General features: G+C 33.1%; 8 protein-coding genes across 24 annotated transcripts in view; 3 read left to right on the top strand and 5 right to left on the bottom strand.

The window, feature by feature from the left end:
- The first annotated feature begins 7,844 nt into the window (after window positions 1-7,844).
- Window positions 7,845-29,418, top strand: LOC114402427 (probable inactive ATP-dependent zinc metalloprotease FTSHI 5, chloroplastic). Of its 2 annotated transcripts, XM_028364993.1 has the most exons (19): window positions 7,845-8,832; window positions 9,391-9,862; window positions 11,023-11,223; window positions 11,355-11,648; window positions 11,741-12,025; window positions 17,436-17,525; window positions 17,615-17,746; window positions 19,779-19,952; window positions 20,725-20,846; window positions 20,941-21,142; window positions 23,587-23,715; window positions 24,368-24,550; window positions 24,754-24,873; window positions 25,994-26,179; window positions 26,303-26,377; window positions 27,365-27,424; window positions 27,499-27,606; window positions 28,410-28,490; window positions 29,084-29,418. In XM_028364993.1, the coding sequence occupies exons 1-19, from the start codon at window positions 7,985-7,987 to the stop codon at window positions 29,144-29,146; spliced, it is 3,825 nt and encodes a 1,274-aa protein (XP_028220794.1). In that variant the 5' UTR covers window positions 7,845-7,984; the 3' UTR covers window positions 29,147-29,418. The 2 variants fall into 2 exon arrangements, with proteins under 2 accessions (XP_028220794.1, XP_028220795.1); XM_028364994.1 differs by lacking the exons at window positions 27,365-27,424; window positions 27,499-27,606; window positions 28,410-28,490; window positions 29,084-29,418 and adding an exon at window positions 27,134-27,353.
- A 639-nt stretch (window positions 29,419-30,057) lies between these two features.
- Window positions 30,058-33,858, bottom strand: LOC114402400 (leucine-rich repeat receptor-like protein kinase PXL1). Its single transcript, XM_028364957.1, has 2 exons — window positions 30,783-33,858; window positions 30,058-30,626 (listed from the first exon to the last, which is right to left on the bottom strand). The coding sequence occupies exons 1-2, from the start codon at window positions 33,466-33,468 to the stop codon at window positions 30,214-30,216; spliced, it is 3,099 nt and encodes a 1,032-aa protein (XP_028220758.1). The 5' UTR covers window positions 33,469-33,858; the 3' UTR covers window positions 30,058-30,213.
- Window positions 33,859-40,639: 6,781 nt separating this feature from the next.
- Window positions 40,640-46,077, top strand: LOC114403637 (inositol phosphorylceramide glucuronosyltransferase 1-like). 2 transcript variants are annotated; one of them, XM_028366726.1, is made up of 11 exons: window positions 40,640-40,974; window positions 41,172-41,292; window positions 41,441-41,626; window positions 41,784-41,947; window positions 43,437-43,544; window positions 43,698-43,835; window positions 43,912-44,046; window positions 44,257-44,402; window positions 44,475-44,542; window positions 44,668-44,791; window positions 45,570-46,077. In XM_028366726.1, the coding sequence occupies exons 1-11, from the start codon at window positions 40,747-40,749 to the stop codon at window positions 45,703-45,705; spliced, it is 1,554 nt and encodes a 517-aa protein (XP_028222527.1). In that variant the 5' UTR covers window positions 40,640-40,746; the 3' UTR covers window positions 45,706-46,077. The 2 variants fall into 2 exon arrangements, with proteins under 2 accessions (XP_028222527.1, XP_028222526.1); XM_028366725.1 differs by having other exon boundaries at window positions 44,257-44,542.
- Window positions 46,078-53,636: 7,559 nt separating this feature from the next.
- On the bottom strand, window positions 53,637-58,278 carry LOC114403312 (bifunctional TH2 protein, mitochondrial-like). Of its 3 annotated transcripts, none has more exons than XR_003664633.1 (7): window positions 57,877-58,278; window positions 57,292-57,400; window positions 56,393-56,683; window positions 55,838-56,252; window positions 55,471-55,737; window positions 53,948-54,558; window positions 53,637-53,851 (listed from the first exon to the last, which is right to left on the bottom strand). XR_003664633.1 is itself a non-coding variant. In XM_028366193.1 (7 exons), exons 2-7 carry the CDS (start codon window positions 57,582-57,584, stop codon window positions 54,146-54,148), a joined length of 1,509 nt encoding a protein of 502 aa, XP_028221994.1. In that variant the 5' UTR covers window positions 57,585-57,634; window positions 57,877-58,278; the 3' UTR covers window positions 53,637-54,145. The 3 variants fall into 3 exon arrangements, 2 of the variants coding, with proteins under 2 accessions (XP_028221994.1, XP_028221993.1); XM_028366193.1 differs by adding an exon at window positions 57,571-57,634 and having other exon boundaries at window positions 53,637-54,558; XM_028366192.1 differs by having other exon boundaries at window positions 53,637-54,558.
- A 1,702-nt stretch (window positions 58,279-59,980) lies between these two features.
- LOC114402513 (myosin-11-like) lies at window positions 59,981-77,096 on the bottom strand. The gene is made up of 38 exons (XM_028365117.1): window positions 76,751-77,096; window positions 75,297-75,425; window positions 73,078-73,221; window positions 72,853-72,998; window positions 72,613-72,769; window positions 72,415-72,473; window positions 71,873-72,032; window positions 71,649-71,798; window positions 71,415-71,551; window positions 71,191-71,337; window positions 70,958-71,059; window positions 70,755-70,812; window positions 70,573-70,674; window positions 69,941-69,978; window positions 69,610-69,736; window positions 69,359-69,529; window positions 69,076-69,207; window positions 68,842-68,951; window positions 68,657-68,717; window positions 68,256-68,433; window positions 67,940-68,145; window positions 67,735-67,854; window positions 66,987-67,085; window positions 66,569-66,790; window positions 64,646-64,785; window positions 64,063-64,174; window positions 63,934-63,978; window positions 63,582-63,848; window positions 63,323-63,478; window positions 63,030-63,236; window positions 62,732-62,875; window positions 62,228-62,298; window positions 62,026-62,125; window positions 61,875-61,931; window positions 61,717-61,773; window positions 61,562-61,642; window positions 61,346-61,428; window positions 59,981-60,530 (listed from the first exon to the last, which is right to left on the bottom strand). The coding sequence occupies exons 1-38, from the start codon at window positions 76,751-76,753 to the stop codon at window positions 60,407-60,409; spliced, it is 4,602 nt and encodes a 1,533-aa protein (XP_028220918.1). The 5' UTR covers window positions 76,754-77,096; the 3' UTR covers window positions 59,981-60,406.
- A 2,137-nt stretch (window positions 77,097-79,233) lies between these two features.
- LOC114401783 (GRF1-interacting factor 1-like) lies at window positions 79,234-82,839 on the bottom strand. Of its 2 annotated transcripts, none has more exons than XM_028364372.1 (4): window positions 82,403-82,839; window positions 81,159-81,235; window positions 80,056-80,140; window positions 79,234-79,891 (listed from the first exon to the last, which is right to left on the bottom strand). In XM_028364372.1, the coding sequence occupies exons 1-4, from the start codon at window positions 82,481-82,483 to the stop codon at window positions 79,496-79,498; spliced, it is 639 nt and encodes a 212-aa protein (XP_028220173.1). In that variant the 5' UTR covers window positions 82,484-82,839; the 3' UTR covers window positions 79,234-79,495. The 2 variants fall into 2 exon arrangements, with proteins under 2 accessions (XP_028220173.1, XP_028220174.1); XM_028364373.1 differs by lacking the exon at window positions 82,403-82,839 and adding an exon at window positions 82,058-82,316.
- Window positions 82,840-104,349: 21,510 nt separating this feature from the next.
- Window positions 104,350-112,342, bottom strand: LOC114403281 (phosphoribosylaminoimidazole carboxylase, chloroplastic-like). 12 transcript variants are annotated; one of them, XM_028366136.1, is made up of 19 exons: window positions 112,027-112,342; window positions 111,764-111,927; window positions 111,031-111,073; window positions 110,393-110,653; window positions 110,008-110,223; window positions 109,819-109,930; window positions 109,559-109,621; window positions 109,333-109,471; window positions 109,074-109,129; window positions 108,516-108,589; window positions 108,196-108,343; window positions 107,847-108,020; window positions 107,345-107,432; window positions 107,093-107,209; window positions 106,278-106,375; window positions 106,072-106,189; window positions 105,899-105,993; window positions 104,969-105,075; window positions 104,350-104,850 (listed from the first exon to the last, which is right to left on the bottom strand). In XM_028366136.1, exons 4-19 carry the CDS (start codon window positions 110,590-110,592, stop codon window positions 104,754-104,756), a joined length of 1,902 nt encoding a protein of 633 aa, XP_028221937.1. In that variant the 5' UTR covers window positions 110,593-110,653; window positions 111,031-111,073; window positions 111,764-111,927; window positions 112,027-112,342; the 3' UTR covers window positions 104,350-104,753. The 12 variants fall into 12 exon arrangements, with proteins under 12 accessions (XP_028221937.1, XP_028221938.1, XP_028221932.1 ...); XM_028366137.1 differs by having other exon boundaries at window positions 110,393-110,710; window positions 111,042-111,073; XM_028366131.1 differs by having other exon boundaries at window positions 111,042-111,073.
- Window positions 112,343-116,098: 3,756 nt separating this feature from the next.
- Window positions 116,099-117,576, top strand: part of LOC114403415 — a 4,140-nt gene continuing 2,662 nt past the window's right edge. Inside the window, exon 1 of the mRNA XM_028366373.1 lies at window positions 116,099-116,417. The gene's annotated coding sequence lies outside the window, so the exon portion shown is untranslated. The remainder of the gene's footprint in view (window positions 116,418-117,576) is intronic.

The raw sequence follows: 117,576 nt of genomic DNA, 5'->3' as shown, positions 1-117,576 counted from the left end.
TTGTAATCAAAATTAATATAACAATATATTTATAAAGTGTTGATAGAAAAATACATAAAGATAAATAATTCTTAATATAACACAATTTTGTTCTACCACCATAACACTAATTTTGATTTAATACTTGTGTCATTTCATCTCATATTGAATCTCGAACACGATACATCTGAGGCGAAGGAATGACATTTACAATCCAAATACAGTTAAATGCATCCTCATCATTATTATTTGTGTGAAGGCTTATATTTTCATCTTCACAGCATCTAAAATCAGCATCATCCTTAACATTCTTTCTCATAAAATTACGTATAGTCATCGTTACATAAACTATTTATACTTGTATTTCAAATTTGTACTTAGGCATGAATGGCGAGATTGCAAATTTGTTTTTTCATACTCCAAAAGTTTTTTCAATAGTGCACCTTAAACTAGAGTGGTAATAATTGAAAACTTTATTATTTGCAAATCAGATATACGTTTGTGATAACACTCACATGGACCAATGTATTCCACTGGTGTTGGATAGCCAGCATCTACAACATAATATTTACCTGTTAAGAAAGATAAAAAAAAATATGTATAAATAAAATTTAATTGAGAATGAAATTAAATTAAAATGATAAAAAAATAACAATAACTTAAGGAGGATGTAGAAAATTCATGTTAAGAGTTGTGAAAGCATGATCGAAGATTCGAACATCATCGGCAATACCTTCCCATCCAGCCAAAACAAAAGTAAAGCACATGTTCCAATCACATACAACTATAATATTTTTGTGTTAGAATACCTTTTATTTCAGTAAATCTATCTTGCTCACTAGGAGTAATCACACATGAAATATGTGTACCATCAATTGCTCCTGTGACATTCTTAAAAAATGGTCAATATCATGAATTATTTTCTCCTTTGGCATGACTATTATGAAATAAAGGATCTAGTGGCCTTATATATTCCACAAACAACTTTAGGAGAGCAATTAAAACTTTGTGGAAATGTCTACTTACAGTTTCTTACGATCTTGAAACCTCTCTTGGACGTTCATATTTCCTTCTGCATGGCCAACCATGTTTAAAAACATTGCAACCATTTATTCAACTCCCATACGGTTAGTGAGCTTTAAACCATGATCAACCAATTCAAAACAAAGCTTGTAAAAAATATGCTTTTCAAACGAAACATTTCATAACAACAAATATGATGACCTTGCAATACTTCTTGCACCCATACATGACATGTTTGTTCAACAAATAGGATTCAATATTCTCTCGGTGTAGTTTAGGACTCCTAATTTTTCCTAAGCTTAGAAGGTGTTAGGAAAGGTTAGAGACTTGAGGAAGGTTGATTTTATGTACCTTTAAGGTGTGTAATAACAAAGGAAACACTTTAAGTCATGGTTGAAACATTACCTAACTCAAATGAATGCAAGCACTGTCTATACATAAATTTGTCCTACACCTTAATAGTTTTGACATGCTTTATGAAAATATTAATGACATATTCTATGAGATTTTTAAAATTATGGGACCAACTAGGTTGGAAATATATCATCTAAAACCATACTACTGTAAAATGTCTAGGTCTCCTTCTACTATGTTTGTTTACACGAATTGAGTAAAGACAACAAAAACAATACTAAAATCCAGCAAGCACTCGAAATTGATTTCGTGTGGAGTTTAAGAACCTTGAAGTAGTACTAGAATAAGGCACATAAGATCAAAATCTAAACCTTAAATTTTTTTGGCTTCCTAGTAGTGATACAAAACTTCTTTGGAGATTTTGTGAAAGAAAGAAAAAACAAATAAAGATGCAAGATCAAACTAGAACAATCTCAAATTTAGTATAAAGCTAAAATTGATGCTTGTTCATGACTCAAAGGTTTAAGTAGTGATTATAATTTTTCTACAAATTAGTGTATACTATCAGATAAAGGGTTAAACATTTGTCAAAACACAAAACATAAACAATATATATCTATCAAAAGAAACTCACATTTTAATAGTTTTATATTACCTTTTTTCCCTTAACTTCAACACTCTCCTTCAATAAACTCATTCAACAACCTCTGCACCAAGTTCCAACAAGTTAAAAGCAAAACATTAAAATAAGACTCATATTGTAAAAATGCAAAAAAAAAAAAATGAAAGTAGCAAAGACCTACCAAAAAGACAAAAGTGGATGACATTCTTCTGTCAGATAAATGAACATAGGCAAATTTAAATGGAGTATAAGCAAGTGGTAATTGGTAACCCCTTAATTGCAGCAAAAACAACATAGTTTGATTCAAATCATCTGGAACAAAATAGGCAAGTCCTTTTTTCTCTCCCAAATGTAAGGAAAAATGGTTGCACCAGTTGAGATGTGGTTACAATCCATACCACAAAAGGAATTATCAACATTAATTGCAACATGTTTTCCTAACTCTGTCTAAAACAAAAGGAACTATATTAACAAATTGAATACCTATCAGATGAGCAGGTTTGCAATGACAACAAAACATAGACACACAACATCAAATGTCCATCAACATTAATTGGTGGCTAAAGAAAGTGTAATTTGAAGGAAATCAAATACCTGGATGTAAAACTCATTGGGTGACAAAGATCAAGTTTGGGTGAAAGACAAATAAGAGAAATCAAAGACCCATAAGTAAAAATCAATTTTAGTCGTATGTGGAAGCTATCCCAACTCTGTTTCACTTCAAAATTAATTCTAATGGAGTGAATCACGTCCAACGGAGATACCAAACATCACATTTAACCATGAAATACGCGTGTTCAAGAGATTTCAACGTAGTTCCAAACACGTACTTAAATTCAATTAACTAGTAATGATTCTTGACCATTTTTCTTTGATGAATTATGTTTGTATGAGGAGGGGTGAGAGTAAATAAAATAATTGATGTGATGTAAGATGGAAAAATAAATAGCATTAAAAAATAAGTATAAATAAAAATAAACCTGGATAAATCAATTTGAAATCTTGTCAGGGAGAAAAATTGTCTATAGGTTAACATGTTGGTCCATAAATATCTTACTCACAACTCCTTTTTGAGTGTCAAGCAATCTCCTATACTTGACGAGGTATCCTTAAAGCTAGGGATAAACTGTCGAAGGGGTTTCAATTTAGGATTGTTGATGGCAACATATCAACCAAGTTTGACGAGTAAGAAAATTCTAGACGCATGTGTCAAAATGTGTCATTTGTTTTAATTCATGACATTGATCATTGTGTGTGAGATATTATGATTGGTAATAATTGGTGTGTCAATAGTCTTTATATTATTCTCACAGTCAATTGTTCGGAGAATCTTGTTGAGATAGGTTGTAATATTGCACCTAACTTTCAAAATTGTTGGATTTGGAAATATAATTCCAATGGTATCTTCCCAATAGACTCAACCTATTATTGGTTGAATAATAACTATGTGAATTCTCATCTTACCTCCTTTAGATGGCTTTGGAAACATGCAATCCTATAGAAAATTTGAATCTTTTATTGGCTTATCTTGCAAAATTCATCACCAACAAATTATGCTTGATTTCAAATACATTTGTTAGCCTTCCCCTCTTACCATGCTTACTCTCATGATTTGGAAGATATTATCCATTGCATCCATGATTGTCCACATGCTAAGAAAGTGTGGTTTGTGTTTGATTTCTTATTCCAACCTAATTTTATTAATCCTAACTCTCGTATATGGATTTAGAAGTAGTTATTGTGCCATGAGTTACCTTTTTATGGCAACCTCTTGATGAATTTGGAAATGATGCAATAATATAATATTTGATGAGCAGACTTAGGACATTCTACAAGTCTTTCACCAAATTATGATGTTGCGTGATGGTAGGGTCTTATATACTTGGGATCAGGACGTTGATTCATACCCACTTCTGTGTATACCAAAGTGGTTTCCTCCTCTTGCAGATTGTTATAAACTCAATGTTTATGGGAGGTTCAACCACCAAAACATCATTTGTTGGGTCAAGTGACCTTATCTGTAACCATGATGCTAAGTGGGTTACTAGTTTTTTAACTTATAATGTTTTTGGAGATGCTTTAAAGGTTGAGATTATGAATATTCTTCATTGCATGGGATAAAAACTTCACAATTCTCTCTTGTCAACATGATTAACTTGGACGTGATCAACTTAGGGAAGTACCCTCACTTGCATCAATATGATGTGCTAGCGACCTAGGTTTTTTGTTTTGTTAATCATGGTTGAAGTATTAGTTTTACTCATGTTGTCAGGGATGCAAAATTTATCGTTTATTTTCTTGTTATTGGGATTAGTCAAACCCTTTTTTTTGTGTAATCATTCTCCCACTCTTAACACTATCCTTCTTAAGGACGAGTTAGGGTAGTTGTGTTGGCTATCTTTCCCCATAATAAAAAAATTGGTATCCACGCCATTAACAATTACAAATGTTTTATTTTTATAATATTTTTAAAATTAGGAAGAAAGAAAAAACATAATATAAGATTTGTAGTCAATTAATTGTTAATTATGTCATTATGAAAAAATATTTTATCACGCATGCAAATGTTTTTATTCTCTTGCTAAAATGCTTTTGAATTTTTTATTTTATTTTTAATTTATAAAAATACATAATCATTATAGTTTAGGTGATTACAAGAAATATATAGTTTAGTTTAATTATTTGATTTTACATAATACAATGAATAATTTATCATATTTTATGGAAATTTTGTATAAATAAAGATGTAAAGATTTGAGCTTTCAAAACTTTCCTTTTCAACAAAAGCTTTATGAGTATTAAAAATATTTTTATCATTGAATGCCAAGTTTGCAACAATAGTATATTTCAATATTAACTTTGTTATAAGTATTTTGTCTGATTGGGTTAAATATAGATCAGGTAGATATGTGTGAAATTTTACTAAAAAGTAGCAATTGTATTTTATTCAAGCTTCTTTAATGGTTATTTAAAGCTTTTATAAGGATATGATAGGTGCTTTGAGACCTCCTCCACGAGGGAAACTAGACGCTCTACCTTTTCCATGGCAAATGTATGACTAAAGAGGCAAATATCCATAGAAAGTTCGGAGGAACGCCCATGTGCATAAGGATTTGATGCAAATAAGGTGGCTTCGGGAACAAAGAGGCCAATTAAGTTGAAGGTGTGAGACTACTTGTCAAGTAGCTAAGCAAGATAACAAGGTGACTTTTGAGTTTTAAAAAATAAAGTAACGCCTAAGACACAGTAGCACCATGCTTGTGGTGATTTCCGAAAACTCTTAACCACACTTGAACTTGTAAAAAATTTATTTGTAAATTGTAAATTTTGAATTTGAATGAAAGGAATAATGTGTGAACTATATACAGTTTTCTTTGTTTATCTTCATGTATGGTTGGGCAAAGGTTTCAACAAGCAACTTATGGTTAGATTCCGTGTTTATGCTCACTCCTACTACCCTTTTTCAACAACCTATAAACAAAATGATGTGTTGTGAACTCATGGAGACCAAAAAAATAATAATGAAACTTATCAAATCACATAGAAAGAAGTATGAGCCTTCACCTTTCAAGGTGAGATTGGTTTACAAAAATGAGAAAAGAACAACAACCTTTTAAATAAGAGAAATAGGAAATGGAATGTGAATTTTGAAAAATAAAAAAAATAAAGAAATGGGTTCTGTGTAATATACCTAAAATTACACAAAATATTTTGTATAGTTTAATTTTATTATATTTACTATAATAAATGATTTCCCCGAATATTACACGTGTCAACTCCAAAGTATGAAAGTTTTTTGTTCACCCCATATGTCAATATAATAGTTTTTCTTACTTAAAATTTGACTTAACTTTGGTAATTATGCAACTACCATCAATAATGATTCATTTTGTCCATGCAAATCTTTGCTAGCCTTTTATAATTATCAAATGTAATGTAAGTTTGGTTTATTTTTTATTTTTTTACATTTTCTTAACTTCATGCTATTTATCTCGAATGAAATGTAAGTTTTTTTTTTGTTTTTTTTATTACAGTTAAAATGTTTTTCAATAAAATCTTTCTATTAAAATTGTCCAAATGTGATTATGAACTCAATTCATAGAAAAAATAAACCTAAGTAATGTTACCAATAAAGTATAAGGAATATTATTTACATCATAACTAAAAGACAATGGAGTAAGATGATGGTTAATATTTGAATAATATTATTAAATATTTTGAATAATTTATATGAAATAATACAATCAAAATTTTATATTTAATTTTTATATTGTAATCTTAATTAGTTTGACCCCTCCAATTTTTCATCTTGAGCTCTACCACAAGTCAGAAAGTTGGTTCAATCACTCAATTTTCATTTAAATAAAAGTGGAGCTTGTGAGTTTTTTTACTATGAATTCAAATGTTAATTCAATTTGCATGTTACGCCACCAAGATGAAATTTTACCATAGTCAATTCTTGCAATGGTTAAAAAAAACAATCTAAGTAAATTTTTATACTAGCAATTTTTTTATACTAAACCTCATGACAACTTAATGTTTTAAATAAATAACTTGACAACTTAATGTTGAACATAACAATCCCTACCAAATGGGCTAGCCCAAATCATGAAAATGCTTGATTATTTTGGATTTTCTTCCTGCACCCCACATTTTTCTAGCAGGTCTCGAATTTATGACTTTCGTGTTATTAGCAAAACACTTTAATTAACTGAGCTAATAGACTAATTATGTTAAAAAATAATTAACGTCACTATATATAATACTAAAATTTCTAATGTATATTTAATACATATAAGTTTATATAATAATTTTTATAACAATTAATTTTGATCTAATAATGTAAAAGATTTAATAATAATTTTGATATAATAATATTTTTTTACACATATAAATTTTAAATAAAAATCATAGGTTTAATAAAAATTTATATATGTAAAAAAATACACTATTAGATCAAAATTAATTATTACAAAATTTATTATATAAACTTATTTGTATATTAAATATACATTAGAAATTTTAGTATTATATAAAACAACATTAACTATTTTTTAATATAATTGATATATTAGCTCAATTGGTTAGAGCGTCATGTTAATAACCTGGTCAAAAATTTAAGATGATAATGTGTATGGTGCTTATGGATTACCAATCTGTATACCTCTTACGGATTCATATGAGAGTTACTGATTGTTAATATGTAGATTTCTTTGAAGGAATTTTTATGAGACTTGTGATGCCAATCCATATGAGATTATATGTAAGATAATTTTGATTTTTCTCTTTCACTATTAGATATATTGGAAGATGTTAGATGTAGAAAGAAAATTCTTAATTATTTTTATAAAAGAAAACTGTTTTTGGCATGAAGAAGTTCAACTTTTTGATTATTTTAGAAAAGTTTTTTTCCTCCTATAGAAAGGCATCTCCAATTCCCATCCACCATTAATACAAATAAATAATTGTTTTTGATGCATAAAATAATAATAATAATAATAATAATAACTCTATACCCCTTTCCGTAATTTATCATGTAAATGTTATTTTTAGTTGCATCCTGATTATAATAAACTTTGAAGCAAACTTACCCAAACAAAATTAATTTGATTATAATCAATTAATATAACAATAACCAACAGCCAATTATACATGCAATTAATTATTAAAATAATTTAATTTTTAAGACTGTCCCAAAGAAAAAGCAAAAAATGTAAAAATTATTTACAACGGCTATTTTTTATTAACAACAACTCAGTTGGTTTAATGAATTATTTTTTATTAACAACAAATCACTTGATTTCAGATTTAATCATAATCAAGACTCCTAAAATACTGTGATTACTTATCTAGTTGTTAATCTATTGCTAAAACCCATTAACCCATCTCGTCGCTGTTCTTGTTGCAGTTGCAGCTCTGTTGGTAGGATAGAGAATCTCTTACTTCATTCAATTCAATTTCAATGTCTATCTCTCCCTCCCTCACTCCTCTTCTCTGAACTCAACCATGTCTTTTTCTCCTCTCCACTCACCACTTCATTTTCCCCAGCGCCCACTTTTCACTTCCATTCGCCCCATTCCAAACCGAACATTCATCTCCAACCCCCGCCGAACGCCACGAACCCCACTCTCACTCGCTCCTATCACCTTCGCCGCCAAGTCCACACCCTCCCCGAACGACGACGTTTTGTTCAAACGCCTCGTTCGCGCGCTGTTCTGCTTCGCCGTTGGTTTCTCCGCGCTCGGCGCATTCCGCGCTCCTCCTCCTGCATTCGCAATTGCCGCTCCATGGACTTATTGGGGAAAGAGAGGCGCCGAGAAAGAGAGAGCCAAGAGTCATCAGTACTCAGACTGCACCGATAGGCTGCTTGAGACGGTTTCGTTTCTGCTGAAAACCGTGGACGAGGTTCGGGAAGGCAATGGTGAGGTGAACGAGGTGGAGGCGGCGCTGGAGGCCGTGAAATCGAAGAAGGAAGAGTTGCGGAAAGAGATTAACGGGAGGCTTTACCCGGCGCTGAAGAGGTTGAGGAGGGAAAGGAAGGCGCTGTGGAAACGGTCCGGGGAGATCGTCGGCGAGATATTGAAGGCGACGGCGGAGTACGAGAAGTTGAAGGTGAAGGTGGCGGGGAATGAGAAGGAGAATGCGAGGATGAAGGAGTTGGAGGAGAGCGTGGGAGTGATGGAGGATGAGTACAATGGTGTGTGGGAGAGAGTTGGGGAGATCGAGGACAGGATTTCGAGGGAGGAGACGGTGGCGTTGAGTTATGGAGTGAGGGAAATCAATTTCATAGAGAGGGAGTGTGAGCAGCTGGTGGAGAGGTTTAAACGGGAGATAAAAAACAAGGACTTCAAAAGGTTACATTGCCTTGTGATAATTTGAATTAATGCTTTTTTGTTTTGTGATGTGTTTGTTTGTGCATTCGTTAATATTCATTAATTCTGAATGCAATTTTATGTTCTGGTTTTGTCTGCATAATTAGGTGAGTGAGGAGGTTATGGTAGGATCGCATGTGGGTGAGGTTTTTGTGTCATTGAGTCAACTTCAAGTGCAATAGTTAAGGATGGATATTAGAATTTTGAGGGTGTAACTTCTCTACCATTTGTGGATTTTGGGTTGCTTGCAGCCTCTTCACACTATTATTAATTTATTTTATTATTGTTTTTTTTTGTGTTTGATTTTACCTGACCGAGGGACTTAATAGAAGAGGGAAATTGCCGTTAAATTTGGACAAGGATGCGATTATTCTCTTGAAATTATTTTTGAATTCGTACATCTTACAAATAAAGCCATAGAACACTGTCGTCATGCTATAACTTTATTGGTTGCATAATGTTCTGTCATGCAAGTTAGTTTTGGTATAATGCATTTGAAATTGTGTGTCATTATGCAATCATCTTGTCATGTGGTTGCAGTTTGCCTACTGGCTCAGTTACCAGGCTCTCAAAATCTGTCATTCAGAAAGATTTGGAAACTGTGCATAGAAAACAAGCAGAACAAATAATTCTTCCTAGCATTTTGGATGTTGAAGATCTTTGGCCATTCTTTCATGAAGACTCTATTAATTTTGCCCAACGTTTAACAAGAAGTCTTAAAGACTCCAGGGAGAAGCAAAGGAATTTAGAGGCTCAGATAAGAAAAAAAATGAAGAAGTTTGGCAAGGAAAAACACAGTATTATTTATTCACCAGAAGAAGAGGTGGTTAAGGGTTTTCCCGAAGTTGAGTTAAAGTGGATGTTTGGAAATAAGGAGGTTGTGCTTCCCAAAGCTGTTGGTCTCCATCTTTACCATGGTTGGAAGAAATGGCGTGAAGAAGCCAAGGCAAATTTAAAACAGAATTTAATAAAAGATGCTGAGTTTGGCAGACAATATGTGGCTGAAAGACAGGTTCCATTTCACTTTTTCATTGTATCTATATTGATGCATAAACTGCATAATATATGTGATAGAATACCAATAAAAGTTGATGTTTATTATGATTAAACACAGATTTTTACATAAACTACAGCAAGAATGCTGTCTCAGAGTTGAGAACTCCTACAAAGAATGCACTCTGTCCAAACTTCCTCTTAACTCTACTTACATAATATACTACAGATACATAAGTGCTACATAACTATACTGCATTGTTAGACACACAACTGCTGAATAACTGTCCTGCAGAGTTAAATACATAACTATTATGCAACCATCCTGCATAATTAAATGCATAACTGTCATACACAACTGCCACATGATCAGATTTCTACATCCAATGTCCCCTCATTGAGTATACCTTCCAAATAAGTGGATTATTAGACTCTATGGTCCCATGATTCCCATCAATATGTTTATTATGCATGCTTGTAGTTTTCAATTGTTTTTATTTGATAGTTTAGATAGTAAATGACCTTATCATGGCTTCGGACTTTAAATCATTGAGTTTGTTACTTTAACATTTGATGTCTGGTTTCTCCTAGGACATTTTAATTAATGTTATTGGCATTGAATCATAACTAAGGGAGCGTAACCAAGTATTGTACAAGTGATTATGGATGCAAATTTAGAGTGAATTTTACACGCACAAAACAAAATAAATCAGTATTATTTACTCATCAGAAGTGGTGGTTAAGGGTTTATTGATTTTGTATCTTCTTTGAATGATTCTTTGGAATTGTAGAAACACAAATGTATCATAAATACTGCTAACTCACTAGAAAGGCATTGAACAGGTCAAATTGAGATGCATTTCCTTCCCTTGTTTGACAATTATTAGTAGTCTTTAACTTGTTAAATAAATATCTTGTATGTTGCAGTGGATCTTGTCGGGTGCCTTTTCTCTACATACAAATGGAGTACCATAAATCAGAATTTTATGTGTCTGTGTGTGAGGTGTTGATGATAGATACATTATTGTTCACATGTTTTTGTGCACGTAGTTGGATTTGAACTTTTTGTTGCTTTCTGTTATCACTTATCAGGCGTTAAGTGGGAAAAGGCTTGATTGTTGTTGTTTGTAATCAGGCATTACTGTTTTCCTTTCACTACTTACTACTTGCCCATTGCAGGAAAGAATTCTTTTGGATCGTGACAGAGTAGTGTCAAGGACTTGGTACAATGAAGAGAAGAATAGATGGGAGATTGATCCGGTGGCTGTTCCTTATGCTGTCTCAAAAAAGCTAATAGAGCATGTCCGCATTAGGCATGACTGGGGTGCCATGTATATCACATTAAAGGGGGAGGATGAAGAATTTTATGTAGACATAAAGGTTGTAGCTGTATATATATATATATATATATATATATATATATATATATATATATTCTATTTCTTATTGAGAAGTCAATTTTTGGCTTTATTTCTTGTATGGTGATTAATAAATATGCTTTCTTTTTTCAGGAGTATGAAATGCTTTTTGAAGATTTGGGGGGATTTGATGGGCTGTATATGAAAATGCTTGCCTGTGGTATTCCAACAGCGGTTCATCTGATGTGGATTCCTTTCTCAGAATTGAATATCCGCCAACAGTTTCTATTGATATTAAGAGTGTCTCGTGGGATTTTGAGTGGCTTGTGGAGTTCTGGAGTTGTCACGAATGTGAGAAATTGGATCTTTAAGAATATTAAGGATACAACTGATGACATAATGGTGGTGATAGTGTTTCCTATTGTGGAATTTTTAGTCCCTTACCCGGTATTGTTGAATTCAGAACTTGCCATTTGCTAATTCAGGGGTTTGGTTTTAAATAATAAATTTGTTAAACCTTTGTTGTCATTATGATACAGGTGAGGATACAATTGGGGATGGCTTGGCCAGAGGAAATATATCAGACAGTTGACTCCACATGGTACTTGAAATGGCAATCAGAGGCAGAATTGAATTTTAGATCCAGACAAACAACAACAGATGATGATGAAGAAGTTCCATGGTTTTTTTGGTTTCTTGTCAGAGCTGCTATATATGGGTTTGTTTTGTTTCATGTGTTGAAATTTACGAGGAGAAGACTTCCTAGTCTTCTCGGGTTTGGGCCTTTGCGAAGAGATCCAAATATGCAGAAGTTGCAGCGAGTGGTATAAGTTAGTTCTTGCATCTTGTGTATGTTATTTTTAAATTTCTGCACAATTTTCTGATGGTTATCTTATCATTGTTTGGAGAATTCCTAAAATTCTACTCCTAGTTTATTGGCTACCACTTATTTCAAGTTTATGCTGTACTGTGGTATTATATTATGTCACACTAGTATTATACCGTATTTAAACTGATTGTTTTCTGTTGAAAATGAAAGTCTTAAAAAGTATTGCAGAAGCCACTATCTTTTTGGAGGCTATATTCCAATTTAGCTTACTGGATTGGTAATAAAGTCGTGTTTATTTGAATTTAATTGGATTCAGGTTTTAAACGAATCCTTCTAATTTGTGATATAAAAAGTCTACTGACTTATGTTGATAAGAATGTAGGTTTTACTTTTGGTGGTGATACATCATAGGATTATTGAATTATTTCAATTCCGAAAATGTTCAGTAAGTCTTGTGTTATGTTATCAGTAGTTCACAACTGCTTCAGGTAGCTTGGTCGCACTCACAACCAGATCATCATGCCACCCTGAACACACTTCACAATCACTCTTGCTAATGCTTTAGTCTGCTTGACATAGTGCCCTTCAACCAACATGATTTCTTACCAAGTAGAGCAGCATCTGCTTCTAATTTTTGTATTTCTTTATTCTTTCCAATAACATTTCTTTTATTTAAACCTCCTTGCATCTGGTGTATGTTATTTTTATATTTCTGCCTAATTTTCTGATGGTTGTATTGTGTTATACTCGAGTTAAACTGATTGCTTGTGGTTGAAAAGAAAAATGTTAAAAAGTACTACAGATGCCAGTCTTTTTGTAGGATATTTCAATTTAGCTTACTGGACTGGTAAGTTTGTGCTCATTTGAATTCAATTCAGTTCAGGTTAAAAAAAGGCCTTATAATTTGCAATATATAATGTCTAGTCTACTGATTCTATGTTGATTAAAATGTGGGTTTGCCTTTTGGTGGTGATACATCATAGGATTCTTGAATTATTTCTATCCTGGAATGTTCCATAAGTCCTACGTTATTGTTGTCACTACTGCTTTGACCATCTCCGCACAACCTCCATCATCATGTCTCCCTGAACACACTTCACAATAATGATTTCTAAATTAACACTCTATGATCATCATGGTTTCATACCAAGTACACCAGCGTCTGCCTCCCATTTTGTATTCCTATATTATCTTCAATAATATCTCTTTTATTTAAACAAAGGGTGGAGATAGAAGTCTGTATGTTTGTTGTGGACTTGAGACAGGTCACTACTAATTTCATTGTTGTCATCACTATACTGCAACCACTAGTAGCATCTGTGATGTGATCCTTATTAGGAGCAGATCCCTTGGTACAGGTCATGTAATCGGATGACGCTACTTTCAGAGATGGAAGATAAGTCAGGGGTAGACGCCACAAGGGTTCAACCTTGATAAGTCCGGAATTGGTTCAACAAGGAACCCAGAGAGAAGCTCTCACGAAATACAGAAGTATTTTATGAGAAATGCCGAAAGTCCTTTTCTTCAAAAAGAGTTGAATACATATGGAAGCACCGAAATAGAATCATCTTTTCACACGACACCTTCAATGCCAACAAACTGTTGGAGGATGCAGTCTTTTTACTCTGGACATGGCTTAGGAACTTGGAAAAGAACTTTGTTATTCATTATAATCATTGGTCTAGCAACATTAGCATAGGGTTCAGGCAATAGTTATGGATAGCTACATTCTGTACAGACTTGTCTAACCTACGTAGACAGATATTGGTTCCCCTTAGACTACATTAAGTCTGCTGTGGAACCAATCATTTGGCATATATTTTGTATCTTGCTTTCTGGTACCTCTCGTACTCAATTAATATAATTTAATCTTTGCTGACCAAAAAAAAAAGTTGAATACATATAGTGTAACATTAACTGAAATTGGTGCAACTGAAATTGGAAGCAGAGATATATATCCTTTGGGGGGAGAGTGACACTTATCCAATCGGTGCTTACATCAATTCTTATTTATTATTTTTCTTTTTTCAGGGTGCCTCAAACAGTGGTGGACAAGCTAATCAAATTACAACGTAGATTCCTATGGGGAGGGGGACATGACAACAAAAAGATTGCGTGGATTTCATGGGAGACAGTGTGTCTACCCAAAGACAAGGGGGGTCTCGGCATCAAAGATATCAATACTTTTAATTTGGCTCTTCTCGGTAAATGGATGTGACATCTTTTGCAGCACCAAGGGGAACTATGGGCTAGAGTTTTGGAGGCTAAATATGGGGGATGGAGGGGTTTAGCCGAAGAGGGCAGGTCAAATTTAGAGTCAATATGGTGGAGGGATTTAAAAAGAGCTGTTCATCATTCACACCACGGTAAGGTCCTACAAAATGGACTGAAATGGAAGGTAGAAGGTGGGGATAAGATAAAATTTTGGGAGGATAGATGGATTTGTCAGGAGGAATCACTAGCTGAAAAGTATTCTAGACTCTATATGATTTCATCTCAGCAACACCAGCTTATTCGACAATTGGGAAAGCACAACGATTCTGGTTGGGAGTGGAATTTTAATTGGAGAAGACCGTTGTTCGATAGTGAAATTGAATTGGCTTTCACTTTCCTTACTGAAGTTGAAGGTAAGTCCATTCAGCATTATGGATATGATGGCTGGGAGTGGACAGCAGATCCATCGGGTATCTATTCTACACATAGCGCTTATTCAATGTTTTGGGAGGAGGCAGCAGTTAGAAGCTAGGAGGATTGTTAAGGTGGAGGAGGATGCATCCCATCTTTTTATCCATTGCATTAAGATCCAACCTATATGGTGGGAAACAATGTCGTGGATAAATATTAAGGGTGCCTTTCCATTAAATACAAAACACCATTTCCTTCAACATTCGTTTCTGCAGGTTGAAGGCATCAGGATTAAGAGGTGGCAGTATTGGTGGTTGGCTGTAACATGGTCTACTTGGCAGCTCAGAAACAAAATCTTGTTCTCCGAGGCAACATTCGATGGAAACAAACTGTTTGAAGATGCGACTTTCTTAATGTGGACTTGGCTTCATAATTTGGAGAAGGATTTTACAATGCACTTTAATCAATGGTCGAGTAACCTCTGTCGAGGTTTTTTGCAGCAGTAGGGGATAGTTTTTATTTGGGTCAATAGCAGATGTATAATCTATTTTCCATAGTATGGTTCCTATTCAGACTCATGTTGTCTGATTGAGGAACCATTTTTATGGATTCTAACCCTGTAATCAGTACCTCTAGTACTTCCTTTATATATATATATATATATATATATATATATATATATATATCTTTGCCGATAAAAAAAAGGCATAGGATTCAGCCACCAATTTATTTAATTACAATTACAAAATAGAAAATATTGGATATGAGCCTTCAAATTAGTTTGGGCCTTCAGCAATCAAGATTCTTGGGAGTGTCTCTGGGCCTTCATCCTTCTCCAATTGGGCCTTGTCAAGTATGGCTGCTACCATTTGGTGGAGAGTATCCTCTGACTGTTTGGTCCTACCCCTAGTCATAGGTCCCTGTATTTGGGCAGCTTTGGGATTCTCATTAATCTGTCAGAGACAAGTAAGGGCTAGAGGAGACAAGTGTGCGGTCTTGGTGAAACCTTCTCACTCTGAATCCTTCCCTAGTCTTGATTTTTTTTACCCATGTTCCTCGTATTCTGGGTTTCCCTCTCTTTAACTCTGTCACCTAATTTACCTCTTCAATCTCCATTCATCTTTTTTTTTATCAGCAAAAGTGTGTGTGTGTGTGTGTGTATATATATATATATATTATATAGAACATTAAAATTAGTACAAGTGGTACTGTTGTATATACATCCTAGCATTTGCAAGGTGCAGAACTATGGCGACCTAATACATGCTAACCAACTTGAATTAGGAAACCAAAGATTTGGCTAACTGCTAGGTACCCAACCAGCCAAAATTCTATTATATAAGCTATCCCCCCTCAACACAGAAAACTATTCTGAATGTTACTGGGCCAGGAGTGAAACGGGATATCAAATCTTTTCTCCAAATTTTTAAGCCAGGTCCAGCAATAAAATAGAGTGTCCTCCATCACTTTATGGCTGTTGAAACTTTCATTTTGGAAGACCCTCCTCAACTTTTGTCCTAGATCCACCAATCACCACCGCCACCCTTGTCTCTCAAACTAGTTTTGGGCCAATTACTGCTAAGAAGTCCCATATCGCCTGTCTCAATTCTTAGGGTGCAACTTATATATCTGTTGAATAACTTTAGTTAGTGCCAATTGATTTTAAGTTGAAATCTAACATGGTATCAGAGCCTAGCCCATCTTGGTTCTCGCTTATTCTAGTAGGCTCGCCTGTTCTGGCAGGCCATCTGTGGAGGGGGGTGTTAGGAAGTCCCACATCTCCTACCTCGAATCTTAGGGTGCAACTATCTGTTGAGCAACTTTACTTAGTGCCAATTGGTTTAAGTTGAAATCTAACAATTACAACTATAGCTGCCCCAAGCATACATATGCCACTTATCAGTTCTCCTATTTTTGTTCATTCTATGGATTGACTAATGCTAGATATTTAGCTATAGATATCACTTTATATATTCCAAAACTTCTATGTCATAACAAAATTTTCTGCTTCAATATCTAAAATTAAAATCTTTTGGGACATACACACTTTCTACCCATTTTTATGTGGCTTCTGCACATCTTTCTAGGGGATGACAACCTTATTAAATAAGCAATGAAATTATAAAACTCTTATAAACTGATATTTTCTGTTTTCTTTTCCCCCCTTATTTGTTGTTTCTGTTCTTTGGCTTATTGTTGGAGGACGCCTTGTCCTCTTTTGTATTTTATTTTTATTAGAGATATAATATCATTCTTGAGCTTCCAACTAATAGCTTAACTTTTAGGAGAGTTGATAATTGATTTGGTATTGGTATGACCGTATGAGAGCCTCTATGACCAAGTGAGTTTGATCTACATTGCCCTTATCTATTAAATAAAAGTTTCAGAAGCTAAAACGAGTCTCTTTGTTTGTCCATGCTTTAGTCTGTATGGCTCTCGTGTGAGGGCCCATGTTATAGCTTATGATTTAAGCAGAGTTGGTTCTTGATAATGTCATTTCTAGTGAGTTCTTTAATCTGAAAAGGCATATCAACAAAAAAATATGGTAATAATTTTTCTTGTAGCAGCACTATTATCCTATATTTTACATTTTACCAGCACAACACACTCAAAACTAAAAAATAAAAACTGGGGTGGGGATAAGCCAGTATAGTTTGTAGTTGTTGCTTTCATTAGTTTACTTCTGTTAGGCACAATGATGTCTTGTATACAGATCTTATGTTACCATGGTGGAACTTTTAATTAAGTATTGTTACTCTTTTATTTTGGCTATCTTGCAGAAGTATTACATTTCTCAAAAATTGAAAAAAATCAAGCAGAGGAGAAAGGATGGCGTTGATCCCATAAAGACTGCTTTTGAACAGATGAAGGTTGAAACTTGAGAGTTGTTTATTTTCTGTTTTAATACTGGGTAATACTCTCATCTAGGAAAAAACTGAGACTTATAGTTGTTCTGCAGAGGGTGAAGAAACCACCAATACCATTGAAAAACTTTGCTAGCATCGAGTCTATGAAAGAGGAAATCAATGAAGTTGTCACATTTTTACAAAATCCAAGGGCATTTCAAGAAATGGGTGCACGGGCACCTCGGGTATGATATTGCATGAAGATTTTTCAACTTGAGAAGGCATTGCTTTTATTTTTTAAATTCTAATATATTCTTGCAAAATTGTGATGCAATTTTCCTTATCAATTTTTAGGTTCCTCCTGTTCCCTTGAAAATTGATGCACAAAGAATTTTTTGTTTTAAATAGAAAAAACCTTGAAATTACTCAAACATGCTTAAGTTAACCCTATTTATTTGTTTCAATTAAGGGTGAGAAAATCTATGAGATTTTAAGTTAATAATTCTTATTAATTTTCTTTCACCCAACAAGGCAAATCCCCCCTCCCCTCCTCTGATTAGAAAAATGGACAAAAAATTAAGTCACCTTCTTCCATCCTTTGCTGTGTGCTTCATTCACACAGAGAGTCAGTTTCTTGTATTTTCCAATGGAAAAGATAACTTTCAAACTATAGAGACTAAAAGAGAAATAAAATACAAACTATAAGGACTAAAAAGATCACTTTTAAACTATAAGGACTAAAAGAGAATTAAAATGTAAATTATAGGGACTAAAAAAACCATTTTCAAATTATAGGGATTAAAAAGGAGGAGGAGGAGGCTGCTCACTTATTCTTCAATTGCAGCAACATCCTCCCTCTATGATGGGAGTCATTGTCCTGGGTTAACCTAGCTACAACACTACCTCAAAACCCTAGGGATCACTACCTGCAGCATTCAAACGGGACTGCTGATGGAAGCAAAATGCTGGACGACGCAATTCTCTTAATCTGGACGTGGATCAAATCCATGGAGAAGGATTTTGCACTACATTTTAACCAATGGTCCTCTAATCTAAAGGAAGGATTTAGTAACTAGGAGGGGATGGGTGATGCTGGGTTTATGTAACAACTTAACGTGGATCTAGCTTGGTTCTGCGAAAAACTGGAACCAGATGGATCCCTATCTCATGTTATGTAATTATAGTACTACTGGTACTACTACAGCTTAATAAAAAATATATTTTTGCTGAGCAAAAAAAAAAAATAGGGATTAAAAAGGTATGAATTATGAAATTATAGGAACCAAATCAGTAATTTAAGCAAAAAATAACCTAAAGTATTTCTCGTTTTCTTTTTTATATGTAAACTTGTTATTGTTAATAAATATTATTGTGTATTGTTGAAACTTAGACATAAAGATTATGATATATTTGATTTGAACTTGTGTGTACTTTGAATATCAAGAACCTATAAGATTATATTTTAGTTTTTAGTGTTATAAAGTTATGACACTATATTTCTTCAATATTATTTTATTTATTTTAAATTATTATTATTATTATTATTATTATCTTAGTACCAGTTCAACAACAATTGAACCTTGAACTAGTGGCTTGACTGGTTTAATGACCAGCTTAATTTGAAAATATTGGTACTTACCCCCTCTCCTGAGTTAGCTTTTGGTGTTTAATTAAATCCATTTTGTTCTCAATTCTACTTTGATATTTGCAATAATTGGACCTTGACTGTATCATATCAATATGCTATCATAGTTCACCCTGCTCTTGGTGTTGGGCCATTTTATAGATGTTCAACCTTTCAAACTTCGCTCTTTTTTTTTTTTTTGCTCAGCAAAAATAGATAATATATATTTAAAGAGTACAAGAGGTACTAAATTACAAAATACTAGATTGCCCAGTGCAGTGGTTCCACAGCAGACTAAAATGGAGTCTGGATTGGAACCATAGCCGAGCTACCCCAGCCAAGGGCAGAACTACAGTTAGTCTTGTAGGAGCCCTGCTATATAAGTTACATGAATTCAAAGCCCCTCCCACCTAGTTACTAAACACTTCCTTGATGTCCAGTATTTTGCAATCCTTCCCTTTTGAGCTAGCTTTTGGGTTGAATTAGACATAATTTGTTCTCAATTCTAATAATCTCATTTCATAACAATGTAAACTTGTATTTGACCATCTTTCTAACATTTTGCTGAACCGTTCATCGTATAACTAATGTCTCATTCACTTTGGTTTGAAAGTACCTATATCAACTTCTGGGAACTGTTTTCTATATCGCAGGGTGTTCTTATTGTAGGCGAGAGGGGTACAGGTAAGACATCTCTAGCATTGGCTATAGCTGCTGAGGCTAAGGTGCCCGTTGTTGAAATTAAGGCCCAACAATTGGAGGCTGGGCTGTGGGTTGGACAAAGTGCCTCCAATGTTCGGGAATTGTTTCAGACAGCAAGAGATCTGGTTATCTTCTTCAAACAACTTTAATATTTATTTTCTATCTTCTTATCTTTCACTGTTTATATCTCTATAATTGAGTCAAAAAAGTTATTAATTATGAGTATAGTTCACAAGATTAAAAAAATGGTCTAGATATCTATTAAAATGAACTTCATAATTCATATGGTTCAGTTTCATTTCCCCTTTGTTGTTACCGTGCCTTGATACAATGAATTCAGTCAATTTGTTATACATTTGTTCTGGTAGTTATATCAGTCAAATTATGTTTATATGTATGTTCATGCCTGCATTCTTGGAACTGGACTGGAATGGCTGGTCCAATCATTAACTGGCCCCACTTCTGGTTAAGCTACCTTCCAACCCTGAAGTGAGATAAAATCTGGTCAAAGACAGGTTAAACCGGAATCCAGAAATAATAATAGAATATTCCTATTTTGAATCCTTTCTCAAATCATGTATGTAATTTTTATTTTAAAAATATGAATTTGCATGTTAATTTTTTTTATATATATTTTACAAATGTATAATAATGTTTTGCTACTTCTCATCTATTTTTCCGTTTTATTTTTCTGGTTGGACCACTGGTCAAACCATTTGGATAGTGAACCACTTCTCCCTGATTTAGTGTCCTGTTTTATTTATTTGTTTGTTTATTTTTTTTAAACTTGGTTTCTATTTATGCATGCTGTATACTTGACTGGTTGACTGACTTTGTTGATCTTGAGTCCTAGATTATGTCTCCTCTTTTTCCTGATTTGTTTGTTGCTATTTGTAGGCTCCTGTGATAATATTTGTGGAGGATTTTGACCTGTTTGCTGGTGTACGTGGTACTTATATTCATACCAAAAATCAAGACCATGAAACTTTCATCAATCAACTGCTTGTGGAACTTGATGGGTAATCTGTAGTGTTTTGCTTCTTTTGGCTGTCTGAGAATGAATATATGCTCATATGTAAGTAATAGCTGACAACTGGTTGTTATGCTATGCAGATTTGAGAAACAAGATGGGGTTGTTTTGATGGCTACTACTAGAAATCTCAAGCAAATTGATGAGGCCTTGCAGAGGCCAGGTCGCATGGATAGAATATTTCATCTTCAAAGACCGACACAAGCTGAGAGAGAAAAAATATTGTACTTGTCAGCAAAGGAAACCATGGATGATCAGTTTATTGATTATGTTGACTGGAAAAAGGTTTATCCTACTTTCTCTTTTTCAAATAGAACATCCCCTCCCCCCCCCGCCCCCCCAAAGAAAACAGTGAAAGTTCAACTAGGAGAATAATAAGATATCCCACAAAAGAGAAAAGCAAGGTACAACAAAGAATATGAACACATGTCCAATGCAGTAAGACTGCTCAGTCTCTACGTATTGGAAATGGTGATTCTACTGAAACAACCATGAGTAGAGCACAAAAAATAGTAATAAATAAAATCCCATGCTGTAACAAGTGTAAGGGAACAAGGCCACTGTTGAAAGTAGCATTTTACTCCAACTAAATACACCCAAGAACCACATATTTACACTACCAAAAGGTTTAATCCTCACTGTTCTTACTGAAAACCTTTTTGAAATTACTCCAAAGTAGAGGGACATGCCCAATCCCCAGTGCCTGCCAAGAAACCCAAAAGATTTTCAACAAGAAAGTAGCTCCTTACATTGTAAAAATAAGTAGTCTGCTGTTTCTGAACTAGAATACACATAATAGATTTTGGGAGCATGTGTGATGCCTGTGAATCTACAGCAACTGTCATCTGTATTAATCTTAGTAAATAACAATGTCCAAACAAAAAATTTGACCCTAGAGGGGGCTTTTGAATTCTAGATATGTTTGTCAAGAAAGAACTTTTGATGATATCAAGATAGTGAGTTAGAGACTCAAAGTTACTTGCATAAAACACACCTGAAGATCCAATGTTCTTAGGTTATTTACATCTAGTTTAAAATTTTGTTTTCTCTTATCAATAGAAATGAGCTCTTGCTTGTAATATGCTATTATTGAGGCCTAGTTTTTTCGTTTTGTTTAGTGTTTCCCTAGAATTTTTTCCCTCTTACTACGATATGTTAGACCCAAGAGATTGGACAACAAGTGGCACAATTTTATTGATAACAGTTCTGAAATTAAACCAGAATCTGAATTACAGAATTGGTCACCCACGCAATTGCCCGAACAAGGAGCTTCCTCCTTCAACACTGCAGAAACAATGAACCACACGTACCCCCTCTAACTGTTCTACTTTCCTATATCTATATTCTGTATTCCACAAATAACAGTCACCACAAATTAATAATTGCCTTACAACAAATAAAAACCAATCAGATAACTGGCGCACCTATCACATAACTGTCCTATAACATTTAAAATAAAAACCACTCAGATAACTGTTGCACCAATTACATAACTGGCCTATAACATTTAAAATAATTAATCAAGTCTTACTAGACTGGGTTTGCCTTTTATTCCTTCTGACATACGCATGATTGCCCAATTAAAATTGTTCTATCATGATAAGACTTTATTGAGTGGAATAAAAGGAAAGATAAATGGATTTGGAAACCTGAACCAGGAGGACATTACTCAACAAAAAGTGGATATGACCTGTTATGGGGGGAATTGATGGAGGAAAGCCAGGATACTGATTTTGGGGAAATATGGAAACTAAAAATACCAACCAAGTCAGCAGTGTTTGCATGGAGACTAATCAGGGACAGATTACCAACTAAGACAAACCTTAGAAGGAGACAAGTAATGGTAGATGACATGCTCTGTCCATTCTGCAAAAATAATGAAGAGGGGGCTGCTAACTTATTCTTCAACTGTACCAAAACCCTCCCTCTATGGTGGGAGTCAATGTCTTGGGCTAACCTCATGACAGCAATGCCACAAAACCCTAGACATCATTTCTTACAGTATGGAACTGAGATAGCTGATGGCGTGAAATCCGAAAGATGGAAATGCTGGTGGATTGCCTTAACATGGACAATTTGGCAACATAGAAATAAGGTGGTCTTCCAAAATGCAACTTTCCATTGAAGCAAGGTGCTGGAGGATGCCTTACTCTTACTATGGTCGTGGATCAAAGCCATGGAGAAGGATTTCACATTACATTTTAACCAATGGTCTTCTAGCCTGAGGGATGGATTTCGTAACTAGGGGGGGGGCTAGGTGATGGTGGAGCTATGTAACACATTAGAGTGTATCTAGCTTGTCCCAGCCAAATCACTGGATAAGCTGGATCCATTTCTATCCATATGTAAATTTAGTACCACTGGTACTTTTCTATATATATATAATACATCTACTTTTGCTGAGCAAAAAAACAAAAAAGACTTTATTGAGTGAAAGAACAAAAAATGTAGAGGACTAGCATTAACGATAAAGCAAATAAAAGGAAGACAGAGAGAGAGGTGAGTAGGTGGGAATTTGGGGATAGCTTATTGAATGGTAATACTTTACTTGAGCCTATAAATGCAACTAAATAATTGAAATCAAATGGACAATGACAATGGAAATGGCGGATACCAAGAGTGATGAAACTGAAGAACTCCACTGGGTTCATAACTGATAGTTATTAAGGTCTTTGGTTATAACTGATGTTTGCTCCTGCCTTTGAACTAAAAAAGCTGTTCATTTTCAGGTTGCTGAGAAGACAGCTCTTTTACGACCTATCGAATTAAAAATTGTTCCAATGGCTTTGGAAGGAAGTGCCTTCCAGAGCAAAGTACTGGACACAGATGAATTGATGGACTACTGTGGTTTCTTTGCGGTAAGAATTTGCTAATTGTGGTACCTTATTTTCACAATAAGTTGAATAGGAAAAGTTTAACTTTTCTGTGTTGTGCCTACTAGATTTTAGATACAGAGTGAATCTAGAGAGAAAAAGTGATATAAGTATTATTTATTCATATGTCCTGAGAAATGATACAGTATTTAACTATTTATAGAGTACAGGTGGTTTGTGTAACAAACTGGGAAATTTAACTGGCAGCTGTAAAAGCTTTCAGAATAACTGAAGGTTATGTCTAGCAGAACTGGTAGTCTCCAGAAGACTCCAAGAGAGACGTCTGATATACACTATTAGGTCCATCAGTATGGGTTACACAACAGGAGTTAATTCTCCTGAATTGCCTTCTTGAGTTAAGAGGAAATGATTCTTAAGTTTGTTTATTGCAATAAGATAATGAATAAATTCTTCATTTGGCATGTCATTCTCTCTCTCTCAAATTTTCATTTATTTCTTTTTTGTCAAGAAGTACAACAAATAAGCAAATTGAAAACATTATTGCATAACTGTTCTTTCTACTTTTTATCATCTGGAGACTGCTATAGATCACTTTCTTTATACAGCCATATTTTGTGTGTATTTAATATTCATATAGTTTTTCCTGTATGAAATGAAATATATTATTTTTGCTTAGACTTTCAGTTCTATGATTCCACAATGGCTGCGGAAGACCAAAATTTTCAATAAGTTGAGCAAAGCGTTGGTGAATCATCTTGGACTGACATTGACAAAAGAAGATCTGCAGAATGTTGTTGATTTGATGGAACCATATGGCCAAATAAGCAATGGGATAGAGTATTTGAGCCCCCCACTTGATGTAAGAAACTATTATCTGCAAAATGCTTATTATGTGATTAAAGCACACCTTTGCCATATACATATTTTCATATGTTTAATCACTGAGTTTGTTCTTTCATTTTTTTTGAACGTAGTTGCAGCCTGAGTATTTTCTATTTTAGAAGTTGAAAAATAATTGACTTGCTACGGAAAATAACTAAATGAAGTTTCTTTGTTGTTTAGTGGACGAGGGAAACCAAGTTTCCACATGCTGTCTGGGCAGCTGGTCGTGGTCTTACTGCTCTTTTATTACCAAATTTTGATGATGTTGATAATCTTTGGCTTGAACCTCTATCCTGGCAGGTTAGTCATACTCATTCCTAGTCTGCTATATGTAACCTGGCAATATTATAGCAATGCTTTCTTGTTATCTAATTTTGGCTTTTGTTATTGCTAATTTGCTATTGCCCAAATTAAGTGATGATGACTGGATGCCATGAGATCTTCATTATAAGTATATAATCTGGAGCAACTGGCCAAGAAAAATACTGATTACCACCAACACACTCTTCAACACACTGATTATTGGGTAAAATTCATGTGAGGTTTACTAAATGATGTTGGTCCTGCCCTCTATTTTAGTACTTTTGTTCCTTATTTAGTGGGACCCACATGAATTTCACCCAATAGTGAAGAGTGTATTAAAGAATGTTGGGTAGCATTCTTTGACTAGCCAATGTTTTGAATGCAAATATTTAGCAATAAATATTATATATATAATGATTTTGGAAGAGTAAATTCTGTGGCAGAATTTTAGGGAAATGAAGTATTTCTGATAAGAACTGGCTTTTGTATTCCTATACTGCGACCTTTTAAATTTATAAACTCCCAAAGAAAAACACTTCTTTCTTATTCTAGGATTTCCTCCATTCCTTTTATGCTTCTTTAGCATTGCTTATTTATTTATGTATTTGTTTTTTTAACTGTAAAATATGGTATCTTTGGCTCCGGCCTGTTATGTTTGCTTTCACTTGTCTAGCCCGCCATTTATTACTAGAAGTGGCCAGTCCCCTCATGTCTTGGTTTTGCTGTATACCAACTTAATAAAGTCTACAGTAACCTGATTTTTGACAAAGTGGCTCTATATGAAGCCTATTGCTAGCCTGTATTCTCCAAACTTAATTACTAGTCATTGTGGTAGTGACAGTTCTGTTATTAAACTCTAATATATACTCTCCCAAACTGGAATAGTGATGGTAATAGCGTGGCAGGATGTACGGAAAACAGTACCTCTGGTACTGTTAACAATTATTATTCATTATTAATACTATATAGTATATATACATATTTTAGCTGATAAAAAAAAACAGTTCTGTATTAAAGGCCAATAGAGGAAAACATACTGACTTATTTGATTGCAAAAAAAAAAAAAATGATTTGTCATATTCACTTGATTAATGATAGATTCTTGACAATTGTACAGGGAATAGGATGCACAAAAATCACAAAAGCAAGAAATGAAGGTTCCATCAATGGGAATTCAGAATCAAGATCATATCTTGAAAAGAAGCTTGTGTTTTGTTTTGGTTCTTATGTTGCATCCCAAATGTTACTTCCTTTTGGGGAAGAAAACTTACTTTCTACATCTGAGATACAGCAGGCGCAAGAGGTTGGCTTATATTTTACTTAATATCTGTTTTTTTTTTTTTCATATTATAATTTCCTTGAAATAATAATATTAGCCAAAAATGTTGCATGTATAAAATTCTGATCATTGTTTTCTTAACAACAGATATCTACACGAATGGTCATTCAGTATGGGTGGGGACCTGATGACAGTCCCGCAATATATTACTGTAGTAATGCGGTATAGACCTTCTTACATGCATCTTAACTACCATTGTTGATTTTTTTTTTCATGTTTGTGTGGCATTGAAAAGTTAGATTGAATTATTTGGTAGGTTGTTGCTTGAAGCTTACAAATAACACGTCACTAATGTGTCTTTCTTTCTCAAATGGTGTTAATAATATTCAAGATGGTTAAGAAGATTATTATTTTTTGAATGAAAATAATTTGTTGAACTGCTAATTGAGCAAGTACTGCCCAACTTATAAATGAGGAAAAATAACATAAAATGGTAGATAGACAATCTCCCAAAAGATGTAGGTGTTGTGGAATCTGAGATTGAACTAATGTAGTCCACAAATTTTGAATGCTTCAAGCTCCATGTGAAATTTGGTGAATCCATGATTTAATTGCCACATATAGACGTGTCATACATTACTTGTTTGTCAAATCTCTCATTAACCCAATATTTTTTCATGTGCCATTAAGATGTCTAAAAACTAAGGTGCAATATACTTTTCAAGTAAATGAAATACCAGCATACTTTATTGCCATTTATATTTTCCTTAATTTGGTGTAAGATGGACATGAATAATGATAGTCCCTTATAACTCAATGGTTGTATTGGTGAAAACCACTTTTTGTAAAGAGTTATTGGATGGTACAAGTGTTTCATACCTTACTACAGCGTCAACTGATCCCAAACACATATTTAACCATTATATGTGAACCGCTTACTCTTCTGGTTTGGCAAGTACTAAGCAGTCCAGTTTTCAGAATACTGGCGGAGATTGTGATTCTTTAATCTGTCTCTCCTCCCCCCTCATGAGTAGAGAACACTGCCTTTTGAATCTGATAAGCAAAACTATTGCTTGAGGGAGTTATGATCAAATGAACAAATGGAAGATTTCTGTGGCAACTGCATAACAAAGGAAATATGTTTATTGGCCTTGGTTTTTTAATATTAGTATATTGTAGGCCTTTTCTTATGTTTTTTTGCTGACATAGGTTACCGCATTAAGCATGGGGGATGACCATGAATATGTGATGGCAGCTAAAGTTGAAAAGGTAGCCATATGTTAATAAAATTTTAACTTCTTGCATACAAAAACATCTTATGTAATCTTTTGTGATATTCCTAGATGTTCAATTTGGCTTATCTCAAAGCAAGAGAAATGCTGCAGAAAAATCGCCTTGTACTAGAAAAGATTGTGGAGGAATTACTTGAGTTTGAAATTTTGACTGGAAAGGTAATGATTGTTAGTGTTTGAGATGCTGTATTTAGTATTTTGTCTACTTGCATGTCATACAAGTTCTTCTAATATCTTAACGAACATGAGTATTTATTTTCCAAATTTTGATAAAAGTGCACATTTTTGTTGTAATTTCAGTATGTCATTCCAAATACAGAGAATACAGCGGCTAAATTATTTACCACAAATTGTGATTCATTCTGACCCCTACGAAGGTCTTTTTTTTATGGATTTAGGAAAGATTACCCATCTGAAAGCCTAATTTCTTGATCTTACGTGGTTTTTCCAATCTCTTATCCCCTTCTAAAATCTACTATTGGGGTCTGCAAGACATGATACAGTACTTTTAAGTCAGGTTTTATTTATTTATTTGCTAAATCCAATTTTTTATATTTGCTGGGAATATTAACCAACCCGTGTTACTCATAAGAGACATTCTTTTAGTTTATCTAAATATTTGTAATTAACTAAACAAGATACTAAAAATTTGTTCAATGAACTCAGTTGGTTCCATTTGTATAGTTATTATCAAAATTTGTCTAATCTCTTGATTATAAATATTCATTATGTTGTGCTTGAAATACTGAAAGTAGCAGTAATGTATCACATCAAAATTCCAGTTATATTGAAGTGCCTGTGCAGTGAGCTCACTTGGTGTTTGTCTAATTAGGGATATATGGCCCTACTGCCCCCCACCCACCCACCCACACATTTTGCTCTTGCAATCTGTTATTTCATGTTGGACATGATGGGAGTTATTTCTTGATTGTTCATAACACGGTTGATCACCCCTCTGGCAGGACTTAGAAAGAATTACTAAAGATAATGGTGTAATCAGGGAGCAAGAGCCGTTTACTCTTGGTGAAGTTCAAGCTAGTGAGGTATATGATTATCATCTCTAAATGAGTTGAAAGAATTGATTGAATGAGTAAAATTTTGAAATTCATTTTTAAGAACTCTATTCTGAATAATCTGGATCTTCCAATTATTCTGGTATTGGGAAAAACCCAAGTCTCACATCGGCTAAAGATAAAGTCACTTAAGAGTATATAAGTGAGGGGCAACTCTCACCCCTTGAGCTAACTTTTGGGATTGAATTAGGCCTAAACTCACACTCTAAGATTCTAAGATCTGGCAATCTTATTGGAGTGTATACTCTCTTTTTCCTGCTTTACCTTGTCCCTTTATATGAAAAGGAGCCAACATCAACTTTTCCAAGGTTTTGGTTTTATTGGTAGCAGTTGGGTTTAGCCTATGGTTCTTCGGATGTATTGTAGTGTTATTATGGATTGAATTGCATGTCAACCTGAGTTTGCAAACCGGCATCCATATGTACAATGATATTTTAATTTTTGTATGCAAACAAGTAATATTATTTATAATGAGTGGTGTTACACGTATAGTTTAGTCAGTATTCCAGTTGCTCTGTACATTTTAACCAATCTCACTACTGTTTCCATTACTGTTTTTCCAGCCAATATCTGGCAGCTTCCTTGAAAGAGGAAATGCATCAGGAAGTGCTCTATTAGCATCCTAGATTAATGGGATAGTATTGGGTATGAGACAATTTGAGGTGAGACTCCTGTTCTTTTTTTTTGGAGGGCAATCTGTTCATTTGTACTTGGATAAATGTGTATAGTTTAGGATACAACATACACTATTATCATGCCTGTATTCGTTGGGATGAGAAGAGATAACAGTTTTCCTTCTCGGCCTTCGTTTCTTGATGTCAGCCAGATCCCAATATTTTTTCCTTAGCATTGTAACATGAATCGTTTATTTTAATGTTATTGGACTTCTTATCGTAAACACTTATGCTCGATTAACGTACTTTTCTTACTTTGAAGACATGAACTTATCAGCGGAACTGTATGTAGTGGTTGTTATTGCATTTTTTTTCCATATTATTTGGATTAACTCGGAGTATCTATAAGGACACATTCAGAATTGGAAGAAAAAACAACCACAAAACAACGAAGTTAGATAATTTTTCACCTTTTTATTTTAGAAAATTTTACAACTCGGAACTGAGTGCAGCTTAATTTTTGTTATGGAATTGTTTTCTTGTCACGCTGCGACATTGACATGGTAGACATCGAAGATCTTTCTTCCTTCATTTACTGTGCGACAATTGAACTAGTTAAAAAGGGATAACTAGAAACAACTAGCGAAGAAAGAATATTGAGTTGAGAAACAATCGGTGCAGTAAGACAATTGTGAAAGAGAATAATCGTGGAAATTGGAAAATGGCCAGAAAAAAAGTTTGCAAATGCTAGAGATGTCTTTGCTGAGATGGAAAACGGTAATTAAAATGGTGTTAAGAGACAATGACTCATTATACAGTCTTTATGCTCATTTTTGGTTATTTTTATTGAGGATGAATTGATTATGATTCTAAAATCACCGTTTCTTCCTCAATTGAAAAGGAAAGCAAGAAACAAAAACTTATTATCTAGAATTAATTTCCATTTTTCTTTTATCTAGAATACATGTATTTACTATTTGATATAAATTTGGTCGACGTAGGCAAAGCATACATCCAAATTCAGAGGTTAAGGGAATTCAAAATTAAAAATATATTGCTAATTCCTAAACAACTTGTTGCTACAAAAGACTGATTATTGGGGAGGTGGTGAAGATCGTTGGCTTTTCCACGCTCCTGCTGTCTTGTCCCCCATTATGGCAAATACTTTTCCTTCTTGGCTTTGCCTCTCCAAGCATTGTGACGATGTCTCTCATGGGTGGTCTTTCCTTGGGAAGCTTTGCAGTACATAGAAGTGCAATCCGGAGCACAAGCAGCATTTCTTCTTGGACATGCTTGCACTGACTAGCTATAGCAGGATCCAATGCTTCTAACAAGGCTTTGTTGCTTTTCTTCTTCCTTATCCATTCGACTATGTCAATTGATTCTTCAAATGAAGGGTCTAAAGGCATTTTTCCAGTTAGGAGCTCCAAAAGTACCACTCCATAGCTGTATATGTCAATCTTCTCGTCAACCTTCAGAGTGTATCCATATTCTGAAAACCAAAACACATAAGCATGATGTTAATCATCTTTTGCCTCATTTTCACTTTTTTGAGCTAGGAAGTTACAAAAACAGAAATTGGGGCATAAATTGCATACTAATATGGGCGTGTAAATAAACTTCTAAATAATGAGAGCTAAGTACTGACCGGGTGCGATGTATCCATATGATCCAGCCACCATGGAAACTGTCTCATTCTTTTGAATCATCATCCTTGCCAACCCGAAATCTGCTATTCTTGCCTCTAAATTTGAGTCAAGGAGTATGTTGTTAGACTTGATATCCCTGTGAATTACTAGTGGGTGGCAATCATGGTGGAGGTAGTTAAGCCCTTGTGCAACACCAAGAGCTATGTTGTACCTTGAGACCCAATCAACAAGCAACCTTGCAGATTGTTCACCATGCAGTGCTGTTCCAAGATTCCCGTTAGGCATGTACTCGTAAACCATCATCACATTCCTTTCATTGTGTACATACCCCAACAGCCTTACAATATTCCTGTGCCTAAGTCTCCCTAGGAGTTCCACTTCTCTCAACGCATCATTGCCATCTTCTATATCTGTTCGTGACCTCCATAGTTTCTTCACTGCTAAGGTTACGTGAGGTCTATGGATTTCAGCTTTGTAGACAATACCGGTGCCCCCCATGCCTATGACATTTGATTCCTTTATACATGCGAGGATGTCACTACTAGTGATGCTGATCCTCTGGAATGCTACTAACCTCCAGGGCCAATCCTCATTGCTCTGGAACCAATCATGGAAGAAATTGTTATACAAGTGCCATCTCTTGTATAAACATCTACCACCAAAATATACTGCACCAAGAGCTAAAATCACTGAGACGCCAGTCACAAAACCAATAATGACGTGTCTGATATGTGAGCTCCTTCGATGGCTTGTCACAGCCAAACTTGGAGAACATGGAGGGAGAATGCCTCCACAAAGACCCTCATTGCCGATAAGATCATTAGGATTTATGGTCACCAACATCCCATTTGAGGGTACTGGACCCTCAAGTTTGTTATAGGACAGATTCAGCATTTCTAGAGCTGGGGAGTTGCCAAAATTTTCAGGCATCCTACCAGTCAGTGAATTGTTGGACAGATCAAGAACAGATAAGGTGGGCATCTTTGTGATTGATTTCGGGATTTCTCCTGTCAAGCAGTTATTTCGAAGGTTAAGGTTTACTAATTTTTGACAAGAAGCAATGCTTTCAGGGATTGTGCCAGATATATGGGTGTTTGAAAGATCCAGCACAGAGAGAGATGGACAGTCCTGGAACTCATCTGGGATATTTCCTCCAAAATTGTTATGAGAGGCAATGAAGGTTTGAAGGGATGGAATAGAAAGAATATCTGAGGGTAAAGAGGACTCAAGGTGGTTCCAAGATACATCAATGAAAGAGAGTGACGTGGATAAGGTAATATCAGTAGGAATTTTCTCAGTGAGGTTGTTCGTTGCCAACTCCAGCCGTTGAAGGCCAAGGAGGCTTCCAAAGCCAATTGGAATAGTCCCAGAAATAAGATTGTTCTGAATCCGAACACGTACTAAAGACAAACAGTTTGCAAGTCCACTTGGAATGAAACCAGTGAAGGAATTATTAAAGAGGATTAGTTTAGTGAGATTGCCTGTAGTACACAAACCTGGAGGGATCTCCCCCGATAACGAGTTAGAGGATACATCCAACCACTGCAAAGGAGAGTTCTGCCCAAGGTTGTGTGGCAAAGGACCATGTAAAGAATTTTTCCATAGCTCAAGCACCTGTAAATTTTTCAATTCACCAAGCTTCTCTGGTACAGGCCCAGATAGTTTGTTGGCCATTAGATTTAAGAGCTTCAGGTTTTCCAGTTTAGCAAGTTCTTCTGGAATCTTTCCTGAGATCTGATTGTCAGAGAGGTCCAAAAATGCTAGTGAAGTAATGTCGCCAAGTTGAGGTGGAATTTTTCCTGTGAAGTTGTTATGGTACAAATAAATTGTGGTGAGTTTTGTCAGCTTACCCAATTCAGCTGGAATTTGTCCACCGAGACTGCCTACAGCCAAGTCAAGGTACTGAAGACTGGTGAGGTTGCCAAACTCTGCAGGGATCCCACCTTCAAACAAATTGTATCCTATAATCAATGTCTCCAGAGAAATAAGTTCCCCAAGATACCCTGGAATCCTCCCTGTGAAGTTATTGCCTGAAAGGCCTAGAAACTTGAGCTTCTGCAAATTCTTGAAACTCATGGGGATTGGACTCATAAAGTAGCTCCCTCGAAAATCAAGGCTCTCGAGCAATGTTGCATTTCCAATATCCTCGGGAAGAAAACCTGAAAATTCATTGCTCGATGCATTGATTAATCTCAAGCCTGTAGCTCTTCCAAGACCAGTGGGGAAGCTGCCAGTGAAGTAGTTCTGGCTCACATCAAAGCTTTTGAGAGAGGTGAGGTTGGACAGTGATTTGGGCAGTGATGAAGCAAAGTTGTTACATCTTATGTTGAAAGAAGATAGACTTGAAAGAGATTGAATGCGGTTGGAAACACGACCGCTGAGGTTCATGTTGGAGAGGTCAAGACTCTCTACAAAGCCTTTCGAGTTGCAACCAACTCCAGTCCAGTTACAATGAGGTGAGCCTGGCTGTGTCACATTGCTTGGTGTTTGCCAATCCTTCAGATGCTTCATCGGGTCAATGAGAATGGATTTGATTGAGAGAAGAGTTGACAATTCATCATCTGCTGAAGCTTTAGTAAAAATAAGTGAGAGGCCAATGTAATAATAGAAGAACAGCAAGTGGCTTTGCATTTTGGTGGTTGTTTTCTTTGCGTTGGTTCCTCTTAATCTTGTTGCATTTTTCATAGCAGGGAACAAGGAATGAAGGGGAGAGAAGGGAAAGTTATAGGAAGTTCTGAGGAACAAATTAGTTTATAGTTAATCTAATGAGTGACAGATTGATGATAAGCTAAAGGGCAATTATTTTATTGGATATACGTGGGTACTTGGGATCTGAACCACCTAATCATGTGCAACTGATCACTGTCAATCTTTGGACTCATTTGAAATCTCCTAGACATCATAGCATGCACAGAATGTGTTCCAGAACTGCTTATAATGTCAACCCAAGTGAGTAATTTACCTGGTCCAAATATTCTTTATTTAGGCATTCCACAGCTTTGCATATTCAGTTCTTTTTCCCCTTCTTTTCTTTAAGGTACTTCAAGACAGTGTTCAATAGTAAGCACATTAATGAAATAATGATCAACTAGTTAAAACCCCTAACGAACTCTTCTATGTGGGAGAGATATGATTGAAGAAATGTTGGGTGAATTTTAACTGGTCCATTGCCATAGCATATTCTTCAAAGCAATTATGCAGAAATAGTTTCTTATGTTAGTATTACTATGAGATAAGGTATGTTTTAATATAAAAATCATGAATGAATATTATATTCAGGGGTGGCAGCACAGGGAAGTGGGGTAGGTTTCTCCTTTCCCAACCCTAATCTCATCTCTTTAAACTTTTTTCTTGAATACGTCCTTACCCACTCTTTTTATTTTGTTTTCTACAATTTCACATTTTCCCTTAAATAAATTATATATTATATATCAAGTACCTTTTGTACTAAATAATGCATTAAAATAAACTTTAAGATGAAGAAAGAAATTTAAGAAAAATGTGTTTAATTTTATAATTTAATTATTGTAATAAACTAATTATTGTCACGATGGAATAGAGCATCTATGGGTATAGATTTTCTTTACCTCATCTAATTATAACAAAAACAGCTTATGCATTGACGAAAGTTACATGCATAGGCGAATTGAGAAATATTGCTAATAATAGCACTTTTAGTTTTAAGCAAATATTGTATGATGAAGTAAGAGGAGTTGAACTTTATTAAATTTTCACCACTTAGCATAAGTGGTCTAACATATTGTATCATTAATCACTTAAAAATTAAACTAGTTATTTATCTAAAGCAAGTTAAAATAGATTGATATTCAGTATGTAATAAATCAACCGCGGAAACAACACAGTTTGGAACTTTCTCTCTCGAGTGTGTAAACAGGAAGGTCGAGATTTGTATTTTAATAGGGAATGTGTTATGTGACAATCATTATCTGCACCTACCATACCCCATTCCTGGCACAAAGCAATTGTGTCCCATTCGATGGCCACCACATGGGTACATCTGGCTATATGCTAATTATTATAGATTATGATAGATATACTGTATAAAATTTATGAAGGTATAACATGAAAAGGATATAACATATTAATGCATTATTCATTCTGTTTTTCCAATCAAAGGTTAATAATTGGACCCATAAACAATGAGAGGTGAAGGGCTGGAAGCCATGTGAAATGGGCAACATGAGGGGAAGAAGAATAGTACTTGATTCGTCATTATTGGAACTGATTTGTTCACCAAAAGAAAAGGGAAGCTGCTGAATGCTTACAACTAAGTCACATACACTATTATTTTTATTTGTGTGCCCAATTTGGGATCCACTAAAGGGTGAAAGCTTAGGTTCCCCACATGGCTCCACAACCAAGACTTAAGCTCACCACCGCCATTAATCATATTCATATCCTTTCCACAAAATAAGAGTTTATATGGATAGCCAACTCGAAATTTTGGCTACTCTTTTAGACTGTTTTTTTTAAACAATTTTTTAGAACAAAATAATCACAAAAGGAATATAAACGTGATTGATTTTTTTTTAATGCTGGAACGTGATTGAATTTGAAAGTTATTACATAATCATGTGTGAAAAAATTGAGTGAAACTATTAAATTAGTCTAATTCATAATAATGTTTTAATAATATGAATTTAATTTAGATTCATCGTTAGAGTAAAACTTTTTTTACAAAAAGACATCTAATAAGGATTTAGATTGTCGCATCTGTTATGATTTGATTTTTATTTTTTAAATGATGAGATGTATTTTAGAAAAAAAATTATAAATATATATATAATATTCTAAATTATTGATTAAAAAATAATGGTTGAGAATTGTGATAAAATAATATATATATATATATATATATATATATATATATATAATTAAATCTCAACAGTTAATTAATGGTTGTTATTACGTACGCTTTATTTGTTAAAGTGATTTTTTCTTCTTTTTTTTCTTGATTCAAATCCTATCATTAGTATGATGTGATGATATAATAAATCTCTCTATAAACAACTCTTACAGTTGATAGTGCACGTAAATCAAGAATAAATAGTATTGTTATAGTTTAATTTATGAGTTTAATATGTAAATTTTTATAATTAAATGAACAGTATAAAATCTTTTCATCCTATGAATATATACACTATTTACTCAAATAATATTGCATAAGTTCGTCACGATCAAGAATTAATTCTTGAATGTTTGTATATGTTTCGTGCTTTACATTATTTATTTATTATTTCCGCATCGAGAACATAAGCTATGCCCTATGTAAAACTGAATAAATCTCTGCTTGTTAGTGTAAATACACAAATATCAATTACCTATGGCTTAACTTTCGATCTCTTCCATTTTTTTTAACAGAAGATATATTTGAATGTTCTTTGAAGCATACTTACCCTTTAACGGCTTATTTAGATAATTGAAACTTCTTGACACGATCACAAATTAAGAAAAGTAATTTTATTTAAATATAAACTTTAGAAAGAACTCAAGTTTCTAGGTAACTTTGAATTGAACTAAAAAACTCAGGTAGCATTCGGTCTCAGTTTCATTTTAGAGTTTTTCTTCTCTTTTACAAAAAAGTTAAAAAAATACTTTTTTTTAAAAAGAAAACTCTATAAATACAACAAAGAATTCTTAAAAATAAATTATTTTTAATAAGCAAAGAGTTAAAAAAATATAAGAGTTTCTATTTTTAAGAAAATATAAATTTTAAAATTTTTGGAGTAAATACTTGTTAAAAGATGTAGAAGAGATGACAAACACCACTAAAAGCATATTTCGGCGAACATCTCTTATGCAACTTGATGCCTGACTTTGTCAACCAAAGTTAATACAACGAGTGATTGAACTCGTCCACTCAAGACTAGAATAGTATGGAGCCTCACAATCAATTACCATTACAATATTTTCATAAGTTAGTGTCAATTAATTAATGTCAAGACTAACGCTAAACAAACACTCATCATGCTTTTCTTTAAATCTTTCATGCCTTTTAACTTGTGTTAGCCATGACTCACACTAATTAATAATTTTTTACAAAGATTGGTACGAGTAAAAATAAATTCATATATATCCTTTAAGGAAAGTTTTAAGTTTGAATCGTGTATAGAAAAAAATATAATAAAAACAAAAGAATCCATTAAGAGTGACTAACTAATTTCACAATAAAAATTAATTACCAATAAAATTAATAAATACTTCACACTAAGTAAAGAAAAATTCATTAACATAATCATAAACATTAGCCATTAATAATTAATACCAATTATAACTAATTTAAAAAATCTATTAAATTTTGTTTGATTTAGGGCAAATAAAAAATATTTAAAAGGTTTAATTATAATTTTAATTTATAAGGGATTGCAATTATACAATTTTGATCACTCAAGTTTTAATTAATTGTGTCAATTGATTAAATTTTTCCATTTACAATTAAGTTCTCTATTTTGATTTCATCCGATATTTAATGAAATTAATTGATGTGACAAATTGAGTATGATATTGACATGACAATATTCAAATATAATATAGCAGGTAAAAAACAAAACTTTTGAACTAAAGATTTAAAAAGATGTTTTGATTATATTGACTTAATTGTGATAATGATGTTGATGGATAAATTATTGTTTCTATGACATAATTAATGAACACTAAAAGGAATGTCTTTGGCTTAATCATGTAATTTGTAGATTAATTGATGTATAATTATTCTAGTTTAATTAAAGATTTTGAGTTGTGCATATTTTTTCTTTTTTCTTTTAAAATAAAAATTATTCTCACTTGATATATTTTCTATAAATAGATAAATTAATAAATGTTAGAAAAAAGTCATAAACCGTAGTCCTTGAGCAGACCAAAGATAAAATCAATTGAAGCGGATATTGCTAATTAAGGGTACGATTTATTCAAAATTTTGCTTCCTTCATCGCATCCACACGAAAGTTCAATGAAAAATTATGTCCGATGAAATTACGTCTTTTAAGTAAAAAAAATAGGTAATGTATTATATATATTCCGCAACTATATATGTCTAATTGTCTGTACTGAAATAATTACTTTTTAATTAATTTACATGATTACGAAAGAATTTGGAGAACTAAAAGTTAATTAGCTTGGGATATGAGTAACTTCTTTTTAGCGAAAGAAATTAAAATATGGAACTCTATTAGAACTCTAGTCTATTCCAGCTAGCTAAACAACATATAAGTTAATTTTATTTTACTATTTCTTATAAGACTTCTTTATTAATAAAAATATTCAAACAAGATTTAAACGTGAATTAAGATGGAGCCGCCATTAATGTAGGACTTCTAATCATAATACAATTTATTTTATGCCATTATATATATGATTTCTCTCTCTCAGGGCATTGGAGTGATAGGAAGGAGATAACACTTTGAATCCTATGGGATAGGGCACCAATGAGTACATGTTGGGACAATGCATGGCATAAAAATTTAAAAAGATCGAGGAAAAGCGTGGCGAACTTATCTATATTTGTAAGCTAGGTGACAGCTACGGGATTGATATAATTTTAAATCAGAGCTTTGGATAGGGATACAAGAATACAAGATCGCTGAAGTTGGAATTCATGGACAAGAAAGAAAATGGATGGGCCATTTAATTTTCTCATATTCATTATGTTGTAAAACTTAATTTTGTGTAACAGCTCCTTCTATTATGACAAAAATCCAATAATTCACTGTGTCTGAGGCAAGTATTCCGAGTAAATGAAGACTATAGAGCTTGGTCGTTATCTTCTCTTTGTCACCATAACCTGACTATCTCTTTCTGAATTTGTTGATTCACTTTTGTTTAATTTCTTCCTCTTTTCCTTTAGCGGCCTGTTTATTAATTAATTCTTACTTCACATGTAAGATGCAGAAAGCTTTTCTATGCAAGATGCAATATATTAAAGAAATCAAGTAGATGAATGAAAGTTATGACTAGAAAATGAAACCAAGCCCAACAAATTAATAAATAAAAACTAGCCAGCACCAAGAGGCCTGAAAACTGAGATATTCATGTAACTTCGGTATCAAATTCCATATGATGGTTCTACGTACATATAAATGAACATGAAATTGAAGACTAAATAAAAAGAGCCAAGAACCAGACTTGCCGTATGTAGACAATTGATCATTTCACTTAATTACTTGCCTCTCGTGGCATGCAGTAGATCGAGGGCATACTTAATTTCACTTAGTTTGCTACAGAATTCTTGGCAATAATATCCTGCATGTAAGTGTGAACTTTCCATCAAAAGAGTTGGAGGGAGAATCTTGGCGAGTCTCATCTAACCCCAATTCCAAACAGACATATATATTTTGTTTTAATGGCATTTTTTTATTGATAATATATGATATATATAATCTAAAAAGAACACTGAAACTTTAACTATTTGTATTATTCGGAAATTTAGATAATTTATGCATGAATTAATATCATTTCAGTCGGTAGCTAGATCAGACACCAATATATTGCATCATTAATAATATGATTTATTATAATTTTATGATACCATTAAATGCATGAGGTTATTACTCCAACTTAACCCATAGTATCGAGTTCGAACGGTGTTAAATACGAAAATATCATCAATTAATGTGTAACAGTTTTAATGAACTACCATCAGATCATTTTTTTTTAATGAACAAACATATTAGAACACTCATTAAGAAAGTAAAAAAAAAAATATTGAGATGTATAAAAATACGTTTCTTTATGATTTTTAAATGTACTCTCATATAATTTTTAATAAAATATTTCATTTTTTAATTCCTTAACTACTACCATAAGTTAGCAAAATTATTTTTTTAATTAAAATTAAATTGGTGGTGTATATTAACAAAAATTCTGTTACTATAAAGATAGATATAAACCACTGATATGTCGTACTAGTATTATTGACATAATGCATCATAATCTATATATTAATAATTTATTTTCTATTAATTAAATTATACCAATTAAAATATACTTGAGGTGTGTTTGAAATTATTAGTTCATATATAATAAGATAGTTGTAAATTGAAATTTAATAAATTAGTTTATTGAATTAATATTTGACAAAATTAATTGTTGAACTAAATAAAGGATCATATTTTTTGGCCATGACATAAAATTTTGTAACTATATATTTTTTATATCATTACCATTATATTTCAAAAAATAATAATTATCATTATTCTATTTTAATTTATTTAAAAAAAATAATTAAATGAAATGAAAAATATAAATATATTTATATTATCATTTCAATGATTTCATTAAAGAAATTATATTTATGAAAGTGTGAAAGAGTGGTTAATGGTTTTTTGAATAACTAGAGGGATAACGGAATATTTTAATAAGTTAATCAAGATAAAAATTAATAAAATAAGTTATGAAGTTATAATTAGGTTTTGTTTTGATCAACTTGTTCAATAAATACTTGTAGAAGAAGGAAGTAAGGATGTAAAATAAGTTAAATTAAAATAAATTTATGCACCTTAAATTTAATAGTTGTTTTTTTATTATCTAACTTCTTCAAAATCCGAGGTACTTGATTTTAATTTGGGGAAAAAACTGATTTTTTTTAATTTTCTTCTTATGTAGATATTCATTGAGAAATTTACTAAAACAAGACCTTAAGCTTAATTAAAAACCACATAAAGTAGCGTTTTTTAAAAAAATTAAAGTACCGAAATGTTTTATTTTACTAAACAGTTAAATAGGCTAATAGCATATTGATGAGTTGAATCTTATAAAAAATATATTATTTAATTCAGTGGTTATAATAATTAGAAATATAGGATGAGTAATTGAGTATACATGATGATTTCTCTTTACTAAAATTCCATGGATTAAAAAATAATTAAAAGAGTTTTACGGTTGGAAGTAACAGCGAGAAGGGATTTTTCTCGAGAAAAGAATCTTCACGTTGAGAATCGAGTTAGGATGAAATTGTGTGGAAGTATATGGTTATGGCTGATACTTCTGCTGGCTTCAGTTCAATCACTGGGATCTGAGAGGACGGATGTGGCATACGTGACTCTATTGTACGGAGATGAATTCTTGTTGGGTGTTCGAGTTCTCGGCAAATCGATACGCGACACGGGATCCAACAAAGACATGGTCGTTTTGGTCTCTGATGGTGTCTCTGATTATGCCAATACCCTTCTCCAGGTACTCTTTTCCTTTGCCAATTGTATTATTGCGGAACGAGAAATGAAAAATTTCTGATCACTTTATATTAAATTTGATATTAATGTTTCATTTGACATGAATCCTAAATTTTGTTAGTTATAACTTATTTTAAGTGATATTGTTGATTATAGACCTCGTGGGTAGGGTAAAGGGTTTTATGATTGCTTTTTGTGTAGGCTGATGGGTGGATAGTTGAGAAGATTAGTTTACTGGCAAATCCTAATCAAGTACGTCCAAAGAGATTTTGGGGTGTCTATACAAAGCTCAAAATATTTAACATGACTGACTACAAGAAAGGTATAGTATTTATGTTTTTTGTGTCGGGTTATGGAAGTTGTGGAGGATGCTCTAAACTTTCCATTTAGGTTATTGCCTTTCAAATGGGATGTAGCTTCTCATGTTTATGCCCTATGATTTATTGGCTGTCTTGAATATGTATGTGCAGTTGTTTATCTTGATGCTGATACTATTGTGGTTAAGAATATTGAAGAACTTTTCAAATGTGGAAAATTCTGTGCTAATTTAAAGCATTCTGAGAGGTTGAATTCCGGAGTCATGGTGGTGCAGCCATCTGCTACTGTTTTCAATGACATGATGAGCAAAGTAAAAACTCTACCATCTTACACTGGAGGTATTATTGTTTTTTCTTTTTTCTCTTTTTTGTACTAATATTATATGCCATTATTTTATTCATTTGGATTTCCTTGCTGGAAGCATTTTGTATTAGATGTGGATTTGAATCTGATAGGTTTGAACAATTGACATCATCTCTCTTCCTGCTTTCACAGGGGATCAGGGATTTCTCAATTCATATTACTCTGGATTTCCCAACGCACATCTTTTTGAGCCAAATTTGTCCCCAAAAATGTTGGATACTAGACCAGTTCCTGAAATGGAGCGACTTTCCACACTTTATAATGCAGACGTTGGTCTTTACATGCTGGCTAACAAGGTACTGGAATATTGGTAAATAAGAGGATGTTTCCTTACTTTTATGTAATTAGGGGCAATACAACAGTGATACATCTCCCTTTTTGTTTCTTCCCTTTGTAACTTCCTTATTTGAGTTTTCAGTTCAGATGGATGCCTGTTAGATCCAGTTGCCTTATCTGATTAATGTTTAACTTGTAATAGTCCTACATGTTCATGTATTGATGTTTAGTTAATGTTCCAATTCACATGATGCAATTAGTTTAACACCTACTGTCTTAATAACATATATTCTTTGTGATAGTTGGAAATAATTTTTTTTAATTGAGGTATTAAAAATTAAAGCCTTTCTGAATAGGTTAAAGGAAAAATTGAATAAATCTTCTACAACAATTGCAGGGAAAATTTCTTTTGTGTTGAGATGGATTTCTTTTGTTGGTTTAGGAGCTTATGGTAGAAATTGGAGTTCGTGCTGAAGCATCTCTTTAATAGCTATAGCATTGCAGTGACCCATTTTAATATATTAATAATGTTAAAGCCTTAAAGGAGTTATTTAGTGCTGCTGCTGTTGGCGGATGGCAATTTTAGCAGTTAGGATCAGCACTTATTAATTTTGCTATGCAGATGGGTCAAGGTGATGATGTAGGAGGAAAGCCTCGGAAAATTTCCATCAATTTAACATTTTCATCTTTCTTTACTTCCTGTTAGAAACTGGGTTTTGGGGCATGTGTGATGGGAATTGAGTTAGGGGTAGTAATGACAATTATTGGCAAAAGTAGGAGCAATTACATATTAAGATTGGTGTAATAATAATTGTCATTAGCAGTAATGCATTATTAGAATAAGTTGAATAGTAACTGCAATGTTGACAGTTTAGGGCAGAGAGTTAGGAGTAGTTACATATTATTAAATGTGTGTGTAGTAGGGGGATACTTGTGTATTATTTTCTAGTAATCTGAACAGAGAACTCTTCTCTGTAGAAGTCTATGACTCTAGGACTGCAAATGCTGCTGTATTTTGTGTGATTTAATATTACTCTTCTCCAATATATCAATTGGTGTTCTATCATTTTTGGTCCAACCTGCCAGATTAAAAGGGGGGAAGTAAGATCATGATGTTTGTGAACGAGAGGTTGAATGAATTGGAAGAGAAACTGGAGGGGATGGAAGCCATAATCGAGGCTTGGGTCAATGTCGACAAAAATTGGCAAATTTTGAGAAGATTTTGTTGGAGAAGAGAAAATTGATGGGCAAGTATGCAGTAGGTAACCTTTGCCTTTCAATCAATTTGAGTTGATTTTTAAATGGTGGGAGGTGGATGACCATTTCAGGAGTTGAAACTCAGATTCTTGTACCGAATTTTCCTAGTTTTGAATTAGCTGCTGTGAATATTTCGTACATTCTCTCACATACATACCAAATATATGCATTTAAATATCTCTGTGTTCTTTTACATTGCATCTTTTACTTCAGTTATATAACTATTCATACTATTCATGCTGATTTGTCCAGTGGATGGTGGATGAGAACGAACTCCGTGTAATTCATTATACACTAGGCCCTCTTAAGCCTTGGGACTGGTGGACATCTTGGCTTGTGAAACCTGTTGATGTCTGGCAGGTATTTGTGCATTATTATTCTATTTTAGCAATATCTCAAAAATTTGTCTTCCAGTAATTTTTTAAAAGGCCATCTTGCTTGAGTAGTCATGTGACTAAGTTGAAGTTTGTGATAAATGTTAAATAATTTGCTTTTACCTTGTTTGTGCTGCAGAATGTAAGGGAACAGCTGGAGGAATCCCTTCCTGGAACTGGAGGGGGCCAAAATCCTAAAGATAATTATCTTGTGAAGTTTCTTTTTCTGCTACCATTTTGTGCTGTGCTGTTCTGCTGCTATCGTTCATTTCTAAAGGTCAGCTATCATGAATTGATTTTATTCTTTAAGCATTAGGAATTCCATGTGCCTCATAATGTTGTATTTTCTGCAGAATCAGGGATACTTTGGTTCCTGTTATAGAACCTCACTATGTGATCATGTCAGACACCTTTATTACAGGATTAAATCAGGGGGGCCACTTGCATATACTACCATTTCTACCTCAACTCTCAATTCCCCTCATAAGGTCATTTTTTTGCTTCTATATCTTCTTATTTAGGGATTTGGTTCCTCGCATGTGAGGCCCTTGCATACTCATCAGATGACTGGGTAATGTGATGTCCTCACATTAGAGGATCCAAATCCTGTAGTTGGATATGCATGCTGCTTGCTTGTGCATTCTTAAAAAATATTTTTTTTATAAGCAATACTAAGTATTATTTATGGTGTTAAACAGCTCATAAATGGTGCTCAGTACAAGGCGCCTGCATATATGGGCAGTATTTCTGTCTGTGTCTGTTTATTGGCTGCAGTGGTGTCTCTTGGATTAGCTCTCTTGATAGTACCACGGCAAGTGGCTCCATGGACTGGTTTGCTTTTGATGTATGAATGGACATTCACAATCTTCTTTATACTATTTGGAGGTTATCTAAATTTGATTTATCATCGTGGAAGGATTATGACATCACAAACACCTTCCTCATTGTCTCATCATGAATATTCTGATGATGATTCTGGAAAAGGTATGTTCTGCCAGAGTAGAGCTTATTTGGGGTTTTTGTCTTTCATCTAACTGTGTCCTCAAGACTTATTCTTTTTATTCTTTTTTTAATTGTCATCCTTAATTTTATCTCATCTGTATTAACAGTTCATCAGCGTCAGATGTCATCATGTAATGCTGCTACGTGGTTCTATGGATTAGGGATGGCCTTCTTGGCCATTGCTACTCCATCTTTGCCTTTTCTTTTTGGGATCACTGCATTGTTTTTACGGTAATTTTCCTTTGAATTTATTAGTAAAGATACCATATTGAAATATACAATTTTATTATCCGTCTTCATGGTTTAAATTTTAGAAATAGCACCCCGTTCTCAGTATGTTTTTGTAATCATTGACTAGTCAATTAGTAAACTTCAAAATCCAAATTTAAAAGAATCTACAGTCTGCAATGGTCTCTTTTGAGTGGTAACTTATAATCACGTGCATGGTGCATCTGATAGGCTTTCAACCTGTGATTTCATCCACCCTAAGAAACAGAAACTGTAAGGTTATTTGACCATTTCATTGGTCATTCTTTGCTTATTTTTGGCTCACGTTTTAATTCAGTCCTTCTTCTACCTCATTAAACTGGAATGGTAGTTTGGAGACAATTAGGGATGTTAGTAACTTTGTTTGCTTTTGTTTTCTTGTTTTTTTAAGAGGGAGGAAGAAGTGAAGTAAATTCTTAACAGATAATTATGTGTTTTTGGACAGAGCAACATACTTGAATCAGGAGGGTTTTTCTTTTTTGTCTTCTGTTGTATTTTGGTGCTTTTTGTTGCCTATTTTTAGCACATAGAATGCCACCTCTATAGTACGCATGAAATTGAAATTTAATAGAACCTACCAAAATAATCTTCTCTTTTTGATATGTATTCAGTTTGAAGTGGATTTAACCATATTTAAGTGTTCTTTCCTTTAATTCTAAGTAGTTTTTTTAAGAGGAAGAACATTTTTCTCAAATCTTTCTCTTTGAATTTACACTTATATTTTGATTTATATTTCTAACAGGTTAGCTTTGATGGTCGTTGGGGGCTTAATATTAACATGTTTCTTGACATACTCCTCTGAACATCTTGCAATCAGATCATTTCTGAAAGGGCTTGAAGAGAGGGATGCTTCACGCAATGCAAACTTCTGTTGTTGATTTAATTCTTTGATCTGGTGCAAACTGTGGTAGATTATTTTTTTTATTCACCTTTACTTCAAGAAAATATGCGTCATTGATCTATATAGGATTGGGATAAGTTGCCATACACAACCGAGCTTGGGCTTGCTAATGCAAAAATTGGCAGCAAAGCATGACATTAGGCGGAACAAAATCTTAGGAAAAACTCTTAAAATTTAGTTTTTGAGAAAACTCAAAAACATTTGAATCATTTGATGCATCTAACTTATCTCATGTTGAGACTTAGTGGTGGTTATTATTGTATTCAACTAACGGGTATTGTTGTTCTAGTGACCAATGCAGTATTAGTTTTGTCAATGAAGCATAATGTATTTTTCCTTGTTTCCATAATTCCTTTATTACATAAAAGATGGCGTCGCTCCTTTTGAAATTACAGTTTGAGTCTCAAATAAGATAAACGTGTTGTGTTTTTCAAAGAACGTGCTTGCTTGATGTGAAATGGCTGTCAAAATTGCGCGTGAAACTTGTATTTTTGTTCTTGAAACATCCTTTTCGTGAAGGCTAGGAAGAGAATGTCATTTGCACAGTTGTCAAGCTACTAATCGTATATTTTTGCTCCATGAGTTAGTTTCATTTTTTTTTCAAGATTATGAGGAGTCCTCATAGGCTTGACTTTAATCACTAGATATTTTATAAATTCGGAATCCTTGCACTGTTAGTTGAATTTGTTTAAACATTAAAGACTAATATGCTGTTTACATAAAATTTAGTTTGCCGGTGGACTTTAACCAGTTTCTCTTTGTATCTTGGAAAAAAAATTGGTAAGATTGGAGAGGCAATCAGGCACTTCCAATACTGTTAGTAGGGTGCTGATGACATATAGTGGTTGTCAGCATAGACCATCTAAAGAGTTAACCACATACGCTTGAACTGCAAGAAGTTTCATTCAATTATAATTACTCAACTAGTTCGATGTCCCCAAAAGATTTTCTTGAGAAGGATTATCTACTAAGCGAAGAAAGTAATGTCACAGGAATCCAAACTCATGCCTATGAAAAAGGTGAAAATTTGTATTGAATCTTTAATCACTTATATCAATCCACATTAACAATAATTCCAGTTTCTCCCTTGAATGTTGAATGATGCCAATTGCCCAGTGGAACCGAGTTGAACAAATTCAGTTTATCTCAGTATTGCGGTAAATATCAAGGCACTGCCCAAGTTTTGACCAAATAATGAGTGGTGCGCCCTGTGGTTACAACCCAGAACCTTTAAGTTTTATACATTATCCACATCTTACACAATAAAAAGAGGAAGAGATATAAAGTTCAAATTTTGTCATTTTCTTCCTTTTCATCTCTCATCCCTGCTTTTCTTAATAATAAAGAGAACCGATTAGTATCTTTCAGTATACTTTTCTTTTCGTCCTTGGCTTCGGTATGGGATCCACTTCTATGCGAGATGGCAATTACAAGGATGATATCTTTACTATTTTTTGAGTTAACTTTGTTAAAAAATTAAAATGGGTAGCATCCAAGGAAAAATGACATTTTACACCCTAAAATAGGTAGAAATATCATATAAACATTTTTTTTTGTGTGTGGCATATAGACTATTACTCCGACAAAGCAAAGCCTAACTCAAGACCAACTTCTATGCTAGATTTCATAGCACTTGACTTGTCATACTCGTTCCCAGTGATAGTGGAACTCGCACAAGAGAATCTAGTTGTGATTTTATTTATAGAGGATCTCTTTTCTATTATAGTGTAAGTAGCACTTATGAAGAGACAAATTAATTTATTATTAGTCTGTATCTTTTTAACCACCCCTAATTCTTGAAAATTGCAAGTTCAAAATGGTACAAGCATGACAATACAAGTGGTTAATAACTCAAAAAAAATCACAACGGACATAAATTTTGGCCACTTGAAGCCATAACAGAGAAGGGAAAATATCAAAAAGGTAGAAAAACAGTCCTTGATTATATTGGAAGCCGGTGCTCCTCAGTATAATCGAACTATCCTTGATATATAATCAAAGGATCAATTATCAAACAAAGTTAATCATATATATTTGGCTTGTCGTTTTTGCGCCTGATGATTCACAAGCCAATAAAAAATTATTTATTTATTTATTTAGGCAGGTTATAGTTATATTATACCGCCTTTAAGTTTGTTGGTGCGCATCACTTTCCTCCAGGTGGGACACTGGCGACTAACTCATATCTAATAAAGAAAAATGAAGTTGATATTGGACAAATAGGGTAGACTTGACGAGCATTATTATGCTTATCCTAAAGTAAAAGTGTAGTGTGGTATGGTAGATGAAAACTACGAAATAAGTTATCGGAGAAAACTAAAGATCTGAGCCATTTATTTGGCTTTTTGCTGAAAAAGTAATACTAACTTGCCCCAATTTATTATTTTATTTCCCTCCTATGCATATAAGTTCTGAGTGGGGCATGATCTGCACATTCTAACGTTAAATCCAATTATAAACTTTGATGAAGATTTACCAAGATCGTTTAGGGCCACTTAATATGAACTCAAGTGATATAATTGTCAGAAGTTTGAGCAGGTAAACTTGTTTGATTTTTCTCCTAATTAACATCTTGAATAAGAAGGGGAATGATAATTATTAAGACTTTTATGACTTGAGTTAAAGATGCAAAATACCATTCAGGTACACGCTATGATTGTTGATCAAAAAGTGAACGTGAAACCAAGTGCACTCTTGACCACAGTTACTACATAGTATGTACTAACTTGAAGTATCAAATTAGACATACACATGAAATTTCAAACTGGATCAAAAAACCAAATAGCATTTATCAATTGCATACTGATAGAACTAAAAAGCCTTTCCTGCACCTGCCAATTCTAGGCAGATGTTAAATACATTTCGTCCACAAGAATTCATTCTTCCACTTTCCAGCTGTTTGGAGAGTTTAATCCTCCCTCAACAATTCAATTTTTCCTTTGAACCTAGAATCATCACATTCATTAGATCTGAAACAAGATGTAGATGCATGATACATGCTTTATATTCATATATATTTGACATATCTGTGCGTGCTCAAGAGTCTGCCATTGGAATTGCATGGTTTTTAACCAGACTATTATTAACCAAAATACATACAACTCATGGCAGGTTGCTTGTGTAATTTATTCATTCTTTTCTTCTTCTCCAAAGCATGTTTTCATTTTATATTATTAGCTTTAAGTCAATCATCATTCTAACTTGAACAATTGAAGCATTAATCCCTCGCCCTTATACGTGTACACACGATGAATATCTCAAAAGGGGGGTGGCTGTTACTTTCAATAATATAAAGCCAGAAAGGATCATGTCATGTGATTATGTTTTCATTGGAAGAGCCAATTTAAATCCAGCAAATAATATCTTTGATTAATTAATTTAGAGAAAACAGTAAGCTTTTTTGTTCTTTTTCTTACCTGGCCATGCCAGTTGCACATAATCAATACAATAAACTAAGAATCCAATTGAACAAACAGAAAAGAGAAAAACTGAGGTATAATAAAACTTTCATACAAGTAGTATTACAAAAGCAGCTGTTGTAGAGCAGAGAAGGATATACATAACATATCATTGTCCCAACTGGGAAAGGAAGGAGGAGAGGTAGTAAACAGAAAAACTTATACTAATATCAAACAGATATGATATGCTAAATAATTTCATGACGTGAGCCATGCCTTATTTGATTCTCAACAGCAGAGATGAAAAGCCAAGCATCAGACTTGCCTAGAGGGCATGTTTCCTCAGGTCAAATGTCCTGATCAGGTTTATAGTTCCTTTCTTATAGCATCATTTGGCCATGGCTCCAACAACGGCGCAAACTTGGACAAAAGTGGTGTTGTTCTTGACTTTAAGCGCCTCATGATGATCTTCTTCTGCAGGACTAATTTGAAAAAAGAGGAGGTAAGGAGATGATGGGAAAAGAGGCTACAGAGTTGCTACTTATTCTTTCAATCGGATATGTATTTCTTAGAACACGAGAGATGGATGGATGAAACAATATTCTATATAAATACACAAATGCCAAGGGTCTATCTACTTCATGTCTTTGATTTATTCATAATTTCTAGTACGAATATTGACAAAGAAGGAATATTCTATTACATAGATCTTTCACAAATTGCTAGTGCGGAATCAGAAGTCACTTAAAGAAATTATTAATACTGAAGAATAATTTTGTTTGTTGTATTTGTGCGTAGAGCATTGAGTGGGAGGGGTTTTATTTATCTATATGGTGGACCTAACCAGCTCTTTCATCAACAGGTTGATGAAAAAGGAAAGTTTATATGGCACTAATTTCATTTTGTTAGTATAAATGGTTAAAAAAGATACATACTATTGGTGCAAAAATTTAAATATTTGAAGTCACATTGTTTCAATTAAGTCTCACAAAATAAGTGATACAGGACTCTGCATAAGTTATACGAGGTGAGTTTAAATCTCATTGTCATGTATTGTACCAAAACTAAGTCTCACAGAATAAAGAAACTCATGGAGCTATGCTTATAAAAATATTCGTGGCCTTCAAATTTTCAATCATAGACTTGAACAACCAAGTAGTTTATTTCCTATAGCTAATTAATTATCAAGGTTATCCAGGTGTTGCCAGTTAGGGTAGGTTATTAATGTTTACCATTTGAGTTGTCACAAGACTTGGATCCAGGACAAACTGTAGAGTAAATGAGTCCAAATTATGCAACCTCGCATTAATCCTTCCTTTTGAAGTAGGTCAAGTGAGGTTGTTTTTTCTCTTTAATGAAAAAGTAAAGCTTTAGATAAAGTATGAACTACCTAGGGTTGTTAAGGTTGATAAAGTTGTTGCAGATGATTGTGCCCATGATTTTGGTGGATCCTTTCCAGTTTCTTCTGTTGTACTCAACCATATATATATCTAATATCTTGTTAGTTAGGGAAACAAAGAATTTCAGCAATTAACCGGCCAAAATATCAAGCTAAAACTGTTTAAGAAATTTGTTATTTGCTGGAAAAGAAAGCAAGAGCACCACTTGTCCCCAGTTGTACCTACACAAAAAGTGTACAACTTTTTGTGCTTTGTATTATTTGCTGAGTGCTATTCACACAACTGTGCGACCACTTTTAGCACCATTCTGTGAGACCGAGGCTCAAGTCTCAAGACAAATTGACTCAGAAATTTTGCACCCTTTCAAGGTTTAGCAGATTCAATTTTACATGTTACTATTGTGTTTTGTTTTAACTAGCTCATGAGATTACTCCTACAGCACCAAAGAATTTTCTAAGTTGTGATACTCTGCCTCAAGACAAAAATAATAGCCATAAGCCATTGCTTCAATTCAATATTATATAAACTATAAAAAAATATAAAACTATTGATAAATTTAATACTACTAACATAGTTATTTAAATTCTTTAATTATTGTGAAGCAAGTAGCATTTAAATTTTAGCCGGGATTATAATGGATTCTTTTTCAATTCAAATACAGAGTTAAGCACCATAAACTAAAGTTACCTTGTGGTAGAAGTTAACTAATCTCAGAAGTGTAGATTTTGTTTTAGTCAAATCGAGTACTGTAATCCGAGTGTTAACTATTAAGTGCATGTTAGTATCCATGTCCAGTCCAATTAAACGCCAAAACAAGTCTCCCCTTGCTTCTCTATTTTTGCATGGGAAAGTGGGAAACATCCATTCAACGTGGTTGGAACGGTTTTTCAAACACACCGGTCAACATGTTTGGTTCCTTTGGTTTCATGTCTCGGGTTAAACTTTCTCAGTTCACAGCAAAGTTGCTTGGTATATTTTCTATCTTTTCACGTTTTTTATGCACTTATTCTCTTTTCATCATTTAATAAAAAATTATATTTGATTTCTAACATAAATGCAACACATACGATATGATATTACTTAAATTAGTCAATCTTAATTTGATTTTTTAACTGAGAAATATATAAAGCTTTTATTTGACACTTAATTAATCCTCTTTTCATAGGATTGACCCACTTTGAGGGTAAAGTGGTGCTCCAAATCGTAACTTCATCCTCAAGTTGAGGATTAAACTCCAAACCTTAATTAAGAGATACAAGTGCCAAACTACTTTTACCAATAAATTTTAATATCTTAATTTAAATTTAAATTCTATGTTCTGCATAATACTGATAATACTATTATATTTTTATTAAAATAAGTTATCTTTGTTTAAAAATACTAATAATGTTTTATATGTCTTATAGTCTCACTATAATTAGGATTCTCTTATTCTTAATATCGAAGTTTTCTCTATCCAGTGCATTTTGAGGCAGAGGGAACTATTATACAAAGTTGTATATTATATGGCTATTATTGAGGATTTGACAGGTGATGGCTTGATGAATCGGCTTCCTAAAGCAATTAATTTTCTTCTTTCAACTGAAAATTCAGCTATTTTCTTGTTATTAGACCTCACTTTTTTATTTTAAATAATGTTACTTATAATTTTTACAATACAATATTTATATGAGAAAATCCATCATTGATATAAAATAATTTTACATTATAATTTAATTACAAATAACTATTTATCACAATTTTATTAGTTTTTACGATAATTGCCTTAAAAATAATTTCAGCGGTTATTTGAACTAGTTTATATTTATTACAACTTTTTTAGCTCTATTTACTACATGATAAATAATTATATTTCATTCCCTTTTTTTTATCTTTTTTATTATTGTAAAAATTCTCATGAAAATATTGCTTTTTTGTACTTAATAGATTGGTTGATTCACTTGATTGGCTAAGACGGGTTTCACACTTGTCACAAGTTGCAAGTTCGTATCTCTATTAGTGTCTTTGGGATGAGGTAAAATTATTTTGAGTCTATAAATTTTACCAATTTTTGACTTAGCATCATTCTCTCGCCCTAATTTTTTATTACCAAAGAAAATATATTACATAATCCTTGTTTCCATCCCATTTTCTCGGTATACCCCCCAAACAAATTGATGCAACACAAATTTAATAAATAAACGCTATCATTTGACTCTTTTATGGGCAAATGAGATAGTGTAATTTTGTGGGAACGTGCTTGTTTTCTCCATTTAAAGCCTCATCAAGTTTATTTGTTCAATTGTGGGAACGTGCTCTTCTTCGTGTGAGCTACAAGAATAGTTTACTTGACATTTGATCAAGTCGGTGACAGTTCTTCTGAAAAAAAAAGAAAAACCTTAAAAGAAGAAAAATAATAAACAGATAAATAATGATTTTTTTCGACTCCTTATGTTAACTTAGCAAATAAAAAAGACTCCTTATGTGGATGCACTAGAATAAATATAAAGAAAACGTTTGCCACGCTTTAGTGCCCTCGCCATGTAAAGGAAACGCGAAAGTGTTTAATGCGTTTCATGGAATTTTAATTTTATTTTTTATTATCCACTAAATAAAGGGGAAACAAGATATAAGTTGAAATAGCAAATTCCATATACAAAGAAACTACTTTATTCACAATTTCCCATTGTGTTTCCGAACATATATAATACATTTTTTTAATTTTATTTTTTTCTATGTTGAAATCCTTTCAGTTTGAAGGTACAGCTAACTCAGTGATATCCTTTATACTTATCTGCTTAAAATTTAAAAGGTTTAAAAAAAATCAGTTATCTGTATAATAAAAAATCCTTTCGATTCTATACCACTCTTTGATGATTATTAAAGCAGATAGTGTTTCCCCACATTAATTCAAACGGAGTATCTTTCACCTTTTCTTTCCTTTATCCATTTAGCTAACCTTTTCTTCTTATTCATATGCAAATTAATTCTCTCGAGTTTGATAAATTATATATTTTCAGAACATTCATAAAAAGGCCCTCAGCCATTGCATTCTTAACCTCTCCCACATATCTAAGAAAAACTCCATAAATCTGCCAAAAAATATTTAAAAACAATAAAGTAAAACAAAATAAAATAAGTGTCCCAATATAAACATGAACATCACTTCTGCATCTGCATTCATAAATGATCAAGGAGTCAACTGAAAATACACAGGATCTCTGCCGAATTCTTAAAATTATGGAACAGCAATAGCCTACTAAATACCCGTACAACACTTCAAAGCCTGAATTGATGTCCTGATCTAACAAGCATTTGTATTATTGCTGTCTGAAATTTCTCATACCTGACAAGATTTCAGGGGGAAAAAAGTTATCAACAACAATGAGCAAACACAAATGTCAAAGAAACACTTGAGAAAATTCCAGGAAATTGCAGATACCCTGATTACAGCATATCCACTAATCAGAATGACACCAAATCTCTGAATTGCAACATCCTGTAAGAGAAATATGAGACAGCAGAAAATCTGTGGCCGCTTATAAAATTAGCCACCTGCTTGTGTATTTGTATTTCACTATATATATGTTTCTTTCTTTTAGCCTAGCATGAATTTGGGTGCGAGAGACACAAAATAAGACTAGCAACCCAAAATAAAAGCATGCACTTCAGCCCAACTAGAGACTGTGTAAAGAATGCCAGATAAACCCTTCCAATTAGAAGTGCTTCCTTCAACGTATTCTTTCTGTTTCTTAACCAAGCCAGAATACAATGGGACAAATGAAATACCAAATTGCGTCCCTACACTTCTAAGACTTGAACTTGAACCGATCACAATTCCAACATCTGCTTCAAGTAGGCAAAGTAAATCACCCACCGAATCCCCAATGTAAACAGTTAATTTCTTCTTGTCATCATTGCAATTTTTCAATATGTTACGAAAAGCTTCAACCTTGTCAATGGGAGACTCCACCTTCTTAACAATTTCACCCGTGGAAACAGATCCCTCATAAGTGAACTCATTAGCATGGACATTCAACTCATTCAAATCAGCTGCTCACAAATTAGAAAAATAAAATTATAAGACAATAAGAAACTAAAATATAATACATTGCAAAAATTCAATCAATTTGGCAAGTTCTCATCAAAAAGTACACATAAAGAATGATATAATATGAAACCACAAAAGATAAAACTACTAGAGTAAACAAGAAAGATATCAACAACTATTAAAATAATGACAACAAAAGAACGAGTATTTCAATAGAAAATTACACATATGCTTCAAGAAAATAATAGAAAGAGATCAAGACAAACAATAATAAAGAATTCATGGAGCTCAATTCATTCTCACAAACCATACCAACATAAAAGTCATGCTTTCCATGTCAAACATATAGAAATGTACAACTTTAACAGATGATAACATGTCTGGTTACATAATAAAAGTTGAATCTGTACACTGTAGTCTTTTTTTTACTGGCTGTATATTGTAGTTAAATCACTAAAGTTAAAAAAAATATCAAAGTAGCAAAAAAGAAGCTGGCTAAAGTGGGTCAAAATTCCAGCAGAGCTTTCCACTTTTGTTACAAACGGTAACAAAAATTCTCTTATGATAACCATGTCTAGAGCAGGCATGAGAAGCATTCAAAAGTTGTATCCCCTAGTAAAAGTAATGATAAAAAAACTGAAAACATGGTCACTCTCCAGCAAAATACATCAGAAAGTTGCATAAACCTCACAATACCATGTGCGTTCATCAGCAACCCAAGCAAGTTACTCTATATGACACGGCATGATTAGGAGGACTCCTAGTCCTAGAGTGCAAACAATAATTGATTCACAGAGAAATCCCAAAAGAAAAGGATTTTAATTCCAAATGCTTGAGTTGCTGAAAATTAACAACTGGAATACAAGTGTTAGCAAAGAGTACTGAAATAACAGCTCATGACAAGGAATATGTACCTGAAGAGAAAGCAGATCTAATGAGGTCACCACACCAGCAGTATGAAAGAACATGCACATTGGAATTCAAATTTTCATTCTTAACAATGCTCCGAAAGAAGTTAGTGCAACCATCTTGTAGGATCAGACGCTCCCCAGCACGCTTTATATCTTCAAGACTTATACCCTTGAGTACCCCTGACTCGATAACCCTATTATTTGCAGTGTTCTCAAATTTTGAAAGTTGCTCAAGAGCCATAGACAATTCTTTATAATCAAAATTGTTCACTGCAAAACACAAGATCAAAGCCAATTAACAAAGTCTGAGCAAAACAGACTATTCCTAATCATTTAAGACTACTGTAAAGAAAACAGGAAAACACCATACATCTATCGGAAGGCATAATGCTTTCTATACATTGCTCATACTCCTCCGTATACTGTTTAGATAGAAAACCCCATGTATTCCTGAGGTCAGAAGATAACATCCGAACAATTTGATCTTCAGGCTGATTCTGATCAGATTTTGGTGCCGTCACTATAGCAATTTCAGCCAAGATGGCGGACGAATCAACTACAGTGCATGTTAAATCAAAATCAGAAAAAACTATGAGATGATCTTCCGCAGGCTTATGTCCTTTAGTCAAGGGTACTATAGTTGGCTGAAAGAGTGGCTGAGCAGAGAAGAAATCTATTTCAAGCTTCATTGCTTGGTAATAAAGCTTTTCAATGACATCAAGTTCTTCACCAGTCAAAGAAACACTTAGTTTGTCGAGCAAATCTTCAGTTTGCAGAGTAGTAGCCTAAATTAAAATATAAGAATAACTGAGTAGTTGGGGTGCAAGAATGCCATGACTAAAATGTATATTTGACCAAGATTCAAAATAGTATCCAAGCACCCACAAGGGCAATATGGTATGGCTCTACTGTCAATATGACAAACCTGGAAACCATCAGAGGAATAATTGTCGATCCACTTGTTATATGGGTGAGTACTTTCATTGGAATCCAAAAGTTCCTGGAACTTCTTTCCCAAAACAGCATAAAGCCTCATGCAAGGAGTCATGGCACCTAAAGTATAAGCAGCAATTTTTGTTTTCTCAAATGGTGTAGCAAGTTTACCAGGACCTTTTAGTCCTTCAATCTTCCCAGAGGCTGTAGCCAGTAGAAACTCTGTGTACTTAACAGTTGCAGAATTAATACCGTGCTCTTTGGCAAGGTCCAACCCCCATTCCTACACACCATTAGCAAAAAACCAAAATAATATAGGCTAAATGGGTGGTAAAAGGAAAAGAAATTTAACCATGTGAAGTATAAATTGGCTGTTTGAAAATCTCATGAAGTTAGCACAATATGATACATATGTGACATACATTTGAAGTTTAAAGATTGGCTTAATCTCACACATACTGTCATAATAATAATAAACTGACTGAGGTGAAGTTCAGGCAAAAGTCATACATTTTTTTCCTTCCCAGAAATAATTTAAAAGCACTCATTCCCCTGTTCCACTGGAATGGATGTCCCATGTGATCAAGCTCCAACATATAAAACTTCATTATTATGCACACAAATTGCTTGAGTTTTTTAAACAAGGGATCTAAATCCAATCAGCATATAGAAGAGATTTATTTCCTTCACTAATGGCACACAAAGCCTACGATATTATTAAGGGCCTATCCCATTTACAAGTTGAGAATCATGGCAAATGACATTCTTCCCCTGGAATGCTTAATAATTACAGTCCCAATACACAAATATAAGTTACAGAATCGTCTTAAGGAGTAAGATCTGAGGACCCTGATCTAGCTCATGCCTACACTACTGGGAAAATCGTCTTACCTGTACCAGCGAGTTGTGCATCTTCAGCTCCTCTAGAACTGCCTTCCTCAACTCACAGATTCCAAGTTTCGCATCGTCGTCATCAGCACACTCTTCAGCCAACTCATACCTGCGAAACAATAATTAAACACAAAGAAGAACCTTTAGACAACCAAATTATTTTAAACAACCTTCTAACAGCTTTTTAATTTCAAAGAAAAAGAAAAGGAAAAGGTAGGAGGAGAGTAGAGTAGGTCTTGCACGGTGTTTCTTTTCCTAGATTTAAAGACCGAAACTCACCTCAATGAATGCATATACAAATTCACCAAATAATCTAACCTTCCAGTTTTGGTTGCTGAGAAAACTGAGAAAAAGGAAAAAGACATAAAATAAAATTCCAAACACATGAATTGAGTGACACTAACTTGGAAAACCATAAATTAAAACTAATAATAATGTTGAGTGACGAGAACATTTTCAGTCTCTATCATCTAAGATAGATAATAATTGTTGTAAAGTTTCTCAGCAACCAAACTGGGGAGAATAATAATAGAAGAGAAAAGCTAAGCAAGGGCGGAATAGTTTTGAAGAGGAGAGTGAACTCACGCTTGAGCAAAGGCACGTAGGAAATGAACGTCTTGGGCGATGTAACGGTGGAAGGAATCAATGTGCAAGTTACCGGAGGCCAAGGCGATGACGAAGGGAGTGTACATGGCGAAGATGGATTCGCGCGTGAACTTGATCCAAAAGCGTCTCGCCAGTCCGGTTTCGCTGTTGCTGTTGCTATTGCTGTGGTTGTGGATGGCCGCCATTGACGATCTCGAAGAAGAAGTGAAGGTTCTCCTCGCCCAGTGAGGTCTTAATGAGATTGAAGGGCTCAGATTCAAGTGCGAGGTTTTGATGATTGGGCTTCGGAGGAACCACCGCATGCGCATCAATCAAATATCAATATCAACAATTACAAAGACGCCGATGCCTCTCTCTCTCTCTCTCGTCGTGTTTGTTTTACAATCTACACAGTGAATGAGACGGAGAAAGAGACGATTGCTACTCCTGCTCCTGGGCTCCATGGGCTCGGCTGTCACCTCTCAATTTGGGCCAAGCCCAACTTGAAGTACACTAGCCCGTAATAAATTGGGTAATGCTAGGTGCACCAGTATTTTATGTGAATAGACAAAAATACCCTTCACTCAAATTGATCCATATAAGTCACAATTGCATGTGTAACACTGTATTTAAGGATGGATACATACAATGATTTCACAAGATTTCTAATCCTTATATTATACCACCATGTCAGAGACCCTCCTAGGAGAAACAAAAAATAAGAATCAGTTCTTGGCTTAAGAATTCTTACAAGAACCACCTTCAAGGATGATCCTAGAATGTCATACCTATTACCTAAGCTTGTGGTAAGTTTATAAGCACTAAGATTAGAGTTTATCCATTGTGTATGTTAGTTTGTGTTGAGTACTTCTTTGTATCAGTTATATATATATATGGAAATTACTAATGCACATTTTTTTTATAATATAAGTATATTAGCAATCAATATCATAAATTAGGGGAAAAAATTAACACATTCTTTTATAATAATAACTTTAATTTAAAGATATTATAATAACTTATTATTTAATTCAAATAAATTATTTCTCTCTCTTCTTTTATTTTTGACAAACAATAAATGTAAGAATTTTATTTCCTCTCTCTTCTTTACCATCATTAATTTTCTTAAACTTTCTCTTCTCTCACCTCCCACTATAGTATAAACGTATTATAAAAATAAATGTGTATTTTAATTTACAGTTTTTTTTATAATTTAATGTGCATTTTAAATATTTATCTAAAAAATCTTACATTAGATAATTTTACTAAACTTGTTTTATTAAAAATTTATCAAATGTAAATTTTTAACAAAAAACAATAATTTATGTTTAATATAAAATTTTATTATATTATGTTGATTTAATATGTTTCAAAAATATTATGTTTATATATTATGCTTAATATGTTACGAGACTCATAAAAAAAAATCATGAGACACATCATAAGCTAAAATGTATGCACACCCTAAGCTAAAATTAAAAAAATGAATGTAAGTTTTTTTTTATGAAACATAAGTTAAATTATTAACGCTTAATATATTATGCATAAAATGAAGTTATATTCCAAATTTTAGCACCCGCATGCATTAAATTATATTTGGAAATTAAATTTCAGAACAGGATAAAGGTGTTTTTGAAAAAATAAACAAAAAACAAAATGGAAGGATGGTGTAAAAGCAAACTTTGCAAATAGTAAAAGCCTACTTTTCCCTTACTCTTAATGAAGCCTACTTTTCATCTAAAAGCAAACTTTGGATATTTTATGGGACAAAAAATATTTTAACCTTAAATATATATATATATATATATATATATATATATATACGCACATCCATCTTCCTTCATATTTTCTATCCATGCATGTGCCTCAAAGTCTCGAGCATACATTGCAAAGAGTAAGCTTTGAAACTGATCGGAATCGTACCAAATTTCAACTTTTAAGATTCAAATCTTGGTTGAGAGCAGTTTGATATTTTGCTTACAAATTTAGCTACATGGAGAGGCCCCATTCCATGAAGCGATAGCTAGTAATTAGTAAAGATATCGTGGGAGGGGGATTCATTATTCGAGAATATTGTACAGATAAGACTCGAAAACAATGAAAATGCACGACAGAACAAGTCCAAATAAATAATGAACTTTTGCCACATATTCTGACGGACTTCATTCACCACTATAATTTAATGAAATTCCTATAATTCTTTCTAGATACAAAATATTATTCCAAGAAGAGCAATGTGTTCAGAAGTAACAAGGTTCATAAAAAAATGCGAGTGAAAACTTCATGGAAAAAGGCCATAATAGTATTATTCCTTTTACTCTCAGCCCAAAGATCTACTTGCACGGCGTGATGATCTACCTTTTGTCATCCATCACTGAGATGTAAATTTTGGTATGTTTAATACTGACTTATTCTGACACAACCAAAGTCAACAATTCAAGCACTCCATGATAACATTTAAGTGATGTGAGTTGGTAACACCATGGATGTGGGTAAGAATACCGGTGGATCAAATCTACACCAAAAGCTGTCAATCTGGACGTGGCAACAAAAAGCTAAAGCCAGAGTTTTCACGAATTAGAGGCGGGGGCTCTATATCTGCGATATCTATCTGTTCCATTGATTTCGATATGTCATCAACAGAAAACGGAATGCTGCACAAAATAGATGCTTTCATATAGTTAATGTTACAATGTCATGATATAAATTTGCAAAAGGATATGCTAAGAATACAAGCTTCTCAAACTAGTATTCAAGTCAATTTGAAAAAAGTTTTCAACAAATACTTGTTATAGTAAAATATAAAATGAATGTAAAACAAATTAAACTTCGTCCATAAAATCAACTTATGCAACTCTAATTTTTCAGAAGCTCCCTCGTCCAAATTGCTCATAAGCACCGGTAAATTTATCGAAACTTGAAATTATTGCCATAGAAAAATAATACTACTAGGGTTTCATAATTAAAAAACTTCCACAAGTTAATCCAAACTAGACCTTGGTCTTCACTTACATGTCCAGATTAGCATATTTTGGGACTTGATTATTTTCTTTTTCTATAACTTTTCAAGAAAGAAAAAAAAAATTGTCCTGAATGTAGCTTTCCCATGCTTTCTGTCTCAGGACACAACAATGTAATCTTGAAATGGGTTCAGTCCAATGAATGTGGTTGTAAGCTTGGTAGGTTATATAGCAACATGACAAAGTCAGGGAAAGTCAGGGATCACAAATTTGAGAAGAATTAAAGTCAGGGATCATAAATTGAGAACAGCCCTGAACCTCAGGACTGCCACATGCTTATTTCAGTTTTTATATTTATTCTGTATTTGGTTGTCATGCATCATAGTTAAACTAAGTAGTAAGAATTATTTGGTAGAAGCACCAATAAAATGTGAGTGAACTTTAACTATTTGCAAGAATGTTAAAAATAATAGGACAATTATCACATGAGCTAATGATATCTGGCTGACCTTGAATCATCATCCAACAGGAAAGAATTACTAACTGCATTATTTGAATCTTCAGTCATCAACACTCTCATATTGGATATGACCTAGATGAAAACATTAATACGCAGAGCTCAGCATAGTTTCTCTGCACGTCTAATATTTGAAGTTATCGTACTGCTTTCTAACATGGATGATTTTAAACACGAGTTTAAGTAAAACTTTTATGTAAGAACTTACATCGGAGGACACACTATGCGTTCCATATTTGTCATCCCAATACATGGTGCTTATCCGATATAGCTGCTGTATACTAAGGACCTGTACACAGAGACTGAGAATGTTAACTATTCCAAAAAGAAAATCTTTCAATGAAAAAGATTTCTCCTACTTACTGGGCACAGGTCATGGCTTATTTCATCCAATGTTTTCTTTGGTTTCTGATGTATGACCTACACAAAGGAAAAAATTTAGTTCTTCATATTTTCCTATCTCTTGACAATTAGGGAAAAAAATAGTTTCAGATGTTATGTAGCCAAAAATAGATAGATACCAGAAATCCAATAGCTTGTCTAATATGTTTGAGCTCATCCCAGGCTGAACCTGCATACTGCAATTTTGTTTTTTTTTTTGGAGAAGGGGGGTTAGTATATAAGCCTATTAGAAGAACTGAAGAGGATAACAGCAGGGCAAAGTTAATTCACCTCATCTGTTGCCTTATAACACCAATGCTCCAATTCAGCCAAACCAGCTTTGACATATTCTCCATTACTAAATGAGCAGCACTCCCGTCTTAAAAGAAGACTGGAACAAAAAAAAATGAGATGATTAAAATGAGACTCTTCCAATTTACAGAACAGAAGACGGCCCTTAAAACGGGATATTAAAAGTGCAGAACAAACCAACCTATTGAATAATTGTACATTGATGAAAGAAAAAATTTGTGTGAACACCTTACGAACTAAAAATGGAGGAACCTGCATAAATTAAGCCAAAGTGGGAGAAATCACAACATTACAACACTAAATAAATGGAAATAACTTGCCAAAGAAAGGAAAATAAAACAATGTTGGAAGAATATAATATGCAGACCTTTCTGAGGTTTGACCAAATTATGTAGATCAACCTTTCCGTTCTCAAATTTATACAAACCTCCCATGTTTAATTATCAATATAAATCCCCCTTTATTTAAAATCAAAATAAAGAAAATATATGTAACTTGAGAATCAATAAGGGAGGTCATGTAATTTTATTAAATTTCAATAGAAGTATACATGATTTTAGTACAACAATATATTTAATGGAAGTGATCCAAAAATATGTGTAAAGAGACAGAAGTGTTATTGAGACATATTGCTATACGGAGGAAAAAACATAGAAAGAAAGATGCCAAAACAGATTATACTAACATGATTTGCTTTCAAAGTATTTAGAAAGTTTCCTAAGCTCTTCACTATCCCCTGCCAGTGAGCAATCAAAGCGCGTTGTGCTTCGGTGTTTGCTACTGAACGTGATGATCCCTTAACAAGGCTTGCTCTGGATGTTCTCGGTGCCTATCTCGTCACATATTAACAGTGATGTTTTAAATGAATGAATTTCTATGGAAATGTAAAAATTGGAAAAAAAATAAATTGATCATTTTTAAAAGCAGACATTATAGACCAGCTTGTAGAATCCTACTACAGATTAATGAATAAATTGTCATACCTGGATGCATAATCCAAGCAAGGGAGAAATTTCTTTCTTCAAATTATCACGAATCATTCCATATATCTTTTCCACATATGCTGTAAGCTGTTGTTTGAAAAGCAGAGCTGGGTACTTGGCTTCAACTTGTCTTAATGTATCTACTCCTCTGCTTGTGTTACCATTTATTAGGGAAAGATTGACTCCAGCTGGTGCTCCACGGAAACTCTGGGAAAAAAAGGGAACTTGCTTATCTGAAGAATAGAAGATTTTCATTGGGAATTAATTAGTTCATATCAGAAGCTATGCTTTACTTGAGTCATCCTCCCAAACAGGGTTGCTGATGAAGAACGACGGCGTTGTGGAGCCATTCCAGCAGCACCACTAGCCTTGAGCGTGCGCTGGAGTAACAAGAGAAGTGTAGAGGCATTGGATAACCAATAAGCCAAGATATCATTGTTATCCTGGGTCTGAAATCCAAATTGAAATATATCAGCAACTTGAAAGTATTACGCTAAGAAAGAGGTGTAAGAAAAAGAGACTACTAGCATGTGGAAGTTGCATTTTTCACACCTCAATTGCATGACCAATAGTTTGGATGATACGGTCAAAAACGCTAGTACGCTCAACTTCAAATGATCGCCAGTGCAAGAGGCATTTGTATATGATACAGGCAGCAATTGGTCTGTTCCCAGCATAGCCTAGATGTTGTGCAATACATCTAATGAGTAACTCTTGATTCTCCTGTTGTTTCTCATTTAGTGACTTTTGTGGTTTGTCGTCCAAGCCGTCAGAGGGTTCCCTCCGGTGCATTGATGTGCTATGCATTTCCTGACTAGGCTATTAGGTGACCAAGAAAGAGTCAAATCCATATAGACATACCCAAAACCAATAACTACGAATTTAAAATAAAAGATTTAGTTACCAGAGTTGTCTTTGCTTCCGGTACAATATGACCACTTTCAGTTCTCTATTGACAGACAAAAAGCTCCTTTAAACCAATGTCAAGCATTATATTGTTTTCACGCATATAATATTCATTATTGAGGATTACCTGGACAACTGATCTTGAACGTCCTGAAAGGAACTTATTAGGTGCCATGGACACAGCTTGTTGACGTAGAACCTGATTCTCTGATTCTAAATTAGTGATCTTCTCCTCTAGCCTAATCATAGAATTATGAGATTTCACTCAACCATCTCAGTGAATTAAGAGCAGGCATAATATGATGAAATTTTGAATTAGCTATAAATTATTGAGATGTCAAGAGAAGTTAAAGAAAGATAAATTTTTAACAGCTAGCCAATTATCACACATTTCAAGAGAAAGAAAGTCTCCACAACAAGGAATTTGGCACACAAGTTTACACAAGTCATCCAATATTTTCAAAGCAGGTCATTGTTGATTAAAGGGTGGCCCAGAGCACAAGGCTCCCACCACCAAGTAGGGTCTGGAGTAGTAAATGTATGCAGCTGTAACTCCATAAGCAGAGAGACTGTTTCCAAGATTTGTACTGGTAACCTCTGGGTTACAAGTAACAACCTTAACATAGTGACAAGGCTCTCCCTTGCAAGACATCATTGACTATCACGGGAAAATAATTACATCAGGGCATACTTTTCATTATTTATATTACCTAGTCAGTGATTCTTGAAGCTGACGTGTCTTCTTCTCCGTGTCTTCCAGTTTTTTACCTCTTTCTTCGCTACAAACTTGGGCTTCGTTGTATTTTCTTTCAAAGTCATCAGCTTTCTGTTTCTCTGACTTGAGTGAAGTCTGTGTAGATAAAGCCAAGGCAAAATCACGTAAGATGAGCTAACCATGATATGATGCTACAAAAACATTGGTATTCACCATAAGCTTAAGAGGAAATTGTCCTCCTTATTTCTTGATAAACTTATCCAAAGGCATATTCAGAAACATAAATCTGTCCAATTAAAATACATCATCCTAATACAAATTACTAGAGTAGAGATATAATCTATTCAAGTGCCTCCACCTAACCTTAGTTTTTTTAAATGATTTGTTCTTGACATGTAGACATTGTATGGGACTCCATGACAGTAAAATGTTCAATCTGGATCCTTGCGACCCCCACTCTTCACAATTATTCATAATTAAGGTAAGTTTTAGTACAAGGTAAAGTGCACTTGTGCATTGTCCACACTTCAAAGGACATTTTGTGAGGGAACAACACCACTGGATATCAACTAGCATTAATGCATAACTTGATTTGATAGTAGTATTAATTTGAAGAGAATGAACAATCTATCTTGTTGTTCCATAAATCAACAGGAGAGAAACTTGCTTTGTTACATCCCTTTAAACAGAGGAGGATCTACAGACTGTTAATGAAATTAATGTAATAATCCAGGCTGCTAGAGGTGTTTCATGAACAGACAAAACAGTGAAACACAGAGGTGGACTGACATTATATCAGAGAAGCCTTGGCCAGTCATATTATCACTCTTACTCACATATCTACAGCAATTCAAGTAGCTGATATTTTTACCAATGCTATGACCAGACAGCGGCATGGGTTTCTTGTTGCCAAATTGTTGCTGGTTGACAACCAGCATCAACATGAGGGGGATGTTAATGAAATTAATGCGATAATCCAGGCTGTCAAGGGGTCATATTTATCACATGTTTTTTAGGCTGTCATAATTATTATTTTCATCTGTATATTCAGTATAGTGTATAGACATAACCTTAGGAATTTATTTCCTTTCTAATAAATCTGAAGTAAATATCTGCAAGATCTCCTAGAATGCCTATCTTGTAAAGATGCTGAATGACTATTTAATAACAAAGGCCACAAGAGGACAGTTCAACTTTTCCCAAACACATCTTCCTAATCTTTTTTTTTTTATCAGCAAAATAGGATAAGTATATTAAAATAACAGTACCAGGGGTATTATGATTACAAAAGAGTTATGGAAATCGTAGTGGATCCACCTGACATCTTCCTAATCTTTGATGTGGTTCTAGGGATTTCCTAACTCAGATATAGCATTTCATACAAGTACTCTGAAAGCGAATCAAACTCCTCCCATAGTTAAAGTCAACTTATGCCCCTCAATTTTTTTATAAGCTCCTTCATTTAACTCCTCTAAAAGTTAAGGTGCATAAGTTGATTTTAACTTATAAGAGAATTTTGATTCATTTTCTTCTCTTATAAGTACTTAAGAATAAGTTTATCCAAGATAGGTCATAGTTCTGTTTACAAGCTAGGTTACATAATTGGATACATGTCCAGAACAAAAATAAGATACTATTTAAATAACTTCTTCTCATTGAAATTCTTTATGGTCCTCAGTCTCATATACCAAATTCCATATCTGTTGTATTTTTCCCCCCTTTATGAACTAATCAATGAAGAAGAGGCTACAAAATTAATGTGCCATTCTAAAAATGATATAGGTCATATATTACCGAAATAAATATTGTCATAAAAACTTTCAATTTTAAAAGAAGCATTTTATATCGAAAGAGATGCATCCTTGAAATAAGGTTCACCTAATAGGAGATTTGGTCTTGTATGACTGAACTTTCTTACCTTTAGGCTCTCAACTTCTGCAGTCAGTGTCTCAATCTTCTGTGTATCTTCAACAATAACTTGTGTTTCTTTAATGACGGGAGGTGCTTCTTCAACAACTTTCTTCACATTCTCTCGCTCTTTGATGAGAAGAGCATTAGTTTCTTCAAATTTGTTCTGCATCTCCTGCAATGAATTCTGCACTTTTGCTATCTCCTGTGCTTTGGATTCTTCCAGATTGGTCTGTACATGATTCCACATGGCTAACTTTTCGCCTTACCAGTTGAAAGGATATTTAATAACTTGCAAATATTGGCCTTTTAACCTTCCTTTTTATTTCTTATTTGTGCAAAAATGTTTTTCAAAATGCATGAATGTGTAAGAGATCAGAATAACAAAATCCTTCCAAATTATATCTATACACAAAACATGCACTTACCCTTAAACCTTTTTCTAGTTGGAGACGCCAAGTGAGTTCCTCCACTCTTTTTTCTAGTTTATCCTTTGCTTCTTGAAGGGCACCAGTTTCTCTTGCAGCCTAAAGCAAATGGAAACATATGTCAACTTAGAAGAAAACAGAAAGATATAATGAAACCAGGAAAATAAAATTAAAAAAAGTGAGGTTCAAGCTACTTATATATTACAGAATGAGTCAGGTACAAGCAGCTTAATCAGTTGGATCAAGGTGGGGTTAGTTTTAGATTTGATCCTTCATACCACTAAAAAGGAAAGAAACATCAAAGAAAGATATTGGATGACTCTCAATTTAGGCCATTGTGGATGTGACATACTATTTTGCAGTTTTCTCCAAGGTTTATTTTGTATCTACTTCATTTTTTCAAAATAAAGATAAGGTAGTGGTTCAAGAAATCAAAATAAAAAGGGAACAAAGTTTTGTCCTCTGTAATTACAAGTGAAAAATTAAAAGCCAATTTAATCTTTGCAGATCAGAAGAGAATTTTAAGTTCTTCTATTGTTTTTCCCTTCATGAAGATAATGATGAAACAAAAAATATGAATATTGTTTGTATATATCTATAATTTGAAACTCAATTTTACAATTAAAAATTGATCAAATAGTATCTTTTGCTTTTTGTGCCATAAGTTTTGTAGGATGGACGTGTTACATCTTTTGTCATCTATTTCTGAAGGATCTACTTAATGTATAAGAATCATGGTAAAACATACCATTTTCAGTTTCCTAAGTTCTTTCCTGGCTATGCGCCCCCTCCATCTGCATTGTGTAACTATTGCACCTCTATTAAGCCTCTTATAATATATGGCAGCTTTGTGGCACCGCCACCAAGCCTGCAATTTTTTGAGAGGGAATTTAAAATACTGAATACTGATTGCCCTAGAGGATAATCCAAATCATATAGTACTGAACCAAAACCTGAATAATAATGGAAGCTTTAGTCTGCTTCCTAAATCTGAATTTATTGCGGGCAGCAATGGCCCTTATAGCTGTTTGCAGTGTAAGTGCTGACACATGAAGTTCTTTATAGGCTTTCCTAGCTTCATATCTGCGTACGTTCTTTTGAATTTTCCTAGCAGCAGCCTCCCTTCTCAAGTGCTCATAGAGTTTACATGCAAGTCTTCCTACAGATTTGAGATACATTATTCTAACCAGGGAAGTCATACAATATGAAAATTTGACTGCATGTATCCAAACAAATGAATCGGGATATTTCACTTTTGAAACACTTTACCTCTCCACCGAGACTGCACATATATGCTCTTCTTTCGCAATGCAAGATAATGTTTACGAGCTTGATGAGTTCGTATACGCCGTTGGATAACTTTTGCTGCATTACTAAGTACTTGAGCTCTCCGTGCATCTAGTTCAGCCATCTGACCTGCTCGCAAGAATACCTTTGTTTTTCCAATCTACAATATTTGAAGCCAACCAAATGAATTTTGTGAACATATGAGCATGGCATAAATATTATACATATAAGCAAGTTATAAGACCATACAAGCTCCCTGTTGATATTAGTTCGTTAAGTCTGAAAGAGCTGTTATAAATTAATGCTGCAATGTGCATGGGTTATAGTTGTTGCTAAGGCCTTAAGAGCTTTACAAATTATGCTGGTGAAATATTTCAAATTACCTGATATCCTTGAAGCCCCATCTTTTCCAAAATCTTTTGGCAACCAGTCTTTTCATCACAGCTACTCACAGGTGAAAAACATGACATATTAGCACCATGCCCAAGTTTGGTACGAAATATTTGAACATATCAAGCCAAAACTTTCTTCCTCCAAGGCATAGAAGATAAACTAAAAGAGTGCTTACTTTGCTTCCATGGCCTCTGTAGCAAGGATGCCAAATCTGTTTATAAATTCAAAGAAAGCACGACGAGTAGGGTAGCCAGCACAACTGATTCTGATTGCCTCCAAAACACCCTATAGGAACAAGAGTTAGGAACAGCTGAAGAAGGGGTGAAGACTTGATGGAACTATGAATATACTTTTGTATAAACCATCTTCCAAATAATGAAATAAAGGAAGAACATAAAAGCATACTCACACCACAGCGAAGTTGTTGCATAATATTGACATTCTCAAAAATTGCAGGCTTGAGTTGGTTATTTGGTTTCACACATCTAATGTAATGGGGTTCTGTAGAATTTAATGTGTCCATCAGGCTTTGTAGTTGTAGCTGCACCATTCAAAATTTCATTAGCTTCTTGATAATAAGAATGCAATTCAGTTTTTGTAGGTTGTGAAGTGAGCTTGTTCATATATTCATTATTTGAAGTTTTAGTCGAAGTCCTAAAGTTTACCAATAAAGACTTGAAAAAGAATGATACCTTAAAACGAGAACCAATTGAAGAAAATTTGGAAGATTTTGATGTCTCTTCTGGAAGTGGAGGAAAAAGGCCAGATACAAAAGAACATTTGGAAGCACTCAATAAATCTTGATGTTCAGGAACCACATAATCCTTGTTTTTGTCTAAGAATTGGTCAGACTGGTATAATACCTACAGATTTAGGAGGGTAAATTTGAATAAGCAAAGATGCCTCGTTTTAGTAGCAGCTAATGCTATGAGATTAGTCATACCTCCCCAGCATAATGAGCAATAGTGAAATCTGTTCGAGACAATTTTGGCTTAATAAAGCGCTTGTTATTCTTAAATGTTTGATAAAGCTTGTTTGCAAATGTTTCATGAGTTGACTTCGGAAACATGCTGAAAGACAAAGGGAGAGGGTAAAGGCAAGAACAATGGAGGTAGATTCAATATGTTATGTAACAAGGAGCTTTGGATTTGAAGAAACCAGGCAAAAACTGGATCATGTCTACTTTTACCAACCTAAAGTAAATTGAAAAATTTAAATTCATCAAGCAAGCTGTGAAAAGGAAGTAGTTCATGGGAAAAATAACAATTATTTACCAAGCTTCATCAAGGAGAGCAATGATTCCTCCAGGTTTCTGCAAAAGCAAAATCAATGTAAAAGAATAGTACAAGAACAAAAGGCAGGAAAATCCTAACTAGGGATTGAATTAAGCTGTAAAATGGGCCCAAAATAATAACTTGGTGGAAGACTATTCGCTACTCAGAAATGGAACTTGCTTGATTATAAATTTATATTCATCTAAAACCCAAAATAAAAGATTGTGTATATTAGACACAATAAAGGACTTGTGGTTCAATTCCAAAGAAGCAAGAATGAAACTCATTAATCAATTTTCTTTTCATCACAAGTTCCTGTTTCCCTGCTTCTCTTCCTTTCTACATGTATGTAGTTGTTCTGTATTTTTTATCAACCTTTGCAGATTGGGATCAATTGAAAATTCATTATTAATAGGCAAGGTATAGTCACACTAAATAGACTGTGGGGAGAGCCTATATTGGATAATTAGAAACGACAGCAATGTAAATATCATCTTTAAGCATATCAAACACACACACCTTTCAGTTTCATTAAGGTTTTGAACATCTAAGTTGAAGGCTTCCAACTAAAAATGAATCAATTATACTCGTTGCCTTAAAGAAAGTGGGAAAAAAAAGGAGAGAAAGAAAACCTTCTCAATAAGGTTCAAAACATCTTGGTTGTCAACAAATTCAATGTAGCTCCAATTGATCTGCTCCTTTGTATATTCTTCTTGTTCCATTTTAAACACGTGCTGAAATTCATCATCACCATCATATTAATAATGGAAATAAAAAACAAACTTGAAGTGCATAATTTGTTCTTAGACTTTGCCTGGTTGAAATGTTGCTGCAACTTCTCATTTGTGAAATTAATGCAAAATTGCTCAAAACTGCAGAGCATGACAAACTGAAAATAAGTTACAAAAAATTGAAACTTGAGAATAAGTAGAGGTAGTTTGCTTTCAATATCTTCAGTAATGCCCTCTTGTGGACATACTTATATAGATATGTTTATTCTTCGAAACTATATATTACCTGTTAGATTTAAAGCTTTCGAAACCATAGATATCAAGGACCCCAATCAAAGATTTAGAATTGGGGTCTTGTCCAATGGAATTATTAATCTTGTCCACCAACCTGTTAGTAAACACATAAATGATCCAGGAATCAAAACCAGAACCCTGTATTCTCATATTCAGTATCTGTGATACTAATTAGACAATTTAAAGGTCTTTAAAATGAATTTGTTTCCATTTTTAGTATCTTACCAGTCAAATAGCCGAGAATAGATTGTTTTTGCCAATCCATCTCTACTGATAGCTGCACTTTGGGGGTCAAGGCTCCGTTTTATAACTTCTTCAGGGGTGATCATGACACGCTTACATAATGCGTCTTCCAAGGCATCAGCATCACACCTGATCCAATATTGACAATTATCTTAAGTAAACTATATATCATACAGACATAAGTAATAATACAACAGTGTCCATACATGAGAAGCTCAGCAGTTGTTTTCAGGTGGAATTTGGATTTGTCATCTTTTGGAACTGATGAATCAACTTCTTTTCCTTTGGTAAATTCAATATTACCAATATGAAGAATTGAAGCAACAACTCTGAAAATGGCTTCCTGAGAACAAGACAGCAGGGAAAAGCAGAGAGGGAGAGAACAATCATTCTATATTCTAGCAGGAAAAAAGCTGCATTCGTATTTGTGGAAGAAATACCTGATCTTTTTGGCTTATTCCAACAATATCCATAGCTCTTCGGGTAGCAAGATATTCATGAGCATCACTTACATCAGCCAGTTCATAGCATTTTGACTGGTTAAGGTAGTGAAACGATCTAGGATTTCCTAATTTGTATTTCTCAATTTCCTGTTAGCAGAATTTTCAATGAGTTTATATAATTAAAAGAATCAATAATAAGTAGATCGTAGACAGAAAGCCACCTCCTGTGGTGCAGCACAAAGAAGATAAAAGCAATGGTAGTTCCTTTCAGGATCATTAATTTGGCAAACCCGAGATCTCTCTAGAAGATATGTTCGGATGGCTGCTCCTGATATTCTTCCACTTTTATCGAATTGGATCTCAACAAATTTACCAAAACGGCTGCACCATTAACACTAGGAGAATTTGAAACCAACTCTTTGGTAATAGCTTAGACATTAAGAATCATGTAGCAGCTTATGTTAGCAAAAAAAGGAATTCCTTTTCTGGAACGAAAATTTGATTAAGAAAGGCATCATTCTAACTGCCCTTCTTAACATCAGAATGACTTTTGACAATATAACGTGATATTAAGGTAATGAAATGAGACAAAACTGGAGATGAAGTTAATCTATAATTTCAGACTAGCAGTAAGAATGAAGCACAAGGAATCCTTTGTTGTCCACATGTCAGAAAGACTGATACAAGGTTAGTTTACATACCAGAAATCATAGAGAATAAAACCCACAGAATCCTTTATTTACCACATATAAGATACACTCACCTAGAATTGTTATTCCTGACAGTTTTAGCATTCCCAAATGCTTCCAGTACTGGATTTGACTGCACTCAAATCAGTTAATATGGAAGTCTTGAATGAGTTCATATTAAAAGATAAGAAAATGGAATGTTATTCATTGGGGAGGGCGGGGACGGGAATTCTGTTAGAGTTCAAAAATGAGTGTAATTAATTAGATCATACTTCAAGAACTTGTTGTTCAACTGTTCGCCCTTCGGTACCAGCCCTACCACCTAAGAAAGCAAGGTATTGCATAAGCATTTTTGTAGTTTCAGTTTTGCCAGCTCCACTTTCCCCACTGACTAGAATTGAATTGCTTTTTTTTTCGTTAATCATCGCCCTGATATTAATAAAATCAACAATTCAATATTTGCTTCACTTATAGAAATGAAACTTGGATCTTAAGAAAAAATATAGGATTACCTATATGCAACATCAGCAACTGCAAACACGTGAGGGCTTAATTCCCCAAATGGAGCTCCCTTGTATTGTTGCATCATGTGCGCACCATAAATATGAGGTAGTCTTTGGAATGGATTTATTGCAATCAGAATATTTCCAGTATAAGTCTGCCAAAACATTAGGTAACAACTTTTTCACTGATAAACTTTGCTGAATCTCATCACATTAAAGGGAAGAAAGCCTTACATATATTTCATTCAATTCATATCTAGCTTTTAAGTTCTGCAGGACTCCAGGCTCATGCAAGTAGGACAGTTTAGTCATATCGTCCACTCCACCAGGAGGAGCTTCCATATCCTTAGGATATATTTTTGATAAATTTGCAACAACCTTAAAATAGCCAAAATAGAAGTTACTGCATTATTTTGCACATTTTCCAGTAAGCAATACATGCATGAGAAAGAAGTGCTGCATGAAGAAATGAAGTATACAAATAACAATAATTTTCTTACTGCAGAGTTTAATGAGTAAAGATAAAGCAGGAATACAATAAAGACACAGACAGTGGTAAATTTGTTCAAGACTCCAATCAATGACTTCGACACAGATTTTCAGAACAATAAACCTTAATTAAATAATTTTCTATAGAACATATTGATGACTTGAATCCCAAGCAGGTGAATTCAATAATGAAAGAAAGAACCCTTGTTTATGGATCTCTTCCCTTTTTACTTTTTAGTGCTTTCTTTGGCCTTCGTTTCTCATTCCATGATCTACTTGAAGCCAGATACAGCTGACCAGCAGTTCTTTTTCTTATTTTAGTTGATCACCATGTATGTAGTTGCTACGTATATAAACCTAGGATGATCACAAAGGAGACCGGGGACAAAGCTAGAATAATTAAGATGGGGGACCTAATATGAAAATTACTTTATTGAGGGGTGCCAAATTAATTTTGTTTTAGAAAAAAAAGCTGCATAGGAAGGGAAAAAAAAGAATGGGCCCAATCCTCTCCTCAAAGCAATATTTCACATCCCCTAAATGAGAGGCAAATCATTACCTATCATTATTATTTTATCTTTCTTCTGTATTAACTGCTGTCATACAATAAGCCTATGTCAAATGTTTAGCTATCCAATATAGTATGGATTGATTCTAGAATGAAAGTCTTATTTATCAAGATAGGGTGCTGCCCATCAATGACCACAATTGGTCGTAAACCAATCATCAATCTTCTTCTTGTTTATGTGGACGATATTGTGGTCACCAAATCAGATTAATAGGCTATCAGTACAATCAAGAAATTGTTGCATTCAACTTTCCACATGAAAGACCTTGGCCAACTCACTTATTTCTTGGGATTAGAAGTACACTTTCAACAGAAAGGCATTTTTGTCAATCAACACAAATATATTCAAGATCTAATTCAATTAGTTGGTCTCACTAATTCTGCTCTTATTGACACTCCAATGGAAATTAATCTAAAATTGTGACAAGATGAATGTGACCTTCTAGAAGACCCAACTTTCTATCATAAGCTAGTTCGAAGTCTTATTTACCTAACCATCACCAGACCAGACATCTCATTTGTTGTCAACACAATTAGCAACTTCATGCAATTTCCTTGGAATTTGCATCTTTCAGTAGTAAACTGTATTATTCAGTATCTACTTGATACTTCCAGCCGTAGTCTTTTCTTCCCTACTGGTGCATCAACACAACTTCAAGCATACAGTGATTCTGGTTAGACTAGATGTCCAGACACACGCAAATCCACTACTAACTGGTGTATGTTCTTAGGGGAAGCTCTAATCTCTTGGAAATGCAAGAAACAAGACTCAATCTCCAAATCATCCACTGAAGCAGAATACCGCGCCATGTCTGCTGCATGCTCTGAGACAATACAAGTGCCATTCAAATTGACACAAATCTTGTTTACCATGAAAGAAAGAAACACATAAAGGTTGATTGACACTCAACCCAGGAGGTGTATGACCATCGAGTTATCATCTTGCCTCATGTTTCTACATTTGTTCAACTCGTTGGCATTCTCACAAAATCCTTGACACGTCAGTGCCATAATTTCCTAGTCAGCAAATTTATGCTTTTAGACTTACCAGCATCAATTTGAGGGGGGATTTCAATGGAATTGATTAGCAGAATATTAGTTATTAATTGACACAAATTTTAGAATATTGGTTATTATTGGCACAAATTTGTTGATCATTCAATACAGCAGATCTTACATGATTATATAGTTGTAATTATCTCCTTAATTAGTTATCTCAGTTGTAAGATAGCATTTATTGCAGATTGACTATTTAATTCATAGATGTAAAATTCAAATTGGATGAACACTATTTAATGCAAAATTCTTCACAAGAGAACACAGTTTTTCATCTGCAACTTTCTCAGTCTAATAAAAATAAGGAACCAAGTAACTGGCACTCTGACAGTCTACAAACCTTTTTTCCATTGGTATCTTCAATTTCAGCATCCGTTCCATTGATTTTTAATACCTGTCCATCAATCCAAGATACCTCTGGGTCTTCAATCCAGACATGAGAACCCACAATAATATTCACTGGAGTCCCCTGCAGATTGAGATATGGAATCATTTTTTTATTACAATGATCTATGTAAGATCTCATTAAGGTTCTAAATATTTATTTTTATATTATCTTGTCTTCAAGAAAAACTAACAAGAATTGTAAATGGGTTTGTCCCATGACATGCGTCTAGAAAGATCTATAAATTTCAAACTAAACTAAAATATGCCTAGTTAGACAGGACCTGTAAGCCTGTAGTACTAACAGCCAAATAAATCAGAATGTTTTACCATAATTCTCCGGAATAGTCGCCTAACAACCAACTAGATGCCACATTGTAGAAAAGTCAGTTTAATCAGAGTTTTCTGCTGCATGACAAGATATCATATTTCTTTCCTACTACATCCTTTTCTAATGTATTGATTGAGAGATATTTTGAGTTTTTGAATCTTGAAAAAATTGCAAATACCACAGGAAATCAGAATCTACAAGTCTACTGGATGCTCTTCAAAAGTAAAGTTCATGTATAAGTATAAACAAATGCGAGTCACAACCCACAACTCAGGATCCTGAGCTCAATATTGTTTTGAAACTTGATATGCCTACTAAATCTATATTTCTTCTATCCATTGCTAAAATCCATCCACTCTATACAGAGCGAACCAAGTGTGATTTGTCTGCTTTGCATTTCACGATTCATCACTTTTTGTTTCATAATTCATCCACTGTTGGCATCATTATTCTCTGACAATGATGGCTAAGTTACCCAACTTGATCTGAATGCAACATCTCCCAAATAAATCATTTGCTTTTAGATTTGAACAAATACAGGTCCTTAGGTACTTTTAATGTTGTTCTTCTATTAGAATTGGAGTTTCATCTCGATAATCCGTATACTAAATGCTTAAATGCATAAAAACATTAAATGTCACCACAGATTCCCAAGGTAAAACTCCAATTCTGATTCGAGAACAACCCCAAAAGCACATAAGGAACTACATATAAGTTTTGTCGGATTGTGAACTCCAATCCTTTTTCCCATACTTCTCCGAAATTCTAATGTGCATTGATCATGGAGGAGGATCACTTAATAAAACAACTTTGCATTACAAAGAATCACTTGACTTCAAAGTATGACGACCCCTAACACCTTCTCTCCAGTATCCAGTTCATAGTTTTATTCCATCTTTCACGTAAGTATTTTCAATTCCAACGCACGTAAACGAGATCTTACTATTTATTTTAAAATGTAAAAGATAGAAATAACAAGAGGCTTGATCGCCTGAGGCTTCCAATTGCGCAAGCAAAGAAAAACGCATTGCATGAAAAGAAAAAAAAAAAGTAAACTGAAAATGGCGAGAGAAACATACCATTATTGCGGTGTAAAGTGGGAGGTGAGGGAGACCTCAACAAGAAGGTTCATAAAGAGAAGGAAATGAGTTATGGATCTGATGGGAGCGTTGCTGAGATTTGAATGAAAGGCGTTAAGAAAGTTGTGGGAAAATGATGTGAAGGTGAAAGTGAGATGATAGGAACGACGACATTGTTTAGTTTTGGGGGGAAGATGAAAGGAGAGAGAAGTGGAAGAAGCGAGTGTGGGTTTGGATCCATGAAGAGACATTCTTCGCCACGCCCTTCAACCTCGGCACCTTCTTCTTCTTCCCTTTGCTTTCGCGCCAACTCGTGGCTCCTAATTAACTATGTGTCTCTCGCTCTAAGCTCTTTAACGGAATTTCTTCTCACTCCCTTCCCTTGTGTTTTAAATGTTTATACACTTGTAACTTCACAAGTTACCTAATAATATTCAAGTTACTCTATATGTATTTAAATTCATCCATATATGTATGTATTCTCTAACTATATTTATTAGTTGTTAACTTTGTCAAATTCTAATAACTTGGTAACTTTATTAAGTTGAGTAAATTTTATATAAGAAGTATTGACCATATCCATCAACTTAATTTATTTATTTTTTTCCATGAGAAACAAACAATAGAAAAAAAAAACCATTAATCTAGTTAGCTCCGTATAAAAGAAATAGATGGTGTGTTTGAACTAGATGTAGTAAGAATTGCTATGTTGATCATTATTAAAACTTTTATGCTTTTTTTTTTACTAAATATAGATGTCAATGAAATGAAGAAGGAATTTATGTACATGGTTTTTCCTAATAATTATGCTGGGTAAGATTTAAAAGGCCTGATACTTACAAAATTACATAGGAACTATCTTTGTTGATGTTATAGTTAATCGTTACTAATATTTAACTGTGTTTGTGTTAGCATAATTTTTAAATAAGATTGACAAATTAGACAACAAACTATGTGGTTATAAAATCTCTTTTACATTTTTTTGTTCTTAATCCTCTAGTTCATCAGAAAAAATAATCTTGATTAATCTGAAATTTAGTTAAAAGATAAATAAAATCTGACTAAAAATTGTTTCGGTCAAAAATTGAACTTAGATATTGTGTAGTTGTCTCCCAACAAATATTTTAAACAAAAAATGTCCTTGCATTAAAAATGTAAAAGAAATAGCTAAATTCTTTAGAAATATAAATTGAAAATATGATTACATTCTAAACTTAAAAGAATATGAAATATAAATAGAAAATATTTAGGGTGTCTTAACTAGATAGTCTTATCTTTTAACATTATTTACACAAATTTGAATTTTCAATAATCAATTTCACGTGCTAAAGAACATCCCATACTTTTTTTGTGCTTATAGAGGAATGATTACTTATTTGACTCTTACCAATAAGGTTGGAAATGAGTCAAATTTAATTTAACAAGATTCGACTCAAATTTAATATTTAGTTCATCTCAAAATGTGACTCAAATTTGGTATGAATCTCTTTTTTTTTTCCACTCGAACTCGACTTGATTTAAACTCGCAAATAACTCAATTCAGCTCATTAGCTAAGTTCAAATTTTTTAAATTCTATACATTTCAAAATTTTAATTTATTAGTAGATTTTAGATAAAATAATTATTTAATTTTTTAAGAAGGCAAAATTGAACATATTATATTAACTTTATAGTACTACAAGGTAAGGCAATAAAAAAAAATTAACGAGAGCTGAGAAGTGATGGTTGAGTACAAATAGTCAAAATAGAATGAGTAGAATATAATTATTAAGTTAAGATAGGTTTGAAAGCTATAATGGAACATAACCCTAATTCAAAATTCAGGGTAAAATATTAACTATAATAAACATTTTTTATTACAGTTTTTTAACAAATTTTTTTTACATTTTTTAATTATAGTTGAGAAACTCAATAGCTATTAATGGAACATAAGCCTTTAGTTTTTTTGACAGGACTAGCCTTTAGTTGAGAAGCTCAATAGCTAATAAACTTTTTTTTTTACCTACAGTCATATAGTTGTGAAGGTTGCTAGCTATTAATTTGCATAAAGGAATATTTCAAAATAAAAATATTTGTAATATTGGTATTATGAATATAATCACTTAAAAAAGTTATTCTTTATTAACTATCCAAAAAAAATTGTCATTTAAACAATATCTTACAAGGATATTTTGAGAATTATAACAAATATGATTTATATGCACATTTCCCTACTTATATTTAAATTAATTATTCATATATATAATTTTAAATGTTTTCTTTTTATTTATATTTTTGTAAAGTTTACTTGAATAAAAAAAATAGTTGATAGTTAGTACTAACAGTGATCCACCACCAAGTTGCAAAATCAATTATTAGTTATTTCCCGTGGCATGATGGGTTTAGGTTGTGATTGAACTTTGATGCATCAAACTCCTTAAAGTAGGAACATCGTCAAAATTGCATCTACCATCCTTCACCAAATAACCCTCTTGGACAACAAGTGGGCACACAGAAAGGGGAGGAACTTGTGACCTTGACATTTATGACTAGAACTTTACACAAGAAAAATTAAAGCATGCATCATGTTACTTACTAGTACTACTACAGAAACGTTAAGGCAGTTTGCCTTCAGCACAAGATTAACAAACAAGATATCTAAGCAGCAACTTTTCCCTTTCCTCCTTCCCTTCCCCTACTTAATTCTCCTAACTCAATAAACGGCTAAAAAGGCCAAGGAAACTTTTACCATTCTCCCTGGCTAGTTCAGTTTCCATCACCAGCAGCTTTCAGGTAATTAAGGGTTTCACCACCATCACCAGAATGGCCACTAGAGCTTCCTCCTCGGCCTTCACCAGAACTTCCAATATCTTGCTTGCCACTAGCAATGCGTACAAAGTCGGGAAACCTTCCTCCGGTTCCTATGTTTGCATTGCCTCCAACATTAGTGGCTTCAGTTTGCAACATGTGGAGGCCTTGACTTCCATTGGAGCTCATGCCAAGTTGGCTGTGCATGCCTTGCTGCTGTTGAAGCACTGAGAAAGGCTGTTGGGAGTACAAGAGTGAGGAGCGCGAAGCCATTAGCTGTTGTTGTGACATCTGCTGAGCCTGCTGAGCCTGCATGTAGTGTGCTCCCTGCTGCATAAGTCCACTAGAAGGATACTGCAATGGTATCCCCAAAGATTATGATGTTAAATGAAGCATATGTTATGTATCATTGCTATATTTCATTGATCAAAATGTATCCAACATGTTCTCAATTTAATGCTTTCAAAGTGATTACTTGTATAGTTATAGTGATCAATACTATGAAAATAGGCATGTACCTGACCAGGCATTGGAGATGGTTGGGGTTGAGAATCAGCTATTGCAGCTAGGTACATGAGATTTCTCTGCAGCCTTGATTGGTTCCTGAAAAATGGCAAGAGGATGATTAATATGATGTTTTAGGACCACAGTAAAAGGAACAGGAGAGGAACGAGAATCTGATGTTAAGAGAAAAATCCAATAATTGTTTCGGTTTTGTATCTCAAGGCAAGCAAGGAGAATTTTGATTTCTAGAAGAAACTTTTCATAACCCCCCCTAAAAAAAAGTTAATCTATTAAGAGTGTCCTCTGTTGCCTTCCAACTGCATTGACAAAAAAACATGAATGATGCAGTTGCCTAAAAGGGTTACAGCCTTTATATGAATGATTGACCTTTCAATCAAACGGTATGTAAAATATATACACATAAAATTACAACTTTTTTGCATCAAGTCATCATGTTTTCCAACTTTCCTTCATAATTGTATAAAACTATTGGTATCCAAATTTTTTAAGTACTGTGGGGTACCCCCGTATCCTAGAAAAAGCCTGCAAAAAGATAGAAAGTCATTGCAGACTATATTTAGATTCAAGGCTTCAAACACCTTTGATTTATCGATTGACTGGTTGAGTTCATAACAAACACTGTACTTGGGTGTAAACTATCACATAAGAAAAGTTTAACATTGAGGAACTACATTATTGGCCTGCAAATGGAACAGGTAGCCAGAAAACTAAAATAGAATTCACTACAGGGATTGATGCAAGTAACTTTGCAAGTTTATACTTTACAGTTATTATATAACACTAGATCAGCCATATTATTCTTCTAAGTTCTCACACGTTATATCATATAATGTGTATGGTGTAGCATGCATATGATGATGGTGGGATCAGGAAAATTGTATGGTGTAGCATCATGTCTAGTTGACGAAGACATTCACCATTAGATGGAATATATATATATATATATATATATATATATATATATATATATATAAAACTGGCATCTAACTGTAAATAACTCTGCCAACTAGCCACCAGAAGGGGGCATGTTTGTTAAGAAACTAAGATATGAGAAACAAATTTTTCAAAAGATGTTGCAATTTAGTCCAAATCTTACTCTGCACACTCGCTCAGCTTGCCAGAATTCTGGCTTTCAACAATCTTCAGGATCAAGGACTTGTTCTCATCCAGGTACTGCATGTAAAGAGAGAGAGAGAGAGAGAGAAAAAACGGTTATATGAGAAATAATAGTTTAAGAGAGACAGAGATGCAGGGGAAATTGCCTAGTAAATGTGATGTGGTGGGAAAAGCAACAAAAAGAAAAAGTCCTAGTTGAACTGTCTTCCCTTTAAACACTATTACACTAACACTATGATGCATGGTGATCTTAATAAATTTCAGAAAATATCTTTCGTTGGTTGAAAATAGTTAAAAATATTTTAGGTTGTATTTTTTTAAATATATGTATGCAAAAAAAAAGAAGAAGAATAAAAAAAAATAGTTGTATACCATTCATTAGTGTCAATTATTTATGTTCCAACAATGCAACTGAAATGATAAATATTACTAGTATTTTCCGGCATGCAATTTCCTTCCTCTCATCTAACATTAATGTCAAACTCTTTCTTAAATTAAATGTCATTATCTGTCGGTGTCAGGAATTAATCAAACCATTTATTAAACTTAAAATCCTTCAAAAATGCCCCACACAATGGAGGAGTTAAAGTAAAACAGAGAAGCCAGAGACATGCTTGTACCAATATAAGGACAACACTTCGGAGAAACTAGTGACTTCAAACTCAACACTTTAATCCATGAAACGAATAAAGCAAACAACACATCAACAAGTCTTAAAGTGGGGTGCCACCAGAACAGTGGAAATATTAAAAGAATAGTTTTTACTCTGGGAAAAGTAATTAAAACCAAACACAAACTTAAGGGGGCCCAAGAAAGAGTCTAGTTAAGCTTAATAAATGCTGAGAAGAGGCCTGTGAAGGGATAAAGATAGGGATTTACGTGAAGATAAATAATAATCTGAAGTCTAAAGAGAACAACAGATGTCACGAAATTTCCAAAAAGCAAAGAGAGCATTTGCGCGAAACACCGCACCAGGCAGGCAGTTAGCAGAAAGTGACAAAGAATAAAGAGAAGAGGGTATTATGATGGAGTGGTAGTAGTACTACTAAAAGTGGCACAGTAAGACCCACAGGCACAGGGCAGAGAAACATAAAACAAAAGGTCCCCTGAGCAGGGATAGGAACAAACGCGAAGGAAAGTAGTAGAAAGAAAGAAAGAAAGAAGCGTGAATATGAAGAAGAAGAAGAAGAAGAAGAAGAAAGAAAATAAGGGAAAGGAAAGGACCTGTTGAATGTGATCAGTGGTGACGTTGTTGGGGTAATAGGCTGCCATGATAGGCTGCATCTGCATCAGGTGCTGCTGCATTTCTCGCACGCTATTTATATATATGTATGACACTCGCTCACTTGCTCGCTAGCTGGTTCTAAAGTATAAAACTTTCTCACTCCAAAGAAACAGAGGGGTTGGGAGAGGAGCAGAACGGGAAACAGCTGCACCTGCCTGCAAGAGTGCAACTGCAGAGAGAAACAAATCCCCCTGTTTTCTCTCTGGTCCCGCTTTTACCTTGTCTTACAGTGATGCTATTACACCGAGAAAGATATTATTATTTATTGGACAAACACAGGGAGAGAGAAGAGAATGGTGGTGCTTGTTTGCTTTGCTTTGCTTTGGAGTTGAGGTTGAGGCAACCTGGTTTGATTTGGCTCTTTCTTCTCTGCAATGGGGTCACTCTCTAGAACTGCGTGTCCTTTTCTCTCTCCAAAAAGTAGCTCACGTGATGGACGAGAGAGAGGGAATAAACTTAACAAAAGATGCTGCTGTTGAAAACTAATAAGAGTCAAATACGCCAAAAAAATTGTCAAGAAACCAAATAACATCTACTTTTTTCTTTGCAATTTAGGAGAGAATGAGAGACATAGATGCCAAAAATATGGTGAATTTGTGACTGTCTGATGATTGGAGATAAATAAGAAAGAAATAGAGAAATAAATAAACTTAATAATTATTTATTAAATATTTGATTTTTTTTCAATTAAATCTGTTTGATAGTTTCACAATATTTGTATGAGATCTCAATTGTTGGAGTCAAACTTATATTTCTTTTGAACAAAGATGTTAAAAATTTTCACATTATTTACCTCAATAAAAAAATTACAAATTCAAGGATCTTAATTGAAAATATATAGTTTAAAAATCTAATTAAAAATTATCAAATAATTCAAAAATTAACAAATTAATTTAACTTTTAAAAAATATTTTTTTTATTAAAACGATTATCTTTTTATATATACTGTGACAATAATAAAAATCATCGATTATTGAGTGAGAGCCATTAATACTATTAAAATTTTTGCAAACTATGCAAAACATAACATTATTGACATGTAGAACTACGGTGGAAGATAACCGTCATTAGTCCCTTATTCGATTTAAGGTTTCTTTAATCATCATGGTTATAGAAAGAATTTGATATTTTTTATAATTGTTTCATACGGTCCAAACAAAAGAATTCCTATCAATAATTAAAATTCAACAATAATAAAGAAGACAACAATAAAATCACATTATACACAAAAAAAAAATAAAGTAAATAGTAAAATATTCAAGATGTCTTAAAAGATCAAGATGAAGACGAGGGAACCAACTTGAGATTTTAGAATTATAATTAAAAAAGAATAGCTTTTGAAATTTTGTTTTTTATTATCATAAAAGAAAATTAGAATAATAGGATTAAATAAAGAAGTTTCAAACTTTCTATTACGCATATATGTTTTTGCTACAACAAGGATGAAACTTTGAGTATTAAGAGAGTTTTTGTTATCCTTGGTAATAGAACTCGATTTCAAATTGCTTTTTCTAAGAAATGTCATGTTAGTTCAGCATGCAACAATTAAATTAATTAGTTCACACAACAAAAAAAAGCATTAGACGTTTCATCTTCAAAAACCAATAACTTTGATGTTATTCAACACATAATAATTTTTATGTCTATTGGGGATCAACCTTTTTGTCTATGTATTTTCATTTAACAATTCTTTACGGATAAAGAGATGTTAAGAAAATTTCTTACTTCTCAAAGACATCTTCTTACATCTGTATATAAACACTGATAACCTTTTGTTAAAGTATTTCATTATCATTTGTTGATTGTGACTAACTTGTTGAAAGTAAAGTGGACAAATGAATTCATACTTATCAAGTAGATTATTTGACTTGCAAAGGCTATAGACATACATGTGTGACACTAGAAAGAACAATGTTAGGGTAACAAAGCATATATTATTCATTTAAAATGATAAAAAAAATTACTTAAATTACAAATAAGGTTCACACAAAGCATTTCTTACCAGTTCAAGAGTTTCTGAACTTGGTTAGGCATCACATATAATTTCATGTTTGTGCCAACATTGATGATGGTTGTGACTCAAGAATTTCATACACAATTCAATAAGTATTAATAAATAGTTTAATTACCTGAGATTCTTGAGCGGCGAGGTTAGATGAGAACATAGTCGTCATCTTTTCCTTTATGGATATCATTGCTCCTTCTTCATGGTGGCTAATTGTTGTAGTAACTCCTCTCACAAAGGTATTTCTGCATCTCTTCCATTTTGTCTCTTTTAACCATTGTTAGACTCGAATGGTGTGCAAGTTCACCACAATTTTGTTGGATGTTGATTGACACCACATCCAACTCCTCATACACAATTGGGGTGCTTTTTCTCCTTATAGTCTCAAAGAGTTGTTGTGTTTGAATGGTGTACAACTTCCCTAAGAGCATTATTTTTCAAGCGAATCTTATTGACATGCATGTAATCAATTAACAAATAAAATTTCAACAAACACTACTAGAAAATAGGTTTTTAACATTAGTTATTAAAGACTTTCAATATCGATTATTAACCAATGTTAAAACTACCGACATTAAAATATCAAAGTTAACATCAATTTTTGAAAACTAATATTAAATTAAACTACACAACATCGGTTTTTCAAAAAATGATATTATATAATAAGAAATAACAAAAAATGTAAAATATTTATAAACCAACATTGATTTTCTAAAACCGATGTTATTTTTTGGAATTTTTTAAATATCCTATCTATTTTTTTAATTATCCCTAATTAACCTGTAAATTGAAAAACAAAACCAATTCAAATAGTTTTTATCAAGCAGTTCAAATTTTGTCCATAAATAATTGAATAATTACTATCAATTAAAAGAAATATTTAAAGTAATAAAAGTCAATACATAAAATCATTTGTAACCTAATCTAAATTAACATAACTTTACGATTCTAAAATTACTTAAACACCTAGTATTTCATTATTAACTTTTAGATAAAATCTTGTCCACTAAATGTGAATTGTCTTTGTTCTCTCTGGTTCCAATGGTCTTTGATTAGAAAAATATTGCATGATATAATAAAACTATAAATAATAACAATTATAACAAAATGAGTTAGTTTACAAGTAAATAATTACCATTTTCCAATTATCCATGAAACCTCTTAAGATTATCATTGACATCCAATGTATTATGTAATATCTGTACTCAGTGCTTCCTTTTTGCTTATTACACTAAATTTAATAGGATATTCCGATATTCAAAGTTAACCAAAAAAATATTTTTAAGGCATTAAATAATGTTTAAATGACTTACTTTAACTAGAATTCATCTGGTCGCAATCTTGGATTTCCTTCCTTGACTATTGTTAAATCCCTTTAAAGCACTGATTAAGAGAAACATGCATGTGTATTGTAAAATTAAAATATTGATGTCAAATACTAATTATAAAATACAACTGACTTGTTAATATTTTATTTCAAGTAATTGTCGGGCCTATTGTACAAGAAATTATAAAATATTTTATATATTTTGTAAGGGGATTACAAGAATTAGAAAAATAAAAAATAAACAATCACAACAAGACAAAAAAACAAATAAAAAGCAATTGTTCAAATGGCCAAGCTTTCACAACAAAAATCCATACATATAAAATCAGAACCAATTCAATATATTCAACCTTTTAAACACAATTTCAATCACCAAGTTCCATGTCACAAAGTTTTGTAACGGGATATAAAAAGGGTCAGTGTCAATGACAATATTATCCATACATACAATATCAGAACCAAAATCAACCAAAATGTTTCTCTCTTTCTCTTTCACGTATATTGACAAACACATAGTGCTCACCACCAAGCTCAACCAAAATTCAAGTAAACTCAAAGTAAATAATTTCTTAGAGGTATAAATATGTTCAAAACGCAATGAGAGAAAAAGAGAGAAATTGTGAGAGAAAAAAAGAACCTACCAACCAACAAGAGAAAGAGGAAGGGAGTAAGGGATGCAAGAGCAAGCAATTGCGTAACGCGATAGACACCCAATGACGCAATGAGCAACGCAATGGTGGCACGGTGGGCACGCAACACTGCAAGGAGTTGAGTGACACTGAGAAAGCGAGAATGAGAGTCACAGAGGAAGAATAAGAGTTGCAGTGTCACAAGGAGGAAAGTGAAAGCGAGAGAATGCGAGAACGATATGAGTGAGTTAGACAAAAAGGATTTAGACACCAGAAATTTTTCTTTTATAAAAAAACCCAACAACATCGATTGAAAAATGTGAATGTTAACATCGATTGTTAACAAGCTCATATTATTTACGAATATATCATTGCGCTTTTATTAAAAAAAATTGATGTTAAAACTATGTTTTCTAGCTGTGACATAATAATAATAATTTGTGTTTATTTACCATGCTCTCAACAACAAAACGAAACGCCTTCACCGTATACTCCCCATAAGATCTTTGGCATGTCTTCCTCCATTTTGGCTTGCTCCTAATCGAGATTGGAGAAGAAATAACATCAGATAGGTCAAACTCAATTGTTTTTGTTGTTGTTCAAACTTCTCCATCATTTTTCTTCAAACAATATATTCATACCCGGCCCCCACAAAACAATTAGTGGGCAAATAAATATTTGCTGGCTAGATTTTTTTTTTTCCTACTCTCATGAAACATTATGTGGGAGTATATCGTTTAAGGTTAGATTGAACACATAGGTTAATAAATATATTTAATATTTTTGTTTATTTCAAACTTATTTGTATTTTTTTAGCATCTTTTTTATCCCTTTATCGTTACTTAACATTTTTATTTTTTTTAAAGCAGTTACTTAACATTTCATTTATCGTTAGTTGTCTCTTTCTTGGTTACAAAAAATATAGACAAGAAGGAAGTAATTAATTCTTAAAAATTATATATTATAAATAAAAACCAAAAACAAACTTTTTAATTTCTAAAATAGTGAATATATATATATATATATATATATATATATGTAAATATGCTGGGAATTTTTTTCTTCAATTTAATTGTATCGACTGAATGAAAAAATAATACTCTTTCTCGTTTATTTTCTTTCATTATTTAAAACAATACTTATTTTTTAAAAAAAAATATCATTCGTTTATTTTTTGTATAGATATTTAAAAAATTACTAAATATCAATAGTTTTTTAAAAGATATAACTATATTTAAGTAAACTGTTTTATTAACACATTATTCTTATATGAAGTTAGATATAACAGTAAAACATGGAAGATATAATTGAAAAATTACTAGTATTTCAAAGAAAAAACTGATTGATAATTTTTTTAAAACAGTGTTGAGTAACAACTTATCTTCAATTTACCATGTTAGAAATTTCGTCAGTGTTTCTGAAATCAGCCCTCCGTTTGAGCAACACTCCATCTTTAATTCCGAACATGTTTGTCGCTATTAGGAACCGTTATATGAAGGAAGTAAAGCTATGAATGATTGAATAAAATGATGTTGAAAAGGTGGAAGGAACTTTAACGTCTTGTTGAAGTGTTGGAGTCTATGAACGTTGAGAAGAATAAGATATATAAAATATAAAATTGAACCACTCTAATTTTTTAATAGGTTATTCTTTTTTAAATTAATCATTAAAAAATCTTTGTCAAAAAAAAATTCTTTAATAAAACTATATCTTAAGACCGTAAGTAATTTTTTTCTTTTATCTCATTTTTATTATTAGTTATTTAAAGTTATACACAATACACATATATTATCAAGCATGTAACTTAAATAATATAAAATTATTCTAACTTATAAAATGATTTCAATTCCAAATTTTAGATATAAAGTTTTATTTTCAATAAATTTTATTTTTCATAATAATTTTATTTTAGTTGAATAAGATTTTTTCTTCTGAAAAATATTCGTAATTAAAAAATAGTATAGACTTGTTAAAAAATAAATGACAACAATTTTGCATCTCATTAAAAAATTCTAATTCATAAATGTAACTGTACCTCTTTACTTACGATAAACATGACACAGTGTGCAGAGGGTTATAGGTCTCACTTATTAATGTTTGATGATGAAGTTGGACTTGTGTAAGAGATTCCCACTCTTGCGTTGTACCCTACCCTCCCTCTATTGCAATTTGCATCACGCGCTCCTCCTTATTTTGAAATCACCGCTAATTCATGGATATTCACCAAATTTGTTGATGGAAAATATCCCACTCGATCTGGTATGCTTATCTCATTTTTTTAATTGGATCATGGTTGGGACCAAGGTGTCACTATGTGTTCCATATTTGTATTTATATATATCTTCAATGAAATTTTTTAAATTTTATTTATTACTTATTAATTTTATTTTAAATTTTTTATATAATTTAAGATTTTTTTATGACCATTTTTATAAACAAATATGTTATAATGAATTTAATGATATATAAATAGTTAAAAATACATATATAATAATTAATTTATTTTTTTAAAATCAGATTTTTATTAACCTTGAGTTCTTGACCTTTGTGCAAATCATTGTTTTTCGAGTAAATAGTCATAGAACCGGAAGTAATACTTAAATTTATAAAACGTGAATAATTTTGAAAAAAAATAATTTAAAACATCAATAAATATAATACTTCCTGTCTATAAGATCTAATTATTTAATTTATAAAAATTAAAAATAATTAATGTAATTATAATAATAAATTTATCTTAAATTTATTGTTTTTTTTCAAATTTATCCTTATAATTAACATTTCTTTTTCTTCTTTAAATTAGATAAAACATTATAAATCGACTCTTATAAAAGAAAAAAAAACTTTGATCTTATATATAGAAGGAGGCTGATAGTCTGGCCATAGTCACGAACAATATCCATTCTCAGATGAGCATTGTCATCCATATCTCATATAGATCTTGCATTTTCTTATTGTGCTTTTTATAATGCGATTTGGCTTTGGAAAAAAATTGTCTACTTTATGCTGCAACCTAGAAACATTTGGATTTTTCACCGTAGATGAAAGCTTGGTCGTTGTAGGTGACGGTGGTAATGGAGAAGAAGGAAACGAAAAAAAGAAAAAGAAAAGAAGGATTAAGGTTAAATTGGAAAGGAGAAGTAAAGATGATAAAAGAAAAATAAAAATACAACAAAAAATATGGACCCAACATTTTAAAAAGAGTGTCGATACGATTTTGACCGGCATGACACCGTGGCAGAGGAGGACGCCAGGGAAGAACACAATTCTTAGGTTGTGGTTGGAGAAACGTATGGTGAGCAGAGATTTGAAAGGAAAGAGAAAGAACCACGGAGGGTTTCTAGAGTTTTTTTTTTCTTTCTTTTCCCCGTATATGTCTCTATAATAGACTCACACTTATCTTAATGATTGATTATAAAAAATTTATATCTAATGATCCATCATTGTTTCGTACATTGCAAGACCTATCTTGCTTGTGCACACCAGAAGCCATCACATCAAATAGTAGTATCTATCATAATAACCAAACTTTTAAAGATTTAACTTGATCCCTCCTCCCCTATAAAAACACTTGATTCCTCCTCTTCAATATACTGGTTACTGCTCTTAGTCTTTTGCTGTTAAATAGGTACTCTTAATTTATCTATTAGTCAGACCACCCTTTTCTTCTTCAAGTAATGTTCGATTGTGTGGAAGAATAACAACGATCCTAAATAGTTTGCATTTAACATGAAAATGTAAATGATTTCTTTCACCCACCGCTGCACCCTTTACGTAAGAAATAAATGAACGTATTTTTTTTCCTAATATGAGAAAAAAAAAGGATATTTTTTTGTACATCCTTACTCCTTAGTTTAGTATGAAATCTATTAATAAGACATCCGATCATTCTTTATGCAACTAGATAGATTTATTAACCTATTAATAATATAAATTATATTTATTAGTGTGAGAAAAGTATTCTTTGAATTATATATCGTGCAATTAAATATAACTAATGCTCTAAACTATATGATTTTGTACTCCTTCGATCATCCATTGGTCGGATTTTTATCCTATTGAGTTGCTCACTTAGTAATCGATCGGCCATTAACAATTTAAATATCGTTAAATAATGACTAAATGATATATGAGAAACTGTCCCATGAAAATCAGGATTGCTGAGATATGGTAAAACATTGATACCAGATTAAATGGCAGACATATTACACTTTCACACTTGATATACTTTTGGGTTAGGTCTTCTATTTCTTTATGCATGATCAAACACCAAGAATAGATTTTATAGATTATTTTAAAATAAAATTAGGAATTATAATGTTAATTTAGTGGTAAAAAAATAAATGAAAGAGGTCATGAATTTGAGAATTCCTCTCACTAATAATTTTTTTTTTGTTGAATACAAAAACTAACAAACTAACTTTGTTGATAAAAAAAAAATTGGAATAAATTTAAAAATAATTAAACAATTTTTTTATTACTGTTGAGAATGAATTATTTGCCTCTTATTGGTTTCTTTATGTAAAAGATGGGGAGTACAGTAATATTGTAGTATGATTCCTGAAGATAAAAGAAGAGAAGGGGTTGGGACCCAAAGGTTCACATGGCCTATTTTGAGTGCTGTCCAGTCCATTTCGAACTGTCATTGAAACAGGCCCCTCATTACAAAGGTCAAACTGATCTCCGACTTATCCTTATACCCACGCACACACTCCTAAGCTATGTCATGTATTATGTATTGTATCGTATCGTGGCTCGCATAAATAAATAAATTAAGTTAAAAGGGACGCCATTGATTCTTTTACAACAAAACAACAACAACCTGCCTATACCTTCCCACTCCCACAGTATCTTTTGGGCTGCCTTTCCCTTTAACTAGAGGCCAGGGTCCACTTCTTAAGATTCCCAAAATCATATCATAATGGATCATAAGAAAAACAAAGGACTTGGTAAAATCGTATATACTGTATAATTGTATTACATGAGTCTCAAGAAGGTAATAAATATATATATAAAAAAAAACCTTTTTTTATCGCCTAATAAATAAAAAACCTAGTTGTGCCAAAATAAAATAAAGTACACCAAATATAGTTATATATTTTTTTCGTGGATATACCAAATTCAAATGTAACAAGAGAATAAATACTAGAAAATATCAATTAAGAGGAATATTTAATTATTATTATTATTACTCTAAAAAAAAAAACAGAAGTACAAAAGTATACTACTAATGTGTTGGTTACGAATGGAGTCAAATAAAAAAAAACAGGAAATGTAGTGCTCCCAGGTCCTGAAACATGATGGGTGGTTAGGGTTTCTCAATTGATTTTATGTGTGCATAAATTCCAATCCTGTCTTTTCAACGCCCTGCTGCTTTGTATCGTACGTAGCTCATCATCACTCTTTTTTCTTTCCTGACGCGCCCTCCAAAGAAATATGCGAACCTTGTTCATTTCTTTACATTATAAGAGAGGGGGCGAAGTAATAATTTACCTTTTTTTTTCTCTTAATAAAATGCCTATCTTATATAATATTTTTTTCTTAAAACATTAAATATACATGTGTTATTATACATAATAAAAATATATTTCTTTTCACCTTTCTATCCAATTAAATAAACGTAAAAATAATTATTTAAATTTTTTAATAGAATAACTTAATTTTTTTCTCACTTTTTTCTTCCCACCTTTCTTTCCTATGTTTTTGCACATCCAAAAGTGCCGTACATATGCAAAGCTAATATCTCGTTTTAAATACATTATAGAATAACTTATTGATACATTTTTTCAGTTAATATATTCTAAATTAAAAAATTACAAAAAAGATTGATACTTTTTTTCTGTGAAAACAAAAAATACACATGCTATACTAGAGCATTGTGTGACTTGAAATAGATTAATGTCATAAATATTGTTCTTCGGAGATAATCTTATTTAAAATACGAATGGATATTAATTGTAAACATTTTTCTTAATTAACTAAGATTCAAACTCTATATTCATCACATTATAGACCTTTTTTTGTTAAACCCAACCCCACTGTAGATAATCTTATTAAAATACGAATGGATATTAATTGTAGTCTGTAGACCCTTTTGTTAAATCCAAAAAAATAGCTTCCTTAAAATAGTATTATAGTTAAATCATAGAATGCATGGAAGTCTATTGAATTACCGGAAAAGAAACTAATAATTGAATGAATGCATTCAGATGTTCAGTGCTGTCGGTTGCACCGAGAACAACCGCAATGAGGGGATACTCTAAAAGAACCGTGTAGATAAATTTTTTTTTTTATATAAAAAAAGTGAAAAATTAAGTATTTAATAATTGATCAATGGCAGATCTAAATTGATTACTCAGTTTGATTATCCATCCCTTTTCCAAATTCAGGTTGAATAATTTTTGTTTGTTAGTTATTTATTGATTGAATATTTTTCGAGAAGGTGATTTTTCCAAAATTATATATACTCATAATAATAAAGCGTAGGTTTGGTAGTGACAGCTGCAGCAAGAAAGGCTTAGGTTAAGTGTACGTGTTGATGAGACGCTTTAACGCGTTTGGTGTTGGTCACAATGGCAACAACATCAGCCCATAGCCTTTTGCATTAGTTACTTGCACCTCCCATCATTGTCCAGTCCCCAGGCCGAGGCCGTAGACTATAGCTCTTTGCCTTGCCTTAAATGACTTTGCAATTATGTGTGTGGTACCATTGTAACCCCTGTCCTTCACCATGTGACTTTGTTCATGCAATTGCCCCCACACACTTTTGTCATTTTTCAAGTGTATGTTTCCATGTTAATATAACTTTCAAAATGACAACTTTTTTATTACTTGATGATGTCTTTTTTGTAATTCAAACATTTTGTATTAAAATTCTCAATAAATATATATATATATATATATATATATATATATATATATATATATATTATTTTGACTGTATACAGTTAAAAATGTTGCCATATACATAAAATAAAAATAAGAATCCAGATATGTTAATAAAATTGGTTAGAGCAACCGATGCTTGTTTTAGAATAAATTGGTGTATTGTGACTTTATTTTATACTTTTAGTAAAATTGTAAAATTGGTTGCTCAGTTTATCTTGAATTACGTATTTGATTTTCCTATAATTTAATTCATAAATTTGGTCTTCCACTTTTATAAATCCCTGCAAAATTGGTCTTAAAAGTCCGATTTGAACATTGACCGTTAACCTCAGACGTTGACGGTCATGTGTCAATGCCACGTGTCAATGACACATTTCAACGTCTGAGTGGTTTCATGTAAAAGCTTCATTTTTTGTAGGTAAAATTATACTTTTGGTCCCCCAGTTTTACTCCAATTTCGATTTTGGTCCCCCTATAGTTTAATTCCCACATTTAATCCCTCAGTTTTATAAATCCCTTTATAAATTGTTCCTGCAAAATTGGTCTTTTGAATGGTTTAGCCACTGGTGCTAGAGACATGGTAGATCTTGATAAATCTCGCACTTCTTTTTCATCGCAAGTTTTTCACTCACTTGAAACCCGTAGAAAAATCACTCTTTGTCTCTCTTCCACTTTCGGGGCTGTTCAACTTCGGAAAGTGGCGCATGAATCCCAACTTGGGTCTGAAATTTTCAGATATCTTACTTTAACAGGTTCTGTAATAATCTCCTTTTTTTTTCTTTTTTTGCTCTCTCATGCGGTATTATGTGTATACGACTGCGCTTAAGTGGCCTATGTATGACAATGGTATTTTTGTTTGAAATTTGAAATACAACTTCTCAAGTAATGAAATTTGGTTGAATTTATAAAGAGATTTATAAAACTAGGGGACCAAATGTGTGAATTAAATTATAAGGGGACCAAAATCGGAATTGGAGTAAAACTGAAGGACCAAAAGCACAATTTTACCTAAAAAAAATGAAGCTTTTACATAGAACCACTCAGACGTTGACACGTGACATTGACATATGACATTGACATTGACATGTGACAGTCAACGTCTGAGGTTAACGGTCAACGTCCAAATCGAACTTGGATGATCAATTTTGTAGAAATTTATAAGAGTGAGGGACCAAATTTGTAAATTAAATTATAAGAAAATCAAATCCAAAATTGAAGATAAATTGGGAGACCAAAAATATAATTTTAGCTATACTTTTTAAAGATGTAATATATTTTTATTTATAAAATTTTAAAATATGAATCTTGTAAACTATGGATTTTTTGAAGAAAAAAAAATTAATATATCAATTTGTACCGTTCAATCAATACCTGATTCAACCACTGACCGTATGTCTAATATAACATTGGTCAAAGACTACAGGAATATGAACGGGAAGTAGAATGACAAAACTCAAATGACATCCTACGAATTCAAACACTAGGCCAATTTGTGCCAATAAAAAGTGTGTCTGATTTTGTGTTTCGTACTATTTTAACGGACAATCCAAAAATTGTCGAGTGCACGAGCAAAAACAAATACATACTATTATAGTATTAGTTTTGTATTACTATTTGAGTCGTGTAAATATTTATTTCTCAATAATTAAATTTAATAATATATAAATATTTAATTTATATTATTATATATTATAATTTAAATTTATAATCAATAAATATTTTTAATATATAAATTATATTTTAAATTTATAAAAATAATTTAAACTTTAATATAAATTATTTTTAATTATTAAAATTTAAAAAGTACTAAAATTCAATTTAGGTAAAGATCAATTAGGTTAATTGAAAAGGGCAACAATTAACAATGTCTAAGTATAAAGATAAAGATATAAGGAGAGTATTTTAGAGAGTAAAAACCTTCAAAATAGTCATTCAAAGTTACCTTGTTAGTCCTCTAAAATGTTACTACTATATTATACTTTCAAAAATCATGTCACCGCAATTAATGTAATCTCTTAAAATACATTTAATTCATAACTAAATTTATTCCTTAAAATCCCTTTTAATGTCGCTAGCTACTTTATCCTAATTATATAATAAGAATGAGCATGGTAATATTTTAGAACTTTAAAGAGCTAATTTTCTGGTAGAAATTATTTTGAAAAACCGATGTGATATGAACTTGAGTAACGAAATTTGAGCTCCAACATGGTGGTAAGATCCCCAGTGCGAAGCAACATAGGTGCGAGATCTCACCAGAATCGTCATTGAATGTGTTGACTATTTCATAATGAGTGAGAGAGTAAAGTTGTCTTCTCTGAGTAGGACATAATAGGTCCTTTAATAGTTCTTCCTTTGTCCTAAATCTAACCTTTTGGATTTTGTCCCATACATGTTTGGGTGATGCTAGATGCACCCAACATTTAATGTCAAAAGAGAAAAATACCTCAGGCCTTAATTTAAAAGATTTTGGTGTACCAAGCACCATTTTACGCGTACTGTACATCAGCATTGTAGCTTCCATTTGCGTTGTCGCATCTGTTCTTCCCTTCCCTCTGTTTGCGTCGCCGCTATTCTTCTTCCCTTCCCTTCGTTGGGCTTTGATCCTTCTTCTCCTCCGTCGGCATTGTGGACGTGCATTGAAGGGGTTGCTCCACCGTTGAAGTACGCTTCATCTTCCCTGTCACTTGCATTTATGGTTTTTAATTTCTTACGGATGTAGTTGATCCGCATTTGATGTAAGAAATAGGTTTAGCCTTACAGATGAAGTAGGAAGTAGGTTTGTACATACGGATCAAGTTGATCCGTATGAGGTATAAGAATCAAGTTGATCCGAAAGCCTCATACGGATCAACTTAATCCGTATGTACATTTTTTTAAAAAAAAGATGTAAATAAGTATTTTTGTTTTGAAAAATGTTTCTTATTAGGATTTAGGGTTAATGTTGATGGTTTAGGGTTATTGTTGATTGTTTAGGGTTAGTGTTGAGGGTTTCTATTGTATTATGTTTGAATTCTTTGAACTAGTTGATATTGGTTTTAGATATTTTAGTTTACTAAGTTAGTATCGCTTTTAAAAATCGTACATATGATTGACTTACGAGTTACAAGTAATAAACATCTGTGAAATCACTATCTTGAAATGTGAGAATAGTTTCAAATCATGCATTATATACCAAATATGTGTGTCATAAGAAAATATGAAAATTCCACACATAAGCACACATATAAGCATGGTAATGGCAAGCTAATGATAAAATAGGAACAACATGCTCCACACTTTAGTTTAAGATCTAAGCTGAGCTACACGAGGAGCACCCCTATAACCCAAATCTCCTCAGGTTTCATTTGCCCCTAAAAGAAACAAAACTTAAATCCTAAAAGCAAAACAAGCAGGTCTAAAAGCAAAGCAAGCAATAAATGTCCCAAGCCTGTCTGCAGAATTAAAAACTCTGGATGCTTTGAAGCTTCTAATGTTGCCTTTGCAGAGATCCAACAGAAGTTGTCAATCCCAAACATTTTCTCATCAATTAGTCTTGCTACAAACAATTTTCAATAAGCAAAAAAGTTCAAAATCTCATAAATGAAATTACTATAGATTTGGAATAAGACTTTCCAAAATGACCTGAAAATCAAAGCAACTTATGAGCACAAGCACACACTATAGAGTTTATGAGCACCTGAAAATCAAATTACTTTTAGTCTGCAAAAGATTAACACACAGTGACTATAGATTAATTTCTTGGTTGAAATATAGATAATTCGTTGTAAAGTAGTCCAAAATCTTGGTTGCATAGGATTGAAGGGTATAAGTTGTTTAATTCTGATTTCTTTGAACAAGTTTATATTGTGATGAATTTATGTGGTTTAGTAATGGAATTTGTGCGTCAACATTTGCATATCATGGTTAGAACTAGAGGCTTAGGTCGTGTCTTAGGTAGGCTTATAGGCAGAGCCCTGGGGAGAGAGGATCATCATGATTAAGATGATGTTCCTCAATGGCAAAGACCTACAGCATCGACATGTAGGCAATGGGAAGTTGCCCTTGTTGCTAAAGATGAGCCAGTGGTAGCTGGAGACGTACATGCATATGGTTCAGAAGCTGGTCATGATGCTGAGGGATTTCCAGGTGGGTCGCGTGACCCATAAGTGCTTACAGAGTATAGTGACCATGTTGCAGTCAACGTATGAAACAAATAGGTATTTAAAATTTTTAAGTAAACTTATTTGGTTAGTATTTCTTATAATTGAAATTTTTCATCATTTAAATTATTATATTTATAAATTGTTTGTTCATTTATACTTCAATTCAGGAACGTCCTGAATTGAAGTTATCCTCCCATGGGAGGAAGGTTTAGAAATTTGAGAGGTCTATTCTTGAAATTAAGGGGCTAGTTGCTGCCACAGGATTAAGTCCTTTGATCGCATGTTCAGTAGACACTGGCGATCGGGGACTTATATCTGCTTTTGTGGAGAGGTGGCATAATGAAACTAGCAGTTTCCATCTTCCTGCTGGGGAGGTTACCATCACCCTAGATGATGTGGTGTCTCTGCTTCATCTTCCAATTATTGGCACCTTCCATACCTTCGAGCCTCTGCACATCGATGAAGTAATGTTGATGTTTGTGGAGTTACTTGAGGTCTCAGGAGAGGAAGCTAGGGCTGAGAAAACATAGTCTCATGGGGTATACGTACGCCTATCTTGGCTATGAGATATTTATCAAAGGAAGTGTCAGCCCGGACATTGGACTGCTACAGCTCGTGCCTATCTTCTGCATCTCTTAGGTTGCACTCTTTTTGCTAACAAGAGTGCAAACCATGTTCATGTTGTTTTCTTAGACGCTTTATGTGACTTCAATCAGAGTAGAAGCTATGCATGGGGAGCTACCACCCTAATGCATATGTACGATCATTTGAATGATGCTTGTAGGAGCGGCGACCGACAGCTTGCTGGTTACATCATTCTGTTACAGGTAATTAATATTTTTTAATATGTTAATTACAACTATGTTTTAAATATGTTTTTAAGATGTTCATTTGACATTTGTATGATTTTGATGTAATCTTTGTAATGCTGGATATATGAACATTTTCCTTCAGTTGCGGAGTGTTTGACTGATCCGGACTACGATGACCTCTCACCACGTGCATGTCGGTGGATTACTACAAAGGCTTCTTTGAAGTCCATATCTGCATCGACGTACAGGCAACGTCTAGATGGACTCAGGATTCCTGATGTTTGCTAGATGCCTTATGGTGAGCATCGAGCCGTTCGTGAGTTTGATTTGATTTCATGCTTCTCCGGTCATCTACGATGGGAGCCCGTCGTCGTGAGACACTGACCAGAGAGGGTCATGCGCTAGTTCGGATACGTGCAAAGTATTCCTGTAGAGGCTACAGATTCCTGGGTGTCATTTGATGAAATTGACGACAGGTGGATGCACTACTCAAACCATTTTGCACTAGTGGGTTAGATTTGTGTCGTGCCAGGATATTGTGCATCCGAGTACATGGACTGGTTCTTCCTCATTTCTCATCCGTTCATGACAGTGACACAGCCTTCAGATCTGCCACGACATCCATCTGTGACGCAGGATGCCTCATTTGTGGAGCCACATATCCCTCGGGTCCTAGTGGCCCCAGCAGCAGCACCGGCACATGCCCCTTCTGATGTGGAGCAGCCTAGACATGCAGTGGTAAGTATTACTATTTGGGTTGTTTTATCAAATGTCATTTACTTTAGTTATCGTAATACTATTTTGGTTGCTTTCTATTTCATAAGATGCTTGCCAATCGATTGCTAAAAGGTTGGAGCGTCTGCTCAACTTTAGGATAGTCACGGCAGGCACGGAGATACACGAAGCTTAAAGGGACACCCACACATCAATATGGATGTCCAACCAATGACTTGGCCAATTCATGATTATGAATCTCACACATCAACTTTACCATCTAACTTTGCCCTTCAACCACTGGTTTCCCACGAAGCTTAAAAGGACACTCACATTTCCTATTCTCAGTATCTTTTCTAACAAAATCTTTCTTCCTAGACTTATATTGACCACTTCTTTCACAACCAATTAACACAAATGAACTCCTTCCTCTACTACCAGTGTTTGTGTCAGATCTCATAATGACCGCCACAAATCCATTTTCATGAGCAACGAATTGAGCCCACTGCAAAACATCATCTTGGGTACCAAACACCTACAACACAACCCACACAATTTTAATCTTCTGAGGGACATTGATTTTATGAAATTAATAACAATAATCAACATTATTACCTGAGAAGTATTGAGCATCCGAACAATCAATATGTTGTTCATTCACACCACATTCTTGTTCATTTTGATTATCCATATCAACTTTTTCAGATATTATACTGTCATACACCCATTGATCTTCATCTATCTTAACAACAAATCATAAATTTCAACAAGACAGACATACAACACCTAACTGCACTATACATATAGTATCATACAAAACTCTACATAATCTTTTACTGCACACTATTTTATAAACACTACAATTCATAGTCATATATAATAAAATGCAAAAATCCTATATCATTCTACATACGAATTAATTCAATTACACATATAAACAATTAATTTATTTTTTAAAATGACCATACAAACATAATAATAATTAAAAAAATATTAAACTTAAATAAATGTTAAAAATTCAAAATCTTTACAACTTACGGATCAAGTTGATCCGTAAGGCTTATACGAATCAACTACATCCGTATGTGTAATATCAACATATGAATCAACTTGATCTATATAAACTTTACGGATCAACTTGATCCATATGTCGACATTCGACTCCAACTCACGCACACCCAGCAGAAATACGTACCTCGTATGCCGACGACGACGAACCAACCATCGCAACAATGACCATCGACCCCTTCACCTTCACCCAAGCTCACCTATCTCAAGAAAAAACCACACCAAAGAGAGAAATGGAAGAACAAAAAGCATGGAGATGTAAAACACCACTGACCCAGCTTAAAAACGAAGAAGAAACAAGAGAAGCATTTTTGGTATTTTTTTAAAAATGCTTGGTGCACCTAGCATCACCCTACATGTTTCTTGCGTGGTGGTGTTTTTTTGACCTCCTTTAGTAATGGACTAGCCCATAGCCTTGACGTCTATCATGACAGTTGATCCTAAGTTAGCATTACTTGATTGTGAAGTTGAAATATTTTTTATAATAGTTGTCTGAGCTGGTATCACTTGGATATAAGTGGTGTCACTTTAACTTGTGAAGTTGAAATATCCCTATAACACTTGTCCCTAAGTGAATGTTACTTGTATACAAGTAATGTCTTTTTTAAATTGTGAAGTGGAGATATTTCTTATAACATAATGACATTTTATATATTTCAATCATCAGAAATCATTTATCATTTAATGACTAAATTTTATTAAAAAAAAAATTAAACTCATCTAATGATGTGTGTAATTTTGAAAAACCAACTAAAGTTTTTCCTGATATATACAAGAGTCATATGTGAAAGGTCGACGTTTATTATGTTAAAAGTCAACGCCTCTTTATTTAATTAAAGTAGCCAAACTTTATAGATGTCAAAACTTATTGTAGGTCATGATCAATTATAATAAAACATGGGATGCATGCATGGCAGCCAGCAAATTTGACGGCAAGATTTATGGAAGTAATGAAGACCACGGCACAAACAATAATACAATATAATCAATAAATGTTTAAAATAACTTAAATCGAGCGAGAGAATAAAAAATAGAATCACAGAGAGGTATAAGCAAATTAAAGAATGGAATTGTTTTATTTTAGTTAAACCAAAATATTATCACCTACAAATCATCCCAAAAGAATATGTTACGTATATATTCTTGTATATTACATATACACACAAACTTTGACTTAATAATATGAATGAACTTAATTAATTAAACATGATGCGTAAGTTATTATAAATTTATAATATTGTTTTTATTCGTGTCAATAATAAAAAATATGAATGAGAGATTATCATAAGATATATCGAGGCTGAAGTTGATGGATCAAGAACTTAGAGACATATTTTTGAGTCTCACGAGGTAGAAATATATATACTGTGGAAAAGATGGTGATCCGAACTAATTGGCAACTTCTAGTGGTGGTGCATGAGCAACGTGATCGGCAACGTTGATTTCAGAAGTGCAGCGTCCCTTACTGCGCCCAGGAACGGTGGAACATGGGTTTCTTTCAGAATGTTGCACGTGGCCTCTTTGTAGTGATTGTATTACCAGCCTCTGCTTCAACCATTGATCCTCTTTCAATGGCCTAAATGCCCATATTTGTTGTAAACCCAATAGTAAAATTGTTGTGAACATCAACATCTTCGTGTAGCGACCCATTATTGTGATGAGGGAATAGACACCTATATGAGATTTTAGCTCCTGATGGAACAAAAAATAAAAGAATCAAGAAAGTTTCTCGAATTCAAAAGAAGATATTTGAATGGTAAAGATGGCAATGACGGTGGAGAGTATTATTATGTATGAATATGATGAGTTTATATGTTTATATATATACGGGCATAATAACAAAGTAGGCTTTGGTTTGTTGAACGTAGGTTTGGTTTTGACCAAAACCCCGCGGTTTCAAGATCAGGAGAGTAAATTATACTGTTCAAAACCTGTAGATATTTAAAATCAAACACATCAACCCGAAATTTCCATGAAATTTGCAAGTGCCAAGTCCTAGTTGGCTAGTTGAATGAGTCCCATAATTTAGTTTATTCACGTTCAACATCTCTACTTTCAGAAACTTTTTGTTATGTTTCTTGTCATGCTACTTTATCACGATTCAAGTCTTCGCCACGGACCCTACAACCATGACTATGTCAACCAACCCAGATCATTTTGTTCCGGCAATAAAAACGAACGTGAAAAGTTGGGCTCAGGTTTTTGTTTTGTACATTATAGCCCTTTATTATGGGATTGCCTCCATGAGACGAAACAAGAAATAGTAATTGTCTCCACTGTACAATCCATATTAACAACAGCAATAATGCTAAAGAGATGCTTTGATTACATTGAATGTTACAACTTTTAATAAACACCTTCAAATTTTAATGGTTAGCAAAATAAAAAAGATTTATGATTTATTCATTAGGATCAACCTAGCAGTGGAGGATTTGAGTAGTTTACATGAGATCGTTAGTTTTGACCTTTGTCACCATAGTAAATAAAAAATAAATAAATAAAAGAAATGTACTAATCAGTACATATCGGCTGTTGTTCAATTTTAATCATTCTCCCAGAAGCTATTTTGGTTCACTGACAAAGGGGTTGTGAAAATCTCAATTGAAAATGGTACAAGATCAACCCTAAGCCAATAAACTAAATCAAACAGATTCATCTCAATTTTAATAATTCGAATACTAATTAAAATTTGTTCACAACAAAAGTTTAGTTCCTTCAAAATGCTTTTAACGATGAAGTCCGGTTGAATGTTAATCCATCTTTGGTTTAGGACACACGCTGCCCCTTGACATAAACGTTGTCTTATGACGTACAAAAGGATCCATGATTTACAATATACAAGACAATTTAATTATGAAATTTGTTGAAATAAGGTTTTTTTTTAAATTATTTAAATATAAGTTAAAGATGAACCTCTAAAAAAGATTACATGCCATTTTATAAGTCTAAATATTCACAACAAAAAAAAGTCTAAGTAAATTATATGGATTCGAATCTTTTCGTGTAAAGCTTCTCTCCAGCAACATCTTAGACCATTGGATATATCTCATGGTTAACATTAAAGCATTTAAAAAAGTCAACAAAAGTAAATGTTAACCTCCTTCCCTTTCTACCTCTCAAGTTTTTAGTGCTTCGTGCCGTTTTTTTTAAGGTTAAAATGAATTTTTTATCTTTATAAAATTGGTAAAATTTAAATTTTGTTCCTGTAAATATTTGTTTTTTTTCGTCCATATATAAAATTATAGTGTGTTATTTTTTAGTTCAAAATTAGATTCGGATTTCAAACCTACCTGACCAAAAAATATATTGACTTTTTTTATTATGGAAACAACATACTATTTTGTTCAATTTTTATCATTCTCCCAGAAGCTATTTTGGTTCACTTTCTGGATTCATTACTCAATGAGCACATTACAATATTGAATCCAGAAATTGTTCTTGGGATGTATTCTTTTTATTTATTTAATTGAATGCTAAGAATGTTCATAAAATATTTGTTGATAATTTAAAAACAGAATGCCACAAACAATTTTTTTATAGCATCTCAATTCTCACTAATACCTTTTTATTTTTCTTGGAATCACGAGGATACTCATTTCTATAACCTTTTTTTTTCTATGATAAAATCATTATAATTTAAGAAAATACTATTCTTTGTCTCATAATAAGCACCGCCCTATAGTATTTTATATAGACCAAAGAAAATAAATAAATAATTTTACAAAATTAATATTATTATTATTATTATATTAAAAAACTAAAATTACACTTATTAAGAAAATAAGTAAAAAAAAAGTAATTAAAATTGTATTAAAAACTAAAATGATACTTTCTAGAATTCAATTTTTCTTCTTAAACTACATTATGAGACAGGAGTCATATACTCATAAGACACTTGTTAAATAGATTCCAAAATTGAAAAAAACAGTAAATGAACTTATTGTTTTTAAAAGTTTTAATATTATAAATGTTATGTACGTCCCTGTAATAAGGAATGCAGTCCACAGTGTTCCCACTTTTTCAGTATCCATCTCATACAACACTGAAGCTGCATCGCTGAATGATCCCAGTTATTGGCCACACTATTAATGCTGACGAACTATGTTAGAATCAGCAACGAAAGTAAAGTCAATTAAAAGTATTTGTCAAAACATTTGCAATACCTATTGCTCAGTGAGTGGACAACAAACTACCATGGACATGTAACAAAGCACTATCAAAGCCAGAGAAAACTACCACCAAAGACCTTTAAAAATGTGAAGGGATAAAAGGGCCAAAGATTCATAAAACCAAAAAACTATGGACCAAAAGGAAAATATAAAACCAAAATTTGTTCCCAACTTCACCTAGCAACCAAAATAAAATACAAGTTCTACATTTTGGCTCATCATTTGCTTTCCAGCTGATCAAATCTATCCCACAACACTGGCAGGGACTTATTTTGATAACAGTCAATATCAATGTGAATACAAGGATTTTCTGCCAGATTACACAATTTTCATCTGTTGCTATATGTTAGCAATAGAAAATAGAAAACCTGTTGATTTAGGTAACAAAACATATAGCTCGAATTATTCTTAACCTACTTATTGATACCATGGGTCTATACACCCTCCATGTGAAATCTTTTCTATCAAAATTTTGTAGTTGACCAAAAATGAGAAATGAGCCTAAAAAATAATCACCAAATTAATGGGGATAATTAACTATTGTTTAAGTAGGATTTCCAGCCATGTTTTTCTAACTTATCTCCTTTGCCCAATACGCTTTCCTTTTGGGCCTCTTGATATTGACTCATCCTGCACAATATTGTAAATGGAAAGTGAGATTATGTTTCCATTTCTTTTTGCGAACTTTACTTTAATGAACAAATTTTACATCACAGATTATACAGAAAGGAAGAGGGGGAAGGGAAACCTTGACAGAAGATTATCATTGGCAACACCCAACATCCTCACTGCCAGCAATCCAGCATTAGTTGCATTATTAACTGCAACAGTGGCAACAGGGACACCTCTCGGCATCTGCACAGCAAACAAATGAATTTGTTAGCAAGAAAAGGCTATGGTAGTGTTTGGTTCAATCTTTTTTACCTCTTAACTTCTATAGAAGCTCTACTACTTTTGAGCTTTTGTTTATTTAAAAATAAATAAATTTAAGAACTTTATAAAAATTGGATTTAACTCGACTTTTTTCTTTTCTTAAAAGAAACTCAAAAAAACCTGAGCCAACACTATGTACATGTTACAAACCAGCTTTAATAATTTGATGCAGTCCTAAGTCACTGGTGCAATTTCTTAAGCCCTATCCAATTGATGTAGTCGCTGGCTGTTAGAGCCTAAACCAATTTATCAAGCCCAAAGGATCATCTGGTCGACTGGTCACTAGGAGATGAAAAAGGGAAGTCAGGAAGGTGTGAGGTGGGGTGCTGTGCTGGCAGAGAGAGAGTAACTGTTTTTTAGGGATTTTGGGTTAACATATAAGCTGTGGGTGTGTGAGGAGGGTATGGGAGGTAAATCATTGTGTTGGTTGTGGATAGAGAGCAGCAGCTCTCTGTAGGAGCCTCACTCTGTGGCATTACTCATTAGGGATACTCTTCCACAGTAATTCCCTCATTTCATGAATAATACATGTTCCATACCTCTCTTGTTGCATTTTTTACCGTTTAATTGATATTTGGTGACTCTGGTTCCTAAGACAATGAATTTGACAATGATTCCACTTCTTCGGTTGATTCATGTCAGGTTACTCAAAACAGATATAAAGCAAGGCAAAATAAGGGTAAACTTTGAAGATGGACAAAAGGAAGCCACTAGCACCGCCACCAATGAGGCTGAACCAACATACCTGGACAATTGACAAGAGTGAATCAATCCCATCCAAGGTAGAAGCACGCACAGGAACGCCAATAACAGGCAAGGGAGTAAGGGCAGCAACCATACCTGAGATTTGAAGCTTTATTAATGGCAAAAAGACACTACCTTGGGATAATTATACATAGCAAAATTTAAATAATTTACCAGGCAAGTGAGCTGCACCACCAGCACCAGCAATAATGACTTGTATGCCTCGTTCATGAGCAGATGAGGCATAAGAAAACATCAATTCTGGAGTCCTGTGAGCTGAAACTATTCTTACCTGAAATTTGGTACATATATACATTATATTTAAGGATAAACAACTTCATACACAACAAACCACCTCAGGGAAATTAGAACAATTTTACCTCGTGAGGCACACCAAACATCTCTAAGATTTCAGCAGCACTTTTCATAACAGGTAGATCTGAATCAGAACCCATTATGATCCCCACATGTGGTGCAACTACAGTTATCAAATAAAACAAAGCATAAAGTGTGAGAATAACAAAATTTTAACTTCAAAATTTCAAATATAGTGCTCCTCTCCAGTTTCCTTAATTATAAGAGAATGGTTAACGGTAGTTTCTGATCTTCGTCAAAGAGTAGATAGCAACACACAGAAGGGATGACTGAAAGCAATATAAGGATGAGACATAATAACAATAAAAATAATGTCATTATGATAATCTTATTTTATTCTCTCTGTTCATTAGCTACTAACAACTTTTTAGTGAAATATGAGGAAGAAACAATTAATTTGTCTCACCAGTGTCATTACAAAATGCAGGTAATATCCAAATTTGTACACAGGTGTTTGCTCAAGTGTCCAAGACAACAAGTCAACAAAATATAAATTTAATAGGATGCCTAGTAAGAAGTGTCCAAAAAAGTCGCATAAGGTATGCTACAAACATGTCTTGCACTACAACATCTAGAGCAAGAGGAGTGTCCGTGCTTTGTAAACTGATAGGTGCTTCAAATATTACTCATATCCTTAGTCTAACTAAAGCGGCAATGTAGCTATGAACTACTCATTGTACATGTGCAATTATTGTTATTGCATGAGTCAATAAAGATATTAAATGGAGTTGACTGTGAAACCATCTTCCTTCATTGGTCTAGCAACATAAGATAAATAACTACAAAGATAAACTATAAGGGAATAAAGTCCGTCACTAACCTGCAGTCTTGCCATCTAATTCTTTCCCTTCCACCAATACAGCAAGATTGCTTTCAATATTGCTAAGGGAAGGCCCAACAATGGTTATATGGCCCATCTTTCGTTGCTTTCTCATCTCTGACAAATTATTATGATGGTGTTATTTACTAGTCATACAAGTGATTAAATGCCTTTTAAAAAAAATACAAGTGATTAAACAACAAACAAGAGGGGAGTAATCAACCTGAAATTGCTGCTTAACTAGAAGTTTACCTGGCTTATCATACCAATGAACAGTTGCCCCAGGGATGGTCAATGCCCTTTTGATCAATTGATGAGCTAATTGAAAACCAAGACCCCCCTAAAATCATTTAGCAAATTTAACAGACTAGAGTATGAAACAATGGTAACTAAAGAGAATGATCTTTTCAAAACAAGTAAATGAATTAAAAGGAGCACTCAGCAGACAGCAGCCTTTAATTGCATAACCTTCATCCAACTATGAACCAAATATATAACATGAAAAAAAGTCAATCATTGTTTGCAGGTTCATGACAGCAGAGAAGATTTTACATCTAATTTGACTTTCTTACGTTCTGACGTTCAATTTCAAACTCTCTTCCAACCATGGACCAAATAATAATAATAATAATGAATCCCAAACAAATATAATACCATCACCTCATCAGGTATGGGAGAAAACCAGACTTTTGTTCAGATTAATGACAAAGGTGAAAGGAATGGAAAATGGGGAAATACTTTATGCTGATAGTACCTCTTCTTCACCCAATATATTGTACATGATAGCAGCTGGAGTTTTCAGTGATGGATCACCAAGTGGAAGACCAACAACAGCCCGCAAATGTTGCTCATATTGTGAGGTATAGCAAGATTCAATTGTGTGATGACCACTATTGTGAGGTCTAGGTGCCACTTCATTTAATAAAATCTGTGAAGAAACACAGGCATGGTCACTATCAGGGGATTGACAAACAAATATAATGCATTTGCATTGCAACGGCAGAAAATTTACTTGTAAAAAGAAGTCAATTCAGCAGTCAAGAAAAAACAAAAAACAAAAACATTGAGGCATTTCCAGAGTTGATGAAGAAAAAAGTCACAACCTGTCCATCCTTAGTCAAGAACAATTCAACTGCAAACACACCAGCACCTTCTAGAGAGTTAACAGCATTCAAAGCTACTTCCGAGGCAAGCTCCCTCGTCTTCCATTTCAAATTAGCCGGAGCCTTAACTATGTGACATATGTTGTCCCTAGAACAAAACATAAATCTTTAAGTAGATATATAAGAAAGCTGAAATGATACATTGCCGATCAGATTAGTCATTAGCGAGATTACCATAACCGAGATTTTGAATTTAATCTGTGGGAACTCTTGATTTAAAATCTTTCAAATTAATAGAATGCATGTGTTCTGCAAGTTACCTATGTATAGTTTCAACAACAGGATAGCATGAAATTGAATTGTCTCTGCCTCTCGCCACAATGACAGCTAGTTCCTGTCATTATTTTGGGAGAAAAATATGTAAGGTCCATAAACTCATAAATAACATGACAAAATTGGTAAGTTTTAAGAAATAAAAAACATTTTTGAACAATTGAAAGGCAGGTTTCAGATAAGTAAATTGCATGAAAGCACTATGGAGTATAATATAATTCTTTGAAAGGAAGGAGATTTAATAGTAAGAGAACTTCGCAAATGAAGCAAGCATATTATGGCATTGGGAATAAGTTACATCCCAAAATAATTTACATTCATGAAAGGAAAACTGTTATCAAAGGTAAATACAGTAGAGACTGATCAATAACCATACTCAACAATAGAAACAATCCTTTCAGATTCAGAAAAGTTAATAAATTGACCACAATTTACAAAAACTCAAGATTTGTTAGCTTAGCACCAGTAATATCACCTTCCATCATACAATTAGTGAATCATGGATTGAAAAATCACTATCAGCAGCAAAAAATATAGACATTGACCTTGACAAAAGGCGCCCATTTTTCAGCATATAAATCACGACCAAATCCTCCAAGAGCTGCAAAATGGGGGGAGTGGGGGGTTAAGGAAGAAGAGTAAAAAAATGGAAAAAGTGTGCACATATCAAATAGGCAGGAAGATGTTTTTCTTTTTCTTTTGGCTAATGAAGGACAAGTATGAATTCAAAGATGAGTTTTTCCCTGTTCTCCCTTTCTTAAGAAAAGAAAAGAAAAAAAATACACCTGTTAAAAAATTAATTACCATCCACAGCAGAAGGAAGTTCCTCTTCACTTTTGACGACAAAGTTTCCTCGCCCGTCATAAGCTAATCTCCTACTCTTGATCATAAGAGGATAGCCAAAGAGCTCCCCTACTTTCTTAGCACCTTCGAGATCATCTATCTGTTCAAAACATATTCACTTATCCTCAATTCGTATCCTAAAGATGAATTTTCAAATACTATTATAACCAAGATAAACAGTACAGACCTTCATAAACTCAGGAAGTGGAATGCCATGCTGGGAGAAGTGAACCTTTTGCTGATACTTATCCTATAATATGTTAAATAGTCATGTCAAGGAAACTATTCAGTTAACATTACTCTTATCTTTAAAATTATTGAAATCATCAAGTCAATGTAAGGTGAAATATGATCCTACTACAATGGGTAGGCTCTGCATAAGGTGGATATATCTAGTTATTCATTTTCTCAATTAATACTACAAGCGAAAACCAGAAAAACAATCACCTGAATAATTCTTACTGTAGAGGCTTTGGGCTGACAGTCAACTCCTTGTTTCTCAAGTTTTTCCAATGTATCAACATTAACATGTTCAATTTCAATAGTCAATACTCCACATCTGAGCATCATACTTTCCAATAAGTCGCATAGAAAATGACAAATTCAAAACAACATCAATTGCACAAAATATTTAACCTCTTGGCAAATTCCTCCACTGTAGTGCTGTCATCAAAGCTTCCAACCATATGATGATAAGATAGGGAACTAGCAGGGCAATTCTCCTGTGGATCCAAAACCATGACTTTAATGGCCATCTGAGAAGCAGCTTGACACATCATACGACCAAGTTGCCCTCCTCCTAGAACCCCAACAACCACTTCAGATAGTCCATGAACAGGTGACTCATTATTCCTGCACACACCAATACCAAATTTGGGGCTTTTCACGTGATTTTCAGTTTCAGAAACATCTAAAGACCAGATATTTTACATTTATCTGCCTAAGTTGAAGAAAGCTGAGAAAAGGGTCAAAACCCCAACAATTACAAAACAAGCGCCACAAATAACAACGCAAAAATAACCTTAGAGAAACTGTATCATCCTGTGTTGTTGCTTGACAAGCAAGATGGGGTTGGTGACACTGCTTTAGCTTTAAAGGAGGAGATTGCTCCATGTAGAAACCCAGTGAAGAGGTTGTCTTAATAGAGGGATTAGAGGGTCTGAAGGCAAAACCTGAGATGGTGGTGTGCCCTGACAACACTAGGTGTGCACTTTGAAGCATATTCAAACCTTAGTTTTTGTCACAAACACCTTCCTTGTCTGTGTGCCTCGTCTTGAGCTGACTTTTACATATATATAACACAACATAAACCAAAAACCCATTTGGCTTAGAGGGAAAGCTGAAAAGGGATTCATTCCAAAATAATAAAAAAATTACATTCTCTTTCTAAGTTCCAACAAAACAGGATTGTTAAGTTTCAACTTTATTTGCTACTGCCTACAATGATAGGCAGGTATAGAAGAGAAAATTCCATTTTCAAATCCAAAGAGCTTTTAGTTTTAGGCAAGCCAATGCATATAAATTTCCTTTATGATACCAAGCAAATTTAAGATTTACTAACAGGATCTGCTTCTATTACTTAAATAAGCAGGCCAAGGCTAAGCAATGGCTGTAAGAATATAAATACATAAGAGGTGGGAGGGAGGGGGAGGGGGACACCTGTTACTTACTATTGTTATCTCATGAACTGCATTAGGTGAATCTGCAAACAAGGGGAAGGCTTCAGTAATACCAGCAAGTAAAGAGCGACTTTATAATTAAACAAAATAACAACAGCAACAAATATGTACCCAAAAAGAGGGAGGCTAAGACCTTGCAAACCTCCATCTTATAGAGACTATAAATGAGAGCTATGAGTTCAAGCTGTTTGTTGCAGCAATCATATAAGCCCTATAAATACTAAAACAACATATTCACCAAGTAAAACCATTCCTTTTATCATTGAGATTGGGTGGCGAACTAGTTACTCAATCTTCCAACTTCCTGCTGTAATATGTTCCTTTATAGTTTATATAAAATAAACATATCTAGCAAACCACACTTGACTTCATCACTACATTGAGAAAAGAAACTAAACTAGTACCAATCAAAGACAAGGATTTAGCTCCTTTAAAGATGAGGAAGTGCACTTTCAACTGTTGAGAATTGTGATAAAATCAAACGCATACACAACGAACTCTAAAGTTAGTTACAATCTCAATTCTCATATGTTGTGATTATTAATACACTCCACTCCATTTACTTTAGATGAGTCAAATCCAAAGGTAAAAACCCAGTTTCTCACTTCCTAGCATGCATTGATTCCATAGGATTACTAAGTAAACTGCTTAAATCTAAAATAACAACGTTGATCTCTAACTGAAGCAACCTACCCCAACCCAACTTTTCTTACTTGGCACAAGAAGAATAGAGCTGCTCCTGTGATGAAAACGAGTTTTTATTCAAACAATAGTTTTTGCCTCAACAACCTTCCAAGTCCGTGTGTCTTGACTTGGGGTGACTTTTTCATATATATAAACTACACAAACCCAAAACCCACTTGGCATATAGAAAAAGCTAAAAATAGGGCATTTTGAGTACAGCCTTTAAATATTAAAAAACTTAAAAAACTTGTAGACGAGAAGGTGAAGCCGGAGAGAATCTCCGGCGAAGTACCTGCAGGGGGAGCGGTCGGCGGCGATTAGGGTCTCGCGGATACAGAGGCTGCGACTGAAGGAGGACGACGACACCGTTTTGGTGAGCGGTTCTATTTAAAGCACAACCAGTTCCAATTATATTGGGAGTTTATCACTTGCAGAAGCAGAACACAAGGCTTTCTTTTTAAATAACTTTTTCTCAGCTTCTCAAAAATATTTTCCAACAAAGAAATAGAAAAATATATACTTTAAGGATGCGAATAACAAATTAACAATGATCTGTGGCTCAACTTGAGAACCATTCCGTCCCTTCCCGCCCAGCTTTTGCTGTCAATGCTGTGGTAGCTCTTAGCTGTGTTCACTTTTTTAAATAATAATAATCATAATCGGAAACCACTGTCATTCACGTCTTTTTCAAGTGTTTTTTTTTTAAATAACTTTTCTTAGTTATGATGAGACTAGTATTTTAGAGTCTCTAATATGCAGGATAAATATTTTTTATATGACTAAAATTTATAATAAATAAATATTTTTTAATATATACAATTTTAAAAAATAAGGGTAAGAAAAATTTATCATATCTTGACTTAATTAATGTAATAAATAATTGATTACAATATGATAGGATGCATAATTATTATTTTATCATCATATTCTAACCACATCAAATAGATGTAATAGGAATAACTTGAGAAAGAGAAAAGAAAGAGACTCATCTTATATCATTTCCTAACTCAAATTCCTCTGAATAGGATGGGATAAAGGGTAGGAATGCAGGATAAAAGATTATCATATCATATTGACGCAACAAAACTCATCTTAGAGTTGGTTTATTACTTAGGTGTTTTTAATAATTATTTGTTCCGCACTTAGACTACCAGAGGTGGGTCATTCTTGATCCTTTTGTATCAGGGAAATGCCCTTGCAATGCTCTAATGCTTAAATGGGATATAAAGTCAATTGTGCCTTCACATTCTGAACCTAGTTCACGTACTCCTTTGATGGATGAATAATTTAACTCTTAAAACATACTATAACCTCAAATAGTAAAGAGTCAACATCAGGTATCAAACCTCCAATGGATGATTTTTGGTACCCGAGACAATTTTACATAAAAATAATTAAATATGAATTTTTCCACTAAATATATCATTGTTTTATGTGTTAACACAATAAAATTTTATACCACGTCGTTAATCATGTAAATCTTCCTTTTATTTAATTTGAAAGTATATTTATTTAACTTTAAAAATACCTTAAAAATCAACACAGGTGGTATAGCAATATTTCTAAAATAATTTTGTATGATGTAGAATTTTATAATTATTTAATTAGAGGTTTTTATAATATTAACAATGTTTAAGACTATGTTTGACCAAATATTTCAATTAGTTTGTAACTTTTTTTACCAACTACAAAATTTGTTTAAATGTTCGATAAATAAGTTTTTTATAATAATTTTATTGTTTTTTCAAGCACTACTTGAAATTGTATTTTTTAAATGCTAGTTTTTAGTTTTTTTTATATTTTATTTCCTTTTTATTTTTAATATATATCAAATTCTTAATAATTATTTTTAAATAAATCATAATTTTATTTTTTTTGTTATTTTATATTTTTTAACTACTTTAATAACTAGTTCTACCAAATAATTATAATTTTATAAGCTAATTTTTCACTTTGTAACTTTCAGCTAATCTTATTAAACATAACCTATGTAAAAAATAATGTTTAAGGTAAAATACAATTTTAAAGAATAATAATATACAATTAGGCTAAATTATATATTTTATAATATAACAAACTAAAAAGTTTCATTATTTTTCAATAACGATTTTAGATAGTAATAATTAAACAGATAAAGTCCAAACATTGGTATAATTTTGTACAATTATAACCTCATTAATATATTTAGTTAAAGGATGTGGTAAATAAGTTAAGTGCTATATATATATATGGATGTCAATAAAGGTTGATCCAATTATTGATGAAGATCTTGTTGATAGTAATTTGTAAGTATTTTTAGGACCATCTTTTTTAACAAAAAAAAGCATACACGTATGAATTAATTGATGCAAAGTTATTTTAATTTAATTATTGATTTAAGTTCAAGATCTCAATATTTAGTTGGATTAATATTAAGAGAAAAAAAACTTATTATTTGCAATTGTCCTATCTAGTCAAGTATAATTATCTCTTAAAAAAACACCTACTGTGTCAAAAAAATTGCTAAGTGGTAAAAATAACAAAATATGCTTAATAATCCCAGTCAGAAAGGTCATAGTACATTTGGAAATGTATAATGTATTAATGTCGTAGGTTATAAATTCAAGATCTGAATGAATTCTAATTGAATTTGTTTTTTTTTAACATTCTATTTGATTTAGTCTGGATTGAGTTTCAAACAGAGGGATATTCTAAACATTTTTTATGAGTATTTTAAATACTAAAATCTTAAAATACATTATTTAATTCAATAGTTTAATATTGAAAAGGTTGATCAAGTTAGTTTAAGCTACAAACGATAAATTGAAAGGTCAAGAGGGGTCTGGCTCAAGCTCAATTGATTAGGTAAGGATGTGCGGATTGTTAAACTGCTGAAATTATTTTCAATTCCTATGATTAAAAAAAAAAAAAAAGAACAAAATGGATTATAATTGATGTAGATTGGTTTGAAATTTAAGCGAAATTAAACCAATCAATCAAACTAAATTTGCTGAGTAAAACAAATCAAATATGATGCACATCCCTTGCTATTTTTTTTTTTTTTTGAAGGATCCCTATCTAAAATTAATTAAAATGCTCAGTTTACTTTGACAATTGAACTATTTTTGAAATTGAAAATAATTGCGAGCATGGCAGGTTGCATATAGATATGATAATGAAGATTAGAGATTATTATCTTCTCTCACACCCAAAATCGTTTCTATATATTGTGGCAAAACCAACTGACACTCTCACAAAAGCCAGTTTGGATAATTCTGGCAAACAAGAAAATTCACTCAGTGGTGGAAAGCTTCATTCTTTAGTGAAGATTTCTGTCATAAGAAACCTGCAGAGCCAGAGCAAAAGAAAGAAGAGGAAGATAATAAAACAAATACTACTAGTGGACTACTATCTTTGTGTCAAAACCATGGAAGTGATGATGAGGATTAGTAGTCATAAATATTGAAAGACTTTTTCTTTAACTGTTGCTCTTATTGGATTGTAATTGTAGTTTTTTTCTTTTTAATATGTAATTGTAAGAATGAGTGTCTTGTACATATTTTCTATTCGGGTGTGTTGACGAACATATCCAATCTAATGAAAACCTACAAAATTGATTAAAAAACCTAAAAAAATAAACCAAAAATAAATGATTTCAAATTTGAAAAACAAATTTTTATTGGATTGGATTTTAGATTTAATTTTTAAAATTGATTTAATCCAATCTAAATTGAACGCAAATATTTTTGTTCATATTTTGACAATATCACTCATGTTTATATTTTTATTTTTTATATATTAATAAAAATTATCACATAACTTATTATTATTTATAAAAAATATATTCAATTAAAGATAATATCTTCTAACTACTCGAGTTGAGATGCTAGTTATATAATGATATATAAATGAAACATTGGATATTTTAAATTAATTTTTCTTATTATTTTATTTAATAATTTCTTAAAAAATAAAAGTATGATTAAAATTGAAAATTAATTTAATCCAAATCACTTTAAATTAGATTGGATTAAAATTTTGAAAAAAACAATTGGATGATGAATTAAAAAAGCCAAAGTGATCATATTAAATAATTATTTCATTCAAAATTAATTCAATTTAATCCATGATCATCCCTATTTCTATTATGAATAGAATAGAAAACAAAAAAGTACAGTTTTCAAGCTGTTGCAGAAATGCTTGTTATCTTGTTTAAGAGGAAGGGGTGAATCAGAGGATGGAAGAAAAGAAGCATAAATTAGGCTGATTTATTTTATTTGTAAAAAAAAATAAAAAATAGATTACTGCTACTAGTGTAGAGTGGGGCAAAACAGTAATTCGCCGAAACAGAAAAAAGAAGAGGTTGAATTCCTTTGACCTAAATACCCTCTTTTTGTGGATAGCCCCAAACCTGTATTCCCTTCTCAGCCCTCACAAGCGATGCTTCTGCTACCCCTCTAATTCCCAATCTTCCTCTCCTCTCCTTGCCCTTCGTCTTCTATTTCCGATTTACTTTCCCCGCCAATTTTCCTCAACCTCTTTTCAAATTTCTCTTCCTTCTCCTTCAATTCACAAAAACCCTTCGATCCGCTCTGAACCCTCGCCCTAGTGCCCTTACGAGCATTACCCATCTCCCTTTTATGTTTTTTCCAGATCCTAAGGCCATGGTTTCACACCCTTTTGAGAAAAGGTGAAAGCTTTCAGGTAATTTTCCAACATTATGAATCTTTAATCATCTGGGTAGGGTAAATGCTCATGGGTATTAGTAAATTCTTCTTTTTTTTAGTCAATTAAATTGTGGGTAATGGATGTGATTTTATGTTTTCATGAAAGGTTGTGTCTTTTTTGTTAGTTCACTTACCTGTAAAGCTGTTCCACATTACACTTCTTATTTTCCCTGTTCTCACCCTACCCCAATGAGTTACTATAGTCCAACTTAAGTTATTTGGAGTCTTAAGGTAAATGCATATTTTGTTTTTCTTGGATAGTGTAAGTGATTTTAGTTTTTCATGAATGTTACCCATTTTCTGCAATGAAAAGGCGGTGATTTTCGTTCTGGGGCTTAGGAAATTGAGTTTCTGTAATTTGAATTTGTTTTTGGATGGTTATCGATTAATAGAAGTATGAACGGAATGTTTATGACATGGATAACAACTGGATGTCGATTCTATTTCTATGTAACCATAGATGATAGATTTGTGGGTTTGTACCCCCAACTGTGCAAATATAATTATAAGTGTGTGTTTTGGATGAGCTTACAAAATTGATTTTAATTTGAATTGGTTTTGCAAAATTAATTTTGATTAAAATTGATTTTGAAGTGATGTGATGTATGCTTGAATGTATTTATTTAAAAAGCAAGTTAATAGTAAAACTTGGTATACAATTTCTGATCCAACACAAAAGATACCTAAAGTTGTTTCAACTCAAAATCAATTCTAGAATCAATTCACCAAACATGTGAACATTTACCTAAAGTTGTGTTAGCTGTCATTTCAGTAATTCAGTGTGACTCTTGATATCTTAACATGAATCAAACGTGCACTACATCAATAGTTAATGTTTCATTATGTAATTTGTGATTTATGATGAGTGATGGCACTTGAATTTGCTAAGGGTGTAAAATTTTCCCTTGTCTCATTTGAATTATTTATTTGCTGCTGTTTCAGCATAGAGGCCCGACATGATTTAGTTAATTGTAACTGTCTAATTGTACATTTGCTATGTATTTGAGGTGGGGCATTCGAAGAAAGGATAGAAAAGTAAAAACAAGGAGAAATAAGTGGTTTGTTTTTGGCATGCTTTGTGAACTGGTTGCTTGTATGATTTTCCATTATTTCTTTGTTTCTTTCTGGTGATTAGG

Source organism: Glycine soja, chromosome 20 (genome assembly GCF_004193775.1).
Source record: "Glycine soja cultivar W05 chromosome 20, ASM419377v2, whole genome shotgun sequence".
NCBI lineage: Eukaryota > Viridiplantae > Streptophyta > Magnoliopsida > Fabales > Fabaceae > Glycine > Glycine soja.
The sequence above is the reverse complement of the archived record's forward strand: the minus strand, read 5'-3'. Positions and strand labels throughout refer to the sequence as shown.

What these genes read in the sequence shown, in the direction of transcription:
- LOC114402513 (XM_028365117.1), bottom strand. An exon ending in CTATTGGTCATGCAATTGAG is followed by an intron (nt 63,479 to 63,581) that starts GTGTGAAAAATG and finishes TTTGGATTTCAG; the next exon opens with ACCCAGGATAACAATGATAT. An exon ending in GACAAGCTATTGGATTTCTG is followed by an intron (nt 61,774 to 61,874) that starts GTATCTATCTAT and finishes TCCTTTGTGTAG; the next exon opens with GTCATACATCAGAAACCAAA.
- LOC114403281 (XM_028366136.1), bottom strand. Translation starts at nt 110,592, where the DNA reads ATGCTTCAAAGTGCACACCTAGTGTTGTCAGGGCACACCACCATCTCA. An exon ending in ACTTCCTTCTGCTGTGGATG is followed by an intron (nt 109,130 to 109,332) that starts GTAATTAATTTT and finishes CCCATTTTGCAG; the next exon opens with CTCTTGGAGGATTTGGTCGT. An exon ending in TGTTTGGTGTGCCTCACGAG is followed by an intron (nt 106,190 to 106,277) that starts GTAAAATTGTTC and finishes ACCAAATTTCAG; the next exon opens with GTAAGAATAGTTTCAGCTCA.
- LOC114401783 (XM_028364372.1), bottom strand. Translation starts at nt 82,483, where the DNA reads ATGCAGCAGCACCTGATGCAGATGCAGCCTATCATGGCAGCCTATTAC. An exon ending in AAGCTGAGCGAGTGTGCAGA is followed by an intron (nt 80,141 to 81,158) that starts GTAAGATTTGGA and finishes GCCATTTTTCAG; the next exon opens with GAACCAATCAAGGCTGCAGA. An exon ending in CATCTCCAATGCCTGGTCAG is followed by an intron (nt 79,892 to 80,055) that starts GTACATGCCTAT and finishes ATACCATTGCAG; the next exon opens with TATCCTTCTAGTGGACTTAT.
- LOC114402427 (XM_028364993.1), top strand. Translation starts at nt 7,985, where the DNA reads ATGTCTTTTTCTCCTCTCCACTCACCACTTCATTTTCCCCAGCGCCCA. An exon ending in AATATGTGGCTGAAAGACAG is followed by an intron (nt 9,863 to 11,022) that starts GTTCCATTTCAC and finishes TGCCCATTGCAG; the next exon opens with GAAAGAATTCTTTTGGATCG. An exon ending in ATTATGTTGACTGGAAAAAG is followed by an intron (nt 21,143 to 23,586) that starts GTTTATCCTACT and finishes GTTCATTTTCAG; the next exon opens with GTTGCTGAGAAGACAGCTCT.
- LOC114403312 (XM_028366192.1), bottom strand. Translation starts at nt 58,205, where the DNA reads ATGCGCATGCGGTGGTTCCTCCGAAGCCCAATCATCAAAACCTCGCAC. An exon ending in CTACGTGCCTTTGCTCAAGC is followed by an intron (nt 57,401 to 57,876) that starts GTGAGTTCACTC and finishes ATTGTTTCGCAG; the next exon opens with GTATGAGTTGGCTGAAGAGT. An exon ending in ATTCCTCTGATGGTTTCCAG is followed by an intron (nt 56,253 to 56,392) that starts GTTTGTCATATT and finishes ATTTTAATTTAG; the next exon opens with GCTACTACTCTGCAAACTGA.
- LOC114403637 (XM_028366725.1), top strand. Translation starts at nt 40,747, where the DNA reads ATGAAATTGTGTGGAAGTATATGGTTATGGCTGATACTTCTGCTGGCT. An exon ending in TCTACCATCTTACACTGGAG is followed by an intron (nt 41,627 to 41,783) that starts GTATTATTGTTT and finishes CTGCTTTCACAG; the next exon opens with GGGATCAGGGATTTCTCAAT. An exon ending in ATCACTGCATTGTTTTTACG is followed by an intron (nt 44,792 to 45,569) that starts GTAATTTTCCTT and finishes TATTTCTAACAG; the next exon opens with GTTAGCTTTGATGGTCGTTG.
- LOC114402400 (XM_028364957.1), bottom strand. Translation starts at nt 33,468, where the DNA reads ATGAAAAATGCAACAAGATTAAGAGGAACCAACGCAAAGAAAACAACC. An exon ending in ATATGGATACATCGCACCCG is followed by an intron (nt 30,627 to 30,782) that starts GTCAGTACTTAG and finishes TTTGGTTTTCAG; the next exon opens with AATATGGATACACTCTGAAG.